The sequence below is a fragment of the Oryctolagus cuniculus genome, chromosome 18 (assembly GCF_051225735.1).
Source record: "Oryctolagus cuniculus isolate XC-2025 breed Fujian yellow rabbit chromosome 18, ASM5122573v1, whole genome shotgun sequence".
NCBI classification, from domain to species: Eukaryota; Metazoa; Chordata; class Mammalia; order Lagomorpha; family Leporidae; genus Oryctolagus; species Oryctolagus cuniculus.
Window position 1 is genome coordinate 76125419 of NC_142884.1, and position 115033 is coordinate 76240451.

The window sequence follows — 115033 nt, forward strand, 5'->3', positions numbered from 1 at the left end:
GCCGGACCACCCTTGAGGCACAACCCCGCCCGCCAGCCTGCAAACACACTGCAGTAATCTGGGGTCCCAGCACACAGGGGAGGCCCTGGGGAGCAACCTGGCCCCACATGAAAAGCTGTTCACCTGGCTGAGACCTTCAAACACCTGACCCCCGACACTGAAGGGGCGAGGAGTTGGCTTGGGGAGGCCCACCGGAGTGGGTGCCCCAAGTCCCTGGGGCTCAGGCTTCGCCGCAGCCCTGGAGGCCCCCTGGGCTGACCCACGTGACCCACGCACTTGGCCAGTGCACGCTGCCCATCAGATCCAGCAGGCAGCGGAGCGCAGACAGCAGTGTCCACCCGGGGAAGCTGGGCAGCTCCTGGGACTCAGGCTGCGCCCAGACCCACTGGGCTGGAAGTTCTGGGAGACAGGGCGCAGGCGCCAGGGTTCCTCATGCCCACCACTGCTGCCAGGCTGCCTGGGGCTCCCGGGGCACATGGGGCTTTACAGAACCTACAGGTTCAAGGGCTCGCCCGTGGACCACCTGCTTGAAGTGGCACTGAGACTGGCCCCGCCCCCAGGCCCCTATCCCTCCCGCCAGGCCCCCCCCCCAGGGGTACTGTGTCTGTGCTTGTGGCTTGTGCTGGCCTTGGAGCTGTGAGGCTCAGGCCCGGCGTGGGGCACAAGCCGGCAGGGCCCCTGCTCCCAGCCAACAGCCGGGCACACGCAGAGCCCCAGCAGGGGCTGTCTCAGCTCTGGGTTCCCATGGCCTGGCTCACTCTGGCTGCCACTGCAGCCGAGCCTCCTCCGCTCTGCTCTGGGGGCAGCCGGCCCCCCACACACGCAGGGGGCTGAGCTCCCCACCCTCGCACCATCACAGCATCACAGCCAGTGAATCAGGCACACATCCCTCCAGCTGGGGCTGGACTCCGCCTGCCACGGGACCAGGACAGGCAGAGCTCGGCGCGGCTTCTAACTCAGGACTCATGCGATCCCCAAATACGGGGAACGAGAGTCAAGAGACAGTGGCCTGAGACAGGACACCGTCCACAGCACGCATGCACGGCCCCAAAGCCCCCCAAGCTCTCTCCTTCAGATCCCCTCCCTCTTGCAGGCTCTCCTTTCTCCCAGAGTTAACTGAGCCCCCAAGTGACACAGATGCAGCCCATCTCCCTGAGCAGAAAGACAAGGACCCATGAGCGTGCCCGGTGACCCACACACCCACAAGGACCCACAAGTGTGCCCAGTGACCCACGCACCCACAAGGACCCACGAGTACGCCCAGTGACCCACGCACCCACAAGGACCCATGAGCGTGCCCGGTGACCCACGCACCCACAAGGACCCACAAGTGTGCCCAGTGACCCACGTACCCACCAAGACCCGCGAGCGTGCCCAGTGACCCACCCACCCACAAGGACCCATGAGCGTGCCCGGTGACCCACACACCCACAAGGACCCGCGAGCGTGCCCAGTGACCCACCCACCCTGCCAGGAGGGCAGAGGGACGCGCGAGCTTCCTCGTGGACACCCCTTACAGATGGCAGAGAGGGAGTGGACGCCCCTTACAGGAGGGCAGAGAGGGAGTGGACGCCCCTTACAGGAGGGCAGAGAGGGAGTGGACACCCCTTACAGGAGGGCAGAGAGGGAGTGGACGCCCCTTACAGATGGCAGAGAGGGAGTGGACGCCCCTTACAGGAGGGCAGAGAGGGAGTGGACGCCCCTTACAGGAGGGCAGAGAGGGAGTGGACGCCCCTTACAGGAGGGCAGAGAGGGAGTGGACACCCCTTACAGATGGCAGAGAGGGAGTGGACACCCCTTACAGATGGCAGAGAGGGAGTGGACGCCCCTTACAGGAGGGCAGAGGGACACGAGCTCTCGTGGACGCCCCTACACCAGGCTCTCTCCCTGCTGCTCCCAGGCACCCTCAGGTGTCTGTAGACTCGGAGTCCAGGAAGCTGCAGGTCGCTTGCACAGGGAAGCCGGAGGAAGGAAGCTCTGACACACCCCAGCCCACACCCCACTTCACATGCCTCGGGGCTCCCGCTCACACGGTCTGCCCTGGACAGTCCCCACCCGCCTACCCCGCCCCAGCGCCCATACTGGGAAATCGGACAAAGGCAGAAGTGGCCGATGCGATGCACCCCTCCCCCGCTGCTGCTCCTCACCCCTTCCCCGCCTCCCCGCAGCCCAGCAGCCCCATGCCTCTGCCTCTGCCTCGGCTTTTGTTCAGCGGCACAAGCAGACTGTGCACAAACCCCCGCGGGGCATCTCCAATCCACGCCCAGGCGGCCCCTGCACAGTGACAAGGCCTCCAGGAGGGGCTGAGCGGGCGGAGCCCTGCGCCAGCTCGGTGGAGGCTGCGGGCACGTGGGCTTCTCTTCCTGCCGATCCCACCGCGGACACCCCAGTCCCAGCCCCACATCCGCCTGCCCGGCGAGGGGGACAGCAGCCAATGACCGTGGCTGCTGCGCAGGACCCCAAGGCTTCCCGGGGGCCGCGCGCACAGAAGCACAGCTGTGTCCGAGCGCTCTCAGCTCCCGCCTAAGCCTCAGCTTCATCGGTCTTAAGACAAGAGACTCCGATGCCGCTACTGGCTTGCAGGCGGGACTGGTTTTCTCGGAATGCCTGTGGGAATCTTGCGGACAAAGACTTCACAGCCATGAGAACTGGGTTCAGGGCATCCAGCAGCTCTCCCGGGGGCACACACAGTGCCAGCGGGGGCTACACCACACCCTGGGCTTCGTCTTCCCTACGCACAGCACACTGCCTGGCTGGCCACCCAGGAGCAAATGGTGAGGATTCCCACACGGCTGTGCAGTTATGTGGAGGCAGAGTAACAGCAGGCACACAGATCACGCTCCCTCCACGCGGAGCACGCGCCCAAGCCTGGCACTGGCACTGGCTGCACAATCCCACGGTCAAGTGCAGGGCTTACACAGAAAGGTTAGCTGGCTCCCCTGAAGCACAGGCAGGGCTGAGGCGGGATTCTCACCTTGGCTTTGGATTCCACAATCCAGGCACTCAGCCCCACCCTGGATTACAGAGGAAAGAAAGGAGGTGCAGAGAGAAGAGAGGCAGGCTGGGTTACCAGTGCAGGACCCAAGGTCAACGCATGGAAGGGGACGCATCCCACAGCCTGCGGCAGGGAGCGGCTGGGGTGACCCGCCCACCTGTGACCAGAGGCAGCAGAGCCTGGGGTCACCAGGCCTCCTGGGCTGGTGGGTGTGCACCTGGGTGCACACCTGGTGTGCAGTGTTCCATCAAGATGGGACAGGGAGAGGAACAGGTGTTAGCTCTGCAGCTTCCTGTCGCTGCAAACGCTGCCGATTCCACAGTCGGCAGAGGCAGCCGAAGCTGCGGACACAGCCTTGCAGTCTGTGCACTTCCTTCACCTTCCCCGCGTGCAGACGGGCGCTGGGCTGGAGGCCACATTCCCCCAGAGACTGGGAGCGCAGCGCTCCAGTGTGGGCTGCTAACACGTCCAGGGGCCCCGGGGCTGTGCCCGCCCTCTTGCCGGGACTGCCAGACCTTGCACTGAATTGCTTCAGTTGCTCTTACATCCCTCCGCCTCGGGGCCCGCTGTCTGACCCACGTCCTGTCACGCGCCCGTCAGAAGCCATCAGGGCTGGGAGCAGAGCAGGGCTCTGGAGCCACACCGACTGGGCTGCCTCTCGGCCCATGTCCTCACCTGTGAGACAGGCACAGGCGCGTCGCCTGCCTTCTCCCTGTCGGGGCCCAGCCGCACTGGCACCTCCACCCCCGGAGACGCTGCCAGAAATGCGGGTTCCCGCCCCACCCCCACCCCTACCTGCTGAATCGAAACCTGCATTTTCCCAGACCACGAGGAGCTCGTGGGCACGGCACAGCGCGGAACACCCTGCCCGCCTCCAGAGGACACTAGGATTAACAAGACGGAACGTTCCTGGCACCTCACCCATTCCTGCCCCTCTGCCCTCCCCCTGCGACCCTGGGGCACCCTGGCAGCCAGCACTCAGCTGCCCGAGCGCACGCAGGCTGCACGCGTTGTCTGCTGGCGCTCACGCCCTCTGAAGGGGAAAATCTCACAGCAACAGCGGACAAGCAAACGGAGGCTCAGAGGAAGCCAAGGTCACGGTGCCAGGGCAGGGCCGGGGATGGAGGCCATGTGACACAGCAGCCCCCTGCCTGTCCCCATCTCTCCTGGGATCTGTGCAGCTGGGATGCCAGCGTGGCTCGCCGTGTCCCTGAGAACCGCGCCCGCGTGTGCGTCCATTCAGCCGCTCGTCCGTTCACTACCTCCAGAGGCTGGGAGATGTGGCCTCCTCCCCCACTCCCAGGGAGAGAGGCCCCCAGGGCTGTCTGTGACACTCTGGCCAGACCGGAACCCACGCGGGAAGCACAGATGTGGGCAGGCTCGGCTGTTGGGTTTGCGACAGGTTGCGTCCTTCTGTCCACTCTGCTGCCCGAAGCCACTGCATCGTCAGTCACTCCAGGTTTGGCCAGAGGCAGGTGGGGGATGGGTAACCCGGGCGCTCACGCCCAGGGGCTCCTGCAGGAAGCCGGCGCCTTTCCTGAGGTGCATTCCTGGCCGCTCAGGGGCCCACGTCTGCACCTGGCAGCTTTGTTCCGGGCGGCGCTCACGGTCAGTTCCCTTTCAGGGACGCGGCCTCTCCGGGTGGCGCTCACGGTCAGTTCCCTGTCAGGGACGCGGCCTCGGCTCCCGGACATCCCAGCCATTTCCTGTCCGCGGCCCAGGGGGCAGAGAAGAGGTGATAGATTCTCCCTTTGCGTCCGGAGGGGACGCGGGAGCCCAGGGTGCGGCGGGAAGGAAGCCGCGGCGAAGCAGCTGCCGGAAGCTCTCGCTGACCTGCGGCACCAGGACCAGCCCTCCCCCCATCCTGACTCGGGCTGCAGCCACGTGGGGCCACAGAGAGGGGCGGCTCCACCTGTCCCCAGAAAGCCACACGAGCCCCCCGAGGAAAGACGCCGTAACGGCACACGGCCACGCTGCGTGCTGGGTGCCCCAACCACCCACACGGGCCGTGAGCATTTGAGGGCCTCGGCTCAGGGGCTTTCATGCTCCTGCAGTCATTTTAGGGCAAAGTGCGGAGGACACAGCGCCGGAAGCGGGAAGCCGTGAGCAAGGCCTGCAGGACCCACCCAGGCCCTCCTGCGCCCCTTTCTCCAAGCAGGGGAAGTCCACGTTCCTGGGCATCTGCCCTGTGAGCACCCCCTGCCCAGCACCTGCCGAACCTGGGACGTGTGCAGGAAGACACACATGTGGCAGGAGCCTCACGTCTGTGGTCGAGGCCTGGGAGCCACCCTCGTCACCCGGGCCCAGCTCCCAGATGCCAGCCCAGGCCAGCCCAGGGGCAGCGCACTCGCGGGGCAGGCCCAGGGCTGTGGCGTGAACTGTGGCCTGTGCTTGCACACACATCGCCGGCAGCCCGGCCACCGTCTTCCTTCTCTGCACCTGGGATACTGACGCATCTTAGCCATCGTCTGGTGGCATGAAGGGAGCGACACCAAATCATACAGCTTGGCATCCTGCCCTCCTCACTGACACCGAATGTTAGCGGGTCTGCGACGGCTGGACGCACGCCCTCACCCCACCAATGCCTGCTATGCAACAGTCCCTCTACTGCAAGTCCTGTAGCTTAGGACAGTGCTGGCTTCTCTCCCAACAATCACTCCTTAGGCACCAACTGTTTACTCTTTCAAATCAATCAATCAATTTTTTTTTTAAATAGCTGAGGAAAAAAGGGGTCAGTTCCATGGTGTAGTGGATAAAGCTGTCCGCAGTGCTGGCATCCCACACAGACACCAGTTCGAGTCCCGGCTGCTCCACTTCCCGTCCAGCTCCCTGCTAATGTGCCTGGGAAAGCAGTGGAGGGGTGCTTGGGCCCCCCCAGAGGAAGCTCTTGGCTTCGGCCTGGCCCAGCCCTGGCCGTGTGGCCATGTGGGGAGATGGAAGATCTGCCAGTCTCTGTCTCTCTCCGCCCGGCTTCACCCTCTCTGTAACTCTTTCAAATAAAAAAAATCTCTAAAAATAAATAAAAGAGTTGAGGAAAATGGCATCATTTCATGTGCAATTAACAAACCAGCTTGATTCAAACAGGATTTGAACAGGGGGTCTGGAAGCAATTTAAGTACTGTCCACCCAGAAGTAGTGTAGCCAGTTAACAATCCCCTCACTACCCACGCCCAGCTAGCACCTCGTCTCCTGTAACCTCCCCACCATGGGGGAGGGAAATATTATTCCCGTTTGACAGCTGAAGGCAAGCGAGGCCCAGCACGGGTCAGCGACGTTCCCGGGGCCACATGGCTGGGGGCTCGCACCCACACACGTCCACACCTGCGGCCTAGGCTCCCACCCCGCGGGGCCCCGAGCCGGCTCCACCCTGCTTCCTGCTTCCTCAGAGCCCAGCAACGTGCAAAGGGGAGCGTGAACCGGGTGACCACGACAGCTGTCAAGGTCTCGTGATTGGCATTTCCTCCAACCAGGCAGACTCCGAAGTGTCGCCCGGGAGTAGGGCCGACGGCGACTCCAGGGGGCCCGAGTCGCAGGGCTGTGGCTTGGCACGGTCCAGGCTGACCAACAGCCTGACGAGTACCTGGAAGAAAGCAGTGAGGGGGCCGCTCCCCCGACCCCCATGGGATCCCAGGGCGGTGCCAGAGGGGGCGGAAATGAGCCCATGCCCTGACCTGAGTCCACCAGGGCCCAGCAGCTCAACTGCCACACACGGACGGCTCTGCCCACTCGGGGAGGGGAGGGGAGGGGAGGGACCTCTTCTTTCTCCACATTTTTGTTATTTATATTCGACAGAGAGAGAGAGACAGAGCTCCCGTCGGCTGGGTCACTCCTCAAATGCTGGCTGGGCCAGGCCAAAGCCAGGAAGCCGGGAACTGCATCTGGGTCTCCCATGTGAATGGCAGGCACCAAACGCCTGAACGACCACCTGCTGCCTCCCGGGGTTCACACTGGCAGGAAGACAGGATCGGGAGCGGAGCCGGGACCGGAACCCAGGAACTCCCACGGCCCAACCAGCGTCTTATCCACCAGGCCAAAGGCCCACCCCCTTCTCTCATTTTCACTTGGATTTTTATGAAGGACTGAACGGGGATGAAGAATGAAAACAGTAAAAGTAGCTGCAGCCTGGACCCCCCCACACACACTCACACTCACTGTGGCTGGCGGAGAGAAAGGCCTCCCGCAGCACCCAGCCCCACCGCCAGGCACCGTGTGCGCCCCTCCGGGGTTCCTGGGCTGTGCTGCCTCCCCCGCAACGGCCTCTCCCTGGACCTCCGGCTCTGCGCTTGCAGCAGCAGCGAGGGATCCTAAGGGGGTCACGCCCAGCCCCGGCGCCTCTCCTCTCCTTTTACTCAGCGTCTCGGCCTTGACCTGCCCTGGAAACTCCCCGTCCGGTGGCTTCCCCTCGGGTGTGGCTCTGGGCAAGACCGGGAAGGCCCTTGCCCTGAGCAGGAAGGTCGGGCTGACCACGAGGCCGCTGCTGCTCAAGGGCTGTGTGGCGGCCTCAGCCCGGACACCCCTGCCTGGTGCCTGCACGGGGCCCACGGAGGCTCAGTCCTGCTGCACCGCACTGGAATTCTCGCCAAAACCTGAGCCGGGCCTCAGCTCTGCCCTCTGCACTGAACCCCCAGATGACGTCGCTGGCCCGTGTGAGGCTGCACTGACCACAGCCGAAGGGGCATTTGCTACAGGGACATGGGGGTGACAGGATCCAAATTCAGGGATGTCGCTGGGCTGCACAGGCCTGGAAACAGGACCTAGAAAACCCACCGAGCCCAGGCTGCCTCTCCCCTCCTCCCCCCTTCTTACACGCGAGCGCACACACACACACGTGTATTTTCCAAGACTCTCTAAGCCAGCTATGCATCACAAGCCCTCCAATGTCTGGCCCTGTGCCACGCTCCGGGCCCTCGCTGCTCCCCCGCAGAGGAAACCCGCCAGACTGTGGGGATCAACCCTCCCACTTCCTTCCTCGCCGTGGTCCGTGGTCCATGCAGTCCGCCAGGGAACAAAGGCCCTGTGTCCCGCGGGCGCCCACAGGCCTCGCATGCATTATGGATGGCCATCTCCTGACCGGCCCATGCATGCATTATGGATGGCCATCTCCTGACCGGCCCATGAGCCTTCCGCCTGCAGCTGCTCCCCACCCAGGGGCGCCGCAGCTGCAGGAGAGCCCTGGGCCCCTCAGGGCTGCTGTGCCCCACCCGTGTCCCTCCTCCCCAGCCCCAGGGGCCCGCCAGCCCCCTGGCCACCAATGCCGGCCAAGCCGTCTGCTGAAGCTGCCCCGGCCGGGGGCAGGGTCCACTGTCCCACTGGTGAGATGATAGAGTCCCAGGATGGTGGCCAGTGAACAGAATGTGCCCGGCACGGGTGCAGAGTCCTGGTGACAGCCACGGTGGTGCCTGCGGCCTCAGCACGTGCATCACCCGATTCTGTGGCTCCTCACACAAATGCTTTCACTCCCAAAGCTGACCGACAGCCGTCATCCAGATCCCCTCTCCTCAGCAGACACCCCACTGTGAAGCTGGAATGCACTGGAATGTTCTGGAAGGTTCTGGTAGCGTGCTCACAACAGCCCCTTGCTGGAAGCTGCCCAAATGCCCATCCTGGGATGAAGCACACAGCAAACGAGCGTCCTGGAGCACGTGCCCGGCAGCATGGCTGGCCCCAGCACGGTGACAACAGGAAGGTGCCACAGCCGCGTTGGAAAACACAGCTCTGACCTGCACTCTGACGTCAGGGCAACGCTCACCGCGGGGCCACTCACAGGGCACATGGTGGCCGGCATTCCGCGAGCCAGTGCCCGCCAAGCCACACACCTGGGATGCGTGCACGCCTCTGTGAGCTCCTGTCTCAGTAGGGAGCGGAAGTACAAGACTGTAAGCAGCATTTCCCGAAGGCCCCCGCAGGAGCAGAGGCGGGGAGGGAAGGGGCGGACTCTGCGCCCTTCCCCCGGGCAGCCCCTCTGAGGGCCAGGGGTTTCTCCGACCTGTTGCCCCTCAGGGTGAAGGGGCAGCCTTGGAACACACTTGGAGAGCAGCAGGCCCAACGCCGTGAGACATGGGGGCTTGGTTTCCTCCTGCTTTGATTTACGGTCCCTGTCAGGAGCAACCAAGCGTGCGCGGGCACCTGCCACACTGCCAGGTCCCAGAGGTGCAACGTCCAAGACCCCGCCTCCAAGCTCAGGGTCTGCAGTTAGGCGCCAGGTGGCTGGGGGGAGTCTGGGGAGGTTCAAAGGAGAGGGGGCGAGCAGTCTCGGGGGGCCCCTCACGCCGCCCCCCGGCAGGTCTGATTTCTGGAGCGGGAAGGCTTCACTACAATGCCCCTTGTCTGAAACTGAAAATACCGCGGCGACCTCTGCTTCCTGCAGAGACAGGTTGGCCAAGGAGTGGACAAAGAGCCCCAGGAGGACAAGCACACAGCGCCTGGGGACACCGCCCCAGAAGCCAGCTTCGCGCCTGCCGAGGACTGTGGGGGGTATTTGAGAGTTCCCACTCCGTGCACGCCAACAAGGAAGCCCCCACTGTGCCAGGCTGCCGGCAGCAGAGCCGAGACTCCCAGTGGAGAGACAAAGGACCTGGTTGCTCCCCGACAGCAGGCAGCAGGCACCGCCTGTGCGCCTCAGCTCCCCCTGCACCCGGGGCCCCCGCAGGGAGGGGGCTGACAGATGCTGCGCGCACAGCAGGCCCTGCCGGGGCGGGCTGGAAACCTGACCCTTGCCCTGGAGGGACCTGTCTGGGCCCATCTGGCAGAAAACAAGTGTGCCCTTTGCTCCCGAGGGGGCCGCTATCCACAGAAGCTGTTTGCTCTGCCCAGATCCTTGAGAGACGCTGACGTGGGGCATCGTGGAGGACTGTCCCCAGCCACAGCCCAGGAGGAAACTGCGCTGTCCCCGGGAGACAGGTCGCACAGCACGGTGAACGCGATCCTGACTACTGGGTGCGCGTGTGCAGACTGCCTGAGCACTAAGGCGAGATGGGTGGCACACGGCCCTACGAGTTCCTAGAGGCGCTCTCTATGGTCCCAAAGAACAAACACAGGGCCGGCGCTGTGGCCTAGCAGGCAAAGCCGATGGAAGACCAGCAGATGGAAGACCTCTCTCTCTCCGCCTCTCTGTAACTCTGCCTTTCAAATAAACACATGAATCTTTTTTAAAAAAGAATACTATTTTTATAGAGAAAAATAAACAAAAATAATGATCATTGCACCCAGGAATAAACAGCCCTTGCTATATAGGAGGGGTCTTCAAAAAGTTTGTGGAAAACGTGCATTCTGGAAAAACTATCCAGAGATTTCAAAAACTTCTACACCAAAATAAATTCATCTTTTTTTAAAAAAAGATCTATTTTATTTGAACGGCAGAGTTACAGGGCACGGGAGGAGAGAGAGAGAGAGAAAAAGATAACCTTCCATCCTCTGGTTCGTTCCCCACAGCTGGGGTTGGGCCAGGCGGAAGCCAGGAACCAGGAATTTCACCTGGGTCTCCCTTGTGGGTGCAGGGGCCCAAGCACCCGGACCATCTTCTGCTGGTCTCCCAGGCAGGGAGCTGGATTGGAAGTGGAGCAGCTAGGACTCAAGCCGGCGCCCATATGGGATGCCGGCATTGCAGGCAGCTTTGCCTGCTACACCACAACGCTGGCCCCAGATAAACCTATGTTTTCATTCCAGTTTTCAATGAACTGTTTGAGGTCTCCTGTTAGTTTCATAAAATGCCAAGCATTGTGCCACCTCATCGAATCCTCACAGCAACCAGTGAGCCAGGGCCGTGTATCACCCCATTGCTCAGATACAGCAAACTGAGGGCAAGAGTGCCTGCCTATCGGGGAATGAGTACAGCTGGATCCTGAATCCGAGTATAAGGCTGAAGACGCTGTGTTCTTAAAGCCACCTCCTCAGGGGGGCCGGGGCTGTGGCGTATCTATGGGCACTGGTTCAAGTCTGGCTGCTACACCTCCCATCCAGCTCCCTAATGGCTGGGGAAGCAGTGGAGGATGGCCCAAGTCCTTGGGCCCCTGCACCCTCGTGGGAGACCTGGAAGAAGCTCCTGGCTCCTGGCCAAGCCCCAGCCATTGCGGCCATTTGGGGAGTGAACCAGAGGATGGAGGACCTCTCTTCATCTGTCAAATAAAATAAATCTTAAAAAAAAAAAAACTCACTTCCTTTATGATTGACTAAAGCCATATTATTATAGGAGGAAAAAACCCTCCTACCAGCAACTTTTTGTTTATAGATTCAGTGATAAATCTAAAAATACAGAAAGGGCTCCTTTTCTCTAAGAAAACTAGACGAATCTGGAACTGCCTACAGTGGGACACGCAGACGGCGAGACTACACGCAAGAACGGTTCCGCTAAGAGGCAGGAGTTCTAACTGAACACGGTCACTTCTGCAAAGCCGTTACTGCAGCCCAGAGACACACGGCAAGCGCGCCAGGACGAGACACCCCGGTCCCGCCGTGCGGTCGCTCCGGGGCCAGGCTTTCCGTTTCTCCACGTTCCGGGTTCTCTGCAGCATGGTGGTCTCTCAGGGCTGGCAGGGAACACAAGGGCCCACCTGGGCCCCAGCCAGGCTCCCCTGAGCAATGAAGGCCTCCCCTGCCTGAAAACCTGCCTAAAAAATACGAGGACGCGCTGCGGTGTGGCGGGTGGGGCTGTCAACGGTGACCGGCATCCTGTATGGGTGCTGGTTCAAGTCCTGGCTGCTCCAACTTCCGATCCACCTCCCTGCTGATGGCCCAGGAGGGGCAGCAGACGACGGCCCAAGTCTTTGGGCCCCTGCCACCCACAGGGGAGACCCGGATGAAGCTCCTGGATCCCAGCTTCAGCCTGACCCAGCGCTAGCTGTTGCGTTCATCTGGGGAGTGAGCCAGCAGGTAAAAGATCTCTGTCTCCCCTTCTCTGGGACTCTTCACTCAAAACAAATGAGGAAAAATGCAACGGGGCACTGCTATGTCTCAGTGGGCTGCGGCCTGGGGGCTGGTTCAAGCGCCAGCTACTCCACTTCCAACCCAGCTCCCAGCTCCCTGCTCACGTGACTACTCGTCCACGTGCTCAGTCCTTGCCACCCACGTGGAAGACGACACGGGTGGAGTTCCCGGCTACTGCTCTGGCCTAGCACAGGCCCAACCATCGTGGGAATCTGGGGGGGGGAACCAACGAATGAAAGCTCTCTCTCCCCCTCTCTGTCCAGTTCTACCTTGCAAAAAAAATTATTTAGAAAATAAGCACTGGGGCCTGCACTGTGGCACAGCGAGTAAAGCCATGGCCTGCGCTGCCAGCATGCCCTATCAGCAACAATTCGAGTCCCACCTGCTCTGCTTCCCAGCCAGCTCCCTGCGAATGCACCCGGGAAAACAGTGGAAGACGCCCCAAATGCTTGGGCCCCTGCACCCACACGGGAGACCCAGAAGCAGCTCCTGGTTCTGGGCTTGAGCCTGGCCCAGCCCTGGCGGTTGTGGTCATTTGGGAAGTGAACTAACAGGTAGAATATCTTTTTTATAAAGATTTTTATTTACTTATTTGAAAGTCAGAGTTACACAGAGAGAGGAGAGGCAGAGAGAGAGAGAGAGAGAGGTCTTCCATCCGCTGGTTCACTCCCCAATTGGCCACAATGGCCAGAGCTGGGCTGATCCGAAGCCAGGAGCTTCTCCAGGTCTCCCACGTGGGTGCAGGGGCCCAGGGACTTGGGCCATCCTCCGCTGCCCCTCCCAGGCCACAGCAGAGAGCTGGGCAGGAAGAGGGGCAGCCAGGTCTCGAACGGGCACCCATATGGGATGCCGGCGCTTCAGACCAGGGCGTTAACCCGCTGTGCCACAGCATTGACCCCGAATATCTGTTTTCTCTCTGTCCCTCCATCCCTCTAACTCTGCCTGTCAAATAAAAAATCTTAAAGAAAAATAAAGCAACAAAAAAAGCAGCATAGAAACTGAGAATGACTAACACAGCTACACCCAAACCCGTGTAGTTTTCAGGCAGAATGGGAAGATGAGACGGCAAAGCGCAGCCAACCCTGTGAGCGGAGGGACCACGAGCGCCCAGGCTGGGCTCCAGGGTTTCAGGGCTCACAGCAACCAGTGGGGGCGGGCACTGGGCAGCGGCATGGGCACGGGAGAGGAAAGGCAGGATCCGGGGTCTGGTGACACAGTGTGTTCACACTACAGAAATCCATCTACCAACACACTAAGACTTTTTAAATATTTATTTATGTATTTGAAAGGCAGAGCAACAGAGTACGATGGAGAGGGCTGCTCTCTGCTGGTTCACTCCCCAAACAGCCCCGCAGCCAGGCCTGGGCCAGGCCGAAGTCAGGAGCCAGGAGCTTCATCCTGGTCTCCCACATGGGTGCAGGGGCCCACGCCCTGGGCCTTCCCCCACTGCCTTCCCAGGCGCATTAACAGGGAGCTGGACCAGAAGTGGAGCAGCCGGGACTCAAACTAGTGTCCGACAGGGGATGCCGGTGTTGCCACAGTGCCGGTCCCTACCCTCTGCTTCCGATTTGCACACACATTTTGGCCTGGGTGTTACAGTTCCGTAATTTACAATGAAAGGATGACAGACTTGTGACATTAAAACTGCCCGAAGGTCTGGATTCCTGTGAAAAATCAGCGGCTCTGGAAACCCGAGTCCCGGCTCCTGCAGGGTCGGAGCTGCCCAGCCTCCCGCTCCCAGCCGCCTGACCCTGCCTCCTCACGGGGCTGTGAACACGGCCACGCTTGGCCACGAAGCTGGAGAAGACGGCAGTAGACGGGCAGGGGCAGATGGGGCGGGGACACCAGGGGCTCGGACGCCCCTCCCCCACGTCAGCATCACCCGACTGACGGCGGGTCATACCACCGGCACCCCTATGCCTCCCACGCTCCTAAGAGGGCTCCCAGAACCCAGACACTCATCACACGGCCGGATTCCAAAGTGAGGTCCAAGCTGCCGGATTCCAAGTCGTCTGGGCAGCTGCCCGGGGCCTTCCCCTGGCACAAGGTTCTTGCTTGCTACCTGGAAGGCCGAGGGGCTCACACTGCCCAGGAACCCGAGGCCTTGGGACAGAAACAGCAGAGAGGGGCCAGGGATCAGGTTGGCAGGGGGAGGGGCAGGTGGACTGCGGGCTGTGTAGCCTTGGACCTCACTGGCCCACTCTGGGCCTTCCGGAATGTGAGGGGTGGTCCTAGCGGGACGCTTCTGGTGGTACCGTGGTCCCAGAGGAAGGCCATCTTCAGCCACACTCCTCCTGGCACCCACAGGCAGCCTTGAGCCCCCGGGCAAAGGGAGAAAGGGCAAGGGGCAAGCCCAGCCGCCCCGAGTCCCACTCGCCCTGCCTCGGGGGCTCCTCCTCACCCAAGTCACAGCCACTGAGTGTCGCCATCGCAGCCGTCCCTGTCACCTGACAGTGTCGGGCCCACGTGGGGCTCGTGTAGTGTGGGCTCATTCAGAACTGGGAATCTCCTACCGACACGAGATGAGCTGGCAAAGTGAAGCCACGCTCCTGCACAGTGGAGTCCGCCAAGCTCGCTGGTGACGGTCACCCGCCCTACACCTGCCACCGTCCCCGGGGGCACCAGCTGTCCTAAGATGCAGACCCTTCAGCCTTCAAACCGCAGTCCTGAGCAAAGCTGGGCCCACCCCGCCCCAGGCCCGATGGCCCATTTGGTCCCATCTGGCTCCAGAGTTAAGGCCTGGGCTATTAATTGTTAACTCTGTGTTAAATATACGCTAGCCCCTTCCCCCATCTCTCTTTCCCCAGTGCAGCCCTGCCCCCTCCCCGCACCCCAGCACCTGCAGCCTGCGCCCGTCTGTGCGGCCGGCCTCCTGCAGTGTGTGTGTGGCCTCGCTGCTCCCGTGCCGGCCCGGCACCCCGTCCCTCACTCAAGGACCCCGAGCCAGGCTTCCCACTAGCAGGTCTTTCCAGGGGCAGATTCTTTCAATCTTGTGTGTGTGTGTGTTGTTTTTTTTTTTTTTTTTAATTCACATATTGGTAAGCCCTGCAAGGAAGGCACAGGCCAGGGTGCAGGCCCAGGGTGCTGGACCCAGGGTGCTGGCATCCCTGCCTGCCTCAAAGTCACACTTGATCAAGAAGCCTCCTCCGAAGGTGCGGACCCCGCCCCCGGGCAAGCACTGCGACCCCTGACCTCCAGAGAAGGGCACACGGTCCCTTCTCCAAAGGAGGGGCCCGGCCTCACAGAGAAGCCCCTGGAGCCACACACGCTGTTCCTCAGTGTGTGTCTGTGAAGTTGACCCACGGAGGCTGTTCCCGCGGCCAGCGTCCCCCAAGCCGGAACACCCATGCCATCGGGTGTGACGGGCCCTGGGGCTCACTGGTCAGCAGCAGACCATGGACCTGGAACGGTCCTCTGTGGCCGTGTGACCCTGGGCCTCAGTTTCCTCACGGTGGAGCATCACAGGGCGGCTGCAAGGGTTACGGGAGCTAACAGGTGCGCTCCCCAGCGTGGGGCTGCGAGGGGCGGGCACAGGCGGCTCTGGGAGCCAATCTGCGCCTCCAAGTGCGGTGAGTGCCACGGCAGCCAGCGATTTCTCAAAGTGGGGCCCTCGGACCACCCGTGGGGAGTACTCACAAAGGCGATTCGGGGGCCCCGCCACATCTCCTGTCAGAGGGCTGACCAGCCGTGCACTGCAGTCATCACACAGCGGCTCCAGCAGCCGCCTTCCCTCCCGGCCCCACCGCAGTCTGTCCCTGTGGGAACCACGACCTGGTCTCAGGGCAGCGGGAGCCGGGAGGGGGGAGGGACCGCCCCAGGACCACACACCCCCAGCCCTGGAACCTTCTCTGTGGGTGAGCAGGTGGGGCTGGGTGTTCTCAGAAGCCGGGGGTGACGCGGGTATGCTGGGACCAGACAGGCGGCGTTCCTCCTGCCTGTCCTAGCGGGGCCCGTGTGGCCATCAGCAGGAGCCTGGCTCCATGCGCAGCAGATGGGCCTTTGGATGCCCCACAGAGAAAGCAGCCAAGGTGACCCCGGGATGAAATGGGAAACCAGAGCCCAGGTGAGGCTTGGAGCGCAGACAGGGGATCCCCACGTGCACGGCTGCTGGAGTCGGCTTCTCAGAGACCCGAATCACGGGCCGGCCAGCCTGTCCTGTCCTCAGGACGGACTCCCCGAGTCCCCCAGGCACGGGGTGCTCACTGTTAGGGGCCCCGGCATCCGACACCAGTTCCTCCTATGGGAAGTCAGGGGGGCTCGTTAAAGACTGCCCCACCACCAGCATTTCCAACAAAAAGAGCACCGGGACAGGCATTTGGCTGGTGGTTAAGACACCAGCGGGACACTTGCACCCCGTGTCCCAGGGCCGGGGTCTGGCTCCCGACACCACAGTCCTGCTGACGTCAGCAGCTGACGGCTCACGTGGCCGCGTCCCTGCCGCCCAGGTGGAGACCCGGCCCGAGTTCCCGGCTCCTGACTGGCCTGGCTGAGCCCTGGCCGCTGTGGGCGTTTGCAGAGTGAACCAGCACATGGGGGCCGTGTCTCTCTCAATTACGTTTAGGAAAACAACAGAAACAAAGCCGACCGGCCAGTGGCTCGGAAGAAGCTCCTGGCTCCGGATCAGCCCAGCTCTGGCCACTGCGGTCATCTGGGGAGTGAACCAGCAGATGGAAGACTTCTGTGTGTGTGTGCCTCTGTGTGTGTGTGCCTCTGTGTGTGCGCCTCTGTGTGTGTGTCTCTGTGTGTGTGTGTGTCTCTGTGTGTCTCTGTATGTCTCTGTGTGTGTGTCTCTGTGTGTCTCTGTGTGTGTCTGTGTGTGTGTGTCTGTGTGTGTGTCTGTGTGTCTTTGTGTGTGTGTATGTCTCTGTGTGTGTGTCTGTGTGTATGTCTCTGTGTGTGTGTCTCTGTGTGTCTGTGTGTGTGTCTGTGTGTGTGTCTCTGTGTGTGTGTCTCTGTGTGTGTGTGTCTCTGTCTCTGTGTGTGTGTCTCTGTGTGTCTCTGTGTGTGTGTGTGTCTGTGTGTGTCTGTGTGCGTCTGTGTGTGTGTGTGTGTCTGTGTGTCTCTCTGTGTCTGTGTGTGTGTGTGTGTGTGTGTGTCTTCCGGCGCCGGTGCTGTGGGGCAGCAGCAGGTGAAGCCGTCAGGTGTGACACCAGTGCCCCACGCGGGCACCCATTCCAGTCCAGGCTGCTCCGCTTCCCCTCCAGCTCCCTGCGCACGCGCCTGGGAGAAGGGCAGATGACAGCGCACGTGCTCGGGCCCCTGCCACCCACGTGGGAGACCTGGATGGAATGCCAAGCTCCTGGCTTCGGCTCGGGACGCCCCAGCCATTGTATCCATGTTGGGGGGTGAACCAGCAGATGGAAGATCTCCGTCTGTCACTCAGCCTTTCAGAAAAACCCATCTTCACAAGAGACGGGCCGCCTGCTGTCTGTGCCCAAGCTGAGAACCCAAGGGAAGGAAAGGTGAGGCCCCGGCAGGGCCGCCGTCAGCGTCAGCGGAGGCCTGTGAGAGCACACTGCACTTACTCCGTCCACGGGCGCCCCTGCACTCCCCCGGCGCCCTGGTCCCCTCCCGGCAGCTGGTGGCCCCAGCTGCTCCCAGAAGCCCGGCTTTCTCACTCGCTCTCTCCTCCCTCCCCCATCCCCAGGGCCATCGCCACCCAAATAGCAGGGCTGGGGCAGCCAGGCCTCCCACGACCTCTGCACCCACAGAGACAATCACAGGCCGAGGGCGTCTCCAAGGCGCTCGGGGTGGGGGCCTCGCCATGCACAGAGGGGGACAGCCAGGCTCACTCAGACCTCTGCAGTGCCATGGAAACCGGCACAGGGGCCAAGGCAGCTGAGGACAATGTTCCAGCATGAGTGAGGCCTGGCAGCAACGCATGGGCCTGGAGGGTGGATCTGCCTTGGGCTTGTCAGGCTCCAGCACCCTGGAGCCCAGTGGCCTCTGTCCCTCTTGCTGTGCTGAGCAGAGGGGGGCCAGCATGGGGCCACAGCCCCCCACCCTGGGTCCCCACTGCCTCGGCTCCTGCTCACCGGCCAGTGAGAAGGCGCTTTCTACATGGGACGCCCGCCACTTTACAGACAGAGCCACGTCAGAATCCTCTGTTGAAAACCAGGAGAACCGGGACCTGGGAAAGTGGCTCCTGCCACTCCTCCCCTCACGTGCAGGGCCCTGGAGGGCTGGGGCAGCCCAAGCCCACGGCACAGGAGGGCCTGGGGACAGGGAGGGGCACTCTGAGGGCTCCACCCAGAGACAGGACGGGGGTGGACAGAGGCGGGGAACAGGAGCCGCCGAGGCTGCGCTCCCCCCGGGGGACAGCCGGTGCTGCCTGCCAAGCGCAGGTGACATCGGTTGTCTGTACCTGCACCTGTACCTGCACGGGCACAGAGCAGCAGGGTGGGTGCCGGGGGAGGGAGTGGCCGCCCAGCCCGCTCGAGGCTTCAGGAGATGGGAGCCCCGGGGGCCAACGCGGGCTGTGGACACTGCAGCTGTGCAGAACCCCACCCTCTCGATGGCTGAAACGGACAAAATGGTAACTTTAAGCTTTTGTCTATTTTCATGTTACTGAAATGGCAGAGAGACAGAGGTCTGCATCCGCTGACCCACTCCCCGGATGCCTGCAAGAGCAAGGTATGGGCACGGCCCAGGTCCATCTGCTCTCCCACGAGGGTGGCAGGAACCCAAGTCCTTGAGCCGTTGCCTGCTGCCCCTGGGATGCCCGTGAGCAGGGAGCCGGACCACAGCCCGTGAGCAGGGAGCCAGACCACAGGCAGAGCAGCCAGGACTCAAGCCAGGGGCTCCGCCGGGGGCTGCGGGCTCCCCAGCCTGCTGCACCACAACGCCCACCCCTGCCGTGGTCACTCTTCAAAGGACAAACAGCACCCAATGGTGGGCGGGGCAGGGGACCAAGCAGAGCGCGCCTCAGCCCGCGGCTTCCAGCATTCCGGAACCCAGGTCGGCCACTCAAACGGCCAGTCCAACAATGACACTGGGACCCACCGCACCAAACCGGGAGCAGAACATGCGTGCCAGGGATACAAAGCAGCAGTGGCCACCACACCAGTGGCAAGCGCTGGGGACACTCACCGCTGCTCCGGCGGGCTGTCGCTGCCTACCAGACCCCACAGCGTGACAATCACAGCCTACACACCTCCCTGCACCCACCGTCCCACCACGCACCCGGGAGTCCCGGCCTGCAGCTCCCACGTCCGGGCAGGCTCTGCCAGGCCTGCACCGGGGCTCACCATGCATGTGTCACGGCAGCTCTCCCGCTCCATGCGCTCATCCACACAACGCCGTTCCTTGCGTGTCTGCCGACTGTCCCCGGGAGCACCCCAGCCTCTTCCCAGCGCCCTCCCGCTGCAGTCAGACCTCTCACGCCTGCGATCCACCTGCTAGGAGGAAGCCCTCTCCTGAGATGCCAGCCAGAACCACCGAGGGAGCCCCCATCACAGTGCAGGCCCCTCCGGCACCCACCGAGAGGCCGTGGCGAGGGGGGCCCTGGGGGTCAGCAGGGAGGCCTGCCCTCAGCAGGCCCCTCAAGGGGGGACTGATGAAATGAACCGCCATCCGCCAGCATCTCCAACACAGGCTGAGCGCCCTTAGCCTGAGAATTCCGAACCGTGTCAGCGTGCCCGCGGCGCCACACCTGACCCCGTGGACGGTCACGGCCCAAACACAAGCTTTCCAGAAGTTTGTGCCAATCAACCTCCAGGCCCTGTGTGGCACAAGAGTGAATTTCATGGCCAGAAGGTGTCGGGGCCACTTCTGTGTCACAGTGGAGAAGTCGCCGCCTGGGTGCCAGCATGCCACGTGAGCTCAAGTCCCAGCTGTCCCACTGCTGATCCAGCTCCCTGCTAATGGCCTGGGAAAGCAGTGGATGATGGCTGAAGTGCTTGGGCCCCTGCACCCACGTGGGAGACCCGGAATGAGCTCCTAGCTCCTGGCTTCAGCCTAGCCCAGCCTTGGCCATTGAAGCCATTTGGGGAGTGAACCAGCAGATGGAAGACCTCTCTCTGCCTCTGCCTCTGCCTCTCCGTCTCTGTAACTCAGTAACTCTTTCAAATAAATAAATAAATCTAAACAAAAAAACACATACACACAAAGTGTCATGGACAAATATTCCAAGGACTGAAAGAAGTCTAGACAGCCGGCGCTGCGGCTCACTAGGCTAATCCTCCGCCTAGCGGCACCGGCACACCGGGTTCTAGTCCCGGTCGGGGCGCCGGATTCTGTCCCGGTTGCCCCTCTTCCAGGCCAGCTCTCTGCTGTGGCCCGGGAGTGCAGTGGAGGATGGCCCAGGTGCTTGGGCCCTGCACCCCATGGGAGACCAGGAAAAGCACCTGGCTCCTGGCTCCTGCCATCGGATCAGCGCGGTGTGCCGGCCGCAGCGCGCCGGCCGCGGCGGCCATTGGAGGGTGAACCAACGGCAAAGGAAGACCTTTCTCTCTGTCTCTCTCTCTCACTGTCCACTCTGCCTGTCAAAAAAAATAATAATAAGAAGAAGTCTAGAGCCAAAAACCTCTCTAATCCCACCCAGTTTGGGGTTTTCAGCAACAAGAGAGAAGTCTACATGAACTCCACGCCCCGTGCGTTGAGCGGAGGGGCACACTGCCATTCCCTATCTGTTCCTGCACAGAACTTTCCTCTCACACGTGTACGTACACACAACCTCACGCATGAACTTTCTTTCTCTGTGTACCTGTGTAGTGTGTGTGCAAGCACAAAGCAAGGAAAGTTCTGGAAGAACAGACGCATCTAGAGATGGGCGCATCCCGAGGAGTACAGCTGGGGGAGGGGAGTGGCCGGGTATTATGGCAGTGACGCTGGCTATGGACTGAGTTTACATCTTTATTTCCTTCAAAGACAGAAACAGAGCCCTCTACCTGCTGCTTCAGGCTCCAAACGCCTGCAACAGCGGGGGCTGGGCCAGGCTGAAGCGGGGAGCCCTGAGCTCGGGGTGGCAGGGACCCGATTACAAGAGCCATCACCCGCTGCCTCCAGGTGTGCACTGGGACTCAAAAGCAACCACTCTGGGAGCAACCTGTGGCAGACCGGTCGTTTCCAGTGTGACGACGTTTCTGGGTGATGCTAGGACTCACGGAGTCCCGGGCCCACAGCTCATTCTCCAGGAGAGCCCAACACCCCGACCCGGGCAGCCGCAGCGAGGAGCGTGCCGTCTGCGTGGGAGGCCAGCGGCCCCAGTGAGGTGCGGGGCCAGGCAGGCACACAGGGGCAGCAGCAGGTTCAGGCAGCCAGGTAGCCGGGCTCGGGGTGGGAGTGGAGACGGCCGACCCACGTACGCCCAGGGTAGCGCCACTGTGGCGTACGAGTTATTACGAGCTGCAGGCAGCCGCAGACCCCAGGGAAGCTCCGCACACCTCCTGTTACTAACACCAGGACTCGAATTTAGAAATTGTCTACTCTCCCCTTTGTCCCCGGAGGGTGGTGAGCAATGGCTACACACAACCCCAGACCTCAGGAGGCCCCGGGGCGTCTCTGCAGCGGGCTCCACCTGCTAGCCCCGATTCTGCATCCCCAGCGTTCGTCTCCCACCGTCGGCCGCCCTACAAACTCCGCCTGGGCCCCTCTCAGCAGGTGCACAGCCTGGCCACCCTCTGTCAGCCACCTTTCCTCCCCTGCACGAACACTCCAGGGGGTCTGGGTGGGTGGGAGGAGCCAGTCTCCTGCCCCGCCCCCCCCCCCACGTGCTGAACTGTTGCTCAGGTAGACACTTAACGAGGTCGTGCTCCGCAGCTGCCCTGCTCCTGCCTCGCAGGGCTGAGGGTGGGCCCCAGCGCGCCCCCAGCCCAGCTAGTTGACAGACAGCCTCCGCCCCCACCCGCCTCTGGAGAAGGCAGCTAAGAGACGGGCCCAACCCAACGGAGTTTGGGTTTGCGCTGAAATTCCCAGCATCCCCAGCACTAACAGGAGTGGGGAGCAGACTCTGAGCACCAAGGGCACTGCCCAGGACCGGCCTGGCCTGGGAGAGGAGGCGGAAGGCAGCCACAAGGTCCAAGACCCAGGAGAGCCCCGCGTGGCCGGCGCTGTCTGGGCGTCTTGGGTGGTGACCCATGGGGTCCTCCAGTGTGGTCCCAGGGGTCGAGTTTCCCTGCTTCACCCCCCAGCAGCCATGATTCACACTCTGAGTGCCACCGACAACCACAACCAACAACCATCCACCCGGGGTGGCCGCCACCAGCCAAGCCCACCGGCACAGGGGGTGGCCTCACCAAGGGGCAGCTGTTGTTACAGGAACCGAGGCTCCCCGAGGTCACCCGGCAAGGCAAGGTCCGAGCTGGCACCGGGAGGCACGGACTCAGCCACCGCAGAACCTCGGCTGCCCCTGCTCACTTGCGGCGAGTGTGTGCGGAGGGAATCGCAGGGGGACCCTCTGTGGGCGGAGCCAAGGCTGCCTGCCTGTCCCCACCCCAGCAACCACAGGCCAGCTGGAAGCTGCCCCAGGAGTGGGGACTGGGGTGGGGGCGGGGCCGCTTCTTGAGGATGCTCTGGGATGCTCCCCAGGTTGCCATAGCAACTCCCCATCTGGTGACTGACAGGCACTAAAGGGATCTGTTTCTCCAGACTGAACAGCGTGGGCCCAGGGCCGGCGCTGTGGCACAGCGGGTAAAGCCGCCACCCGTGGAGCCAGCATCTTGTATGGGCACCGGTTCAAGACCCGGCGGCTGCACTTCCAATCCAGCTCCCTGCTAATGCATGTGGGGAAGCAGGGGAAGACGGCCCCAGGGCTTGGGCCCCTGTGCCCACGTCGGGCATCCGAGAGGGGGCTCCTGGCTCCTGTGTGGCCCAGTCCATTCACTGCGGCCACCTGGGCAGTGAACCAGCAGACGGAAGATCTGTCTCTCCGTCTCTCAATCTAACTCCTCCAAATAAGTAGAAAAAACAAAAAGTGTGGTCCAGGGGTGGTCAGCATGAAGCACACCGGGTGGACTCGGACCCCCTTCCACACGTGCACGGCCCAGTTCCGGCCCCTCGAAGCGGTGCAAGCCCCGCGTTGCTGGCCCTTCCAACTTGTCAGGAAAACGCAGGCGCTAGCTCTTCCCGTGAAGTCTCCGTGCTTCCTTGCGGGCAACCAATTCAGAATCTGGCCCGCGGGCCCAGGGCACGGTTGTTCACGCCCCGGGGGCTCCAGGTCCCCATGTGCTGTGCAGAGCGGGGCGCTGGGGGCTGCGCCCGATCAGCCTGTCAGTCACCCGCCTGCCGACCCCAGGTCTACATATACCCACGGAAGTCAGGGTCGCACCCCCAGAATCGCCGTGAGCTGTAGACAGGGACAGCGCACACGCTCCGTCCCTGAGACGCACAAACCGCGGTTCACAGGCCCCGAGCTGTGACCAGAGCGCCCCGCTGAGCCACCTGCCTCACTGTTTCCTGCGCTGACTCCGACACCCCCGTCCCTGCATCACCCGAGGATGCCCAGCCTGCGCCCCGGCCCACGCCCTCCCACGCGGTCCTGCTTCTCGGGTGACCCCGATACGGCGACGCGCGGTAAATGGCGACCACGCTGTGAGGTGTGGGGACGAAGACGGGCGCGTCTGCGCATGGGCAGTGCGGACACGAGGCCTTACCGGAGCTTTGCGTCCACGGCTGAGCACTTGGCAGAGGAGGCCGCCGGGTCTTGTCGAAAGAGAAAAATTGAACTCACTCAAAAGAGCTCTTCCAAAAATAGAGCCACAGTTTCTTTCCCAGCAAAAAGGAGGAGAGTGGGCTGTGGTCCCGAACCGCTGCCCCCCGGCCTGGGCTGGGAGCGGGTGTGGGCGCAGGCCGGACCCCGAGAACCCGGGGAATGCAGCCAGGCCCCAATGCCCGGGCAGCCTGGGGCCTGGGAGAAGCCGGCGCCTCGCTCATGCTGGCCTGTGGCCCGCAAGCCATCGGGTCTGCCTGCCCGGGCCGGGAGCGCCCAGGTGCAGGAGGTGGACACGGGCCTGGGGCCTGCGGGGGCTCCTGGGGACACCCCAACTCCTAGCCACCCAGCCCGTCTACAGCGAGCAGCCTCGTGCTGGCAGCTCCGGGCGCGTCAGGCTCAGAGTAGGTCCGCGAGCGGGCGGGGCGCGTCCCTGCCGCTTTCCTCTCGGCCTGTCCGGGCTTCACCTTCCTCCCGCTGGGTGCTGCCTGCTCCCTGTTAAAGAGGGAGAAGCCTCCAGCAGTAGTCAAGGCCCTCGTGGAAATAACCACACCAGCTGCCCAGCACACGGGCGCCGAGGTTGGGCCGGAAGTGCGCTCCCTGGTGCAGTCCCGGCTCCCAGCTCGGCCCAGGCCCAGCGCCGCTGTCTGTGGGCGTTTAGAGAGTGAGGTGGGCCAAACGGAGGTAGCCAGAGCCCCCACTCCGGCACCCCCCACCCCGCCCCGGCTGCACGGGCTGTGTTTCTGCTCAAGTGTGCACGCTCACGGCAGGGCCAGAAGATTCTGTTTGCAAACCTAGCCAGGTGTTGACGCTGCGCCCGCCCGTGTGCGTTTGTAAGCTGCCGTTACCACCCCACCCCACCCCAGCAGAGCCAGGGAGGGGAAGCAGCACACACAGCCCGGGAAGGCCAGGAGAGTGCTGCGCTCCCCACCCCCCCAACCCGTCCCAAGTCTTCCTCTGACAGCACTCATGGGATAGATTCACGGTCCACTCTAAATCCAGGATTAAATTCAATTACACCTGGCCTGCGCCACGGCTCACTAGGCTAATCCTCCAACTTGCGGCACTGGCACACCGGGTTCTAGTCCCGGTCGGGGTGCCGGATTCTGTCCCGGTTGCCCCTCTTCCAGTCCAGCTCTCTGCTGTGACCCAGGAGTGCAGTGGAGGATGGCCCAAGTGCTTGGGCCCTGTACCCGCATGAGAGACCAGGAGAAGCACCTGGCTCCTGCCTTCGGATCAGCGCAGCGCGCCGGCTGTGTCAGCCATTGGAGGGTGAACCAACGGCAAAAAGGAAGACCTTTCTCTCTGTCTCTTTCTCTCACTATCCACTCTGCCTGTCAAAAAAAAAAAAAAAAATTCAATTACACGCAGGAAGACCCTTACTCCAAACAGCACAGGCAGGGCCACATTCAGCCCACTCCCCGGGGCACAGGGAACAATCTGGAAGACCCAGGACTGAGATGACACCGGTTTCTCTGCAGAGGGAGAGACAGGTCTTCAAACAAGAGAAGAGAGGATGGCGAGCTGGGGCATGGGAGGTGGGAAGTGACGGGAGGGCCAGGCAGGCCCCTGCTGCACCTGCCAGGCTGAACCTGACCCCGGGTGTGAGGCGCCCCTGCTCGCACTGCAGATTTGCAGGTGAAATTCCCCTCTCAGCTTAGGGTGGACGTTCTGGTGGGCGTGAGCTCAAAGGGCAACCTCTAACACACGTCCCGAGGCTGTTTCTTGACTGAGGAGTCGGCGGTCTGTCTGGCTCGGGGGGGGGGCTCGGGCTTGCAGGTGCCGCTCAGACAGAGGCAGGCGGGGCAGGAGGCCCTGCCTTTGACTCTTGGACCGCGCTGGAGTCTCCCACCATGCCCCACAGAGCCACCCCACAAGGTTTGGGGGCAGAGTGGTGATAGCCTTCCCCTCTGGTCAGCCTGGAAGTTCTTGCAGAACGCCCCAGGCCACGGCCAAGGCCAGGTCTGCCCACTCACTGCCCACCCGCGGCTCATGTCGGCTTCCTTCCCCCTCGAGGTCGCCAGGAAGGGTCACGTTGCACCTGTTCCATGTGCCAGCTTCGTGCCTGGCCTCCAGCCACGTTCTTGAGGCTTTTCTCTGGGGTCATGGTTCCACGGCTGTGACCAAGGCAGCAGAATCACAGTCGGGCAACTGCCCCGACTGAATTTCACACCCAGGGCTTCCTGGGAGGGGGCGCTGTCAGGGTCCCGTGTGTCCCAGAGGCCCCCCCAGAAGGTGGTACCACATGGCTCCCCTCCTCCGGGAGACGCATTCAGGGCTTTCCTTTGCTGTGGCCCAGGCTGGAGGGACAATGCTTTGTGGTCCTCACGCTGCCGTGGCCCCATGGCCATGTGGTTCTGCTACCCACCACTTGACCCTCTTTGGGCAGCAGCCCAATTGCTGCAATGTCACACTGCCCTCCCACAGCCTGGAAGGGCCGCCCACCAAGGGGCCTTGTCCTGGCCACGGGGCAGCCAAGCACCACGGCAAGGCCACTCAATCACTTCCTGCTGCGTGGAATGTTAAGAATTCACTCACTCACTCATTCCTGTGCGATTCCGGCAGCCTGGGCTAACAAACATGCTTGAACCGGGCAACCACGTGGCTCCAGTCCCGGTCTGGCCACTTCCTAGGTGTGCACAGTGGCCCGTGGTCAGTGCAGGAGCCCCTCCTCGCCAGAGGATGGTGCAGCCCTGCCCCTCTGAACTTGGCCAGGGCTGGCTACTCAGCCTGGGTACCCCGGGGAGGCCGAGCGTCCTCCCCAATCCCACAGTCTGGACGCGTGGAGCTGGCATTTTCCTCTCGCTCTGTGCTGGCTCCCAGGCCAGCCCTGCTCCCCACACCCCTCCGACCCGGCAGGGGTCTAAGAGCCCCACCATTTGCTTTCTTCCAAGCCCCTCCCCTCCCCGGCCATCAGCTCTGGCAAAAATACACCCCAGAGGGAGGTGTGTCCTCAGCGCCACAGTGTGTGGCCAGGGGCCGTGGTGTAGGCAAGCAGAGGCGGAAGGGTCTAGACTCTGTCTGTTTGCCACACGCCCCGCCCGAGCTGCTCACGGCCACGGCCCTTTCCTTGCATGGGGGCCGGGCCCCCTGGGACCCCCCAGAGCCGGCCTGTAACACGGCACTCAGCACTCCCCAGGGCTGGCCTCCTTTCGTCCGCACAGTAAACGTACTGGGTGAGCAGGACCATCAGGGCCATTTCAGAGAGGAGGAGACCAAGGCTGGGGGAGGTGAAGGAGTCGGCCCAGGCCTCACACCGGAGCCGGTTCGGAGCTCCCGTTGCCTAACGAGGCCTCTCGGCTGACCTCCTCTGCTTCTTGTTTTCTGCCTCGTACACGGCTCTCAGAGGAATGGGGAGGGGGGAGGCCCGGCCTCAGGAGAGCCCCACCGCCAGTGCGGCCCCTCACCAGAGCCCCTCGGGAGACCTGGCCAAGGCTGTGGAAGCAGACGCATCCCCCAGGACAGATGAGAAAGGCCCAGGGGACACCCAGGTGGCAGCTTGGGCTGTAGGCCCCGCCCCTGAGCAGGAGGGTGGGGGCAGGGCCTGGGGCCTTTTGAAAAGGCTGTGACTTTCTCAGCACCCCTCCCACAGAGCCAGGTCCCTGTGCCCTGCCCCTCCCGCCTAAGGGCTCCAAACCACTGCCCCCAACACGGTGCAGGGAAGATGGTGCCACAAGGCTGCTTTCAATAAACTTTTTTTTTTTTTTTTGACAGGCAGAGTGGACAGTGAGAGAGAGAGACAGAGAGAAAGGTCTTCCTTTGCCGTTGGTTCACCCTCCAATGGCCGCCGCGGCCGGCGCGCTGCGGCCGGCGCACCGCGCTGATCTGATGGCAGGAGCCAGGAGCCAGGTGCCTTTCCTGGTCTCCATGGGGTGCAGGGCCCAAGCACCTGGGCCATCCTCCACTGTACTCCCTGGCCACAGCAGAGGGCTGGCCTGGAAGAGGGGCAACCGGGACAGAATCCGGCGCCCCGACCGGGACTAGAACCCGGTGTGCCAGCTCCCACCCTCTGGTTCACTCCCCCAAATGCCTGCAAAGATGCCAGGAGCCAGGAACTCCATCCAGGTCTCCCACGCGGGTGGCAGGGAGACCTCGGCAGCCTCACGGGGTCTGCATTAGCTGGAGCTGGAGCCGGGAGTATCGGCCAGGCCTCAAGCTGGGGCCAAAATGCGACTCAGGTGTCTCAACCAGCGTCTTCCCCGCCAGGCCAACACCTGTTCTCCACGAGCCCTGAGACGTGCAGGCCAGGAAAAGCCTGCACCTGCCTCCGGGTCGGGGAGCTGGCCTCTCTACCGGAAGCCCAGCAGCCTGGAGGCCCCGGGCTGGAGGGGTCTTGGGTGGGGCTCTGATCCACAGGTGGCAGCAGCTCCAGCCACAAGGGAGGCCAGTGTTCTGAGCATCCAGCCCAGCTGATCCGTCCACAACCGAATGAGAGGCCCCTGGGAAAGAGAAACCGCCCAGCTGAGCCCTTCCTGAAAGCCTGCCCACCAGATCAAAGGAAATTAAAACTGGCTGCTGCTCTACACACCGAACAGCTGTTGAATCAGCTGATAAATGAATTCAGGCGTGTGTAGGCGAGGAGACTGAGGAGGCAGGCGCCACCTGGCCTAATCAGCCCAGGTCAAGGGCAGGAGCGGGTGCGGCGGCCCCAAGCAGTGTTACCTACCTGGCAGGAGGCACAGGGGACAAGGGCAAAACCCCTGTGCCTTGGAGGGCGTCAAGCACCACGCAGCTCCCGCCAGGCCCCTCCCTTGGGAACCCCAGCGGAGGCCCAAGCTCTAGCCCCCTGGGATTCTCCTTCCCAGCCAGGGGTGAGAGAAGGCCCTGTACTCTTGCTCCTCCTAACGTGAGGGTGGGGCGGGGTCAGCCGTTGTCCAGAAGGCCTAGCGGTGCCTAGGATCTACCAAGCCCAAGTTCTCTGCCACGGCCGAAAGCCCGAGTGCCATCAACCAAAAGACCCGGTTCAGTCGCCCCTGTTCTCTGCGTGCCAAAAGAGAAGTGCCGGCCCCAGTGACGGCAGTGACTGGTTCAAGGAGATTGCCTACTGTGCCAAAAGCCACACAGCTGGGAACAGATGAGCAAGGAGGAGAGCCCAGGGGAGGCTGGGCCAGGTGGGGGCTGGAGGTGACCTTCAGCCACACACCTCCGGGCAGCGTGGCCGTGGCCTTGCCCACGCCGTGCTCCGAGGGTGGCTTCTGGCCCACTTCCGGCAGCCGCTGTCTGCGGCCACCCTGGCCTGATTCCGAGCCCCCCAGGGGACTGGGGTGTGGCAAGTCCACGTTACTCAGCTTGGAAACAGTGTCACGGCCATGTTCGGGGAGATGCGTTCTCTTGCCTTTTCCTGAAAAGCCAGCGAGGAGGGTTGTGGGCCCTCGAGCATCTGACCTACGGGCACTGCCCCCTCTCAGGCCAAGGCTTCCCCAGGGTCCTGAGGGCCTGGGCTAAGTCCCCGAATCCCTGGGTGGCCACGGGTGAATTCTTCACCGTCAGCCTCGCACACTGGGGGCAAAACAGCAGCTGTCTCTCAGCGCTGTGGCGTGGCAGCTTAAGCCACCACTGTGCCACCTGCATCCCACATCAGAGCACTGGTTCAAGGTCCGGGCCCCACTTCTGATCCAGCTCCCTGCTCGTGCGCCTGGGAACACAACACGTGGTAGCCCAAGTGCTTGGGCCCCTGCACCCACACTGGGAGACCCGAACGGAGCTCCTGGCTCAGATCTGGCTGTTGCAGAGTGGACCAGCAGGTGGAAGACCTCTATCTGTCACTGTCTTTCAAATACAGAAGTAAATCTTAACAGAAACCAGCCACCGCGTAGGAACGTGCTCCACAAACACCCCTCTCACCCGAGCGTCTGTGTACAGCAAGGGCAGAAACTTTGAAAGACAAATCGGGAAGTCAAACGTTTTTTGAAAAACGAAAACCATTTATTTCTGTAAACTGATTGAGAGCAGAGATGTTCTTCACAAGCCCAATACAGTCCAGACTTCTTCCCCAGAACGCGATGAGCAAGGAAAACAGGAAAAGAGCTCATGAGGAACCAATCTCACCTTTCTTCAGAAACAAGCAAAGCGATCCTTGGGAGTTCGGGGTGCAGACCCCGGATGAAAACCCCAGGTTTTCTGGCCACTTTAGGGGCCGGGGCTGCGCTGCACACCCAGCGAGGGGCCTGGCCTCTCCGCGTGCACACCTCCGACCTTCCAGAAACCACGGAAGCAGCTCCCAGCTCCACCGGGACTCCCACGCCTGACGTGGAGTCTGTCCTGCCAGCGGCCTGGGAGCCCCCCCAGTCAGACCTGGACCCCGACCCCTGTCCCTCTCGCGCCATCTGATTTCAGTGGAAGCAGCGAGGATGAGTGGCTTCAGCCCTGGTGACACAGCCACTGCCAGGCACGTTTTAAGGCAAATTTGCTCTATTGCTGTGGTCTGAGCAAGACCAAGCCTTCTCGCCACCGTGCACAGAGCCTAGGCAACTCGGGAGGGGACTCTGGGAGGGCTGAGCGCGACCGGCGGGACATACGTATGTGTGCGAAGGCTGCAGTCGGTGGGCACGGCCCGGCACAGGGACAACCAAGATGGCGGCCGTGGCCCAGGCCCCAGAAGCCACGGGAGGTGGGAAGGCGGGGCTCGGGCCACGTGGTGATTAAGAGAAATGCCAGGGAGAGGGGTCCCCAGAGAAGGCACCTGGCATCTGATGATGGCCATGACCCTGGCATCAAAGGGATGTTTCTTCAGAACAGAAGAGAGAGGGGGAAAGAAAAAGGTGACCAGAGAAAGATGTCGCATGAGCTCATGGGGCGGGCGGGGCATAGGGGTGCAGACACGGGGCAGCGGGCGCGGCCTCTCGCCGCTTCTCCTCTCCCTGGTGGGCTGCTGGGCTGGGAGCTGAGGCCGGCGGTGCCCTCGCCCGGGGAGCGGCAGCTGGCTTTGGCAAGGGGCGCGGCGGGGCTGGGGCTACTCGGCCTGGGCGTCGTAGTTGGCGCCGCCCGCCTTCTTCAGCTCACTCCTGATGAACTCCTCCTCCAGCTCCTTCCGGTCGCTGATCACGAACTCTTTAGCAAAATTCTGCAAGAACAAGGAAAACACACAGACTCCCGTTAGGAAGGGCAGGGGGTGCCCTGGGCGGGGAGTGGGAGCTCGGGCACCAATCAGTGACCAGAAACCCCGATGAGACGTGAGTGGGAGGGGCTGAGACCCAGAGTGGGCAGGGCCGGACCTGGGATCGGATCCCGGCTCAGTGGCTCCCCGGCTGTGCTGTCCTGAGCAGGTCCCTGGTAAAGGCGGCGGAGCTCCCACCATGGCTGGCCTCAGGTGCGTGGGGCTGGGAGGGGACAGGCCTGGGTGGCTCTCACAGGGTAGCAGGGGGACTCTTAGCTCTTCTTGGGGTACAGGTTGCACCCACGTAACCCATAGGTGTGGCCCACGAAGTGCTCATGGCAGGGATGAGGGAAGCAGGTGTCCTGGCTTCTCAGAAAACCCTGAGCCACGGAGACAAACGGCGGTGCATCTCAGGAAGGCGGCAGACACACGGACAGGTGGACAGGCCAGGAGTCATCCCACCCAGAGCGGCCTGCAGGGAAGTGGCGGCACAGCCAGCGCGGGCAGTGAGCCCCTGCGGGCTCCGACCCAGAGAGCAGACGGCGTCCACAGAAGGCTTTCAGAGGCCCCAGCGACACCACGCCCGGGGAAAACAAAACTGACGGCCGAGCAAACCCGTGTTCCCAGCAGCGGCCCTCACAGCAGCCCAGCGCGGACACAGCCACACCGGGGACCGCTGTCCAGCCAGCGTGGGCTCCAGGCCACAGCGCGGGGGAGCCTCGAAGCCAACGCCGGGCAGAGGAAGCAGCCACGAAAGGGTCCGATCCGAGCCCATTTCTGTGAAACCTCCAACAAAGGCAAAGCTACGGAGACAGGAAGTAGGTGTGCAGCTTCCAGGGGCTGGAGGGAGACGGGAACCGGAAACAACAGACTTTCTAAAAACGGATCATGGCGAAGGGCGCACAGCTCTGCACACGTCCCCAAAGCCGCTGAACCTACGCTGAGGGCGAGTAAGCCCCCACGGAGCTGCGCGTTCTTCTAAATCCCACGAAATGATCGGTAAGAAAACAAACGCTGAAGACGACACCCGCACGGAGGACAGGGTCACGAGGCGCGGCTGGGTCCCAGGCGGGCTTCTTCCAGGAGCCACAGGCTGCCGCGGACGAGCCGCCACGCTGCACCTTGAAACGTGGCTGGCCCCACGTGGAGGGAGCTCCGCCTCAATGGAAAACAAAAGCCTCTGTTCCACCAAGAGGGACCGGACCGGCAGAACATTCGAGCTCCAGTCTCTAAAGACAGACAGACGGCAAAACCTCTCAGGAGGCGATGAGGGAGGGAGAAGGGGCGGTGAACGTTTACCCAGCGGCTGCTGCGTGCCAGGCACGGCTCTCGCCGGTTCTCATCTAACCCTCCCTCCGCTTATCAGCAGAAACCTATGGGCTGGGCTGGGGGAGACCCACCCCCAGCCACCGGGAGCTTTCTATCCTCGGGTGCCTGACCAAGGCGGTGGGAGACCGCGAGCTACACCCGGTGGGCAGAAAGGTGCCTGGAGAATGCACAGGTTTCTCAGCCCTGAGCGCCCGTGGCACACGGGTGGGCGGAGCGCAGCGAGGAGGAAGCCAGCGCTGCAGGCCGTCCCAGGTTAGCTCTGCCACTGCTTCAGCGGGCAACAGGGGACGGCGACGCCCTTGACCAGCCCGTGTCACCCAGCTGTTACAAGACGCAGATTGAGAAACACGTTCGATAAGGTCCGAGAAATCTGCAGGGAATTATACCTGGAGCCGTGCACAGTCTGACTTAAAGCCACACGCACGTGAGAAAGCAAATCATAACCAGAAATGAGAAACGGAACGGGACAGTGGCGTCCAGCCAAGGCAGGGCACGACAATCAACATGAAGGACCTAAACTGTCTTTTAAAAAACACTCCGGGTCGAACTGTTAAAAACTAAACAAAAGAAAAGCCCGGTTGCCAGCCCTGTAGCATAGCTGGTTTGTAAGTGGTATCCCGAGTCCCTGCCCCATCCAGATGGGCCTGCAAGCTGCAGCTGGTGCCGCGTGGCTGGAGCCCTGTGTCCACGGCCACGGCCGCCTCCTGCCTGCCCGCACCCTCACCTACAGCCTCGGCCAGGCCCTCACTGTCACTAGGCTCCTTAAGCCAGGGGCAGGTGGCAAGACCAGGAGCCTAGAGCGATCCTGACGCATGAGACTTCGAATGTTCTAACGCCCACGCTGTGCAAAGCCAAAGGCACGGGTGACGCTGACGTTAATCATGTCTTCTCTAACACAACAGACACAAAACATGAAGCTGTAGAAGAGCCCTTGAAGCACGGCCATTCACCCCGTTTTGAGCCAGAGCCCAGCGAGAGACCCAGGGAGGGCAGGCGATGCACCCCGGGGCACACAGCACCTGCATGGCCAGGGCCCGTCCCCGTTCTCCCGACTCCGTGGTCACACCAGCCTGCCCCGCCCCCACACGACCCCCATCAGCGGCCCCAAGGCTGCCCAAGCAACCGACCACAGACTCCAAGGCATGACCACCACCTCTGACTCCAGGAAGCTCTCTGTGTGGCCAGTGCACCGCGCCCCTCCGGAGGCTCCCAGACAGACCCCCCTTTCCGCCTCAGCAGCACTGTTCCGAGGAGAGGCCCCAGCTTGCACAGTCTGGCCCGGGGCAGCGTGGCCACCACCGGAGCAGCGTGGACGCAGGCAGCTGCCCGGGGCAGGGCAGTTTTGTCTCTGTGACTTCCAAGCATGCTCACGTGCACGCCCTAAAGATGCTAACAGCGGTGCCAGCGCCGTGGCACAGCGGGTAAAGCTGCCGCCTGCAGTGCCGGCATCGCATGTGGGCGCCGGTTCGAGTCCTGGCTGCTCCACTTCCCCTCCAGCTCTCTGCTGTGGCCTGGGAAAGCAGTGGAAGGTGACCCAAGTCCTTGGGCCCCTGCACCCACGTGGGAGACCAGGAAGAAGCTCCTGGCTCCTGGCTTCAGATTAGCCAGCTCCGGCTGTTGTGGCCATCTGGGGAGTGAACCAGCGGATGGGAGACCTCTCTCTCTCTGTCTCTCTCTCTCTCCCCCTTCTCCCCTCTCTCTCTCTCCCTTCTCCTCTCTCTCTCTCTCTCCCCCTTCTCCTCTCTCTCTCTCTCTCCCCCTTCTCCTCTCTCTCTCTCTGCCTCTGCCTCTCCGTAACTCTGCCTTTCAAATAAATCAATACATCTTAAAAAAAAAAAAAGTGCCTGCCAGTACGGTGCGATTTCCCCAGAAAGAGCAGGTGCCTGCAACAGGCCTGAGTCATCACAGGAAGGGAGCAAACGGTGAGCGGTCTGGCGGGCTCCAGGGCTGAGGCCCGCGCCGCCCCCGCGGCCGAGGGGCCGGAGCCTGCTCACCGCAGAGGGGCAGAGGCCCGCGCCACCCCCGCGGCCGAGGGGCCGGAGCCTGCTCACCGCGGAGGGGCAGAGGCCCGCGGCCCTTCGGCTAGGAAGAGGGCAGGCAGGCAGGCAGGCACGGCGCCCTGGAAGCCTGCGGATCTGGGTCAACGCGGAGCAGCGGCTGTTCCCACGCCTGGAATCCGGAGCCCTGCAGGCCGTGCCCCCACCCCCGCCTGGCGGCTACCCCCAGGCCACCCTGACCAGACACGGCGGACGCCGGCACCTCACCTTGGACACCGGCTTCATTCTGGCCGGGGCGGCCGCGGTGTGGGGACCACGGCCCCTTCTCCTCCTGCAGCGTCGCAAACCCAGCACAGCACTCCCTCCCCTCCCCCACCCCACCCCCGCCAGGTCCAGACTTCAGAATCCTCCTTAACCCAGAGCTGAAAAGCCAGAGCTTAATCCAGGCTGAGGCCTTCAACTTCTGCCCGCCCACACCGTGCCTGGAATCCCCACACACCCAGGATTCAGAGTTTTCCCCAAAGAAAGAATTCAACAGACTTTTTGATGACGACACATAAACATGGTTATAAACAGGACGGCTCCATTTTCCAACGGAAGGTGGATAGCACCTGTGCTGAATATGTCACACACCAGGTATTTACTACACAGTCTCGCTTAACGGTCACAAACCCATGAGCTGCATATGATCGTGCCCATTTCTCAGATGACAGAACTGAGGCTCAGGAAGGTGAAGGAGCCGGTCAAAGTCCCGTGGTTGACTCCCAGCCAAGGCTGCCACCAGGAGAAGGAAAAGGCATGCATGCACACATAACACATATGTGCACACACAACACGCACATGCACACACAACACGCACATGCACACACAACACGCACATGCACACACAGCAACATGCACAGACATGCACGCACACACAGCACACACGCACACATACAAGCACACGCTATACACGCACAAACACATACATACACACACAACACACATGCACGCACAGCAACATGCACACATACATACATACACCCACAACACGTATGTGTACACACAGCACACATGCAGACACATGGATGCACACACAATATACATGCACAGACACATGCATGCACACACAGCACACATACAAGCACGCACTATACATGCACAAACACATACACGCACACATGCATACACACACAATATACATGCACACACAGCACATACATGCACACACAATATACATACACACATACAAGCACACGCTATACATGCACAAACACATACAAGCACACATACATGCACACACAATATATATGCACACACAACACACACACACAGCACAAGCTACACCTCATGAACTACCTCTGCTCACAGAATGGCAGCTGCCACCAAAATTCCGAAACTGCGGGTGAGTGTGAGCTGGCTGTGGAAGGCAGTGGCTGTCTCCCTGGGAAAGGCCAAGGGGACACAGGCAGGGGCATGGGTCCAGGAAGGGCCCATGTGCGCCTGTGTGAGGGGGACGCTGCCCCCATCACGTGGGTGCTGCACCTTGAACGCCCCGGGCAACCATGGCAGGGACGATGGGGCCCAGGAGGCGGAAGCCGGGGCCACCAGCGCCTGGAGGACCGCAGTGTGCAGCAGCACCGGGAGGCGAGGGCAGGCAGCTGGAGGGCAGCGGGCTCAGGGCTGAGCAGGCAGCGCGGGGACCCCAGACCCCCACACGGGGACCACACCCCAGACGCCCGCGTGGGGACCACACCCCAGACCGCCGCGTGGGGACCACACCCCAGACCCCCACACAGGACCACACCCCAGACCTCCACACAGGACCGCACCGCAGACCCCCATGTGGGGACCACACCACAGACCCCCACACGGGGACCACACCCCAGACCCCCACGTGGGACCAACCCGACCCCCCCGTGGGGACACCCCAGACACCCGCGTGGGGACCACACACCAGACCTCCACGTGGGGACCACACCCCAGACCCCCGCGTGGGGGCCACACCCCAGACCCCCACACAGGACCACACCCCAGACCCCCACACAGGGACCACACCCCAGACCCCCACATGGGACCAACCCGACCCCCCCGTGGGGACCACACCCCAGACCCCCGCGTGGGGACCACACCCCAGACCTCCACGTGGGGGCCACACCCCAGACGTGCGCGTGGGGACCACACCCCAGACACCCACACGGGGACCACACCCCAGACCGCCATGTGGGGACCACACCGCAGACCCCCACGTGGGGACCACACCCCAGACGCCCGCATGGGGACCACACCCCAGACCCCCACGTGGGGACCACAACCCAGACCCCCACACAGGGACCACACCCCAGACCCCCACACAGGGACCACACCCCAGACCCCCACACAGGGACCACACCCCAGGCCCCCGCGCGTGGACCACACCCCAGACATGCATGTGGGGGCCACACCCCAGACCCCCGCGTGGGGGCCACACCCCAGACCCCCGCGTGGGGACCACACCCCAGACCCCCGCGTGGGGGCCACACCCCAGATGCCCACTGGGGGACCCGCACGTTGTTTTGCCATGGCAGGCACGGCCGCAGAGCCGAGGTCAGCCACTGCTTGGGGACCTGGGCAGGCGCCAGGCTGGGCCCCACGTGCAGCTCCGTGAAGGGCAGCTCGGCTGCTGCCTGTGTGCACCCGGGCACTTACTACAGCGGCCGCACTCACACCCAGGGCCCACGCGCCCCTCCGACCCAGCAGCAGGCCGCCCCCAGCACACCCCACCCAACCTGAAAAGGCCCCGCCTTTCCAGGGGTCTCTGCCCCGCCCCCACCACACCCCACCCCTCCTGACAAGGCCCCGCCTTTCCAGGGGTCTCTGCCCCGCCCCCACCACACCCCACCCCTCCTGACAAGGCCCCGCCTTTCCAGGGGTCTCTGCCCCAGACACATGGCGCCCGGCAGCTCCGGCTTTGCCCATCAGGAAGCTCGTGCGGGGAGCATGAGGACAAGGCCCGTCCACGAACCACAGCTCAGAGGCCCAGACACCCGGCAGGGCAGCCCCCTCTGGGGGCCACAGAGCCTCTGCAGCCTCCCCTGGAGTCAAGGCCGTGGCCATGCCGGGGGGGGGGGGGGGCAGCCGTCAATCTGTAAATCTCACTACGGGGAGGCCCCAAGCAGGGGTCTCACTGTCCCCCCCCACACACACACACCCCCAGACACAAGAACAGAAGCCCTGGGAAAGTCCAACCCAGTCCCCAGGCCTGCCCGGGCCTCCAGGGCCTCAGCCCTACACAGTTCCTGAGCAGCCCCGTGAACAGTGCAGGGCCCAGCTTTCACTTCGGAAGCAGAGATGGGGGGGGGGGAGGGGGAGGGAGGGAGAGGGAGGAGGAGGGAGAGGGAGGGAGAGGGAGAGGGAGGGAGAGGGAGAGAGGGGGAGGAAGGGGGAGGGAGGGGGAGGGAGGGGGAGGGAGGAGGAGGGAGAGGGAGGGAGAGGGAGGGAGAGAGATCTTTCATCTGTTGGTTCACTCCTCCCATGCCCAGAACGGGCAGGGCTGGCCCAGGTCAGAGCAGGAGCCAGGAGCTCCCTCCGGGTCTCCCCGAGGGTGGCAGGAACCCAGTCCTTGAGCCATCATCACTGCCTCCCAGGGTCCGCACTGGCAAGAAGCCGGAACCAGGAACCAAACCAGGATGCGGGCGTCTGAGCCGCCGCAGCCAACGCCTGGGCCCTCGTTCCTCCGTTCCTGTAGCGCGTGTTCCAGCCAGCCCACGGGACCCCGGCCGCTGGGAGTGCAATGTCCTAAGGCAGCCGTGGCTCCTGCCCTCAGAAAGATCGCTCTCTAGTTGGGCACTTGATTCTGATTCCTGGAATTCGGACCATAATAGAAACAGCTACAGAAGCAAGTAGCTCTGATAGAGCCTCAAGGTTTTGAAGGACGGATAGGAGTCCCCCGGGTATCAAAACAGAGAAGCCCTTTGCACACGCACTGTTTCTCTAATCCTTGTGAGAACTGGCGTTCTCTCCTTCACACGGAGTCTGGACGCGAAATCCCTTCCAGGCCCCTGAACTGTGGGTTGACGCGCGAGCACACGGCGTGGAGCTCACCCCGGTTCTTCTGTCGGACACAGCGCATTTTCTTAACAGTCAGCACAGGCGACAACGCTCAGTCCGCAGTTGGAAAGATGTTTCGGGGGATGTGCTGGCCCCGGGCGGAGACGCCTGCATCCTACACGGGGCGCCCAGGTCTGAGCGCAGCTCCGCCTCCGTCCCCGCTTCCTTCTAACGCACGTCCAGGGAGGCAGCCGGAGACGGCCGAGCACCTGGGACTCCGCCACTCGCGTGCGCGCCTGCATTCACCCCTGGCTCCTGGCGTCAGCCGGGCCCAGCCCCTGCCAACGTGGGCATTTGGGGAGCGAAGCTGGGATAGATTTTCCTCTGTCTCTCTGCATTTCAAATAAAATGAAATAAAGTTTCTAAGCAATGTTCCATCGTCAAGACAGAACGGGCAAGTTTAAAAGTGCACACGCCGCGTGTAACACGCAGCTGCGAAAGCAGTTTCCGGTCCCATGTGGCCTCAGGGCAGTGCTGGGAGCTGTGGGCAATGCTTGGGCAATGACTGAGCCGGGCCCCGGCTTGGCCCCCTTTTCCCAGCACTGGGGCCCTGGGTGATTCCTCAGCTTCCTCAGGTCTCAGCTGCCCAGGCACAAAATGCGGACAGTGCTGCCCTTGGCCTCGTGAAGAAGCAGTGATTTCACACTGCAGTCAGTAACGGAGCGACGGCCCTGGCACACCCAACAGGCCCTCAGAGGGAGGGCTGGGGGGCGGGGCCCAGACTTCAAGCCGCACCTGCTCCTGCCAAGTCAGGAGCGCAGACCCCGCTGGGCCGCGCCCAGGCGGCTGTGCCCTGCCCCACCCAAGCCCGAGACAGCCCCTGTGGATAGCGGCTCCGGGAACCCGCACGCCCTGTCCATCACGGCATTCTGCAAGCCAAGCTTGAAGCATCGCCAGCCGAGCCTGGCTCTCCCCAGAACGGCTGGCACAGGCCCTGCGCAGGGCCTCCCAGCGGCCACCGCATTGTCCCCACAATCCTACAGAGGCCCCAGAACAATGCGGTGGGGTGTTCTGTCCCGGGCGCTTCCGGGCAGGCAGTGAGGGCGACGGCGGAGCAGCCGTGCGTGGCATCTGCTCAGCGCATTCCCCACCACCCAGCCTGACTCCCCCGCAGCCTGTGCCGCCCCCCTGGCATTTGTCTCCTTTTGTCTCCTCTCCCGCAGCCAGAGACACGGCTCAGCTGCTCAGCCCAGCTCTGCACACAGACTAGAGACCCAGGGTCATGCCTCCGAGCCCCAGCCCTGCTCTGGGCCTGGGTCCTACCTGGCAATGCAGGGACATGGCCAGCCACAGAAGGAGAAACACCTGAAGTTAGCAGGGACAGCAGGGGCAAAGGCAGGACCTCCCCAGGGGCTACACCTCTGGGCCAAGCCACTGGCAATACACCGAGCACCGGGGGAGGACAAGATGCAGGTTGGTGGCCGCGGCTCTCCCAAGGGGCCAGTTCCCCATAGCAGATAAGGCTGCCGCCTGCAGTGCTGGCATCCCATATGGACACCGGTTTGAGTCCCGGTTGCTCCACTTCCGATCCAGCTCTCTGCTGTGGCCTCGGAAATCAGCAGAAGATGACCCAAGTCCTTGGGCCCCTGCACCCGCATGGGAGACCCAGAAGAAGCTCCTGGCTTTGGATCAGCCTAGTCTGGCCATTGCAGCCATTTGGGGAGTGAACCAACAGATGGAAGACCTCTCTCTCTCTCTCTCTCTCTCTCTCTGGCTCTACATCTCTCTATAACTCTATCTTTCAAATAAATAAAATAAATCTTTTAAAAAATAATGAATAAAATAAAGGAAAAAGAACAAGCAAAAATTTCAGAGTCTATCAATGAGAACACGGCAGAGCGAGTCAACTCATCAACTCCCCACTTTGCAAATGGGGAAACTGAGGCCCAGGAAGGGGAAGAGACGGGCGCAGAGCGGAAAGATCTGCCCAGCGCCTGCCCGGCGCCGACCACGCAGCTCTTCACGGGGGTGGGAGACACCCACGACAGGGAAGTCAGCGTGCACCAGGCATCTTAGATGAACAAACAGCAGCAAAGGAGCGAGGCTGGGATCCAGGTCCTGAGATGTGGAATCCAGAACAGCCCACCTGGACAGTGCTGCACAGAGCTTCTGGCCGGTGCCCACGCCACGCAGGGGACAGCCGCCGGCTGAGCCGTGCCGGCAGTGACCGGGCAGACACCAGGATCTCGACACAGCGGGCCCTGTGCCACCGGAACGGCTGGATTGGAAACTGCACCACCAGCGGGAGGCTGCCAGAAGCCTCCATGTGAAAGTGGGAGGGGCAGCAGATGAGGGCCCACTACGGCCCGAGACCACAGCACACCTGTGCAGCCTCATCTGCCCACATCAAGGATTCCAAAGACTGTGCCCCCCAACACACACCTGCCACGCCTCTCTCCCTGCGGGCTCTCCCTGGCCACGCCCACAGGGGGCTGGCTGCAGACGGAGGGGCCAGAGAACACAGGATCTTCTGCGTTTTCCATCTGCTGCCACTCAGGAAAGGCCTGTAACCAGTGGGCCATGAAAATCCCACTGGTCTGCAAAAAATCAGCTGATACGGCTGAGCCAAAGCCAGGGTCCGGTGCCACACAGGGGGTCACGGGCAGCGCCCGTCAGAGGGGAAGGAATGGGCTTCACTGAGCGTTTCTTGGTCCCCGCACGGTGCGAGCCCTTTGAACAGGCACCCTGACGCTCACGCCTCTGCACTCCGGCCCCCCGCCCGAGCACGCAGCCTACAGAGAGCAGCCCACGGAGCAGAGAACAGAGCCACGGGCGCCAACGGGGCGGGTGGAACATTATTTATAAAAAGCAAATCTGGAAGCAACTCAGCAGGCCAGGGTGCGAGGAACACTCAGTACATTACAGCGACATGTGCAACAGGGCTCTGCCGCCACGGGGACACCGACAGCAATGACTGTGCGGCCCCACGGTCTATGAAATTGTTATCAACCTAAAAAAAGCAGCAGATGTGGCCAGGACCACAGTGCAGAGACGGGCAGGTGCACACACCCACAGGGACAGGAAAGTGGGCAGTATTGGGAAAAATGGATCCATTACTTCCTATTATTATTTTTAATATGTATTTATTTGAGAGGCAGAGAGACAAATAAGCCTCCCACCGGCTGGTTCACTCCCCAAATGCCCACAATGGGAGCTAAAGCCAGGAGCCAGGAATTCAACGTGGGTCTCCCACACGGGCGGCAGAGAGCCGACTGCTTGGGCCATCACCTGCCACCTCCCAGGGTGCACAGGGGCAGGACAGGAGCTGGGACCCCACCTCGGGCACCTGGGGCTGATGCAGCGTTCCAGCAGGTGTTTTACCCTCCAGGCCAAAGGCCCACCCCCATTACAGTTTCAAATAAAAGTTCTACTTTGGGCGGATTTTATGTTAACAGGAAAACTGGAAGAGACAGTACAAAGAGGTCCGTGCCCACCACACAGGCATGGACACGCACACGGACACACACACGCACGCAGTACACGCTTCCCCAGCGTGGACATCTTACATGTGTCCATTCGTCACAAGCGAGAAGCCAGCCTCAGCCTGCTGAGTTTCACTGAACTCCGGACTGATCCAGATTTCACTGGTTTTTCTGTTCTGGGGTCTGATCCAGGACACCATAGCTGATTTTTTTGGTTTGTCTTTTACAGGGCACAGGTAGGTGCGACCCCTGTAACAGCCAACATCACCTGGAAAAGGAAGCCTGGGACTGATGCTGCAGCGCAGCGAGTTACCCGGCGTCCGGCTGTCAGAGCGCCGCCCCACTTCTCATCCACTCCCCGCTAACCCGCCTGGGAGGCAGCAGCTGACGACCCGAGAACTTGAGCCCCCGTCACCCACATGGGACACCTGGGTGGAGTTCCTGACTCCTGGCATCAGCCCGGCCCAGCCCCAGTCATCGTGACGGATTGGGGAGTGAACCAGCAGTTGGAGGAAATACTGCACCACCCCATCATTTGCCTGTGATTTAAAAACCCTTTATTATGGACCTGTCCCACGGTGCTGTGTCTTTAAAACAGCATGCATCTTGGGGCTGGCATTGCAGCCTAGTGGGTAAAGCCACCGTCTGCGACACCAGCGCCCCATATGGGCACCAGTTCGAGTCCTGGCTGCCCTATTTCCCATCCAGCTCCCTGCTAGTGTGTCTGGAGAAGCAGCAGAAGATGGTCCAAGTGCTTGGGCCCCTGCACCCCCATGAGAGACCCAGAAGAAGCCCCTGGCTCCTGGCCTCAGATCAGCTCACCTCCAGCTGTTGTGGCCTTTTGGGGAGTGAACCAGCAAATGGAAGATTTCTCTCTATGCCTTTCAAATAAATATTAAAAAAAAAAAAAAAAAAAACAGCACGTGCATGGTGGTGGTGGCAGGGGGTGACGGCACCCCTTGCCCTCTGCCACAGACACAGGCGAGCGACACGGCAATTCTGGTCACTGCAGGAGCGGTGCAAACGTGCTGAGCGGGGCTGGTGGGGCTCTGTGGCTCCGGGGCCAGGCGGAATCCCTCCGCAGAGTGCAGCCTTCGGAAGGAAGCGCTCCCTCCCTCTGCACCCTCACCGCACTTCCTGGATGCGGAATCCAGCCTGTCCGTCCCGACCCCGATGCACCACCGGGGGGCGTCTCGGACCCAGGAGGCATCGGTATAGCAGCAGACACAGCCTACGGCATCCCCCGCCACCAGAGCCAAAAGGAACCCCTGCCCGGTGACGCTGCCGAGCCGAGGGGCTCACGCACATCCTCACAGGCCTCCTCGGGCCACCGCGGGGAGCTGTCCATGGTGCAGCCAGGTCGCAGGCATCCCCGGGCCCTCGTCTGTGGGAGCCGCCGGCACCAGCGGCAGAGCGAGGCGGCCGCCGACTGTTTCCTGGACGTGAGCTCAGCACAGCAAACACAGCCACCTCGCCCCAGCGGCGGCTCTGTGGCCCAGAGACGCAGGACCGGGGCTGCACGGGGCCTCTCTGTCCTGCTGGGCGGCGGCCTGCGGGGAGCTGTGCCCTCCCAGCCCCCAGAAGACCCCAGGAGAAGTACCTGGACCACCTCCTTCACCAGCGTCTTGTCCGTGCCCGTCTTGGCCCGCTGCAGCCCGCTGACGTTCTCGCCGATCCACGTGATGAGGGCAAACTTGGACCTCTTGCTCATGGCGTCCCCGGTGGTGAAGCGCACAAAGGCGAACAACCGCACGTCATCTGTGGCCAACAGCAGAGTGGACGCAGTGGTCAGTTCCAGCACCCAGGCCGCGTGCCCGGGGAGAGGCGCAGAGCCGCGCAGGCGCCCAGGAGCGGCAGGTGCACACAGCAGGGAGCAGGCTCGCACACCACCCCTGCCGGCACGCCCCGCTTCTGCCCTGACCACGGCTCTGGAGGCTTTGATGCCCACTCTACGCTTGGGACGTGGAGGCCCAGAGAGGCTGCTTGGGTGGACCGAGGTGTGGACGCGGCCTCTCTGGAGGCAACCCCTCTGGCCCAACGACTCAAGACTCTGGTCACTGACCTCATGGAGCGGGCAGCAGTCACCCGGCTCCTGCCGCCCTCAACCTGGGCGCCCCTTCCTGGAACATGGAAGCCACATCGTGGGGACAGACGAGAGCCACACGGGGGCCACAGAGGGATGGAGGAGCCCAAGGCAGAGGGGCCCTCTTGTGGGCGGGGTTTCACGGTGCTTCCACTGGCTGTGTTACACCTGCTACCCCTCAGACGCTCACTTCCACACTCGGAGGCCGCTTCGCTGAGTTTATCCAACTTCAGTACTGTTTGCTCACCACCACGGTACCTTCAGAATCTCCCCCAGATCTCCTGCTAACGTTCCCCCGGACTCCACCGGGATGAGTTACCCACAGCGGTACCCTGGCCTTTTTAAAGTGATGCGTGTGTGTGTCTGGGCATGGCCTGTGTGGACACGTACCCATGTGGGCACGTGTGTACATGTGTGTGCGTTACATGTGCATGTGTGCGCGTGTCCCACTAGCACAGTCCAGGATTCCCCAACCTCGGCCCTCCTGACTCTCATCGCGGACTGGGTACTTCTCTGAGTGGGTGCCCCGGGCGCTGCAGGGTGCTGACAGGTGCACCAGGACTTGGAGAAGCAAGCAGCACCCTCAGGGCGACACTCAAAACTCCCCCCAGGCTTTGCCAGATGTCCGGGGTGCTCGGCCTGGCTGGAAACCTGGCGTGGACACTGTCCCCTTCATGCAGGACCCCCTCTGTGTCTCCCAGCAAAGCTCCGCGCTTCGGCGAGGAACTCAGATCCGTGCTCAGCTGACTGCACGAGGCATCCACCTTCTACCTGCCACGGCCAGATCTCACCGCAGTGCCCAACTGGCGAGTGCCAGGTTTACGGCTGCCCATCTCGTGTCCACGCAGTGAAACTCGTCCATCCTCGCCGGGCTGAGAGGGTCCCTCGGGTTCGCAGTGACCACTGAGCCCAGTGCACCTGCCTCTCACACTTCACACGGACACGGGTCACTGCAGCATTTTTCTCTTTAAAATTATTTTAGAAGGCCAGTACCGCGGCTCACTAGGCTAGTCCTCCGCCTCCCGGCGCTGGCACCCTGGGTTTTAGTCCCAGTTGGGGCGCCGGATTCTGTCCCGATTGCCCCTCTTCCAGGCCAGCTCTCTGCTGTGGCCAGGGAGTGCAGTGGAGGATGGCCCAAGTGCTTGGGCCCTGCACCCCATGGGAGACCAGGATAAGTACCTGGCTCCTGGCTTCGGATCAGCGCGGTGCGCCGGCCATAGCGGTCATTAGGGGAGTGAACCAACAGAAGGAAGACCTTTCTCTCTGTCTCTCTCTCTCTTTCACTGTTTAACTCTGCCTGTCAAAAAACAAACAAACAAACAAAAATAAAAATTATTTTAGATTTGTTTTTGCTTCGTTTGAAAGGAAGAAAGAGACAGCAGAGATCCTCCATCTGCTGGCTCGCTCCCCGAATACACACAACAGCCAGGACTGCGCTGGGCCAAGACAGGAACCCAGAACTCAACCAGGTCTCCCACGTGGGTGGCAGGGACCCAGGCCCGCGAGCCACCTGCTGCCTCCCAGAGTGCACACTGGCAGGAGGCTGGGCCGGAAGCAGAGGAGCCAGAACTCAGACTCCAATATGGGGTCTCCCAAGCAGAGCCGGGGCAGGTGTCCAGCTCGGGGGCTGACGCGCAGCTGGCGGCACCCGCGTGCCACATCACAGTGTCAGGGTTCAAATTCCGGTCCACTCCCGGCTACCGCACCCCGCGGAGGCAGCTGTGATGCCCCGAGCACTCAGGTCCTGCGCCCCGCACAGATGTGGACTGACTTCCCGACTGGGGTCTCACGCAGGCCCAGCCCCCTGCTGCAGGCATCTGAGGGATGGAAGACGCACAGATCGCCCTTTGTCTCTTTCAAGTAAAATGACGATACATTGTAACTTTGCTTTTAATCAGGCAGGATGCAGCAGGTGTGGGGTGGCCTCTGGTCTGCTCCTCTAAGAGGCTCTCAGCTGATGCCAAGGCTGCCTGGCAAAGGACCACACTCGGAGATTTGAAAAAGAAAATCCCAGACACCTCTCTTCCCCGAGTCCCTGCAGGCTGGCCACGCTGACTCCCACAGCACATACATGAGAGCCCGTGACCCAGCCACCACCCTCTGTCAACAGCAGACACAGCCTTGAGCTGATAAAGCTCACTTCCTGGCCACAATCTCAAGCCCCGGGAGGGAGTTATCGGCGGCACACCTTCCGGGAGGAGCCCTCTGTGTAATGGGTAACCCCTCGGACCTTCCCCGGGGAGCTGTGACGCAAACCACAGTTCAGGGTCCAGGGAGCAAACGGATCCCCAGCAGCGCTCCTGCCCGCCCAGCGCTTGTCAGGGCTTGCTTGTTTTTAAGGTTTTATATACACATAACATTTATGTATTTATTATTTATTTAACAGGCAGAGCAACGAGAGAGAAGCAGAGACAGAAGAGATCTTCCATCTGCTGATTCACTCCTCAAACAGCCTCCACAGACAGGTCTGGGCCAGACCAAAGCCAGAAGCCAGGAAGCCCATCCTGGCCTCCCACAGGAGTGGGAGGGCGCTGCAGGGTACTGACAGGTGCACCCACGTGGGAGACCTGGAAGAAGCTCCTGGCTCCTGGCTCCAGCCTGGCCCAGCCCCGGCCATTGCAGCCATGTGGGGAGTGAACCAGCTGATGGACGATCTCTCGGTCACATGCTTGGATGCCTCCTTCAGGGAGCCTGCCCCAACACGGCCGTGAGACTCTGGAGGCACCCGCCATGGGGCCTGCCCGTGGGGGTCAGTGTGAGGGGGGCCAGGAGGTCTCAGAGCCGCTTCACAGGGGAGTGACAGGGCTTGGAAACCAGCCACACAGGAGAGGAAAGGGGTAGTCCGTAGTCTGGGGCCAGAGGGGGCCCTGCAGGGCAGGAGCTCGGCTCTCTCGCTCGCTCGCTCTCTCTCTCCCCAGGGATACTGACTTCCTGAAAAATGGGGCACTCGTTCTTCTCCTGCCAACTGGTTTTTTTCTTTATCAAGATAAAAGTCACATAAGATAAATTTCCCAGGTTAACCGTTTCAAAGCCCCCGGCTCAGCGGCACGCAATCCACGAAGCCAACCGTGCTGTGCAGCCGTCTCCACTGCCTGACCCCTGGGCATGCCACGTCCCCAGGAGGGACTCTGCCCCCAGGGCAGTCCCTGCACACCCCACCCCTCCCAGCCCTGCCACCAGCGACCCACTTTCTGTCCCTGTGGAGCCGCCTGTTCTGGGTGCATCACAGGAATGTCTGGGCGCTTCCACAGCTCCCCAGGTGCCTCTGTGCCGAGGCACGGGCCTCGTTCCTTGTCCCACAGCACGGACGGACCTTGTTTGGTTACTCAGCACTTGAAAAATATTCGGGGGCAATGTGACAACTGCCATCACCAGCCGACTACCGGGACTCAGCATGAAATGTCAAAATGCAGTAGGGAAAGCCGCCGCCTGCGGCGCTGGCATCCCCACACGGGCACTGCTGGAGCCCCGGCTGCTGCACCTGGGAAAGTGGAGGATGACCCAAGTGCTTGGGCCCCTGCACCCACAGAGACCCAGTGGAAGCTCCTGGCTCCTGGCTTCAGATTAGCCCAGCTCCGGCCATTGTGGCCATCTGGGGAGTGAACCAGTGAAGGAGGACTTCTCTCTCTCTCTCTGTCTCTCTTTTTAAAAATGCCCTGGCACGACACAGCGGAAGCTTCTACCTGAAGATACTTCCACAGGACAGAGCTGCGCACACACACCTGGGGAAACTGAGGCAGAGAGCTTTCAAGGGACAAGGGACACGGCCCCGTGCGGCTGGTGGGGACAGGGAGCACAGGAGAGGCCTTCAGATGGCCAGCGGCCTGTCCCGGGTGTTAGAGACCCAGCACCAAGGTGTTCCATTAACCTGCAGCCTTGACCTGGGTGGGGGAGCCACATCTGCCAGGTGCCCCCCACTGGACTTCACTGGCCAGAGAGCGTGGGGAGCATGTGTCCGTGGCAACCACGCCCCTCTCCCCACATCCCCCAGCTCAGTGTGGACTTTCCGGCTCCCAGGATGGCATCTGGGTCCAACGCCAATCCCTGGCCATGTGGGGAAGCTGCCGGTGTCACTCCGCAGACCCCGCACACGGGTCGGCCAAGCGAGAGCCTCCTGGTGGACTCGGCTCCCCCAGCCCCTCTCTGTGCCTTCCCTCGCTCCGGCCAGCGGCTCTGCGACACAACACCGTCCCCAAGGCTCCCCATGGCCTCCACACAGCCCCGCCACACGCCTCCCACCCTCCACGCCCAGCCCATGCCTCTTCAGGCCTCCCCAGCTGACCCTGGACGGCACCGTCCCCTCTACGGTCCCCAATTCTTGTTGAGAGGCCTTGAGCATTCACCCAGTGGGAGCCCCAGTACCAGCCCCAACGCTGGTACCAGACAGACCCCAGCCAGTCAGTCACACCCCACCCCCAAGGACACCGGGACCTTCTAGAACCACAGGCTGACGTCATTCAAATCCTCGTGGAGGGGTGGGGAGGGGCCCAGGCTCCAGGGCGGCTGGGCGTGCTTATCTGACAATGGCTCGGTCACCAAGACTGCTGACTGATGTGGTTTTGAAAATCCAGCAGTCACGTTATGCTTACTGATGTTTGCCGCTAGCGATCTGGCGAGACAGGGAGAAGCCAGCCGAGGCTGGTGACAGAAATCCAGCAGTGCCACATCACCACCCGGCAGACCTGCGGCCTCTCGCCCCGCACCCCCGACGCTGGACCCCTGCCCTTGTGAGCCTCACACCAGAGCACGGTGGCTGGCCCCCACCCTCACGGCCCCCTGCCGACGTCTCTGCGCACAGGCAGAGGCTCCCGCGGCTAAACCTCACCGTGTGTGCGCTCAGAGAGGTGAGCTCGTACCAGACAACCCTCCGCTTACACGGAGAGCAGCCCTTCTGCCCCAGCACCCAGGAGCTACCCAGACGAGGGAAGGCCCAGGGCCACTCCACAGGCAAGTGCTGGGGGCGGGGGCAGGGGGCAGGGGGCCGGCCCCCACCCCACCCCGTCCGCCTGCACCTGGAGGAAGTGAGGCCCGGCCAGCTCGGTGCTTCCCCCCCCACCGCAGCAGGGCGAGCTCCCGGGCAGCCCTCCCCCCTCCCCGAGACCCAGGCCGGCCCCAGCCACTCGCCCTCGCACTGCTCCCAGCAAAGGGCGAACCACCGTTAGGAAGAGCCGGGGAGTGGCACGCTGGGCACGGCGGTCACCTGTGCCACGGGTTCCTGCTTGTGTCACGCAAGGGGCTGTCACGGCGACACAGGATGCTCAGCTATCAGCTGACCGTCTCCCGGCCGGCGCTGGGCACCCGAAGCCCAGGCTGCTGCCACCCCATGTCCCCAGCTCAGGGTCTGTGGACCCCCCTTCCCGCCCAGGCAGAGTCCTGTTTGTGCAAAGTCAGAGATGCTAAAACTCCACTCTCGAAGAAGCACGACCCCTCAGTCTATCACGGGCCAAGAGGGGCCCACCCCTGTGAAACAGCTCCGGGACCGCCCGCTCCCCTAAATGCAAGTCCCCCAGGGCAGAAGTCCCAGGCGAGCCCAGGAGGAGCTAAAGGGGACAGTCAGGGTTCGCTTCCTTCATTTACTAAACAAATAACTTCACACACAAGGGTACTTCAGGAAGTTCATAGAGAGGCCAGCGCTGTGGCTCAGTAGGTTAATACTCCACCTGCAGGGCCGGCATCCCATGGGGGCGCCAGTTCCAGTCCCGGCTGCTCCACTTCCCATCCAGCTCTGCTGTGGCCTGGGAAAGCAGAAGACGGCCCAAGCCCTTGGGTCCCTGCACCTGCGTGGGAGACCTGGAGGAGGCTCCTGGCTCCTGGCTTCAGCCTGGCCTAGCTCAGGTTTTCCAGTCATTTGGGGAGTGAACCAGAGGATAGAAGATTCTCTCTCTCTCTCTCTCTCTGTAACTCTGCCTTTCAAATAAGTAAATAAATCTTAAAAGTTCTTGGAAAATTTTACTAAAAACAAGTTTAATTTGATACCAGAAATCTTTGAAACCCACGCACAGTTCATAATATGCATTTCCTGCCAGCTCCCCAAGTGTGCTCCTCCCGAGTGTGCTCCTCCCCCAGTGTGCTCCTCCAGTGTGCTCCTCCCGAGTGTGCTCCTCCCCCAGTGTGCTCCTCCCCGGGTGTGCTCCTCCCCGAGTGTGCTCCTCCCCAAGTGTGCTCCTCCCGAGTGTGCCCCTCCCCCAGTGTGCTCCTCCCCAAGTGTGCCCCCTCCCCCAGTGTGCTCCTCCCCGAGTGTGCTCCTCCCGAGTGTGCTCCCTCCCCGAGTGTGCCTCCTCCCCAAGTGTGCTCCTCCCGAGTGTGCCTCCTCCCCGAGTGTGCTCCTCCCGAGTGTGCTCCTCCCCGAGTGTGCCTCCTCCCCCAGTGTGCTCCTCCCCAAGTGTGCCCCTCCCCGGGTGTGCTCCTCCCGAGTGTGCTCCTCCCCGAGTGTGCCCCTCCCCGGGTGTGCTCCTCCTGAGTGTGCCCCCTCCCCGAGTGTGCTCCTCCCCAAGTGTGCCTCCTCCCCCAGTGTGCTCTTCCCAAGTGTGCCTCCTCCCCCAGTGTGCCCCTCCCCGAGTGTGCCTCCTCCCCGAGTGTGCTCCTCCCCAGTGTGCCTCCTCCCGAGTGTTCCAACTCCACGAGTGTGCTCCTCCCCGAGTGTGCCTCCTCCCCGAGTGTGCTCCTCCCCAGTGTGCCTCCTCCCCGAGTATGCTCCTCCCCGAGTGTGCTCCTCCCCAGTGTGCCTCCTCCCGAGTGTGCCTCCTCCCCAAGTGTGCTCCTCCCGAGTGTTCCAACTCCACGAGTGTGCTCCTCCCCGAGTGTGCCTCCTCCCCAAGTGTGTCCCTCCCTGAGTGTACTCCTCCCTGAGTGTGCTCCTCACCCAGTGTGCTCCCCCCGAGTGTGCCTCCTCCCCGAGTGTGCTCCTCCTGAGTGTGCCTCCTCCCCGAGTGTGCCTCCTCCCTGAGTGTACTCCTCCCTGAGTGTGTCCCTCCCTGAGTGTGCTCCTCCCCGAGTGTGTCCCTCCCTGAGTGTGCTCCTCCCCAGTGTGCCTCCCTCCCTGAGTGTGCCTCCTCCCCCAGTGTGCCCCCTCCCCCAGTGTGCCTCCTCCCGAGTGTGCTCCTCCCCGAGTGTGTCCCTCCCCCAGTGTGCCTCCTCGAGTGTTCCAACTCCACGAGTGTGCCACCTCCCTCCGTTTCTTCCCTCCTGCAGACCTCTCTGGCCAGCGCTGGAACAAAGTGAGGGAATCAGGAGGAGGGAGAGGTGCGCAGGGCGGAGAGTCCCAGGATAAGCACAGGGCAGAAGTGACAAAGCAGAGGGGTGAGTGCGGACCACGCAGGGGTGCTGAGTGGCAGGAGAAAACAGAATGACAACAAAAATGCGGTGGGAGAAGGAACAAAGCAAAAAGGGGGAGCCAGGGTTCTCTGGAATCACCAAGCCACCCACACAAGCCCTCCAGTCAGTGCCCAAAACTAGGAAGGGCACACAAACCCCCCACGCATGTGGGACTCCCCGCGCCCCTCCCTGCCACGCCCACGCCATCTGCGATCTCAGGGCATCGCTGCTGACCTCCTCACCCAGCGTTCTCACCAGAGACCCCGGGTCCCTGCCTCCTGCCGCGGGGGTTTCCAGTCTCCTCTGCTGTCCCCAGAGCCCGCCCTGCCCAGGTCCAACCCCTGCGTGAAGGGGCAGCGCCCCACTTCCTAACACTCCCGCAACTGCTCTGAACAACCACTTCTTCATTCACAGACAACAGGCCGTGTGGGACAGGAGCAACGCCAACAAGCAGAACCATGGCTCTCGCCCCCCGGGAGCCCCTGGCAAGGGGGCGACACAAGTGCTCCTGGTCTTCCCGGTGTCTCCCGGGGGCCCATCTTTGTCGCACCCCACACTGATCTCAGTGTGCTGCCACACAGCGTCTGCGGGCCAGCACTAAACTTCAGAGCTAGACAAAAGAAAGGAGGAAGCCGCTACTCTGAGGATGACCTTACCTTATATAGACTCGGAGCAGCTATGCAAACAGGGCTCAGCCAGGGAGAAAACAACCCACAGCCGAAGAGCTGAGTCGTCAGCTCCCAGCCAGGAAGTGGGCGGGAGTGCTGAGACCCCGCTGCCCAGGGCAGGGCCCAGCTGCCAGGCGCTCCCAGCAAGGGGGTGTCAGGCAGAGGGGGCGAGGCCTGAGCCGGGCAAGCGGCCTCCCGGCAACCAAGAGAAAGGCGGCTCGGCTGCCTGGGCTCTGAGGCCGGAGGCTGGACAGAGCCCGGATCCCCTGCTGACCTTGCAGGGAGAGCTGTGGTTCCCCGAGGGCCCTCGTCGCCCGCTCTCTCGTCTCAAAGTCACTTTGAGAATTTCCCCTGATTGCAGAAACCTTAAACAGAACAAAACCCAAAAGCTTCCTGTCCCACAATAAACAAATTTTGCAGGGGCAGGCCTCGGGCCCGGCAGGGGCGGCACCAGCCAGGACACCCGTTTTCGGGGTGCCTGCTGTGGTTCCTGCTAATACACAGCCTGGGTGCCAGCAGGCGATGGCTCGGGTCCCTGGGCGCCACGTGGACGACCTAGAGGGAGGGCCCACCTCCTGTCTTTGGCCTGGCCCAGTCTGGGTCCCTGTGGGACTTTGGGGCATGAACCCAAGGACACTCATTATCTCTGTCTCTTTAAAACCCTCCAAATAAATTTTTCAAATTTTTGAAAATCTGTGAAGTATAAATATAAAATAAAAACCATTACCCAGAAATAAAAGCCCTGCTTCTCGCAGACGCCGGGGGAGATGCTGTTCCCTACGTGGCCCCCCCCACCGCGGCTGTGGTCCCGCCCACTCCCCCCCCCCCAGCAGCAGCTGCTCCAGCGATCCCCAACTAAGCAAGTCAGCGATCAGTGCGAACGACCCAGCTCTGCTGGTGTGCCAGAGAGCAGCAGAAAGCGGAGCCGGAACAGCCAGAGGCAAAGAAAGGCTATTACGCTGCCGATCCCCAGGGGGGCCGTGCTCTGGATACCCACATTGAGCAGCGAGTGGGCCAGCAGTGGCCCTGTATACCCATGCTGACAACACGCGCGGGCGCGGAATCGAGGTGTGCGACTCCCCCCGCGGTGTGCAGGACGCGGCGGCGGCGGAGGGCCCTGGACAGCGCTGCGCGCTGCTCCGCGTCCGGGCCTCCGCTTCCACAGCCTCGCTGTGTCTCCGCTGCTGTCACTCAGCCACCCGACCAACAGTCTGGGATGGCCGCCTTGCTGAGTGAGACAGAGCCTTGCAGACGACACAGCCGAGCAGAGCAAACAGGACAAAGGCAGGCCGCAGGAAGGGAGGTTTCTGGCCAGCAAGGAGCTGCAGAGGAAGGAGCAAATTACCCCTGGCTACACCGCAGCGGGCTTCACGAGGAGGGCACGTGTGGTCTGGGTCGACAGAAGGCATCGCCGCCAGGGCAGGCAGGGAGGGGCTCGGCCCAACTGCAGAGGGAGGGTGGACCGCACGGGGTCTGCCCCTCGGCCACCAGCCCCTCTCTGTCTCTGCCTAGGAGGCCCCTTCCAGCTGGGCACGCTCAGCGCGTCCCTTCCTGTTCCAGGCGGGCTTGCTCCCTGCTGTGTCGCAGGTGCCTGGGCGGGCGGGCTCCGACACCCCGTGCCGGGCTCCGTAAACACTTCTGGAACACACGAAGTTGTGGAGTAAGTGAAAGACACCCACACATCCTCACCGACTCCCTAGAAGTGTCCTCACCCAGTGCTCGGCAGAGTTTCGTTCGGGGGTGGGGGGGTGACGTCTTATGGGAATAAAACCAACCCTCCTCTGGGGATGTTAAAGGCGCCACTTCAGGGCTGGGCTGTGGTGCGGCCGCCTGAGCCAGCATCTCTTACGGGCGGGCGCCAGTTCTCCGCTTCCAGCTCCCCGGAAAGCAGCGGAACATGGCCCAAGGCTTCAGCGCCTGCCGCCCACGGGGGAGACCTGGATGCCCCTGGGCTCAGCCCTGACTGTCACAGGCATTGGGGAAAGAGTTGGCAGATGGAAGATGGCGCTCGCTCGCTCTCTCTCTCTCTCTCTCTGGCCCCCCGCCCCTCACACTCCTTTTGTTGCTCTGCCTTTCAGATCAATCAATCTTTCAAGTGCAATCTCTGTGAGAGTGGGAACAGACGGACGGGCAGGGCTGACCCCTGCAGACACAGAGCGGAGGCCGAGGTCAGCCACGGACGCGAGCGCGGCTCCAGCTCCCTTCATGCGACGACTTCAGAGAGTGCGTGAAAACAGAATCAAAAGGTAAGTTGATCTGGGGGCTCAAAATTGCAAAACCCACGCACCCGCGTCCCCGCCGCCACAGGGGGCCCTCCTCCCCTTGTGTTCAGAAGCTGAGGGATCACAACATAAAACGTGCCCTCGGTCCAGCCACACGGCACGCGCCGCGACGCACCCCACTGAACTCTCCAGGGGCAGCGCCCAGCACACAGTGGGCCCTCAGTGCACAGGCGCATGGCCAGACGGACGGACAGATGAGGAAACGGAAACCAGCGGGACAGACAGGAAGGCCACAGCCAGGATGGGCCAGGGCCAGAACACAGGCTGAGTGGCGTCCCAGGCCCAGACGCGGTGAACACAGGCCCGCTGGCCTCTGCCGCGGGCCCCCAGGGTCGGCCCCTCCCTGCCTCTGCAGCCAGGGTCTTTGCAGCCCTCCCCTGCCTCCAGCTGACCCCAGCCTGCCGGGGGCTCCCGCTCTTCCACCCGCAGACCCGAACAATACGGCACATTTTAGACCCAAGAAAGGAGACCCAATGGCTCCTGGGCAGAGGCGATGACCTCCAGGGCCTCCCCCACCTCTCTGGGAAGCAGAGCCTGCGAGGGAGCCAGGGTCGCTCCCAGAAGCCCCCCAAGGTTTTCCACTCCAGCCACAAAGGCAGGAAAATCACCCAGGGCAGCACGTTCCCAGGCAGCCGGCCAGAGGACATGCTCCATCCTGAGCTGCGAGAGGTGCCTCCTGTCCCCTCCAGCGTCCCCTCTCCTGTCCCCTCCAGCGCCCCCTCCAGCGTCCCCTCTCCTGTCCCCCTCCAGTGTCCCCTCTCCTGTCCCCTCCAGCGTCGCCTCTCCTGTCCCCTCCAGCGTCCCCTCCAGTGTCCCCTCTCCTGCCCCCTCCAGCATCCCCTCTCCTGTCCCCTCTCCTGTCCCCTCCAGCGTCCCCTCTTCTGTCCCCTCCAGTGTCCCCTCTCCTGTCCCCCCCCAGCATCCCCTCTCCTGTCCCCTCCAGTGTCCCCTCTCCGTGTTCCTCCAACACTAGGCTGCGGGTGTTGGGGAGCAGCAGGTGGCAGGACTGGGGGCCAGGCAACAGCCACAGCTCCGCCTCGGGACGACACGGGGAGGTGCCTTCCTGTCTCTGGGCTTCAGTTCCTCATCTGCAAAATGGGCCTAACAACAGTGCTGCCGACGCCGAGTCACGGTGTGGATGAACTGAAACTCCGAGGCATGGCGGCGGCAGGCAGGGCTTCAGCCGCCAAAGCTGTGAACACGTGACCTCCCGTGGCAAAAGGGGCTGTGCAGGTGGAAGCTAAGGCTCTCAAATGGAGAGAGCATGGCGGCGGCGGAGGTGGGGGGATGACAAAGAGCCCAAAGTTATCACAGGAAGGAGAGGGAGGTGGGAGGGTCTGAGCCAGACAAGCAGACGGCATCACGAGACGGACCACGGAGGGACGGGCCAGGAGGCAAGGACTGGCAAAGGCGTCTACCTGGAGCCTGCAGAGCGGCTAGTCCCGCCCACAGGCGCCTGGGAGCCCAGGGAGCCTGGTGAGCCCTGTGCGGGGCTCTGGCCTCCAGGGCTGCGAGCCGACACGGAAAAAGCCCCTCAAGCCCCCGGGTGAGCCCTTGGCCCCTGGGGAGCAAGAGTGAGGCTGTGAGCCCCACCTCCTAGGGCTGTGCTCCATGGGGTCCTCCAAGGAGCCAGGCCTTGGGGTTCCAGGGGCCCAGGGCAGTCACAGCGGGACAAGGAGCCCTTTGAGACGGGAGCCCAGGTGGCTTCGAAGGCTGTTCTGGAAGCAAGAGACAAAGGCAGGAAGACCCAGCACTCAGTGAGAAAACCGCTCGCCCAGGCTATGGCCTGTGGCTCGGGCCCACTCCAGGAAGACCGGCACCCGAGAGACAGCCCGCTCTCCAGGCCCTCGACAAGGAACTGAAGCAGACATGCGTGCAGCCAGCCACAGTGTGAATGGGGGGACACGTGCACGGGCCTTGACGGCTGTGTGGGAGTCCCCGGCGCAGGCCGACGGAAAGCTGTCCACAAGGTACAGGGAAGGTGCGGGGTGGGAAGCCAGTTCCTGCTCCATCTCAAGCCAGCAACCTTGGGTCAGCTCCTCATCAGAGATGGGGACAAGTCCCACTCACAGGTGCCAGCACACTTGTTATGTCCTCATGGGAAAAGCAGACGAGCAAACACAGGCAAAGCACCGCGTGATGAACGTGGGCAGAGTCCCCGGCGGCGCACGCGCCGGGCGGACAGAGCTGTCCAGCTCCTGCCACGCTGTCTGCGCGCGGGGCCCTGCCGGGTGGGCGCTACAAACGCTCTGGGGCAGGGGGTGCCACCGACCTGAAGCTTCGAAAACCATGTCTGGCGTGGCACCCAGCAGGTTCAACAAGAGGGGACAAGGCCACGCCCGAGGGTGGGGCCCCGGGGAACACCCACGCTTGGGGCAGAAAGGGGAAGGGGAGGCTGCAGAAGGAAGTGAGAACAAGACAAGACAGACACAAAAGGGGAACTCGCGCGGGACGAGCGGAAGTGGGGGGGCGGCACCACTGATGAACGCTGGAGGGGGAGAAAGTGCAACCGAGACCAGGAAAGGCCACTGGACCTGGGCACCGCGTGGCTCCCGGCCGCGACGGGGAGAGGGAAGGATGGGAGCTGGGCGGGCCGCTGCCCCTACAAAACCCACAAGCGCGCTCCCCAAACCTGCACGCCGACTCTGCGGACCCACCGAGTCCTGCCGGGACACCCACGCTTCCCACCACGCCCCTCAGCCTGCACCCCGGGAGACCGGCCACAGACACAAAAGCGAGCACGGAGATTACCGAGTCAGAGGACAAAGGCGCCGTCACAGGCCCACGCTCCTCTGCCACAGAACACCCGGCGATGGGGCCCCAGGCCCCCCCCACCCCGGCAGAGGTGCGGGGCAGGCAGGCAGCGGACAGAGCACACGGGCCCTGAGTCAGCAGCCTTCGCAGCACTCGGCGGGCGCCCGGCGATCTCTGCTGATCGTGAGCCCGACAGACCGTCGTCCTGGCACCGTCACAGAGGCCACGCTCTCCTGGGTGTCACATTCCTGGGGCCCGGCGGGCAGCTTCTCTCCTGCCCTTCCTTCCTGGACACCTGAAATCCCTGCACATGCGCAGCCGGGGGGGGGGGGGGGCCTGCCAACTGCACGTGTGCCGTGCCGGGAGCTGCCCGGAGGCTCCGCACGGCCAGCGCCTCCTCTGCCTCCCAGTTCTCTCCTTTGGTTTCCTCAGGAGCCACCGCTCACCCTCAGTGCCCGTCATCCAAGTAGGGCTGACCCCGCCTCAGAGGGCCATCACCCAGGCCTCTGCTGAAGCCACTTGTCACTCCCCCCACCCCGGGGGGTGGGGGGGATAAGAGAGGACAGTGCTCGGCCAAGGACAGTCTCTCCCAGCGGCTTTAACAACCATGCCAAGCAGTGAGTCCGTTTTCCTGACATACCTCCTGTGACGGGGATCTCACTACCTCTTGTGACATCAACCCAAAATCTACGAGACATCTACCATTCAGCCCCTTTGCCACATGGGGTTAGGGTAGGAAGAGGAACACTGATGACGCCCACCCCTCCCCGTGAGGGTCCCCCACACTGCCTTCCCCAGGGGGTCTGCTCTCCAGCTCGCCCCAAAGGCTTTCAAGTCGCTGCCCAGCCTGGATTCTGCCCCCCCGACCAGGACACAGAATCCACTCAAGCAGGCTGCAGAACAAGACACAGTAATCAGCTCGTGCAAGTAAACCGTCTAAGGCGAGGGCTCAGGGCAGGGCTGGAAGCAAGAGCCTGAACCCTGCCATCCAGGTGCCACTCCCTCCTCCGGCGCCGCTCAGCGTCCTCAGGGAGAGGGGGCCTTCGTTATTCTCCCAGTTTTAATCCCAGACAAAAGATAAAGGGACCCTTTCCCAACAACTCTGTCCAAAGTCTCAGAGACAGAGGTGATTGGCTGGAGCCTCATGAACCCAACTGCACCAATTGGTTGGCAGAGGGCACAGCTTCCTCTGATTGGCCAGGCCGGGTCATGTGTCCATCCAATGGGGAGGAGCAGGCTCAGTCCCACTGGAATGGCACTGACTGGGCAGGATTCGATGAAACGGAAGGGAGAGAGTCCCCCAAAGCAGAAGATGCAGCAAGGAGAAACCTCAACGCCGACGTCTTTCTCCGTGAGCCACGCTTTGGGCTGAACGCTACAGGCGGCCCAGAGCATCATGGGAATATCGCCTGTGCCATCACCCCGGCAACATCACAGGGCACCTACCCCAAGTCAGGCTTCTCAGCCAACACCACCCCCACAAGTGAACCTTCTCTGGGCACCACCCACACGTCAAGCCAGCGCCGACCTATCCACTGGGTGCGCTGGCGTACAGCACATTCACCGGGCACGACTGCACCCCAGGCAGCGCCCTGCCAGTCTCACATGCACCCTGCCACGTCTCCCTGGCTACACACCTGAGGGCTGCGTGCAACCAGCACCCCACCGGGCAGAGGGGGAAACTGGGAGCACGGGCAGGAGGCCACAGTTCAGGGTGAGACACGGCCTCACCGCGGGTGCTCTGAAATCCGCGCCAGCCCAAAACTGGATTCATTCCCAGATGTTCCCTCCAAAATAAAACTGCCGGCTGCAGGGCCTCTGGGGGCCCTACCCTAGGTGGTGTTTCCAGGGGAGAACACCCTAGAGGATTTCAGAGGGCAGCGGGGGCCACAGTCGGGGGAGGGGCCTCCTGTAGGATCCCTTTCTCTAGTGGAAAATACACGCGGGGAACATTTCAGGAACACAGATGAACTTGAGTGCTCCGTCCTGGGTGCTGAGAGCAGAGCTCCGTCCGTGGGCACGGGGGCCTCCCCTGCCCTCAGTGCCCAGGAAAGGCCCCTGTGGCAGCCGCCCACATACCCTGAACGAATGAACTAGCTGGGCCGCGCTCTTCTTGGCTTTGCCACAGTGATCCACAGGGAACACGCAGCATCGCTGAGACTCAGGAACGGAACGTGGTTGCTCAGACAGACCAGGCCACCGTCTCACCACCCACCCGTGATCTGCAAGCCCCTACACTGCGGCCAGCGGTCACACGCCCTGTCTGGCTGAGGGCCCTTTCCCTTGGCCTCTGCTGCCTGGGGCCCTGGTTCCTCCTGCCTGCCTGTAGCTCTGCTGGTGACCCAGAGACGGCCCACCCGGCGCGGTGGGGCACGGCACCCACCCCTCCCCGCCCCACCCTCCTTGCCGTGTGCTCTACTTTGGCGGCACTTAAGCCCCACAAACAAAAGGACAATCACACAGCACTTACTGTGTCCTGGGTACCGCGGCTTCCCGGTGCCCACACCGTGGCAGGAGGCGCACCAGGGTTACAGGAGCTCACCGCCCCAGTCATGTGACTAGCAGGTTCTTAAACCCTAACCACTGTACTAAACACTGTGCTAAACACTCACCAAGGACTGGCAGCTCGTGCAGGCACACCCGTACGCGTGCCACACTGGCCAAACGCCCACCACGTGGCAGCCTGGGGCAGGCACCTTCTGTGTACCGAGCTGGGCGTGCACAGGAAGCCTGTGAACGGGCAAAGCCCACGGTCAGCCCAGCTCCCGCTGCAGAGAAGAGAGGAGGACAGCCGCACACCAGGGGCCCGGGCTCTCACCTTGGAAGCCGTCTCAGTTAACCCGCCTAGGCACCGGCAGGAGCCCCTGTCCCAGATCAGAAGCCTGCCACAAAGGCAGGGGTGCAGCCGCCCAGGGCCACACAGCGCGTGCGAGGCAGAGCCGGGAACTTTCTGACTGCACTGTACCCCAGCAGTTGAAGGATCACACGGGCCTGAGTGAGCAGCGGAGTCTGGGACAGACAGGGCGGAGGAGTTCCCTGTCGGGGGTGTGTCACCCAGTGCCAGGCTGCAGGTGCACAAAAGTCCCTGCACAGCTACTGGGCTGGAGACGTGGTGGGGGCCAGCCACCTGGGAAGCCGATCCCACAGCCTGCGCTCAGTTCAGTGGGCAGCGGGCAGCCATAGAAGGTTAACGAGCAGAGCGACTTGGGTAAAAGCTTGCTTTGGGGAGAGTTATTCAGGCAATGAGGAGCAGGGACACAAGACAAGGAAGACGGAGGCCCCCGAGACCAGGATGGCTGAGGGGCAGAGGGTGCACCTGCTCCTGGTTTGCCCCCCTCAGGAAGCAGCACCCACCCTCCCCTCAGGAAGCCCCCAGCCCTCACTCAGCATTGTGGTTTGAGTGGCACTGCCCCCTCCCCCACTCCAGCGGGTGGCATGTGACCCAGGCCTGTCCCCCAGAGGTTGGGAGATGGACACAGGACCCCTGGCAGAGGCTCCACCTGGATAGCCCTGCCCACAGATCAAAGCTGGCGGCCCCACCCAAGCCAGCGTCCCCCGCCGCCCCCGGGGCTGGCAGGTGGAGCAGCAGCACCCCAGGTGGGGCCCAGGCAGCCTTCCCGGCCGCTGTGTACCAACAGTGCATCTCCATCAGGAGCTGCACGGGGATGTCTGGCTTCAACGAGTGTGCGCTGGGCTTCCCCCACTGCGCCACAAGCATCTTGGGATGCCGGAGCCAGGCTGGTGCCGGGGAAGACACCGGGCGGGGCCCACAGAAAGAACCTGGAGGTAGAGGGAGCCCGGCAGCAGCTGCAGGGAGAGGCCGGGCCAAGGGCTGGGTGGGCAGGCAGCGCCTAGAACAGAGAGACAGCAGGCCTGAGGGCTTGGGGAAGGAACTTCCCAGAGCTGGCTGGGGGGGAGCCCAGGAGGGAGTGGCAGCCGGGAGAGAAAGCCCCTGAGGAAGCCCCCCCACCACAATGAATGAAGGAAGAAGCCACAGTCCCTGAAACCTTGCAAGGTGCATGGAACCAGAGGCCCAAGGGATGGGGGCATCTCTCCTCTGAGCCCCCCCAGGATACCTGGCAGGACTCAGGGCCACCAAAGAGCCCGCCCTGCAGTGGAGCGAGCAAGCAGACAGTGCCACAGAGGTGAGCACCCCAACCACTGCCTTGGCGACAGACAGCCCGAGGCCCAGCTCAGCGCCACCTCTCCCCTCCCCGCCACCTCTCCCCTCCCTGCCACCTCTCCCCTCCCCGGTTGTGTGATCTCAGCCAAGCCACTTAACCCCTCGGGGCCTCCCTGTAGGGCAGACGGGTCTCTGGACCGGTGGCACAGAGCTCTTCGGAGACATACCCAAGGTAAGGTGTGGCAGGTGCAGGGACCACAGGCAGCAAGCGACAGGCACAGGGACCAGGGTAAGGACATGGCAGCGGGAAGGGACAAGGTTCTCAGAGAGGAACAAAAACAGACCCACGAGCAGAACTCGCCTACGTGCGGGTCCGACAGATGGCCACGGAGCACAGGCACACTCCGGCTGCAGCAGCCCGGCTCAGGGACCAACAAGCAGCAGGGAGAGCATTTTTAGCTCCCCCGCCAGACTCCCCACTCCCACCACCGTGTAGGGAACAGGGGTCCTGAACACAAGCCGCGGAGCCACTGGGGAACCACGTGTGCCCCGGGCCCGGGCACCGGCTGGGACCACAAAGACAGGACAACAGGACAGTGTCTTTCCCTATCACCTGAGGGCGGGGGGTGGGGGAGCCCAGGAGGGAGTGGCAGCCAGGAGAGAAAGCCCCTGAGGAAGCCCCCCCCACCACAATGAATGAAGGAAGAAGCCACAGTCCCTGAAACCTTGCAAGGTGCATGGAACCAGAGGCCATGTCCCCTCCCCCGCTTCAGGGAGAGCTGTGAGGGTGAGCAGCCGGGGGCGGAGCTGCAGTTTGCATTTCGTGCCCTCGCTGCCCAGGGGGCTGGGCGCCAGGGCTCCAGAGGCAGAGCCTGAGGTCCGATCCTGACACCGCGTGGCCCTGCACACCTTCCAAAGTGCACTTCTGCCACCGTGACCGAGAGTGCGCAGGCAGCTGGGGGGGGGGGGGAATTCACACACACACACACACACGTGCAATCTGCATGTGAACAGGAGCGTGCATGGGGTGGGGGCCTCCTCAGGGACTTCCTCTCCCCCCCCTTCTCTCCGAAACCTCTCCTTCCCCTCCCCCCAAGCTGTCCTCTTCTTCCTTCCTCCCTCCCTCCCTCTCTCTTTCTCTCTCCCTCTGTCTCTCTTTCTCTCACACACACACTCACACACGTCTTACACCCAGCCCACAGCAGATACTTCGTAAATATGCTTGGAATCTACCTAAATAGGAAATATCATTCAGCTAAGGACAGAGGCGCCCACGCCACGGCTGGCACAATTCTGGGCTTATTCACTTCACAAAAGGCTGGGCAGCCGTAGCAGTACCGCCCTGGCCACTACACACGCACACACCACACACCGAGGAAACCCAGGCCTCCCCCGGGGAGGGGGGTGGGGTTAGGCGAAGCCACATGCCCGAGGGAAGTGGCCCTGGGGACCCAGGTGGCCCGGCCCTCACCTCCCGGCTATGCCGCCTTTGTCTGGAGTCAGGCTCCCAACCTGAGGCCCCGCGGCTGGGGGCAGGGCCAGGGCCTCCTTCGGTCTCTTAAGGTCCTCTGGCCTCCCTCTGTGCCTTGAGATTTCCGGCTGCACCCGGTGCCGCCCGCCCCTCCGCGGTCCAGGGCGCCGGGAAGCACAGACAGCACCGTGCGCGTTACCTGCACCGGGAACCTTTCAACCTAAGCGTACACCTGCGGGCCCCTCCCGGAATAAAACCAGAGACATCCCCAGCTCCCGGAGCATCCCGCGCGCCCTCCCGCCCAGGGCCACGCGCCCCCGCGGTTCTCACTTCTCACTGACAGAGCCGGATTTCCGACACACACAGACTCACGGCGAGCGCTCCTTTGTATCCGGCTCTGTGGTCTCCAAATTCAAAAAAAAAAAAGGCCCCCTCCTCGCTAACCGGGTTACTTCTCCCAAGGGCTGGGGGCGGGGGCGCAGGAGGGGACGCGAAGGGCTCCAGCCTCGGGGGAGCAGCCGCGGGCCGCGCGGGCAGAGCCCTCGGCGGGGCCCGCCGCACCTGCGCGCGAGGCCGGGCGCGCCTACCTGTGCACTGCTGGACGAAGCGCTCGTACTCGGCTCCCTGCTCGCCGGGGACGATGGTGCAGCCGTCGTACCTGAACGTCACCCTGCGGCGGGAAGCAAGAGACACGCGCGTGAGCCGGCCGAGCGCCGCGCGGCCCCGGGGGCGCGGCGCGCGGACGGGAGGGCGCCTCACCAGATGACCGCCGAGCCGTCGTCGCGCACCAGGTTGTACGCCGCGCGGCAAGCCTCCTTGTCGATCTTGGTGGCCATGGCTGCGGCGCCGCGGCGCGGGTCCTGCCGGAGCCACCGAGCGCGCCCCGCGCGGCCTCAGGAGTCCGAGCGCGGCGGGCACGCGCCGAGGCGGGCAGGCGGGCGGCGACGCGGGGATGCGGGCTCCGAGCGCGGCGACCGCTCCGACTGCGGACCGGGAGCGCGCGGGGACCTGGGCCGCGGACGCCCCGCCCCCTCCGGCCATTGGCCGTGCTGGCGGCGGACGCCCCGCCTCCTGGTTGTCATTGGCAGCCCAGCCTCGGGGGCGGGGCGTGTCCACTCCCCGACGGCCAATCCCAGCACGCTCGGGTTGCGCAACACTGCGCCGGTGGGGGCGGAGGCGGGGCTCTTCCCTGGTCCCTCTCCCGCTCCCTCCCCGAGCGCCGCCCCGCAGCTTCCTCCGCACCGCTGTCGGTCTGTCGGTCGCCGCTCCTGGTCCCCAAGGCCTCCACGTCTCATTTCCTCAACTCCTTTCCCCCCACACCCTCTTTCTCCTTCCCCTCCCCCCACTCTAGGCTTTCCCCCACACGCTCACTGCTCCTCCCACTTCCCTAACCCCCTGCGTCCCCTCTCGTGCCCCCTCCCCCCCTACTTTGTGCCCTCTCCTCTCTGCTCCCTCCCTCTGCTTGCGGAGCCCACCCTCCTGCCCAGGTTCCCCCTTCCCTCTCCCTCTCCCCTTCCCTCCCCCCCACTGCATCCCCCTCCACTCCCCCCTTACCCCAGGCCCCCCCTTCCCCTTCCTCCCCCTTCTCCTCACCCCACCCCCTCCCCTGCCTCGCTCCCTCCGCCTCCCTTCCCCCTCTCCTCTCCCCACCCTCCCCCCCCCAGGCTGCAGGCCCCTCCCAATGGCTGACCTCCTGCATGACCGCTGGCCACCGCCCCCAGTCCAGTCCTGGGCTTTGTGACTCTGGGTGGGGAGGGCTTGGAAAGCAGGGGAGTAGGGAGCACCCGGCCTCCGGTGGTGGTGGGACCACTGTTTAGTGCTTAGCTGCCCCTCCAGCTGCTCCGGGCTGCTAGGGGCACAAGAGCTGACTCATGCTGTCCCTCCCCCAGGTCGCTGAGTCAGACCAGGTGCGAAGGCCAGCCCCTGGAGAGCGGGCTGCCTCTCTCCTGCGGCCGCAGGCCAGGCAGCCCTGAGGTCGCCCCTCTCATGCCCGCGAGGCCGGCTTAGGTTCCGGTGTAACTGACATGTTGTTGGTGATTAACTAGTTAAATCCTAAATCCACAGCCGACAGTCAGCGACAGTTTCCAATTATTGTTAGAATTCTCAGTCAGCAGAAACAAAACCAGAAACAAGTGAATGAAGACCCGGAGGCTGGGCGGCTGGGCGGGAGGCTGGGCGGGCGGCTCGGCTCAGGCCAGTGGAACAGATGTGCCGTAAGGAAGACAAAGCGATTCCTGTTCGGTGCAGCCCGAGTGGTTCCTTCCTCGCTCCTCAATAAGGGGGACGGACAATGGGCTGTTGGGAGGGGACAAAGGATAGGCCCCTCCTCACGGACGATCCGGGTGCGTTCAAAGATGGAAACAGGAATTGGCCGGAGCAGAATGCGGGTCGCTTCCTCCGGAAGCCTGGAGTGGGAAAGGTCTCCCCGGCCAGAACTGGAAATCAGGAGCCAGTGCGCGGATTGCTCCGTCCAACATGCAAAGGCTGCTTGTAGGGAGGAGGTTCCGCCCCGTGCACCTGCGAGACAAAGCAGGGAAAAGCCCAGGAGCGCAGATCTCCATCCTGCTGACCTGCAGGGGTCGACCTGCAAAAAACAAAACTGGGCCAAAGAGGTGACTGAGCACATCCTAGAACCCTTAAACACAGGGGAAGATCCTCGGCCTCAGCCCCTAGGAAGGGGAACGGAGTTAGAGCGCCACCGGCAGCTTGGCAACAAATCTGCTTCGCTGCTGACGGACGCTGTGAAGACCCAGGCCCTCCCGCGTCTTGCTGGCAGGAGAGGCAGTCCACACAACCCTGGATGGAGGCCGCATGGCCGTGTCGAGCAGAGTCCCAGAGCTGTGTGCGCACCTGTGCACCTGCCGCGCAGCCCTGGCTGCACCCCGCAGTCACAGTCTCTGGTCCCACGCTCAGAGACACTGGTGGGGGTGGCCTGCCCGTGCCTGGGATGTGCCTGGGGCTGCGGGAGCCTTGCCCTGCGCGAGAGCTTTGTTTCTAAGAGAGCAGGCCAGGAATGAGCCTCACGCCTCTCCACTGGGGACCGGGCGAGTGGACGGTGACGCAGGCGTGCCAGGGAGGAGGAGGAGGCTGTGAAAGGAAAAAGAAGGAGACCTTGTCTGTCTAAGAGCACGGCCTGGGGTTCATGGGAAAACGGAACTAAACAATGAGTTTGTTTGGATGCAAAAAAACATTTTTAAACCCATGCATAGCTTTTCCATGATACACATTTTCCAAGAGTGTTTTGAAGACCCCTTATATGCGTGGATTTCAGCTTTTTTTTTTTACACCAAAGAAGCATATCTTTTACAGTATCAATTTTTTTATTATTATTTTTGACAGGCAGAGTGGACAGTGTGAGAGAGAGACAGAGAGAAAGGTCTTCCTTTGCCGTTGGTTCACCCTCCAATGGCCGCTGTGGCTGGTGCGCTGCGGCCGGCACACCGCGCTGATCCGATGGCAGGAGCCAGGTGCTTCTCCTGGTCTCCCATGGGGTGCAGGGCCCAAGCACTTGGGCCATCCTCCACTGCCTTCCCAGGCCACAGCAGAGAGCTGGCCTGGAAAAGGGGCAACCGGGACAGAATCCGGCGCCCCGACCGGGACTAGAACCCGGTGTGCTGGCGCCGCAGGTGGAGGATTAGCCTAGTGAGCCACGGCACCGGCCCAGAAACATATCTTTTAAATTCTGCTTCCAGTGAATGTCTGTGAGGCGCCCTTGGGTTCTGACTGGGGCAGTGGACGAGATCCATGGTAAACGGTGCTGGGTACAGAGCAAGGTGCACGGAACCACGCTGCCCTCGGGGCGGAAGGAATGAGCGTGACTGTGGAGCCTGGCCTGTGTGCGCACGGGATCCCCGGGGAGAGCGGAGGAGAAGCCTACCTGGGAGCAGGCCAAGCAGAGAGCCGGGGGCCAGGGGGCTGCAGGGGAGGGGTCGCCGCCGACTTGCGTTGGAGTTATTTTGCTTCTGAACCTTGTGAACGCCAGATCCGTCCAGCGTGTTAAGTTACCAGAAACCCAAGTGGCCCTCCTCCCACGCGTGACACTGGGCATGATGGGTGTCTCAGGGTGCGGCGTGCCAGGATGAACTCTTGAGTGTGCCGTGGCTGGGACACCCTACAGCCCTTCCTTCAATTGTTCTCTTTCTCTGCATTGTTGCGGGCGCCCCCTACTGGGATGAAAGTGTAATAGGGTTGGGTTTTTTTGTTTTTCAAGATTTAGTGGTTTATTCGAAAGGCAGTTACAGAGAGACAGAAGTCTTCCATTTCCGAGTTCACTCCCCAGATGGCCTCAAACAAGAAGTCAGGAGCTTCCTCTGGGTCTCCCACATTGGTAGCAGGCGCCCAAAGCACTTGGGCCATCCTCCACTGCCCTCCCAGGTGCATTAGCAGGGAGCTTAAGTGGAAGTGGAACAGCCAGGACTGAAACCTGCACAAAACAGTTGGCTTTAAAGATACTTGTGGGGCCGGTGCCGAGGGTTAAAGCCCTGGCCGGTAGTGCCGGCATCCCATATGAGCACTGGTTTGAGTCCCAGCTGAATCGGACACTCAAAATATGTTCAATTCAAGTCCCGGCTGCTCCACTTCCCATCCAGCTCTCTGCTATGGCCTGGGAAAGCAGCAAAAGATGGCCCAAGTCCTTGGGCCCCTGCACCCGTATGGGAGACCCGGAAGAAGCTCCTGGCTCCTGGCTTCAGATTGGCACAGCTCCAGCTGTTGCAGTCATCTGGGGAGTGAACCAGCAGATGCAAGACCTCTCTCTCTCTGCCTTTCCTTCTCTCTCTGTGTAACTTTGACTTTAAAGTAAATAAGTGAATCTTAAAAAATAAAAAAGATAGTTGTGGGGCAGGTGCTGTAGTGCAGCAGGTTAGAGTCCTGGCCTGTAGCGCTGGCATCCCATATGGGCACTGGTTCGAGTCCCAGCTGAATCGGACACTCAAAATATGTTTTGGGGCTAAAAATGAAAAGAAGCAAGGCAGGCCCTCAGGGCGAGGCCTGAACACACGGGTGGAAAACAGATTGAGAACGTGCAGCAGACGTGTCTGGTTTGGGGTCCGCGGCTCTGGAGCACTGGTGTGACGGGGAAATGACATCTAGGTACCTGCAAGTGAGGGGTGCGGGGCAGACGCTGGGTGGGAGCTGTGGGTGGTGACCAGGATGTGGGCAAAGAGGTGACTGAGCACATCCTACAACTGGTCCCTCTCCCATGATGTGGCCAAGGAAGGGCGCTTACCTGGACAGAGTTCGGACACAGGGAACCCAAAAGCCCAGTATGGAGGGACAAAAAATGCTGCACAGGGAGCTGAGGAGGACTTCCAGAGAGGGAGGGAGGAGAGGAGAGGGTGACGCTGTGGTCAGGACGTGGGGAGCCCCCTGAAACTCAGGCTGAAATCACAGTGCCGGCGGGGGCTCTCAGGCGTGGCTGTGTGCTAGGAGGGACTCAGGCCTTTCTCTGGGACTGGCTGAGTCCCCCGGGACTGGATTAGTTATCACAGAGCGAGCAGGCTGGCTCTTCCTGGGCACCTTCTGCTTTTTTTTTTAATATATTTATTTATTTGAAAGGCAGAGAGAGAGAGATCTTCCATCTGCTGTTCACTCCCCAAATGGCCGCAACGGCCAGAGCTGGGCCGACCTGAAGCCGGGAGCCAGGAGCTTCTTCTGGGTCTTCCACGTGGGTGCAGGGGCCCAAGCACTTGGGCCATCTTTTGCTGCTTTCCCAGGCCACAGCAGAGAGCTGGATCAGAAGTGGAGCAGCCAAGACTGGAACTGGTGTCCATATGGGATGTCGGTGCCGTGGGCAGCGGTTTTACCCACTACGTCACAGGCCGGCCCCACAGCCTCTGCTTTCCCGCCTGCGACACGAGGTGCTCACCAGACGCTGGGAAGGGGCCCTACCACACTCTTGATTGCCCCAGCCTCAGAACCACGAGCCAAGATGAACTTGTCACCGGTCTTGGGCTCTGTCACAGAAGAGGAACTCAGACAGGAGGCGTTTCAGGCAATGGGGGCTCCCAACATTGGAAAAGAGAGGACCCCGGCTGGGGAGGTCAGGCAGAGCAGAAGGGGCGAGCCAGCAAGTGGGCGGGGCAGTGGGACAGGCACAAGGATTCTTAAACCTGCTGTTGACCAGGAAACGGACAACGCCCTCCGGAGGTCTCCGGTGTGGTCGGTGGTAATTACATTGTATCTCACACTGTCAGGTAGCAACTGTATCCTGTGGGAGTGAGCCTAGTGGGTCTTCCTCCAAGGCGCCTGGCACCACGCCCAGGGCTCCCCAAGCTCTCAGCCAGAGGCTCCGCCCCCAGTGTTGAGCGTTGCAGAGGCAATGGTTGACCTCAGGGGTCTTAGCGCCTACAGCAAAGAGGCGGAAAAAATGGACAAAGCAGGCAAACTGGCGCTGCCGGTGAGGAGCGTCAGTGCTGCAGGGTCAGCTTTGCTCTCTGCGGAGACACGCACAGTCAGTGGCCAGCCTTTCATGTTCTCGGGGCTACAAGTGAAAACCCCGGAATTCCCACCTCCGCTGTAGTCAGAGACCCGGAAGCAGTTGCAATCCTGCAGCTGCCTTCGCAGCGTGGCTGTCGCTGCACCGCGGGCGCCCTGGGCAGAGCGGGTAATTATAGAACACGGTATTGACCGGCCGTGCCAGATCTCAGCGATTGTCAGAACGCGGCAAAGAGGCATCAGGAAGCTTTGCAGGGTGGTCTTTCCCGGGGCCCTGCAGCTGGGGGTCTAACTGCCAGGGAGAAGGGCAGAGGGCCCAGGCACTGCCGGGGCAGTGTGGCCTAGTGGTTAAAGGCTCGGCAGCACTCACTAGGACCCTGTCAGTTTCCTCTTCCATGCAATGGAGCCCCTCCCACAGAGGGACTGCTGAAGGCGCTGCGTGGAGAACCCATGTACAGGAACACGACGCCCCCTGATAGGTGTGTGGGCACTAGGAACAGCGGGGGGGCTGGACTCCACACTGGAAAACAGAAATAATCTCACACACGCACACACACGTGCTGGCACAGGTACACATGCAGACAGACACAGACACACAGACACATGTGCACACACATCGACACACATGTGCACAGACACAGACACAAGTTGCACACGTGAACACAGAGAAAGACACACACAGAGACACGTACAGATACACGGGTGTGCACATACACTCACGTGCACTGAGACATATACATATATGCACAAAAGAACACACATATAGAGACAGACACATGCGCACACACATGGGAATGCACACACATGTACAAAGACACACATATACAGATGCACGGACACACACGCACACAGGCACACACATGGAGACGTGCACAGACACACACAGACACATAAGCATACACACGCAGGTACACACTAGGGACTATCTCAAAAGTTCAGGGCAAATGCAGTGCACAATGAACGAGTGGATGGAAGACCTCTCTCTCTCTCTCTCTCTCTCTGCCTCTCCTAATCTGTCTGTGTAACTCCGATCTCCATGGATGTTTTGAAGACCTTGTGTACTCCAGTGTGTGTCTGTGTTTATTACATGTTTTCAAGTCTCAAGTACGGAGAAATTGCTGCAGGTCTTAACCACACCAAGGATGGCAGCGCCAAGACACTGGGCAGCTTGGGAGGGACCCCAAGCCTGGCCACAGCCCAGAAATTAGCAACCAGCCCTGGGCTGCGGGCAGAGGGAGGAGAGGGCACCAGAGCCCAGGGACTGGGATCCCCCAGGGAAACTGGGGTGCAGAGGAAGTGTGGCCACTGGGGTTGCTCCAGAGAGGGGTGAAAAGCCCCCTCCAGTCTCTGGCCAGACCAACCCAAGCCAGTGACCAGGGAGCCTGGGAAACACAGCCTGCAGGGGTGGGGGGCTCCCCCTACCGCCCCCACAGCTCCCCCAGCCTGCCAGAGACTCAGAGCAGAGCAGGCAGGGCAAAAGCCTGGGGCAGACCAGACAGCTTCTGAGCAGGACTCGCCCCCAGCACCGGGGAGTCCGTGTGTGTTCTGTGATGCACACAGCGTCCCGACAGGCCTCCAGGGCCCCGGCGCCACACAGCAGACCTGGGGCAGGAGGAGCAGCCCCGATGCTGTCCCTGCCTTCAGGAGAGGGACTCGGACGAGGGGCGGCTCTCCCATCCCGAGGGAGACGCCACTTCTCCCAGGAGCCTCTGCTGAGCAGAACAGCGGCTGCAGAAATGGTGCTGGGCTCCGTACACAGAGGCTCTTCCCAGGGCGGGTGGGAGGGGCCCCTGGGAGGTGGCGAGGTCCCCGTCATGGTCACGGCAAAGGGCTCCTGAGCGTCCCTCCCCACCGGGCCACTGTCACGTTCCCAGCTGGCTGCCCCCTTGCTGTCAGAGGCGTCTGTGACAGGGGGCGGGTCCTCAGCTGAACCTCTGCACCTGTCGCCCAGCTGCAGGTCTCCGACAGGAGCTTGTTTTACGTCTGCTGACTAAGCAAACATCAGCAGCGGCAGCGAAAAGCCTGGTTCGTCCGGGGTTGGTTCTGGATGTTGAGCCCATGGGGAGAAAGGGGAGAGCTATGCTGGGGAGGTGGGAAAGAAGAAATTGACACGGGCCAAAGGCAAACCGAAAATCACAAACACCTGCCGTGTTTGCTATCACGCGCTTCCCCCTGCTTCCAGCAGCCGGACAGCAGCAGGCGGCACTGGGAGAAACACCCAGCACGTTAACCACCAGAAACTACTCCACTCGATGCAATCTGCAAAAAACTTTATTTTTTAAAGATTTATTTACTTACTTGAAAGGCGAATTTACACAGAGAGAAAAGGAGAGGCAGCAAGGGGGGGGTGTCTTCCATCCGTTGGTTCTCTCCCCAGATGGCCGCAACGGCCGGAGCTGAGCTGATCGGAAGCCAGGAGCTTCCTCAGGGGCCTCCCACACCGCTTCAGGGGCCCAAAGACTTGGGCCACCTTCTACTGCTTTCCCAGGCCCCAGCAGAGAGCTGGATCGGAAGTGAAACAGCTGGGACTTGAACTGGTGCCCACATGGGATGCCGATGCCACAGGCAACGGTTTTACCCGCCACGCCACAGCGCCGGCCCAGCAACAAACTTTAAATCTGCAGTTCCACATTGGACAGATAATCGATAGAGCAAAACAAAGGGGAAATAACACAGAAAAAGAGAAATGGCCAGAACAGGACAGAGCCATGGCCAGCGACCTCGGAAGCCTCGCCTGTGCTGCCGGGGCCCCTGGTCCACCAGCAACCGTGAGCACCAGGCGTTAGCCCACTCGGAGTCACCTGGAACTCCTCTGAGAGCTTGGCTCGCCCCGACCCCCCCGGGGGGCAGCTTCCTTCTTTGATTCCTGAACTGGGCCTCATACAAGGGAATCGCAGAAAGGTTTGGAAAATGGAATGAGAAGACACGCTGGGAGCGGGCTTTCGGCCCAGCAGTAACACGCCCGCTGGGACACCTGCCCACCACGTCAGCTTGCGGCTAGCGCACACCCTGGGGGGCAGCGGTAACGGCGCCAATGACTGGGTCCCTGCCCCCTGCACGGGAGACCAGAGTGGAGTTCCTGTCTTCCAGCTCTGACGCCAGCCATCGCAGGCACCTGGGGAGTAGACCAGTGGGTGGGAGCGCGCTCTCCCTCTCTCTCTCTCTCTCTCTCCTATATCTCTCCTGTGTTTCTCTGCCTCTCAAATAAATAAATCATTCTAAAAGATGAGTTTATTTCAGTGTAAAAAATTTAGAAATCCATGGTCCTTGAACTTTAAAAACTATATGTATTCTATTTATTTGAGAAGCTCAATGACAGAGACAGAGGGAGAGACGTGGAGAGAGAGAGAGAGAGAGAGAGAGAGAGAGAGAGAGAGAGAGATCATCCATCCACTGGTTCACTCCCCAAATGTCAGCCACAGCCAGGGATGGGCCGAGCCAAAGCCGGAAGCCAGGAGTTGGGTGCAGGTCTCCCACGTGGGTGCAGGGGCCCAAGCACTTGAGCGCCCTCTGCTGCTTTCCCAGGTGCACTGGCAGAGAGCTGGATCGGAAGTTGAGCCGCTGGGCCTGAATGAGTTGTGACGTCAGCGTCACAAACAGCTTCATCCACTGCGCCACTGCAGCCCTGCCGTGGACTTCTGAAGACCCCACACGGGTCCTGTCTGTGCACGCCAGGCCTCCCAGCCCTCTGCTCTGCCCCCGCGGGTCTTCCCGGCCCCACCGGCAGTGAGGGCAGGTGTTCCCCAGCACTCCTGCCTTCCAGCATTCCGGAGCCTCGGGGGACACAGCGCCTCCTCCTCCTTTCCTTACACTCGTGCTCCCCTACGCCATCACGGTCTGTAGAGCAGTGAGGACGGTAACGGCCATGGCCGCCCTGGAGCCTGCGCAGCCGCCTCCAGGCACACAGGCAGCACGAACAGGGTGACCGGGGCACATGTCCCCAGGACCAGGGCTCTGCACCCCGCGGGCACCTGTTAGTGTGCGTGTGTCACCCACAAAGAGGACGAGCCTGCTAACACGGCAAGTCACTTACGTGGAAGTTATATTTATTAAAAAAAGATTTTATTTTATTATTTGAAAGGCAGAGTCACAGAGAGAAATGGCGAGAGAGAGAGAGAGAGAGAGAGAGATCTTCCATCTGGGGCCAGCGCTGTGGTGCAGGAGGTTAACGCTCTGGCCTGGAGTGCCAGCATCCCATACGGGCGCCAGTTCGAGACCCAGCTGCTCCACTTCCGATCCAGCTCTCTGCTATGGCCTGGGAAAGCAGTAGAAGATGGCCCAAGTCCTTGGGCCCCTGCACCCACGTGGGAGACCCAGAAGAAGCTCCTGGCTCCTGGCTTCGGATCGGCATAGCTCCGGCCATTGCGGCCAATTGGGGAGTGAACCATCGGATGGAAGACCTCTCTCAAGACCTCTCTCTCTCTCTCTCTGTGCCTCTCCTCTCTCTGTGTAACTCTGACTTTCAAATAAAAATAAATAAATCTTAAAATAAAAAATCTTCCATCTGCTGGTTCACTCCCCAAATGGCCGCAATGGCACAGGCTGGGCCAGACAGGAGCCAGGAGCTTCCTGCAGATCTCCCACATGGGAGGGACCTAAGCACTTGGGCCATCTTCCACTGCTTTCCCAGGCCGTTAGCAGGGAGCTGGATGGGAAGTGGAGCGGCCGGGACTCCAACTGGTGCCCATATGGGATGTCCACCCAGCCAGCAATTTTACCTACCACACCACAGCGGCGGCCCCAAGAGGGCATCTGAGAAACCTAAATGGATAAGATGAAGGTGTGGTTGGTTACGTCTTAGGTGTCTTTCCTACACCAGCTCATCTCACCCAGTCTTTCAGGCTTTCATCCAGCAAACATCCCCGTGGTGACCCCCTAACACTGGACACAGTGTTGACTCTGGACACACTGTGACCCCCAACACTGGACACAGCACATACTGCAGGCTGTCCATCAGGGCCAGTGTTATCGTGCCCATTTCATTGCTGGGGAGACTGAGGCTCTGCCATTTGACCATGGTCCCACACACAGTAAGTGAAAGTGCCTGGCCTGTGTGGGCAGCTCTGGTCTCTCCCCCTGTGGCAGACAGGGTCGGGTTCAGCAAGTGGACAGATCGGGGTGGCCGCAGCCAACTCTCGAAGCCAGCTGGAAAGGACAGATGAGGGGACTGGAAGTCAGAGTGTCCCGGTGCCCGGAGGCAGGGGGCCAGCAGGCAGGTGGGTTCCAGGGAGAATTCCAGTGCGAATGAGAAGAACCAACGAGGCAGCGGAGGCAACCGGGGGCGGGCAGAGGCAGGGAAGACGGAGCTGTGCCGGGACCCGGACACGGATGTCCTCCTGGGCTGAACGGCAGGCCGGCTCCCTGGACCTCTGTCTGACCTTGGCCCCCGAGTCTTTGGCAGAGAACCCCGTGAAGCCTGTTTAGGGAGAACTTCCCCACCCCTGATACCCGATCAGTGCATCACCCGCCCACCCCGATGTCAGAGTCCTTGGCCCACCTTTAGCCAGAGTCCTGGTCTGTGCACTTGGCAAGCACCCCTGACCTTGACGTCTTGTCTTAGGGTTTTCACACCCGCCCAGCCCTGGCTCTGCTGGCCAGCTGGCAACCCCCGGCCGCCTTTGCTGTCCTGGGAGTGGAGCTCAGGCTGATTCCACTACTGCGACAATCTTACAGAAAGTAGCAGAATCACTCCCGAGTTCCGGGAAGGTCTGCTGGGAGCAGGGGACCTGGCAGGACGCTGCACCGGAGGCCTGGGCCTGGAGCAGTGAGAGGGGCAGGAAACGCGCTGGCCCCTTTCCCCCCACACTCAGCCCCTCCAATGCCTCCTGTTGGCCAAACCCAACAGGACGTCACGGGGGAAGGAGGCAGGCGGTGCTGTCCATCCAGGCGAGCACTCCAGGACGCGGGCAGAGGAGAGAGTGGAGCCGGAGGACAGTGGAGGAGCCACCAGCCCACCCTACTTTCCATGGTGTGAGGATGAGCATCCTGTCTCTTTAAATGTTAGTGTTTCTCTGAGACTGACCCATGAGGGTGTGACGGCACAGGGAGAGGACCCACCCGCCAGGCAGCACTGGTGCCAGTCCGAGAAGCCGTCAGGGGGCGGCCAGGGTCCGGGCCAGGGCTCTCCACGGCCCCTTCACAGCCTCTCTCCCCACCTCTCACTCCTGCCCCCTTCTCGCCCTCCGATCCCCTCTGCCCCTGCAGCGTAGCCGCTGTCCTGCCCAGGCCTTGATGCAGGAGCCGGAGACCAATGTGTGGCTTTTTGAGCTTCCCTGGGAAGTCCCTCAGAGCTGGCCACGCAGCCCCGGGAACGCAGGATGGCGTGACATTCCCAGGCCGGCTCCCCTCGTCTGCCCCACGCCCCCGTGCTACGTTCCTGTTTCCTGGGATCGCACGCGTTACGTAACTTGGAAAAGAAAGGCATGAAGCTCGCCAGTTGCACGCAGGCCTCTGGAAGCTACAACACAAGAATGGCCTGTCCTGGAGCACGCAGACCCGGAAGCCAAGGCCCTCGGCCAGCAGGTCCATCTTCATCCCCGAGGCACGGCCGCTCCCGAGTTGAGCGACTGAACCGTTGCTAGAACCTGCAGTAGTCAGGACTCGGTGCCACCAGCTTAGGGCAAGCTCGGGGTGGGCAGAGATGGGGAACCCGCTGTGCGTGTCACCACCCCGCAGAAAGGAGAGGCACAGCGGAACCCGGGGATGCCATGGTTGTCACTCTGTCTCTCCCTGTGACTGCAGGGGTCACCTCCACTTCTGGCGCCCATGAGCTACTTGCACGCACAGCACTAAGAGCTGACCTCATTCCCAGCAACTGTATAAAATCTCAGGGAAGGAACCCGATTGGCTCTGTCCACCCGCTGGGGCAGTCACTGTCTTCTAGGTAGAAGCTCCTGGGCTTGGTGAGCGCTGGGCTGTGCCTGTATTCTGCGCAGAGCTCTGTGGAGTTGTGAGATGGGCGGCTTCAGCGGGGACGGTGGTGTCAGCAGAGTCTCAGGGCAGTGCTGCTCCTGCTCGGTCCGAATCCCTGGGGACTCACCCACCCCTTGGCTCCGGGATCTGCGCCTCTGGGCCTCAAGGCTTTTCTCCAAATTCGCAGACTGTGGCTGGAATGCAGGCTAATAAAGAGGCAACACTGGATGGGATCCCTGTGTCTGCCCCCACTCCCCTCCTGGGTGGGACGGCACTGAGGAGTGGGTCCCACCCTGGCCAGGAGCTGCCTCCGGCACGAGGCCCCAGGCACCCTGGCTTGGGCCTTGGCTCCTTCCGCTCCCTGTCTCACTCCCCTCCCCGGTTTCTGCGCTTTCCAAATGAACCATAGAGCCTGAATCCTAACCCCAGCACCTGCTTTGGGGAAAACCTGGACCAAGAGAAGATGTCTTGGCAGGAATAAAAGAGAGGCAGTCGTGGGGGGCCACAGCCCTGCTCCTGCACACACTCGCACCCGCGGCTCCGTGGGTCAGGTTTCTGAGACGCAGGCGCATGGGGTCGGTGCTGTGGCGCAGGGAGTTAAGCCTCGGCTTATGACACCGGTAACCCATATGGGAGCACCGGCGGCTCTGCCGAAGGTCAGGTGCTCTGCTAATGCACCTGGGAACACAGCAGGGGGGCCCAAGTGTCTGGGTCCCCGCCACCCACGTGGCAGACCCGAAGAGAGTTCCTGGCTCCTGGCCTGGTGCAGCCGTGACTGCGGCAGCCGTTTGTGGAGGCAGGGCTCTCTGGGTCAGTTTGGGCTGGGGGAGAGGAGGACCTGACTGCAGGTGGGAGGCTGCGGTCAGGAAGGGCACTCCCTCTGCGAAGCAGACTCCCTGGAACCCTGCGTTCCTCCCTCCCTTGGTTCCCACAGCCGAGGGCCAGCTCTGCCTGCCCTTATCTCACTATGTTACAATTGTGTGAGCACGTGTCTGGCTCTCCCGCTTTAAAAGCAAGGGTCGGGACTCACAGAGCCCTCTGTGGCCAGGACTGTTTGCCCAGCCTAGAAGCAACCCTTCTCCAGGGCTCCAGAACTCCTGGTTGGAATACAACCAGACTCCACAACTGAGGCAGCCAAGCAGGAAGCCCGCTTCTGGCACCAGCTCAGAGCAGGAGCAGCCGCTAAGCTCACAGGTACTGACTTTGCACTTGGCTGTTTCCCCGAGGGGAAGGCAGGAGCCTGAACTTGAACCTGCAGGGGTCCTGCCTGTGGGATTGTGCAGAGCAGGCAGTTTGTCGGGAAATGCAAGAGGTGTTGGTTGCAGAGCGTGACTGTGAGTTCTGGGAAGCTGCATCGGTTAGTGCTGCCTGTTGGCCTGCTCTCAGAATCCCAGAGGGAAGATGTGCTGCAATCAATTAGCAATGTCTGCCATGGGCATGAGATGAAAAGTGGAGGCATGCATGCTACTTGTTACCGTCCCCAGCAGCAGAGCCATGGAAAAGGGAGCTGGGCAGATTACAAGGAATGATAGTGGCTAACATTTATCCTGCACTCAGACTACGTCAGGCATGTTAAATGCGTTTCCTGCTCTGTCTCATGTAATCATCAAGCTAGCCCTCAGATAAATGCTATTATTGTCCCTAAACTACAAGCTCAGCCCCATGAGGGCCATGAATATTTAAATCTGTGCTGTTTAATGCTGCCTCCTCTGCACCTGAGTTCCTGGCACACAGCAGGTGCTCAGCGAAGTGTGTCCTGGTGAGTCCATTAAACCCGTTTTGCAGGTGGTGACCCTGAGGCTCAGCGTGGCATCTTGGTCAAGGGCACAGCCACCAAGTGCCGGCCCGGGGCTGGGACTCCAGTATCCGCTGGCACTGTCTGTGACTGTGATGCGTTCTGAGCTGCACTGTCCAGCACAACACCCCCGAGCCGCCCGCCTGTGGCTACTCAGACTGGAAAAGCAGCTCGTGTGACCGAGCCCCTGTATTTTGACTGGAATTGAAGTCGAGGTTGAGACGGCTGCATGTGGCTGGCAACCACGGTTCTGCAGAGGTTGAGGCTGTGGTTGAATCCCGTGACGTGGACAGCACACGGCAAAGTGTGGCACAGACACAGAGGCCCATGGCGGCTTTTCCCATGTCGGTTCCACCTGGGAGGCAGGGAGCAGCCAGTGAGCCCCCCTGTGAGACAGGGAGGCTGACACCTGTTTCCCTCCCCTTCTTCCCCATACCTCTCCCTGGGGCCTGGTCTCTGCATCCCCGCTCCCCCCAAGCCTTGACGTGATCTCGAGGGAATGCCCGATGCTAAGCTCTGAGCGTGTTCCCCACAGTTTCTACGCACCGGCAGCCAGAGTCTCCGCCCAGAGAACCTGCGTTCCTGCCAGCACAAGAACTCATGGCCGGGGCCTGGTCCATGTGGCCAGTGTGTGTTCCTCCCCTGACCTTGCACCACACCCCTGAGGGGAACAAGTGTGACCGCATGTGGAGCTGGGGAGACTGAGGCACAGCAAAGCCAACAGGTGTTGGGGTTCACAGAGCTGGGGGAAGCCAGGGCTCAGATGCAGGCAGAGCTTAGCTCAGTCCCAGAAAGGAGGGGAAAGGGGGAGAGGGAGAGGGGAGGAGGCTCCGAGGGGGCGTGCCCTTCCTGCCGACTGAGGGATGGGCCCAGGCACCTGCCGCTGCTCTGCCCCTGGGCTGCTCTGGTCCCTGGGGCGGCCTCACTGCCTCCAGACCTCCAGGGGGTTACAAACTTACAGAATGCCGGGGGCCAAGGACTCCGCAGGCGGATGTGGTCCCTGAGGCCTGCTCCTTTGTGCCAGGCTGTGGCAGGGAAGCTGGGAAGGACAAACCTCGAGAGGCAAGTCCGCCTGCTCCTCCCTGCCTCTCCTCCTGCAGCTGGGACCTGGGACCTGGGACCTGGGGCAAGGAGGCCCCCAGGCTCTGCCCCTCCAGACCCAGCTTTCCTGGGGAGCCAGCTGGGTGACACCCCTCCAAGCACCTGCCTTCAGGACCCACTGCGACCTGTGAGGGCAGCTCGCTGGCTGACGGCACGCTGCCCTAACCAGCCTGGCTCCTTGGCCCGATCCCTACGGTGTTTCACTTAGTGATGCTGGCCGAGTCGTCTCACTGCTCGGGGCCTCAGCTGCCCCATCTGGGAAGTGGGGATGATAACAGCACGGGCCCTTGGGGCCACTGTGAGTACCGGCCAGGTGAGCCAGCAGAGCTGTGAGCCCCAGCCGGTGGAGTCACCACGCGTGACGGGGCCTGACCAACCCGGCCCCCTACCCTTTGCTTTGCTGGGTGTGTAGATGAGGCACTTCCTTAGGCTGGGTCCTGTACTGTGACATTCTTTGCTTGAAAAAAAGAAAGGACTCATGGGGCCAGCATTGTGGGACAGTGGGTGCTGCCACTTCCCATCTTGGAGGGCCTATTTGAGTCCCTGCTACCCCGCTCTGATCCAGCTCCCTGCTAATGCACCTGGGGAGGCAGCAGGTGATGGCCCAGGGTCTCAGGTCAGAGCCACCCACCTGGGAGACCTGGAAGGAGTCGCAGGTCAATAGCTGCAGCCCAGCTCCGCTCTGGCTGTTGCGGCCGTTTCGGGTGTGAACCAGAGGGTGGACATTTCTCCTGGACTGGGCCAGGCTGAAGCCAGGAGCCAGGAACTCCATCCATCCAAGCCTCCCACATCAGTGGCGTGCGCCCAAGCACTTGGGCCTCGCAGGTGCATTCACGGGGCTCAAACCGTCAGTCTGCTCTGGGGTGTGGCTATCTCACGTGACGGCCCAATCCGCTGCCGCACAACGCCTGCTCTGCACTTGTTCCTGAGTGAGGCATCGAGGCTGGAAGGGAAGAAGCGTGGCGAGCTCCTCCTGTGTGACAGCTCCCGCTGTCCCAGCGAGGAAACCAGCCAGAGTCTGGGTGTGAAGCCGAGGTCAAGCCAGAAAGTTCACACCCAGGGCCCAGTACCCTGGGGTTGTTGTCTTGAAATTCTCAAAAGTTTTGTCTTTGACTTTGTGGGCCAGGGAGCATTGCCAGGGGCTTAGAACTTGGCTCCGACTCATCCCCCTCCCGTCACCTCCCTGCCTCCCCAGGCGCCCTCAGCCCTGCGCGATGATCACTGCCACCTGGTGGGGGCCTGGGCACAGGTGCAGGCAGGCCTGGGCTCGGTCTGTGCGCTGTGCACAGCACCCAGCAAATCACCAGGTGTGCACCCACCCCTGAGAGTGCCGTGACGGGGGCGGGGGGTGGCACAGCGACTGCGGGGGAGCGGCTTTCTCCCTGCTAGGTGAGCAAGGGCCCTGCATTCTCACTCCACACCGGGCCCTGCAGACGATGGAGCTGCTCCCACCTCCCTCGGATGCTGCCTGAATTTCAGAAATGGCGGTGTGTGGCCATCGCCGGGGACAGCCTTTGGGAGAAGGGAGTGGCTTAGAGCCTAACACACATGCATTCCTTGTGACCCAGCACCCGCACTTCACCATCAGCCAGGCGCACGGGGGTACAGGCACCTCGGTGACACCGATCCTAAGACACCAGCTGGGTACCCGCCATGCAGTCCAGGGCACAGTCCACACTGCGGGATCCCACGCGGCGGCTCCAATTCTATCACAGGGCAGAACTTACCGGTGGGCGAAAAGCTCAGGATGTTTGCAAAGAGGGGAAGCTCCCAGGAGGGCTTGCGCCATGTGGCCTCATTGGCATGGAGTCGGGTGGGTTTGTCTGTGAACGCTGATTCTCCGTGGAAGGGTGTGTTCTCCTCTGGAGGGTGACTTTTCTTACCTGCGCTTGTCGGCTCCTTTAGCTCTGTGCTGAATGGGCGTCGCTTTCCGTAGCACACGGGCCCCCAGTGGCAGAGGGCGGGGCAACGCCCGAGTTCAAGCCCAGCTCTGCTCCCTACAACCTCTGTGACTGTGGGTGAGAGATTTGATGACTCTGCCAACAGGGAAAGGGACGATACCTCCACCAAAGGGCCCAGGAGACCAGGTGAGCTCACTGGCCCGGGGAGCATTGGACAACGGTGAGCTCACTGTAACCCCTGGCGCTAGTCCCGGCACTGTTGCGCAGGAATTCTGCAAGGGGACTTGTCCACAGACAGCAGGGCTCTGCATTGTTTTAGGGAGTTTACAAATGAGTGCTTCTGTTTGCAACTCTTGTGTGCGTTCCGGTTAAGTGAGGCATCTGTTACTTTTGTGAGTGGAAGGAGATGCAGCTTAAAGAGAAAGGTGTGGGGTGTGTGGTTTGCTCCATGTTGTTGGGGGGAAGGGGATGGCACCAGGGTGGCCGAATCTCACCTTTCAGGTCAAGGTCGTGTGCAGATCTCTGAGCTGTCCCAGACCCCTTTCCTATCTTCTCATTCGTAAAGAGGCTAGCACGTGGACAGCTGATGGCAATGTAGAGTTAGGGCCTCTGAAAATCCCCATAGTGGAACTGCTTGATAGATTGAGTCATATCCATGGGGGCTCTGAACAGTGGAAAATTAAATCAAAAGATCAGCTCATCTTGGTGCAAAACACTTTTCTTTTTTTTACAGTTGATGAAGGGAAATGTTTTTTAAAGATTTATTTATTTACTTGAAAGAGTTACACAGAGAGAGGAGAGGCAGCTAGAGAGAGAGAGAGAGAGAGGTCCTTCATCTGATGGTTCACTCACCAATTGGCCGCAATGGCCGGAGCTGCGCTGATCCGACGCCAGGAGCCAGGAGCTTTTTCCGGGTCTCCTATGCGGGTGCAGGGGCCCAAAGACCTGGGCCACCTTCTACTGCTTTCCCAGACCATAGCAGATAGCTAGATCTCAAACTGGCACTCATATGGTATGCCCGCGCTTCAGGCCTGGGCGTTAACCCACTGTGCCACAGCACAGACACCAGTGAGGGGGCATTTTTTACAAAATTTATGTATGTAGAATCATAGAGATGTCCCATCTGTTGGTTCACCCCTCAATGTTGGCAATAGCCAAAGGGGTTAAAAGTGGGAGCCAGGAACTCAGTCCCAGTTGCCCGTGTGCGTGGCAGGGTCCCACCTACTCGAGCCATCGCTGCTGCCCCTAGGGTGTTGCACCAGCAGGAAGATGACATAGGAGCAGAGCAGGGCTCAGACCCAGGCATCCTGACACGAGATGCAGGCACGCCAAGTGGCAGCTTCACGCTGCACTGCACACCTGCCCCAACGGCTTAAAAAATCTATTTATTTGAGAGTCAGAGTTACAAAGGGAGAGAGAGAGAGAGATCTTCCATCTGCTGGTTCACTCCCCAAATACCTACCATGGCCAGAACCAGGTTGATATGAAGCCAGGAGCTTCTTCTGGGTCTCTCATGTGGGTGCAGGGGTCCAAGCACTTCGGCCATCTTCTACTGCTTTTCCAAGCCACAGCAGAGAGCAGGATCAGAAGAGGAGCAGCCAGGACTGGAACTGCGCCCATATGAGCGCTCTAAATAAGAATATGTCCCAGTCACCAACATAGCCTTGACCATAACCCCAACACAGGACTGAGCACGACGTGGCAACTGCTGACCCGCTTGCTGGCCTCTCTTCCGAATATCCCTGCGTTTCCTGCAGCCCTGGCAGGTGCTCTAAACTCTTCCTGGAGGAGGAGGGGAAAAGCAAAATGGAAAAAGAAACAGGGAGAAAGAAACATTCTGTTATTTATTTATTTATTTGAAAGTCAGAGTTACACAGAGAGAGACAGAGGTCTTCCATCCACTGGTTCACTCCCCAAGTGGCTGCGCCAGCCGGAGCTGCCCTGATCTGAAGCCAGCAGATTCTTCCAGGTCTTCCATGCAGGTGCAGGGGCCCAAGGACTTGAGCCATCTTCCACTGCTTTCTGAGGCCACAGCAGAGAGCTGGATCGGAAGTGGAACAGCCAGGTCGCAAACGGGCACGCATATGGGATGCCGGCAATGCAGGCAGCTGCTTTACCAGTTACGCCACCGGGTGTGTGTGTGTGTGTGTGTGTGTGTGTTGTTGTTGTTTGGTTGGTTGATTGGTTTTTGTTTCTAAACCAGCACTACAGAGACATATGCAAATAACATAAGATACCCTCCCTTTTTAAAAAATGAGATTTATCTGAGAGACAGAATGTGCTCCCACCAACTGATTCACTCCCAAAACGCCTGCTCTAGCTGGGGCTGGGCTGGGCTGGGCTGGGCTGAGGCCTGGAGCTGGGACCCCAATCCAGGTCTCCCTCATGGACGGCAGGGCCCGACATCACCACTGCCTCCCAGTGCAGCAGCAGGAAGTTGGAACCCAGGTATCCCGCGGGACAGAGAAGGAGGGGGAGGCAAGGGGATGTTGCTGGCATTTGGAGAGTGAACCAGCAGATGGAAGATCTCCCTCTCCGTGTTGCTCTGGCTCTGGACTGGATGAAAATAAAAAAAAAAATAAAATAAAATAAAAAGTCCTTGGCTGATTCACGGAGTTGTGAGACCACAAAGTACCCTCCACTCCCTCGCCCCAGGAGGCACCCCCTCTCTCCGCACTCCCGCCCCGGCCACGCTCTGCCTCCCGTCTGTCCTGTGCATCCCACATCGCACGCAGGCACGGGCGAGCACGGTGCGTGTCTGCGTGCGACTTCGTGGATTCGGCATCACCTCTGTGAGCTGCGTCCAGGCTGCAGCTCCACAAAAGCCCGGGCACCTTGGGGGCCAGCCGGGAACAAAACCCAGAGTAAACCGTGCCGTGCAGCCTTCTCACGGGGCAGCCGGACAGGAAACCAAACTGAGGCGCAAACCGCGTGAAAACATCGGGCAGGGGTCCGCGCTCGCGCGTGGCACGGGGCTGGCGGGCAGCGCGCGGGCCGTGGCTCCGCGCAGGGCGGTCAGCGAAGGCCCCACCGCCGCGCTGGCGGGGGACGAGGCGACGTGGCCATCAGGACGCCCCCGGCCCGCGCTCAGGTCCCTCCCGCGACAGCCGGCTCCTCGCCTGTCCCCTCCACGACGCGTCGCAACGCCGGGGACGCGGGGACACCAGGGGGCCTGTCCGGATGCGAGGTTGCGGCCGCCTCGGGAGGGTGCGTTGGGGGTCCCAGGAGGCGGCCGAGGGTGCGCGCCCAGCCCGCCCGCGCGCGCGCCGTCCGCCCCGGGCGCAGGCCCCGCCTCGCGCCGCCTGAGCCCACCTCCTCCCGGCCGCCGCCATTGGCCGCGCGCGCCGCCTCCGCCCTCGGCCTCGCACTTCCTGGCGGACCCATGGCTGCGCACCCGGCCGGCCCAGGGGCTCCGGCGCCCGGGCCGCGCGGCACCGCCAGCCCAGCCTCACCGCCGGGGCTGCCCGCACTGCGTCCGTAGCGCGTCCTTCCAGGTGGGCCTCCGCGCGCGCCCACCCCTCCCCTCCCGGAGCCTCCGCGCGCGGCGCCCTGGGGTGCCGGGGCGGGGGTGGGCAGGGGTCGGGGACTCCCCAGCGCCCGAGAGCTGCGCGTCCCTCCACCACCACCAGCGTCCCTTTGTGCTTGGGTGGGTGCGACTGGGCGCGCAGGGTAGGCGGGCTGGGCGCGCACCCTTGCCCGCGGTCCGTCGGCCGCGCGCGGGGAACCGGAGAGGCCGCCCCCGCAGGTGAGACAGGTGCGGCCTCTGGGGCCGCCCCCCGCGAGGGCGTAGGTAAAGGATCCGTGTCCCGCCACGGGCTCTGGCCCCGGGCGCGACCCAGCTCCGCCTCCCTCCGCCTCCTCGCAGCCGGCTCGAGCCTGCCGGGCGGCGGTTGTGCGGGTGGTTCCGCCAGGGAGTTCGGGGTCCGAGCGGCGACAGCGGTGTCCCCAGAGACCCTGCCAGCGAGACCCGGGACGGGTGAGTGCTGCCCGGCAGCCTTGCGGGTTTCAGCCGTTTCGGGTTCCTCCTCGCAGACGCCCGGGATCAGGATAGAGACCTGGAGGGGGCCAGGAGCAGAGACGCCCCCCGGGACCCTCGTCCCGGACGTGGGCTCTGTCCCGAGGTTACTTCAAGAACTTATGCACCGGGGTCAGTGATCGCTGAGTGTGGGGATGGCCTTGACTCCATCCCCACCTGCCTCTCCAGAGCACAGGAGGCAGCAGGCATCCAACACCTGGGTGGACTTCCCCCCAAACCCCTGGGCATCAAAGGGGCCCGTGCAGCCCTGGGGCACTCTCTCTGGTTGTCTTGACCTAGAACAAGCTTCTAGCGTTTGAGGGCAAAACAGCCTTGGCCAGGTGGCCAGGTTGGTGGGGGGTACAGTGGGGGGGCACCTGGCACTTTGGCCTGTGTGACCTTGGGGCAGCCCTTCAGCACCCAGAGTGTGGGTGTCTCACTGTGGAAGTCATGGTGGCACTGGTCTCAGAGGGTGAAGGTGAGTTAGGGAGGTCTGGTATGCAGTCGGCACTACACAAATGCTGGTGTTTCCCTCTCTCTCTCTCTCTCTCTCTCTCTCTCTCTCTCTCTCTCTCTCTCTCTCTCGGCAGCCTGGGGGCAGTTGGGAAGCCTGGGGGTGGGTACAACTTGTTAAGATCACAAAGTGGCAAGTTTGTCCTGATTGTCTGCTTGTCCCTTGCTTCCCCCTCACCCCCAGGGAGTTGGACAGGATGGACCGTGCCCGGATTCGGTCCTCCCCGGGGACACTGGAGCCCCCTCCCTGTGTCCCGGATTATCTGAGAACAGTGCTGACTGTTGTCATGCTGTTCTCTATGAACACAGGCTATCTGCTTCGGAAGTAACAAGTTGCCTCTTTTCGTGAACTCAGATAGCAAACCCTCAGTCCAGGTTCGTGCCCTTGTCGGCGGGGTCCTCGCCAAGGTGGCCCCATCCCCGGTTTCCCATGGTCCCTGCAGAGCCTGGCTCTGCTGTGAGGACTTGTTGGCATTTAAACTCTGGCAGAAAGTTGAGCCAGGGGTGGGATTCAGAGAGCTTCATATACTTGCTCAAGCTGCAGGCAGGCCTGAGGTTCCCTGTGTGCACACTTCTGCCTGTCTGCCTAAGCAGTATAGCCTAGGGTTAGGAACATGGACGCCGGCCTGGATTGGGATTGCAACCACCTTGCTGCTGCCTGCTGTGTGGACCCAGTTATCTCAAGGCTGATGGAAGTCTGGTATGCAGTCGGCACTACATGAATGCTGATTCCCCGCCCTCCCAGCCGCAGTCAGGCTGGGGGGGGATGCAGCTCTCTCCCCCCAGAAGGAAGGCTGACGATGGATCGTGCTGTTGGCTCTGGGGCTGTGGCGGGGATTAGATGAGCTAGGGCAGTGTCTAGGGTGTTCTGCACGCGTGTTAGTCATCACACCACACGCGTAACCCCACAGTATTTTCCAAGTGCGGCTCTCAGAGGCTGGGCCACCCTCAGCTGTCCAACACGGGGGAGGGCCTTGGTGTTAAGGCCGGACAGCCCCATGCCTGGTTCTCGGCCGTTGACCAGCTTCATGGCTGTGATCCGTCCACCTTGAGGAGGTGGCGTGATGTCAGGGCCATCGTCTGGGACGTCTGGGAGGTGTAGCGATGGCTGTCGTGAGCGTAACCTTGAGCTGGTCCACAGGCCTCGGTTCGGCCAGGCATCCACAGGTAGGTCTTTGTAGAAGCGATGCTGTCGAGTTTTAGGTGAACGGAGCAGGGGTTACGCATCCTAAACGGTTCTGACAACCTGATGGTTTGCCACTCCCAGTGTCACCGAGGTCTCGGCTGCACCTCCTCTCTGCCTCTCCCCGAGGTGCGCCTGTCCCCCATCACCGTCCTCGTCTGCCAGCCGTGCCCCGGGGACCCGGAGCCGCTGTCGCCGCTCAGGATCCTGTTCTCGTTGCAGGGCCGCGCTCTCGTGTGCGATGGAGGGAAGCAGGCAGGCGCGCGTGTCTCGGCCGTACAAGATCAGCGAGTCTTCCAAGGTCAGTGGTGTGCGCTCACCCCCGTGCCTCCCAGCTCACGCCCGGCCAGCCGTGGTCTGGGCTGAGGTAGAAGTGGGTGGGGGGCCAGAAGAGCACAGAGTGGGCTGGCGTGCAGGGCCGCCGGGACCCCAGGGCCAGACGCTGTTATCTGCAAGGTGACATTCCGGAGCTTCCTCTGCGTCACAGCTTGACTCACACTAGGAGAGGGGTGGGACAGGATGAGAACCAAGGGGCACGGCGGCCCCAGGCTAGGGCCAGGCGCTGCTTAACCCTGGATGCTAAGGGCCTGGTCGTGACCCTCTGGGACCCTAGGAGCCAGCAAGGGTAGGGTCCTCCAGGGCCAGGCTGCCAGCTCCTGCCACGCTGGCCCTGCGGTCACCCTGAGAGTGGGAGGGGGACGTTTCATTAGAAGTACCCAGACCCGCACACCTGACCCCTGAGGGGACCAGGGAGCTGTCTTTCACCCCCCTCCCCAGGCCCTGTCCCACCACCACAGACGGGGTGGGGGGCAGCTATGGTCTCGCTGGGAGCAGAAGGGCTGCCGCCCGGGGGAGGGGGGCAGGATTGTCCCTCGGTGGTGAACCTTGGTTCTTGGGCGTGTGGAGAGAATTCACACTCTCTATGCATAAAGCACATGTCCGCGTAGTGCGGGTTTCATGGAAAAATGGGTCGGAAAGAAAAGTTTCTGAGCGAGTCTGTTCCTAATCTGCGTTTCCCGTGGGCACTCCAGCAGGCATCAAGTGTCTGTGCTCACATTTGGGGTGGGGGAGGGGCTGTTGGGAAAATTAGTGGGTGGTGTCTGGGGGTGATGATGACCAAAGAGGGGGAGCCTGCTTTGGATCGAGAGGTCTATGAGCAAGATGGAGGGGCGCTCTGTGGAGACGGAACGGGGGAGCCCCTGTGTTGTGCCAGGGAGGTGGCCCTCTGAGCCTCCGTCTCCCACCCCGCTCGGCTTCTTCCCGAGCAGGCTCCCGCCGTGCCGCGCGGGCTCTCACGGAGAGCCCAGAAAGCTCCAGCTGCTGCTTCCGGAGCTGGGCCGCACAGTCGCCCTCTAAGCCCAGGGAACCCGTGACCCTCAGCGCCGGGATCTGGATCCTGGCCGGGTCTCGGGAGTGGGGCTCCCTGCTCCTCAGTGGGTTACGTTTCTGATGCTTGACTTATAGCACACCCATGTCAGAACCGTGCCCTTCCTGTGTCTTAGACGTGAGGCACCCACAGGTCAGCACCCGAACGGCAAAACAAGACCCTGCCCGACAGCCTCTCCCCCGTGGCTTCGCCTGCAGCTGGACTGGCTCCTGTTTATTACGGTGGGGACCCGTGTGTGTTGGGCAGGAAGCTCTGGGACGCTGCAGCGTGGTGCTGGTGGTCGCTCTGCTCGGCTGGGCTGTGCGGCCGCCAGGTGCACGTGGTACCTGGAATGTGTGCGTCCACGCCGATGCTCAGTTCTGTGACCTCTCTGACGTCAGCCGCGGGCCTCGCCTTCGGTGATGGCCCTGAGATGGTGACTTACGCCGTGAATGGGCTTGGTGCCATCCCAGGGTGGGGTTGGGGTTCCGGCTTCCTGCTTAGCTGGCGCCCTGTCATTCATCTGGGCCGGGTGACACTTGCCGTCCGTGCAGCTATGCGGAGACACCACACGCAGGCTGTGGTCGGGACAGGTGGCGCGTCCAGTGGGCCGGCAGTGTGGAGCCTGATGGCAAAACACAGCTGCTTCTCTCCCTGGCCTGGCAGCTGTTTGGGTTTCCCTGTCCCTGCCCTGAAGCCTGGGGCTATGGCAAAGCCTGGGGCTGTGTGGGGGCACCCAAGGGCCCACTTGGCGCCCCCCGCTGGCTTCTCACTCACCTGCGCTGTAGGACGTCTCCATTTTCTGCCTTCAGTCCACACCCACCCCCTCCACCTCCACGGCCAGCGTCCACAGACCGTCCCTGCCTAAGTAGAAGCCAAGACAAGACGAGGCCAGCCTGGCTCTCCCTGAGGGGTTGCAGAACCTCCCTGCTGTGAGAGAGAGCCGTGGAGCCTCGCTCTCTGACCTGGGAGCTGCCACGTGGCAGCTGGCTGACGTCCGGTGCTGGCCTCTGCGGGGCGTGGAAGGACCACGGGGAATAAGGGATCTGAGTGACAACAAGCCCAGGAGGGCACGGGCCGCAGGGCCCATGTCGGGGAGAAGCTCGTGTGCCGGGAGGCGGACGCCTGAGACGCCCTCGGCTGCCGTCTTCCCCGGCAGGCTCAGTGCCCAGCCGGCCGGGGCCCCGCACGGAGCAGCCGCCCGCTGGACGTTCTCAAGTGCCTTGTTTGGAAGGCTGAGGTTGGTTTGTGAGTGAAGCCTTGCATGGTGACGCTAGCAACCTGCCAGGGCTGTGCGGCCCTCGTCCAGGCCCTGACACAGCTCTGCAGACCAGCACATGCGGCGGGGCCCGCACGCCGTGGGTGTCGGCCAACTTGGATTGACTCACCGTGGTAGCTGGCGCTGATTCTCATGTTCCCTGCGGTCAGAGCAGGGCTGCCTCGCAGCCTGGCCACTCAGGCCCTGCCGGGCTCTGCTGTGCTCCTTAGTCTTCTCGGGCCTCAGTTTTCCTCCTGTGGAAAATGGGGGGGTGATAGCCGACTTGCCCGCGGAGTTCGGCGTGGCTGAGTCCCTGGGGAGACCCTGTTCCCACACTCTGCGTGTGGTGTGCACATATGTGTGCGTGTTCCAAGATGTTTTGCACCCAAATAGACTTGCCTTTTCATTCCATTTCCCGTGAACGTTCTGGACCCTGCTGGTAACCGGGGAAGCCGTGTTTCCCAGCGCAGGGTCCCCAGAGCGCCTTAGGATGGGAAAGTGGGGCTCGGGCCCCGCCACCTCCTCGGCCGAGCCGTAGAAACGAGGGTGCCCAGTGCTTTCTGAGACACAAAGGAAAGCGAGGATGGGCGCCGTACCCCACAGCAGGGGACCTTTCTCGGGCTACTGTTGGGCCGGCTGCTCGCCAGGTCTGCCCATCAGCGCCCGAACGCCGGGGACGTGCCGGTGTCCTCCACTGTGAGCAGGGAGGGGCGGAGCGCGGAGCGCCCGGGGCTCACCCACGGCCGGCCGGCTGGTGGGCGGCAGAGCTGGGATTCCCACCACAACCGCGGCTGGCTTCCGCCGCTGTGCCCGGAGCGGTTCCAGCCTGCTGGTCGGGACAGGAAAGACGCCGCGGGCTTTTCAGGAATGCTGCTGTGGGAGCCGTATTTGAGAAATAGGAGGGAGAGGGAGAAACGGGCGGGCATCCCCGTGCCAGGACAGGGCCAGTGCCGAGAGAGGCGTCACTGGCCGATGTCACTGTCCATGGAAATGACTGCAACTTGGCGCAGCCACGCAGTCCTCCAGGACCCTGGTCCTGTGTACCGTGCGTGGCTTACGGGGTCATGGTCACACAGCACGTGGCCGTAGGAGCAACGCGCGTGCACCCGGAAATGCCTTTCCTTGGGGTCTTTTATTCCCTGTTGTCTCCGCTTCCTGCCTTCCTTGACCTGCTGGTAACGAGCCCCCGCGGGTGGCAGGCCCCTGCCGGCTTCGCTCCGTGACCTGCTCCCTGTGTTGCAGGTGTACCGCTGGGCGGAGCACTCCACCACGGTGCTGCAGCGGCTGAACGAGCAGCGGCTCCGCGGCCTCTTCTGTGACGTGGTCCTGGTGGCGGACGAGCAGCGCGTGCCCGCCCACCGCAACCTGCTGGCCGTGTGCAGCGACTACTTCAACTCCATGTTCACCATCGGCATGCGGGAGGCCTTCCAGAAGGAGGTGGAGCTGATCGGCGCCTCGTACATCGGGCTCAAGGCCGTGGTGGACTTCCTGTACGGCGGGGAGCTGGCGCTGGACGGCGGCAACATCGACTACGTCCTGGAGACGGCGCACCTGCTGCAGATCTGGACGGTGGTGGACTTCTGCTGCGAGTACCTGGAGCAGGAGGTGAGCGAGGACAACTACCTGTACCTGCAGGAGCTGGCCTCCATCTACAGCCTCAAGCGCCTGGACGCCTTCATCGACGGCTTCATCCTGAGCCACTTCGGCACGCTCTCCTTCACGCCCGACTTCCTGCAGAACGTCTCCCTGCAGAAGCTGTGCCTGTACCTGAGCAGCAGCCAAGTGCAGCGCGAGTGCGAGCATGACCTGCTGCAGGCGGCCCTGCAGTGGCTGACGCAGCAGCCGGAGCGCGAGGCGCACGCCTACCAGGTGCTGGAACACATCCACTTCCCGCTCATCCCCAAGAACGACCTGCTGCACCGCGTCAAGCCGGCCGTGTGCTCGCTGCTGCCCAGGGAGACCAACTGCGAGGGCTTCATCGAGGAGGCCGTGCGGTACCACAACAGCCTGGCCGCCCAGCCCGTCATGCAGACGGCGCGCACGGCGCTGCGCACCAACGAGGAGCGCCTGCTGTTCGTGGGCGGCGAGGTGTCCGAGCGGTGTCTGGAGCTCAGTGATGACACTTGCTACCTGGACGCCAAGAGCGAGCAGTGGGTCAAGGAGACACCCCTGCCGGCCCGGCGGAGCCACCACTGCGTCGCCGTGCTGGGGGGCTTCATCTTCATCGCGGGCGGCAGCTTCTCCCGGGACAACGGAGGGGATGCGGCCTCCAGCCTCCTTTATAGGTATGACCCCCGCTGTAAACAGTGGATCAAGGTGAGATTAAAGCCGGATTCTTTCTTTACTCTTGCGGTTTCCCCGCCCTGGCCTCGGCTTGCCCTTCCTCCTCTCGGGCCTCGGCGACCCTGCTGCTTCTGCCCGAGCTGGGACGGTAGAGTGAGGAGCGCTGTCCCTCCCCCACGCCTGCCTGTGCCAGCGAGAGCGGGGCCTGAGCCGCAGCTCTCTGGACCACTCGTCCAGAGCTGGTCCCCACCCCCACCCCCCACGGAACTCTGTGCCATCCGACCTCGTCGCCGCCGCCAGCCCCGCGGGGCAGGTGGAGAACAGAGTCTTCACCAATTTCCATTTGACGCACGTGGCCACTCGAGGCTCGTGGCTGCTGCGTGGGACAGGCCCGTGGTTCAGTGTCCCTAGGTCTCAGGAGCTGGTTTGAGGGGGACACAGAGGTTTCCCCCCGGCCCCACGGCAGGTGTCATCTGGGCCTGGATGGCAGGCGTGAGACGGCATCCCGGCCGAGTTCACACATCTCAGGTTCCCCTCGTGGAAGTACACGTGGAGACGCGGGCCTTCAAGGCCCCGGGGTGGACGCCTGTTCATTGGCAAGTGCCTGGCGAAGGGCGGCCGCCCCCTCCCTCCAGGAACCCCTGCCCTCACGGAAGTCGTTATATTCACACCTCCGCGTTGTCGCTTGGTGTTGTCTGAGCTCCCACAAACCGAGAGCCTCCCTCCGAGGGCTGAGACTTGCCCCAGGCAGAGGGTGCAGCCCCAGAGCCCCAGAGCCCTGGTCCGTGGCCTCCTGTGGCTGCGCCCACTTGTGTGCTCTGCTGGGATTGGTTTTTTATATATACATTTACATATTTATTTTGAAAGAGTTACCAAGAGGAGAGACCAAGAAAGAGATCGTCTATCCACTGGTTCACTCCTCAGCTGGAGGCAGTGGCCGACTGTAGGCCAGGTCGAGGCCAGGAGCTTTGTCGGGGTCTCCCACGTGGGTGGAGGGGTCCAAGCACTTGGGCCATCTTCCACTGCTTTCCCAGGCCACAGCAGAGAGCTGGATCGGAAGTGGAGCAGCCGGGACTCGAACCTGCCCCCATGTGGCATGCCGGCACTGCAGGCGGCAGCTTTGCCCATTACACCCCAGCGCCGGCCCCAGTCTGCGGGGATTGTTTAAAACACAGGCTGGGTGTCTGCACTGTGCTCGCCTGTCCAGTTCCACTCTGCTGCGTTCACCTGGGCAGCAGCCCGCGATCAGCGTTCTTGCTTGCTGAAGGGGAGGAGAGGGAAGGGGGATCTTTATTTCTGGAAACCCCCGGTCAGCCCTTCTGCACTGCGTGCTGCCGGATTCTAGTGCGTGAGGGCGCAGCGTGGCCAGGCGGGTCTGGGGACCCGTGCATCCCTGTCCCCAGCTCAGGGACTCAGGGCGTCCTGAGGAAACCTCGGGCTGCTAGCAGCCCCTTGGAAACACCCCTTTTTTTCAAGCTTAGCCCCTTTTTCCCACCCCCCTGCCCGCTGCCTCGCCCCCCTGGCTCTGCATCCTGCGGGACATGGACGGAGAAAGCAGTGCTGGATGTTTTTCTTTAAGCCTCTACCTCCTAGAGTTACAAGGATTGAAGGATTTTATATTTCTATTGTATTTTTAAAAAGACTTTATTTATTTCAAAGTTAGAAGAAGAGAGAGCGAGAGATGGGAGGGAGGAGGGGATCTGCCATCCCTTTGGTGCGCTCCCCAGATGGCCACAATGGCTGGGGCTGGGCCAGGCTGAAGCCAGGAACCCCGGATTCTCTCTGGGTCTCCCACGTGGAAGCAGAGGCCCAAGCACCTGGCCGTGTTCCGCTGCTTTCCCAGGTGCATTAGCAGGGAGCTGGATGGGAACCGGCGCCCATATGGGATGCCAGCATCATGGCCATTGTCTTAACCTAAGGCTGTGCCACCACGCCGGGCCCAGTGCTGGGTGTCAGTGCTGTCCTGGGTGTGGGGAAGGGAAGGTACAGGTGTCTCACCTCCACAGGTGGCCTCCATGAACCAGCGCCGCGTGGATTTCTACCTGGCCTCCATCGCAGACAAGCTGGTGGCCGTGGGTGGCCGGAACGAGAACGGCGCGCTCTCTTCGGTGGAGATGTACAGCCCCAGGACCGACTCCTGGTCCTACGTGGCCGGCTTGCCGAGGTGATTGGGGGCGGCGCTGTCAGTCTGTGGGGTCCCGTCCGGTCCACTTGCTCTCTGGGTATTTTGGCCTCCAGTTCCAGGGGGAGCATTGTAAACAGCGCTGAGTAGCCCGGTAGCGGTGGAGGCGGGCCCGGGCTGTTGGACCGTCGAGAGCAGCGTCAGGTCTGTGGCCGGCGTGGCCCCCTTTGGTCCCTGAGTCTCGGCGAGGGAGTGCTGGAGGTTCTCTCTGAACCCAGCAGGACGAGTTCGGAGGTGGGGGTGTGCATCCCAGGTGTCCGACAGGAGCATCTGCCTTGAGCCCGCTCTCGGTCGTTGGTCCCCATCGGGGGCGGGGATGATGGTGGCGACTGTGCCCCATGCTGCCATCAGGCCTGGCCAAGAGGCCACTCATGAGGCCCAGAGCTCTCCGCGCTCCGCCGGGTCCTCCTGCCTCCAGGTGTGCGTCAGCCTTGCGATGCGACAGCCGCAGGGGTCCCCAGGAGCTGGAGGAGCGCCCGGCGTTAAGGTCTCCTTCGGGCGTGGCTCCCGGCTCCTCTGGCTCTGTGTGACCACCCGTATGGGAGGGTTCCACGAAGCCAAGGGGCGGCGCCCAGACACCGTGGCTGAGATGATTCACGGGCGCCAAAACTCCTGGCGGCCTGGTGATGGCTCCTGGAGCGAGGCGGAAGGAGGCGCCCTGTCCACTGGCTCACGTAGACTAGAATGGCATTGAAGAGGCAGGTCACTGGGCCCCTCACCAGCCAGCCCTAGGCTGCCCTCCCACGCTTTCGACATGGAGAAGGGAAGCCTGATGCGGAGGAGGGCATCCGTGGCCATTGCGTTCTCTGGCCGGGCGCTTGCTTTGTGTGCCTGCAGCCCGTAGTGGGTGCTGGGTCCACAGAGCTGGAATAAGCACAGCCCATGGTCACCTGGTTCTCCTCGCAGGAACTGACTTGTTTGCAACACTGGGCCTTTAGGGCCCAGGCCGGAGCCAGGACCCTGCATGGAAACCTGTCCGCCCCGGGACTGTTTCCGTGAATGTCACCCCATAGCCTCTCCTCCCCACGCCCGCCCCAGCCGACTCACCGCGCTCCTGAGTTCCCACGCTGCCCTTCTGCGGCTTTTTTTTAAACCTTTGTTTATCTTTTTTCCCCCTTTTCAGTGGACTTGAACTTTTAGAGCAGTTTGAGCTTTGCAGAAAACGGAAGGGAAGGTGCCGAGGGTGCGGGCGTCGGCTGTGGTTACTGAGCCCGTGTGGGTGCCGTGTCGGTACCCAGTGCGCCCCGCTGTACATTAAGGTTCGCAAGGTTCCCACGGTGTTGCCTTCCTGGTGACATCATGACGACACGTACCCTCCCGTGTGGTCCCACTGCCCTAACCGCAAACCCCGGGCGCACCTGCGTGTCCCTGCTGCCCCGCCCTGGCAGCCGCTGGTCCGTGCTGTCTAGCTTTGTGTCTCCCAGCATGCGTCACAGCTGGAGCTGCACGACGCGTTCCCCTGTGGTGGGAGGCTCGGTCAGGTACACGTGTGCCGGGATTGCACGTCGTCGTCATTGCTTTCAGCTCCGAGAAGGGGCACAGCTCTGTTGCTGCCCCCACTTCCCAGCTGGGAGAGCGGACATGCAGAGAGGGGCAGAGCTGGGCTGGGCGTGGGCGGCTGACCGTAGGGCCCCTGCTGACCCGCCCTGCTCTTCTCGTGGGAGCCGTGCCTATCAAGTGTGCACGGGCTGCCTGCTCCCTGCGCTACCTTAGATCCTCAGGACCTTGGCGGGGGCCCCCTGTCCCCAGTCTGCACAGGCGGAGACAGGCCCAGCCTCCCGGAGGGTGAGCCTGGCACGGCACTGAGCTCCCTCCCTGTCTGTGTCTGCCGCAGGTTCACGTACGGCCACGCCGGCACCATCTACAAAGACTTCGTGTACATCTCCGGTGGCCACGACTACCAGATCGGCCCCTACCGCAAGAACCTGCTGTGCTACGACCACCGCACGGACGTGTGGGAGGAGCGGCGGCCCATGACCACGGCGCGCGGCTGGCACAGCATGTGCTGCCTGGGCGACACCATCTACTCCATCGGGGGCAGCGACGACAACATCGAGTCCATGGAGCGCTTCGACGTGCTGGGCGTGGAGGCCTACAGCCCGCAGTGCAACCAGTGGACGCGCGTGGCCCCGCTGCTGCACGCCAACAGCGAGTCGGGCGTGGCCGTGTGGCAGGGCCGCATCTACATCCTGGGCGGCTACAGCTGGGAGAACACCGCCTTCTCCAAGACGGTGCAGGTGTACGACCGCGAGGCCGACAAGTGGAGCAGAGGCACCGACCTGCCCAAGGCCATCGCCGGCGTGTCGGCCTGCGTGTGCGCCCTGAAGCCCCGGCTGGAGGACAAGAAGAAGAAGGGCAAGGGGAAGCGACTCCAGGAGCGCGGCCAGTGAGCGCGCAGAGCGGGTGTAGACCGGCGGCCGCTCCCTAGGATCCCGAAGACATTATGTACTACACAGCAGCTTTTTTTTACTTTTATGATTCTGAATATTTCTATGATATCATAGTAACCGATTAAATATTCTATATAACTTTACCTCTTCTCTTGCTTGAATACTTAGATGCTTAACCCTGGGCCCAGGCAGGAAATACCCGCTCCTGTCTGCACGGGCCCTGTACCCTGGGTGACCCATCACCATCCCTGTGTATGCCGAAGTTCTTGTAGTAAAACTCGGCGGCAGTTGGGGGTGGTCAGTGACTACTTCTGATGCCCTGGCCCGTGAGGTACAGGAACTACAGATCCCTGGTCCCGCCCCCAGAACGCTCAGGCCTGAAGCTGCGGGGGTGGGGTGCTTAGGGAGGAAGGGGCTGCCCAGAGGCCCCTGTGACTGTGCCTGGAATTCTGAGCGTCAGCCGTGTTTGAGAATTGCTGGCCAGGTCATAGGTGTGTGTCTCATCAATGGGGATGCAGGGACCCCATGGTGGGGGTGGGCCAGGGAGCAGCCCTGGGCCACCAGCTCCCTGGACCTGTTGCCAAGGAGCTGTTGCCACGGGAACTCCCGTCACATGACTCAGACTGCTACCCGCTCCCCTGTTCTGGCCAGTGAGGTTCCTGAGCTCTGAAAGGTTCCAGGGAACCAAGAGAGAAAGTGGCGTGGAGCTCTTAGTCTAATGCCTGCTCTGTGCCTTCCAGTTTCCGGTGAACCCGCTGTTTCTCGTGGATGCTCCGAGCGCCCAGACCTGCCTGCCTTTGCCTCTCAGGGAAGGGAGGGGAGCACCCTGGCGTGGAAGCGTTCGCTGCGGTTCTAGCCCAGAGAAGCCTCGGCAAGCCCCGCCCCGCACACACGGGCTGATGCCCTGAAGGTTGCTGGGATCTGTGGGCCCCGCCCCAGCGACCTGCCACTGCCCAGCGGTGTGCGGCCGCTGGGAAGCTGCTTCAGCAGGTCCTCGTCTGCCCCCCGCGTTCGTGCAGCAACAGGATGGGATGCAGAATGGCCAGGCTTCTCCACCGCCAGACTCCTGCAGGCAGTGGCTGGCCCAGGTGCCAGTCAGGGCTCCCCGGTGGCTGCGTCTGGCAGGCGTGGAGTCGGATTTACTCAGGAGCCAGGGACGGTACCTGGGCAAACGGCAGATTGCAGAGCAGGGCGTGTGTGCAGGTTTAGCGTTCATGCGGACGGCAGCCTAAGAAAAACCTCTGCTTTGATTCCCAGCTCCTGGATCTTGCCCCCTGCACTTCATCTCCCTTGCTGGGTTTGCGGATGGGTCTGTTTCTGTCGCAGCCCGGGGGAAATGGAAGCAAAATGAGAGTTGAAAGCTCTGTGCCTAAGCTTCCTGTCTCCGTTGGTGGCTGGGGGAGCCGTGTGCCTTTGTAGCTGGTCACCTGCCCGGGGAGTCCCCAGTGGCTTCTAGAGGCGTCCAGACAAGCAAGCCAACAGGCCTGGGCACGCCAAAGGCCCTGATAAGTCCTGCACACATGGAACCTTGCATCAACCCCGCGTTAACAAACTCCTTCGAGCCCCAAACTCATTTTATTCTGTCTCATAGCTGGTTCCAGCCCCCGTGAAAAGCGTTCTGCAGAATGCCTGCGGGCTTTGGAATAGCTCGCTCCTTCCTGTTCATGGCGACGTTTTGTAACTCAGAGACCCTGTGGAAGGCACGCCGTTATCTGGGAGGCCTGTTCTCCCAAGCACAGCCCGAGCCAGGAGCAAACAGGCAGTCGTTCAACCAGAATCTAGGGGCAGCTCGCGGGGAGCGGAGCGGACGGGGGGACAGCCGCTGGCTTTAGCCTCAGCAGCTCCTCCGTTTGCTGCAGGGACTTGTCCCCGCACAGGAGGGAGGGGCTCGCCTCTGGCAGTGTCCGCGGGGTGTGCACGTCCTCACCTATCACCGCGCGGTGCCTCTCCCGCTGCTTCGAGGGAGTTCGTAGTCCTCGTGGCTTAGACGCCCGCAGTGCTGAGGCTGAAGCGTCCCTGTAGGGCGAGGACTGAGGAGTCTCCTCTGTACACCCACTTCGCACGGCTGGTGCTGCCACGCTGCGAAGGACGGGTTTTGAGCTTGCTGGGGTGAGGGAGAGGCCGGGAGAGCCAAGGGGGCTGGTACCTGGGCCACGTGTGTGTTGCCCGTGTTTTTGTTTTTGGGGGTTTTGGTTTCTTTTTTAAATTTTATTTATTTGAGAGTTGAAGTTACAGACAGCAGAAGGGAGAGACAGAGAAAGGTCCTCCTTCCACTGTTTCACCCCCAAAGGACCGCAACGACTGGAGCTGCGCCGATCCGAAGCCAGGAGCCAGGAGCTTCTTCCAGGCCTCGCACACGGGTGCAGGGGCCCAAGCACTGGGCCATCTTCCACTGCTTGCCCAGGCCACAGCAGAGAGCTGGATCTGAAGAGGAGCAGCTGGGACATGAACTGGCGACCATACGGGATGCCAATGCCACAGTGCCAGGCCCTGTTCTTGTTTTTTTGTGTTTGTTTTTGTTTTTGTTTGTTTGTTTTTATTGAGAGGGAGGGGGAGATAGAGAGCACATTCCTACCTGCTGGTTCACTCCCCAGGTGCCCACAACAGCTGCAGCTGGGCCAGGCCGAAGCCGGGAGCCAGGAGCTGCATCCAGGTCCCTGGGTGGCAAGGACTCAGTCGCTTGGGCCATCGCCTGCCGCCTCCCAGGGTCCGCATTAGCAGGAAGCTGGAGTCAGGAGTGAGGCGGGGCCTCGAACCCAGGCACTTGGATACGGGACAGGGCGTCTAAACTGGCATCTTAATGCTGGGCTTAATGCCCCATGCCCACGCTGTTACCGTTTTGTGTCGGAAATTCACTCCCTCTGCCATCCAGCTGCAAACGGGAGAAAACAGTCTTTAACCCAGACGGGCAGAGCCGGGCACCGGATTTAAGCAGGTGTACATCCACAGAGCCGGAGGCTGTGGGCCTCGGGCTGGGGGCAGCCACGTTTCCCGCTGTTGTCAACCTACTGAGGTGCTCCAAGGTGTTCCGTTCAACCTTTGAGAATACCTGTATCTTTTCTATCTTTTGAAATAAACCTGAGGGCCAGCGCCATGGCTCACTTGGTTAATCCTCCGCCTGCGGCGCCAGCATCCCATATGGGCACAGGTTCTAGTCCCAGTTGCTCCTCTTCCAGTCCAGCTCTCTGCTGTGGCCTGGGAGGGCAGTGGAGGATGGCCCAAGTACTTGGGCCCTGCACCTGCATGGGAGACCAGGAGGAAGCACCTGGCTCCTGCCATCGGATCGGCGTAGCTCTGGCCGTGGCAGCCATTTAGGGGGTGAACCAACAGAAGGAAGACCTTTCTCTCTGTCTCTCTCTCACTGTCTACAACTCTACCTGTCAAATAAATAAATTTTTTTAAAAAAATGAAATAAGCCTGGCAGGCTTTCGATTTTCCTCATTTCTAGACGATTCCGGCCATCAGTTCATGTGAGGTGTAGGTGTTGGTCCTGGCCAACACTGGAACCCTGGGAGCTCCCGACATAGATGTGATAAAAGATAGCAGGGAGGGAGGGGAGGAAACGCGAGGACGCTGGGCGTTCACGGACGCAGGCTGCCTCCTCCTCGGTGCTCGGCTGCGTTTTCAACCCCTGTCGCCTCGGCCAGACCCAGGCAGGCTTCCCAGGCTTGGGGCACAGTCAGGTGTGTGTTCATTCCAGATGCCCCTCCCCGCCCCTTACTGATACGGTGACCTCCTGGCGACCTGGCAGAGACACCAGGCTCACTCTAAGGCTCTTCCGTGCGGGGTGACAACCAAAGGGCTAAGCCCATCACCCTGAGGCCCCCAGAGCCGGGAGTGAGCTCTGGGTGGTTCGCAGCGGTGTGGGGAGTGGCGGGATCCCTGCCACACCTTGGAGATCACCTGCCCACCTTCTGCAGACCTCGGCACTCTGTGGGGTGGGGCCCGGCTGGCACCTGCCCAAGGAGCACCCTCAGGGCTTCCGCCTGCACCCTGAGCCTGCTGGCCCCAACCCCGCAGGGGCAGCTGCAGCTGGGGTCTCTGGGAGGGAGGAGAGGGAAGTGGCCTCCTGGCCTTGGGGATAAACCCTACAGGATAGGTGGACCCTACAGGATAGGGTGGCCCCCACAGGCACCTGCAGACTCAGACGTGGGCCCCGCCCAGCCCTGCAGTTTTAGTTTGTTAAAAACTGTTTTTGATACTTTTTCGATACAGTTTGCTACGTACCATTTTGTAGAATGCCTGGTAGGGCTTCTACCTCCAACACCTCCAGGCCCTGGGCTTGTGCCCAGTACAGATGTCCTGTGGTCAGCGCTAGGGTCTCTCCTGTCACACATGGCTTGTGGGTGTGACCGTCCTGGGCCCCCACCTGACCCCAGAGGGCACTGCCTGGCCGAGGACTCCGCTCCCTCCCAAGCTTCTGCAGACGGGGAGATGCCCCAGGCCCCCTCAGGCGGCCTCTTCTGGAGCACAGGTGTGGCTGGGGCCCTGGTCTACTCCCGCCCAGCCCCTCGGTTTAAGATTCCTTGACAAGAAATGCACAAAAGCTAAAGCCGCTGACAGCGGCCGCCCTCAGCCAGAGACTGCGGTGCTTTCTCCCTGGGTTTTGTAGAATGCATAGAACTTGTGGCTTCTGAGGGTGCGCTGGGGTCTCGTGGACTTGTCCCTCGGTTGCCTTAATCAGGAGCTGAAGGAATGTGCACATTTCCCTGCGTGGGGGTGGGAACCCTCCTTGCCGTTTCCTTTGAGGAAAGGAATCCCCTTTCCCAAGGTGCGTGGAGCCCTCAGGGCAGGTTTGTTTGTGCTGGAAGAAGGGTTAGTGTCCTTTGGATCAGCCTAGTTAACCAACAACCACCGGTCCTTTTCAAACTCAGCTAAGATGTCCGATGATTGGGTAACGTCGGTGTGTTCTGGCCACTAACACTGCACTCTGTAATTGTGTTTTAATTCATCGCTTTGTGCTGGTAATTTTATGGCTTTCAAAGTTTTTCTGTGTCTTGCCTCTTTTTAATTTTCTGCACGTTGCTTTTTTTTTCTTGTTTGTTTTCAAGAGCATTCAATTCTTGAAACACATTAAAATAATTTGCCTGCTAGGGTCTGGCTTATTTTATAATCCCATCTCTAATCTTGTGTGGTTATTGTAATGCTCTTTATTTGTGTTTTCTCTGCCCATACGAAAAAGAACGCCTTGCATGTTGAGCCTAAATATAATTTAGAAATTAACCACACTTCCTCTCCGTGCGGCTGGAGGCTGGGACATATCCAGTCTGCTTCCATTGTATCTCTAATTACTGTGTTTATCCAGGAATTCCATTCAGTCCCTTGATTGCCACACTAAGTCCCTGTGACCTGAAATGAAACTGTTTGCCTGCAGTTGTGTCAATTGGGGTAATTTGATTAGAAAAGAAAACAGAAGCTGGGGGAACGTGGCCTCTGACAAGTGACGCATCAGGAAGACGCTGAGAACGCTGGCAAGACCAGGGAGAGGACGGCCGCTGCCCGGGGCGGGGTGGGGGGGGGGGCCTTGGCACGGCCACCAGCAGCCAAGCCCCGTCATGGGCGGGCCCCTTCCCCCGTGTCCCTTGGCCACTCGGCCCTGGCAAGGTGGAGGGGGGTACCTGGCCGGGGACCATCGCTCCTGGACGCTGCATGGGACTCTGCCCCGAGCCACAGTGAAGTGTCCCCTTGCAGGACCGTGTGTCGGGCGCCAGGCTCCTCACCTGGGCTCTGATTCCTGCTGCAGAACAGAGGTGGGTGGAAGTGACCCTGCCCGCTTCCCAGCCTGGAGGGAAGCCACGTTTCGTGAGCTGCCTGTGGTTTCGGATCTCAGACGAGCTGAGCCCTCGGAGGCTGGTGGCTCCTGTGGGGGGCAGAGGTGAGAGCAGGGAGGAGGAACAGGACACCCCCACCCCTCACGCAGCGGCTGAAGACGTCGTGGTCGTTTAGGAGCCCAAGATCGGCGAGCAGCACTCACCTGAGGCCGCTGCACTCTCACCTGCTGCTCTGGCCAGGTGGTGGCTCCTGGGGGCTGGGGCGGGACGGCAGGAGCAGCTGGGCCCTCCAGTGTGTCCTGCTCCTCTCCCCCTCCTTCCCTCTTCTCCCCCCACCTCTCCCCTGCAGCTTACCCAGACCTCTCCGGCGACCAGCCCGTAGGTCCCCAGTGTAATCAGCAGAAGCCACGTGGGGAGCTGGGGACTGTCGCTTTGCATTCCTGCGGCCGTCTCAGGGGCTCCTCCAGGGTCAGGGCACAGGAGACGTCTCTTGCTGGCAGGGGTGTCCGAGGATTGGCTCAAGACCACAGTAGAAGGTGTGTTCAGGGGGTTGTGCTGTGCATGGAACTTGCGTGCCCAGTCTGGGGTCTGTGGGGCAAAAAAACGAACAGTGTGTGACAAAGGGGGACACTGCCAGCATGTGGCCAGCCTGAGCCTGCATTGACCGCCCACTCCCACTGTGGCTGAAGTCAGGGGCCTCTATGGGGACAATCAGAGACACCTGGCACAGCGGGGAGGCGAGATTTTAACCCAGCTCTGCAGCTCAGGACACACTTGCTGTACTCTACAGTGGCCACTGCTTAAAGTCACTGGTGGGCTTCAGCCCTGTGTGCCCCAGGGTCCACCAGAGGCAGACGTGTCTGGGGGCAGAGAGCTCTAAGCAGAGGCCACAGAGAAGCAAGCAGGGACACAAGACAGGGGCAAAACTGACCTCCTCCGCGGAGCTGGATGGCTCCGAATGACCTCTGTGCCCACTCGTGTGTGATGGAGCTGCCAGGCCCCAGCTGTGCACCAGGCAAGGCCTGTCCCAGACATGGGGGGTGCCATGCTGAGCCCAGCAGCATGACACCTGCTCCCAGGAGCTTGCGCTCCCCTGGGGAGGAGAGGAGCAGTGAATGGTGGGTCAGGTGGGGACCGGGGGTCCACAGGCGCCAACACCCAGCCAGCTGGGCCCCTCCGTGGCAGGTGCTGTGGCCTAGGAGTCCCAGCCCCCTGCAGCTCAGTTTGGGCAGGGGCAGGGTGGGGTTAGTGGAGTAGAAAGCACTGGAGGAGAAGGGGGAGGGGAGGAGCGGGGATGACATCACCTGGACCAGTCATCCCTGATTAGTTTCTCCAGGGATCCAAAGCTGTGAAACAAACTAGCACCTAGCCTTGGGGGCCGAGAGCGACGACTCAGCCATATCTGAACTCTGGGGATGGGAGTTCAGCTGGGGCTCAGCGGGGAGGTCCCTCACCGTAGGGCTCCCCTCCCACGACCGATTAGGATGAAGGTCGAGATCGGTTGGCCTCCTGGAAGCCGCAGCTTGATCCAGCCTCTGCTAAAAAGGGGCAACTGCAGGCAACTTCATTGCAAGCTTGTGTGAGTGCCAACCTCAGGGCATCCTCCAGAGGGCGCACTGGAGCAGGGTGCTCCTGGGCCAGCGGCCCCAGAAGGTTCCCAGGAACGCAGACTCTCGGGCCCACCGGCTCTCCCGAGGCTGTCTACCTCCTTCCACCAACCACAGGCCCTCCCTGGGCTGGGAGTCCTTGCCCAGCTGCCCGGAGCTGTGCCCAGTTGGCTCTCGCCAAAAGCCAGACCAGAGCGCAGACTTCTATGCCGAGTACAGCGTGGCCTGGGGGAGCCGGAGCTTCCAGCTTGGAAGGCCCTGGGCACACACCTGCTCCAGGCCCCAGCACGCCGCCTCTGTGTGCTTCCTGTTGACAGCAGCGGGAAGCGCTGAGCTCGGCCCAGCCCCTGCAATTGGCTTCCAGCATCCGCCGGCCGGTGGCCCTAGTGGCCTCGTGCTCTCTTTGGCTGGGATCCGTTTACCAGGCCGGCCACGATGGTGATTCATCCCTCCGGGGGCCCTGGTCCAGCGCTTTCCGATTCCACAGGTGCTAAAAATACATCACTCCTATAAGCTCTCCTGGATTTCAGAGTGCACCAGGCGGGAATGCAAGATACCTGGAGCGCAATCCGGCACCCAGGCCCACCCAGCCCCCCCCACCTCCCCGCCAGGCTGTGCTCAGTGACACCTGTTTTCCGAACAGGCACACAGACAGAGCCCGGGCTGTGAGTCGGGGCGGAGGTCTTGCCTTTGGTTCTGTCTCCTGGGTGAGAGGGTTGGTGTCTTTAGCTGCCAATGCCTCCCCACCCCGCCGTGGGCTGACATGGGTGAGGATCTGTGTCCTTAGGGTGTGGCCTGCAAAGCCCAGGTCCGCTCAGCAGCTGCCCAAAGGGGTTCAGGAGCGGCCACTGTTTGGGGAGCTCCGGAGGCGGACGCCTTGGGGACCTGTGTATTTCAGCCGTGAAAGCTGCTGTTTAACCCAGCTTCAGCCGTGTTTCCCAAGCTGGCTTGGCCCTGGCTGCCTCCTGCCTCCTGCCCCACCTCTGTTGGTAGTGACAGAGTGTGCACACTGCACACCTGCAAGGTTTCTTTTTGCTTGTTACAATTTAGCAATTCATTCATGTATTTGAAAGGCAGAGGGACAGAAACAGACCAGAGTACCACCCCCAGGTTCATGGCCGCAGCAGCCGGTCTGTTTCAGGCCTGGGTCAGATCTGAAAGCCAGGAGCCAGGAACTCCAGTCGTGTCTGCCACGCAGGTGGCAGGGGCCCAAGCATTCGGGCCACCTCCCACTGTCTGCCCAGGCACATGGGCAGGGAGCGGGGTGGCAAGCGGAGCAGCCGGGACTCCGATACCTGATGCCGGTGTTGCAAGAGTGGCTTGCCCTGCCCCAGGGGGCACCTTACGCTGTGTCCGACGCCCACCTCAGCAGACGGCCCTCGGGCAGGCTCGAGCTGCAGCACTGGCTCTGGCCGGGTCTGCCGACCGCTGGCGGCAGATGTGCAACCCTGCGGACGAGTCACTTACAGCAAACGTCTCTCTGTGCACACACACATCTGAAGGTTCTGCTTGCCTGGAGCACCCTGCCCGATACCACGTCCCAGAACAGACTCGGGCAGTGCGAGCCCGCCGTGAGGGGAACTCCCTCCGAGAGGCTTGCGCTGCCCTGTGCACCTGCCGTCCAGACGGGCTAACTGGCTTGTCACGGGCATTGTTTCTTTCCAAAATACTTCTGGGACTCTCCATTTAATATATCAATTGATAAGTTTTAAGTAACTTTTATTACTTGTATTGTTGTTAGTTTTGCAGCTCACTGTGCCTGATTTATCGCTTAATTAAACTTTACCAGAGCTGTGTGCGCATAGGGAAGAAAGCGTAGGCTATGTGGGGTTCAGCTCCATCCACTGCTTCAGGCATTCACGGCGGGGGAGGGGTCTTGGAACATCTCCCCCTCCCCAGCTAGGGGACAGGACACAGTTATGTACAATATTGCATCCGTCAGCTTTCGCTACTTTCACTAAAATCCCCAGAGGAGCTATTGGGCAGGAAAGGTTTCTTTGCGTTCACAGCGTGGAGGCTGCAGCTCAGCCCCCTTAGTCTGGTCTCACAGTGGAGCGAGCAGAGGAAGAATCCTGCATTGAGCCGGGAAGCAGAGAGAGAGGCGAGGCTGAGCTTGGCTTAACCTGCTGGGCCACCATGCCGGCCCCCAGCCTCAGGTGAGAGCCAGCTTCCAAGGACAAGCCCAAAGACCTTCCTGTGGCCCCACCTCCTAGCCGCCATAACTAGGTCGGGTCTCCGAGCAGATCCGTCAACAGTTGCCGTGAGACTGGAAGGCCCAGACGCCCGTGTGAACGTAGGGGGCTGAGTCCCGTTCAGTTCCTAACATGCAGAGAGATTCACGGGCAGAAGCCCAGGCCTGGAAGACTGGGAACGGGGAGGGCTACAGCTCAGCCTGTGACCCGGGGCCCTGATGGATGTGGGGCGCGGGGGTCCTGCCTGGGGGCGTCCCACTCACACCGGACCCTTGCAGCAGGCAGAGCGTCCCTGTCCTCTGTCCCTGGTTCTTCATCCAGCTTGTTGGAGGTTGCGGCTCTATTGGGGGATGCTCGTGGCACACGGAAGGTACCCCTTTTCCTTCCTCTCCCGGGAGATACCAGCCCCGGAATCGACCCACGACGCTGAATCAAAGTGAGTTTATAACCGATGCCTCAGCAGTGCTAACCACGTGTCATCTTATATGCAAATCGGTTTCAGGCAACCATAGAGCAAGCACAGAATAGTAATTACCTATCAAATAGTAATTACACGTTTCCCAAACTTCCACTAAAAAAAGCACATGACAAGCTGGTTAGTTGCCAAGCGTGTGCCTGTCTGGAAGTTCCAGAATGTTCCCCGCCACTCCTGATGACTTCGTCACCAAGCCGGCGTCGTGTACGGTAACTCCGCGTTCAATGCCTCCTGCAATGCCACGCTGGGAGCTCCTGGAAACCGACACGCCTGCGGGGGGCCAGGGCTGGAATGCAAGCCTAGGAGCACTTACCAGAAGTCAGGAGGTTTGTTTTTTTTTGTTTGTTTGTTTGTTTTTAAGAAACAGAGGAAGCTCCCATCCTCTGATTCACTCACTAAATGCCCACGACTGGGACTGTGTAGGCTGAAGCCAGGCACTGGGAACTCAACCCAGGTCTCCCACGTAGAGGCAACTACTCGAGCCCCCACTGCTGCCTGCCTGGGTGCGCACTGGTGGGCAGCTGGAGCCAGGAGCTGGACCAGGTGTGGAGTCCAGGTTCTGATATGGGATCCGGGCATCTTCATGGGCTTCTGTGCTGTGAGGACGAATGTCTGCTCCAGATGTGATTTTTTTAAAGGTTTTATTTATTTATTTGAAAGGCAGACGTACAGAGAGGCAGAGGCAGAGAGAAAGAGAGGTCTTCCATCCACTGGTTCACAGATGGCCACAGTGGCTGGAGGTGTGCCAAACCAAAACCGGGAGCCAGAAGCCTCTTCCAGGTCTCCCACGTGGGTGCAGGGGCCCAAGCACTTGGGCCACCTTCCACTGGTTTCCCAGGCCATAGCAGAGAGCTGGATCAGAAGAGGAGCAGCTGGGACTCGAACCGGTGCCCACATAGGATGCCGGCGCTGCAAACAATGGCTTTACCCACCACGCCAAAGTGCCAGCCCCCAGATGGGATCTTTTTTTTTTATTTTATTTTTTTATTTTTTATTTTTTTTTTATTTTATTTATTTATTTTTTTTTTTTGACAGGCAGAGTGGACAGTGAGAGAGAGAGACAGAGAGAAAGGTCTTCCTTTGCCGTTGGTTCACCCTCCAATGGCCGCCGCGGCCGGCGCGCTGCGGCCGGCGCACCGCGCTGATCCGATGGCAGGAGCCAGGAGCCAGGTGCTTTTCCTGGTCTCCCATGGGGTGCAGGGCCCAAGCACCTGGGCCATCCTCCACTGCACTCCCTGGCCACAGCAGAGGGCTGGCCTGGAAGAGGGGCAACCGGGACAGAATCCGGCGCCCCGACCGGGACTAGAACCCGGGGTGCCGGCGCCGCTAGGCGGAGGATTAGCCTAGTGAGCCGCGGCGCCGGCCCCCAGATGGGATCTTAACACCACGCTGTGCAGCCAGCACAGGCCTGTGCTTGACCTCCCTGCCATGTGGCTCACAGGTCATCTTCAAATGAGAGACAAGGACCAGGGTGCCCCAGCACCCACAGACAGGCCGTCACCCGAGGCTTGTGGTGCTTATGTGTCCCCTCCTATGAGACTGGGAACAGGCGGAAGTGAGGATCCTTGTGCCGTCTGCACTGCCTCTCCTGGAGCAATCCGACCAATCAGAAGGACCCCAAGGGGAGGTGCCGGTCACGTCTCTCGCCTGTCGAGCAGCCGACAGATTGTACCACCTGGGAGCTCTCCCTTCCTCCTGTTACCCGGCTCCTCTGCAGCCCCCACTAGGCTGGTGTCACCGGGAATTCCAGGCCTGCTCTCCAGCTTCAGGCGTGGCTGCACCCAGGAGCCCGCGCGGTAGCATCAGCCTGGGACTCAGCCACAGGCCGCTGAGAATCCGCAGGTCCCTCCATCTCGAGGCGCTCCTTTAGGCTTGCTGCCCTCCTCCCCCACCCAGACTGACCGGATGCCATCTTTCTGTACAAAGAGACTCGGCAGCCACTTTAATCTTCAGCGGAGATCTCACCCCGGGTCGGTGCCGGCCAGCACACCCTGCCTCCAGCCGGAGCCGGTGCCGCAGCTCTGTCACCGCACGTCCACTCGGCACAGCACCGCGTGCCTGCCCTGGGTTTCCCAGGCACACACCTCCCCCGCGTCCTCCGCCGCTCCTTGCCCACAGTAGCATCAGCTCTGGCACTGCCTCCACCGACCCTTCTCTGTTCTCGCTGGCGCTGCTACGGGCGACGGCGCCCTCTTCATCCTGCTGGGGAGCGGGCACCACCATGGCCATGGTGCAGGGGAGGAAGTGGAGGCTTGCCCAGTCTACCTGCGGCTGAACCGGGAGCTGGGAATTGAGGCCTTTGCGTTCTTTATGTTTGTTTTTGTATTTCAAGATGTATTGTTTTGTTTGAAAGGCAGAGTTAGAGAGAGAGAGAGAGAGAGAGAGAGAGAGAGATTTTTCTCTGCTGGTTCACTCCTCAGATGGCTGCAACAGCAGGGGCTGGGGTAGGTGAAACCAGGGGCCTGGAACTCCGTCTGCGACTGCTGCATGGGTGGCAGGCGTCCAAGCACTTGAGCCATCGCCCGAAGCCTTCCCAGGTGCCTTAGCAGGGAGCTGGATCAGACCAGCCAGGACTTGAACGGGGGCTCCGATATGGGATCTGGTGCTCGGACCGTGGCTTAACCAACGCCGGGCCCCCGGGAACCAAGTGTGGACCCCACAGATGCCACAGTCAGCCTGTCCATCCCCCCTCCGTCCGTGCTCGCACGCACTCAGGAAAGAGGCTCTCCCAGCTGTAGAGCCGGTGCTGGAGAGCGGGCGCGTGGATCCCTTTCTCTTGATGATTTGGTTGTAAAATCTGCTCTTGTCACGCGGGAGAAGCAGACACACACTTCTGTAGGCTAGCGGCAAAGAAAAGGCCCGCATCAGGTGCAAACCGATGAGAAGTGAGATCCTCGGATGAATGGGAGAAGAAAGGCTTAGCGACCGCTTCCGCTCGCCGTGGGTGCCCTGTGCAGAGCCCTGCAGCCACCGACCCTCACTTTGCTTCCTTCCGGTTGCTCCTCGGGGAGGAAGCCCAGCCGGAGACCATCAGTGATTTCTCCGGGGGCTGTGTGCACGCTGGGGACCCGGGAAGGCTGGGGCTGGGACCCTCCCTTTAGCAGCTTTGCTCTGGCCACGGTCAAGGTGGTGAGGCCTGAAGGCCGGGCACTGTCAGGGGAGGGACAGAGATGGAGGTCAGGACACCGCCAGAGAGCCGACTTAGCGAGAGGCTTGCACCAAAAATAGGAGAGCAAGCAAGCAAGCCAGCAAGAGTGCAAATAGAGTGGTGAGCTGGTCCCTTTGACAGACGCTGGGGGGGGGGGGGGGCTGGACCACAGAGAGGCAGAGGGGCGGGACAGGCGGGACAGGTGCCCCCTCCTGGGGCTGCCTGCTGAGCTGGGGCCCCTCAATGCTGAAAGAGGAGCACAGGCCACAGGGCAGTTCCTGCAGGGCCTGAAGTGGACAGCGTGAGACGAGACTTGGCCCCGGCTGGGGGACCGTCTTCCTGGTTTAAGTGACGCAGAGCCAGAGCAGGACAGGGACAGAGGCAGGTGACAGCAGAGGCACAGTGCGGGGGTGGGTGGGGGTGGGCACCAGGTTGGGACAGAGGCAGGCGAAGGCAGACAGAGGCACAGCGTTGCGGGGGGGGGGGGGGACACCAGGCCTGGGATGGGCCCAGCAGGGACCTCCCCCTGCCATGTTGGGCCTGCAGGCGGGGCTGTGGGGAGTTAGGTGGATGAGGTCAGGTCAGGTGGTGGGAGGAGGGAGCCCCCTTGCTGACTAGGTCCTGGGTGTCCTCCCCTGAGGTGCTGCCAGCAGCATGAGGCCCTCATCAGAAGCTTCCAGAACCTTGGGCCACAAGACCCTCTGCTCTTCCTGGAGCCACTTCTGTCTCCCCACGTGCTTGCCGGGGTCCACCCTGCGCCAGCACCTGCTCCTTGCCCCCGGCTCCTGGCCCCAACCTCTCCGAAGTCCAAGGGCCAGCATGCGCAGAGTCAAGATTTCACAGCTGTGTCCCTTCTGCGTGTCCTCAGTTATTTTAAAGCGAACCTCATAAGCACAGATTTCAATGGCCCTTGCTTCAAACAAGCGGGGAGCTGTCCTAGCCAGGCTGCCAGTGGTCCTGCAAGGCACAACCCCGCCATGCTTGTCCCTCCAGCATGCCTGTGCACCTCACCTGCGCTGCCAGGCTCTCAGGACCAGGCCGTGGGACCGGGTCTGGGCTCTGCCTCTGGCACGTCTGTTCCTCTCGGTGCGCCGCTCTGCGTTCAGCCTCTCCAGCCCCGCTGTGGGGAAACCTGCAGCGCGCGCCTTCCTGGGTGTTGAGAACTAAAGGTCATTCATTCATCCGTTCACCGCGCACACTCTGACCAGCTTCCCCAACAACCAGAACGGCTCCAGGTCCCGGAGAAACCCGGGAACAAGAGCAGGCGGCTGACTTCTTGGCACTTAGGTGCAGCGGAGGGGACAGACAGAGCCACAGAAAATAGATCCTAGAGTGAGGAAGCTCAGAGAAGCCCACGCAGGGGCGGAGGCGGAGGCGGAGGCGGAGGCGGGAGAGAGCAGAGAGGGGGCCCAGGTGAGTGCAGGGTGGAGCCTCCTGTGGGCAGGAGAGTTCCAGGGCAGCGGAGGGCTGCTGGAGGCTGGAGGCGGCCTGCTGGGCCCCGGGAGCTGGAGCTCTCCTCTCTCTTTCCATTCTTAAAACTACTGCTGACTGCAGAGAAGCTTCGCCTTTGTGAGTTCTGCCGACTCTGCTTACCGTGTTGCAAATGAAAACTGAAATACTTACAACAAGTCATTTAATAAATAAACTCATCACCTATCAATGTCCACAACTTTAAAAAAAAAAGATTTATTTATTTGAAAGGCAGAGTTGCAGAGAGGGAGAGAGAAAGAGTGAGAGTGAGAGAGAGAGAGAGAGGTCTTCCATCCCCTGATTCACTCACCAGATGGCTGCAATGGCTGGAGCTGCACCAAATCTGAAACCAGGAGCTTCTTCCAGGTCTCCCACGTGGGTGCAGGGGCCCTAGGACTTGTTCCATCTTCCACTGCTTTCCCAGGCCACAGCAGAGAGCTGGATCGGAAGAGGAGCAGCCGGGACTAGAACCGGTGCCCATGTGGGCTGCTGGTGCTGCAGGCGCAGCTTCACCTGCTACGCCACAGTGCCGGCTCCTGTCAATAACTTTTGTGTGAAGAATAAGTGTTTTCTAAAACCAAACGTTTTGGTAAGAAGACCGGTGTGGTTTTGTGTTTCTGGGTCTCTTTCCTGCGTGAATCCGTGAGAAAACAGCTGGGTGCCCATCAGCCGCTGCCTCTGACATGCGGCACTGCTCTGGGTGAAACCCATGAAGGAAACCCATCCTGGCACGGATCGAGCAGCTGAGCGAGGCAGGAAGGAGTATTTTCCTAAAAAGTACATTCCTAAAAGGAGCAGCCTTTTAGATAATTGTGGATATTTTTGTTGTTGTTGTTACGCCAAAAGCAGGCGAATTTCTTAAAGGGAAATTACACAGTGGAACGTGAAATCATGCCAGTGCACTTGTGTGTCTTCTGTTAGGTTAAAATCCACGGACCTATCTTGCATTTGAATGGATCCTTTACTTGTGCATGATTTTTTTTTTCACATCCTGCACCAGTCATTTGGAAAACACTGATTCATGCAGATCTTTCAAGTGCTGAACATGCCATTATCCATTATTTTTAAAAAACATTTCATTTGTTCCGGTCTCCCCCTGTCTCGGGAGAAGAGTCTGCAGGCACTGGGAACCTGACTGGGCACCCCGTGGAGCTGAGTTTTCTCCAATTCCAATTTGCATCTGAAAGCTTGACTTGGCGTCCTGGGCAATACCCGCTGTGAAATGCACCAGGCCCGTCTAGTGCAGGGACCACAGCACGCAGCGGGTAACGGTGCTGATTCCACCCTCTGGGAAGCTCTGGCTGCTGCAGTTCCTGCTAAGCAGCTGACATGCCGCGCCATGATCCTTCACTCGTCGCCTGCATCCTCGGGTGTGTTCTCCCATTTTACGGAGGAGGAAGCTGACATCCAGAGGGCTTGGGTACTTGCCCAAGGTGGCACAACTCCTGGCGCTCCTCTCTATGATCAGAGTTTAGGAGACAATTTTTCCCAGCAGGAGAGACTAAATTGAAATCTTCTGCCCAGGATTAACTCCTGTTTGTCAGTATCCTCTGGGTTTATCTGGGGAACGTAGTCCCTGTGACAAACACTCCTGAGGACATAGTTCAAAGGTCACCTCCTCGGGCAAGGCTCACGCAGTTCTTGGATAATAATGAAAAACCCTTTTCACTGTGGAGTGGCTGGTAAGGCTTCCACCTCTGCACCCTGGCTGGCTCGTGGCTTCATTTTCTCCTAGCAAGGTGCTTGTCCACGCCCTGTACACCTCAGGGTTTCTCACTGCTGCTGCTGCAACCAACCACCCAGAACCAGCACCAATCATTTCTTTGAAAGCCGGGCAGGACGGAAGTCTCCCTGGGCTGAAATCTAGGCGTGGCAGGGCCTTGCTCCCTGGGCTCTGGGAGAGAACCTGTTTTCCTACTTTTTACAGCTTCCGAGGCACCTCATTCCTTGGCTCCAGTCCCTTTTCTGTCTTCCAGCAGCCAGCTCAGCATCTCCAAATCTCTTTCTTTACTTCACTTTTCCAGTGGCCCGTCGTCTGCCTCCCTTGGCTCTTTCCTCTTTCCCTGTGAAGGACCCTCATGCACCTGGATGACCCCAGTCACTTCCCACTGCAAGGTGATAACTCAGTCACACCTGCCAAAACGTATTTGTGTCCCAGGACTGGTACGTGCACATCTCTGGGGTGGGCAGGGTGGGCCATCAGTCTGCCCCCCACATCTCACAGGAAAGGTGGTGAGTATGGGAAACTGGCTGTGAACTTCAGGCTCTCCCACTGCCCCAGCAGCCTGGCCTAGTACTTGGGCCTGCTGGGTCCTGAGGCCCACAGGCTTGCCTGGATCCTCCTCAACTCGCATTTCCTCCTTTTGCCGTCATGTGTTAACTGCTTCATGAATTACTCGAAAATGATGAGTGGTGGGGCCAGCTCTGCGGTGAGTCCTGGGTGCTCCACTTCTGACCCAGCTCCCTGCTCATGGCCTGGGGAAGCAGTGGAAGATGGTCCAAGTGCTTGGGCCCCTGCACCCACGTGGGAGGCCCGGATGAAGCTCCTGGCTCCGCCCAGCCCCCCTGTTGTTGTGCCCACCTGGAGAGTGAGCCAGCAGATGAAGACCTTTCTCTGCCTCTCCCCTTCTCTCTTTAACATCTCTGCCTTTCAAATAAAGAAATAAATCTTAAAAAAAAAAGAAAATTAAGTGTGGTCTTATTTATTTATTTATTTATTTATTTTTGACAGGCAGAGTGGATAGTGAGAAAGAGAGACAGAGAGAAAGGTCTTCCTTTTGTCGTTGGTTCACCCTCCAATGGCCACCACGGCTGGCATGCTGCGGCCGGTGCATCGCGCTGATCCGATGGCAGGAGCCAGGTGCTTCTCCTGGTCTCCCATGGGGTGCAGGGCCCAAGCACTTGGGCCATCCTCCACTGCACTCCCGGGCCACAGCAGAGAGCTGGCCTGGAAGAGGGGCAACCTGGACAGAATCCGGTGCCCCAGCCGGCACCGTGGCTCACTAGGCTAATCCTCCTCCTTGCACGCCGGATTCTGTCCCGGTTGCCCCTCTTCCAGGCCAGCTCTCTGCTGTGGCCAGGGAGTGCAGTGGAGGATGGCCTAGGTGCTTGGGTCCTGCACCCCATGGGAGACCAGGATAGGTGCCTGGCTCCTGCCATCGGATCAGCGTGGTGCGCTGGCCGCAGCGCGCTGGCCGCAGCGCGCCGGCCGTGGCGGCCATTGGAGGGTGAACCAATGGCAAAGGAAGACCTTTCTCTCTGTCTCTCTTTCTCACTGTCCACTCTGCCTGTCAAAAAAAATAAATAAATAAAAATAAAAATAAATTAAGAATCCGGTGCCCCGACCGGGACTAGAACCCGGTGTGCCGGTGCCGCTAGGCGGAGGATTAGCCTATTGAGCCACGGCGCTGGCCCTTATTTAATTCTTAAACTTATCTTTTTAAAAAATTATGTGTGTGAGAGAGAGACTGACTATGCTGGCTCACTTCCCGAGTGCCCACAGCAGCAAGGGCTGGGCTTCGGCTGCAGCCAGGAGTGGGGAACCGAACCCAGGACTTCCACACGGTGGCAGGAACCCAATGGCTTGAGCCATCGTCCTCGACGCCTCCCGAGGTCTGTATTAGCAGGAAGGCGGAGTCAGGAGCTGGAGCTGGGGCTTGAACTCAGGTCCTCTGATGTGGGACGTGGACACTGAAATCCAGGCTAAATGCCCGCCTCATTATCATAATAAAAAATCTTTTTTGCTGAAGCAACATTACTATAAAAACATGGACTACTATAAATTGTCACTGGACTTGGTGTCCCTTCCAGTGTCTATCCATATGCACTTGTAATCATAGAACAGACATAATGATAGATCCTATTTCCCCCGCATTTTGTTAAAAACATTTTCAAACAGAGGAAGTTGAAAAATAACAACTCTTACTCCAGTAACTGTTAACATTTTGCCATATTTGCTTTCTCTATATATGTTTGTGTTTATATGAATTCTATTTTTTTTTTGCTGAACTATTATAAAGTTTGCAAGCATTATGATATTCACAACTAAATTTAGAACGAATCTCCTAACAATGAGGGTGTTCTTCATTTATTTATTTGAGATTTATTTATCTGTTTGAAAGTCAGAGTTACAGAGAGAGAGGCAGGGACAGAGAGAATCTCCCATCTGGTTCGCTCCCCAGATGACCACAACAGCTAGGGCTGGGCCAGGCTGAAGCCAGGAGCCTGGAGCTTCTTCCAGGTCTCCCACATGGGTAGCAGGGGCCCAAGCACTTGGGCCATCCTCTGCCGCTCTTCCCAGGCCATTAGTGGGGAGCTGGATCTGAAGTAGAGCTGCCAGGACAGGAGCCAGCACCCATATGAGATGCTGGTCTTGCAGATGGTGGCTTTGCCAGCTTCGCCACAATGCTGGCCTGGGGGCATTCTCTTCACAAGCTCAACATCATCATCACGTGATGAAAGTCAGCAGTAATTCACTCATCATCTATATGTAACCCGATTTCTGATCTGTCTATCACAAAACAAGCCGCAGGGGCCAGCAGCGGGCATCCCACAGGGACTCTGGTTCAAGTCCCGGCTGCTCCACTTCCAGCCCATCTCCCTGCTAATGCACCTGGGAAAGCAGCGGAAGACGGCCCACGTACTTGGGCCCCCTATGTCGGAGACCCGGATCCAGCTCCTGGCTCCTGGCTCCGGCCTGGCCCAGTCCTGGACGCTTGGGTCATCTGGGGAGCGAACCAGCGGATGGAAGATTTCTCTCTCTCTGTAACTCTGACAACCAATCCTGAAAACAAACAGTAACACCAGCTTGCAACACTGGGGATTCCACCGAGACCCAATGTATCTCACTGCGGCGTCTTTGTAGC

At 61.3% G+C, this 115033-nt stretch overlaps 2 protein-coding genes across 5 annotated transcripts; one reads left to right on the plus strand and one right to left on the minus strand.

Moving 5' to 3' along the window:
* Nucleotides 1-29467: 29467 nt before the first annotated feature.
* On the minus strand, nt 29468-63152 carry COTL1 (coactosin like F-actin binding protein 1). The gene is made up of 4 exons (XM_002723254.6): nt 62931-63152; nt 62759-62841; nt 43077-43234; nt 29468-30627 (listed from the first exon to the last, which is right to left on the minus strand). The coding sequence occupies exons 1-4, from the start codon at nt 63005-63007 to the stop codon at nt 30517-30519; spliced, it is 429 nt and encodes a 142-aa protein (XP_002723300.1). The 5' UTR covers nt 63008-63152; the 3' UTR covers nt 29468-30516.
* A 13429-nt stretch (nt 63153-76581) lies between these two features.
* Nucleotides 76582-95648, plus strand: KLHL36 (kelch like family member 36). Of its 4 annotated transcripts, none has more exons than XM_051847336.3 (5): nt 76582-76712; nt 86249-86327; nt 89893-90966; nt 92940-93097; nt 94950-95648. In XM_051847336.3, the coding sequence occupies exons 2-5, from the start codon at nt 86268-86270 to the stop codon at nt 95503-95505; spliced, it is 1848 nt and encodes a 615-aa protein (XP_051703296.1). In that variant the 5' UTR covers nt 76582-76712; nt 86249-86267; the 3' UTR covers nt 95506-95648. The 4 variants fall into 4 exon arrangements, 3 of the variants coding, with proteins under 3 accessions (XP_051703296.1, XP_008249726.2, XP_051703297.1); XR_016224861.1 differs by lacking the exon at nt 76582-76712 and adding an exon at nt 83635-83809 and having other exon boundaries at nt 89893-90935; XM_008251504.5 differs by lacking the exon at nt 76582-76712 and adding an exon at nt 83641-83809.
* The last annotated feature ends 19385 nt before the right edge of the window (nt 95649-115033 follow it).

Bases quoted from the DNA above. Each gene is read 5' to 3' on its own strand.
- COTL1 (XM_002723254.6), bottom strand. From the start codon at position 63,007: ATGGCCACCAAGATCGACAAGGAGGCTTGCCGCGCGGCGTACAACCTG. The intron at 62,842-62,930 runs GTGAGGCGCCCT...TTCCCGCCGCAG, and splicing joins GACGGCTCGGCGGTCATCTG to GGTGACGTTCAGGTACGACG. The intron at 30,628-43,076 runs GTACTTCTCCTG...TTGTTCTTGCAG, and splicing joins TGGTGAAGGAGGTGGTCCAG to AATTTTGCTAAAGAGTTCGT.
- KLHL36 (XM_051847336.3), top strand. From the start codon at position 86,268: ATGGAGGGAAGCAGGCAGGCGCGCGTGTCTCGGCCGTACAAGATCAGC. The intron at 86,328-89,892 runs GTCAGTGGTGTG...CCTGTGTTGCAG, and splicing joins AGATCAGCGAGTCTTCCAAG to GTGTACCGCTGGGCGGAGCA. The intron at 90,967-92,939 runs GTGAGATTAAAG...TCACCTCCACAG, and splicing joins GCTGTAAACAGTGGATCAAG to GTGGCCTCCATGAACCAGCG.